Source organism: Borostomias antarcticus (assembly GCF_949987555.1).
Source record: "Borostomias antarcticus genome assembly, chromosome: 2".
Taxonomy (NCBI): domain Eukaryota; kingdom Metazoa; phylum Chordata; class Actinopteri; order Stomiiformes; family Stomiidae; genus Borostomias; species Borostomias antarcticus.
In genome coordinates, this window is record NC_140235.1 from 12676722 (window position 1) to 12820137 (window position 143416).

The 143416-nt window shown below is 45.3% G+C and overlaps 8 protein-coding genes across 10 annotated transcripts; 3 read left to right on the plus strand and 5 right to left on the minus strand.

The window, feature by feature from the left end:
• Positions 1 to 13773: 13773 nt before the first annotated feature.
• On the minus strand, positions 13774 to 29555 carry LOC311321365 (calpain-2 catalytic subunit-like; the record flags this gene model as incomplete). Its single annotated transcript, XM_084453335.1, has 21 exons — positions 13774 to 13797; positions 13919 to 13977; positions 14072 to 14188; positions 14365 to 14443; positions 14600 to 14668; positions 14777 to 14841; positions 14948 to 15005; positions 15739 to 15804; positions 15902 to 15938; positions 16166 to 16377; positions 16572 to 16583; positions 16671 to 16840; positions 16944 to 17101; positions 17245 to 17319; positions 19068 to 19153; positions 20360 to 20443; positions 20545 to 20713; positions 20937 to 21070; positions 21280 to 21398; positions 28606 to 28675; positions 29319 to 29555. The coding sequence occupies 21 exons, from the start codon at positions 29553 to 29555 to the stop codon at positions 13774 to 13776; spliced, it is 2100 nt and encodes a 699-aa protein (XP_084309461.1).
• A 788-nt stretch (positions 29556 to 30343) lies between these two features.
• Positions 30344 to 42394, minus strand: LOC311327455 (calpain-2 catalytic subunit-like; the record flags this gene model as incomplete). Its single annotated transcript, XM_084460492.1, has 21 exons — positions 30344 to 30367; positions 30664 to 30722; positions 30834 to 30950; positions 31534 to 31612; positions 31700 to 31768; positions 31886 to 31950; positions 32050 to 32107; positions 32205 to 32270; positions 32446 to 32482; positions 33418 to 33629; positions 33777 to 33788; positions 33902 to 34071; positions 34437 to 34597; positions 34745 to 34819; positions 38554 to 38639; positions 38897 to 38980; positions 39126 to 39294; positions 39431 to 39564; positions 39756 to 39874; positions 40370 to 40439; positions 42158 to 42394. The coding sequence occupies 21 exons, from the start codon at positions 42392 to 42394 to the stop codon at positions 30344 to 30346; spliced, it is 2103 nt and encodes a 700-aa protein (XP_084316618.1).
• Positions 42395 to 48437: 6043 nt separating this feature from the next.
• Positions 48438 to 59255, plus strand: LOC311328328 (calpain-1 catalytic subunit-like). Its single transcript, XM_084461266.1, has 23 exons — positions 48438 to 48552; positions 50061 to 50078; positions 50786 to 51032; positions 53154 to 53223; positions 53484 to 53602; positions 53731 to 53864; positions 54017 to 54185; positions 54317 to 54400; positions 54928 to 55013; positions 55123 to 55197; positions 55304 to 55464; positions 55683 to 55852; positions 56044 to 56055; positions 56354 to 56565; positions 56711 to 56750; positions 56850 to 56915; positions 57050 to 57107; positions 57248 to 57312; positions 57435 to 57503; positions 57601 to 57679; positions 57789 to 57902; positions 58023 to 58078; positions 58173 to 59255. The coding sequence occupies exons 2-23, from the start codon at positions 50068 to 50070 to the stop codon at positions 58197 to 58199; spliced, it is 2124 nt and encodes a 707-aa protein (XP_084317392.1). The 5' UTR covers positions 48438 to 48552; positions 50061 to 50067; the 3' UTR covers positions 58200 to 59255.
• A 180-nt stretch (positions 59256 to 59435) lies between these two features.
• mrpl14 (mitochondrial ribosomal protein L14) lies at positions 59436 to 61275 on the minus strand. The gene is made up of 3 exons (XM_084461267.1): positions 61248 to 61275; positions 60795 to 60889; positions 59436 to 60268 (listed from the first exon to the last, which is right to left on the minus strand). The coding sequence occupies exons 2-3, from the start codon at positions 60863 to 60865 to the stop codon at positions 59902 to 59904; spliced, it is 438 nt and encodes a 145-aa protein (XP_084317393.1). The 5' UTR covers positions 60866 to 60889; positions 61248 to 61275; the 3' UTR covers positions 59436 to 59901.
• Positions 61276 to 61696: 421 nt separating this feature from the next.
• Positions 61697 to 84008, plus strand: LOC311319254 (CSC1-like protein 2). Of its 2 annotated transcripts, none has more exons than XM_084450749.1 (24): positions 61697 to 61877; positions 67534 to 67760; positions 68762 to 68841; positions 70358 to 70396; positions 71913 to 72003; positions 72168 to 72205; positions 72360 to 72502; positions 72885 to 72936; positions 73074 to 73182; positions 74520 to 74590; positions 75634 to 75714; positions 75830 to 75953; positions 76100 to 76233; positions 76367 to 76504; positions 77692 to 77845; positions 78629 to 78735; positions 78975 to 79061; positions 79184 to 79249; positions 79649 to 79811; positions 79983 to 80088; positions 80337 to 80504; positions 80667 to 80782; positions 82215 to 82286; positions 82502 to 84008. In XM_084450749.1, exons 2-24 carry the CDS (start codon positions 67557 to 67559, stop codon positions 82685 to 82687), a joined length of 2529 nt encoding a protein of 842 aa, XP_084306875.1. In that variant the 5' UTR covers positions 61697 to 61877; positions 67534 to 67556; the 3' UTR covers positions 82688 to 84008. The 2 variants fall into 2 exon arrangements, with proteins under 2 accessions (XP_084306875.1, XP_084306876.1); XM_084450750.1 differs by having other exon boundaries at positions 82505 to 84008.
• A 2483-nt stretch (positions 84009 to 86491) lies between these two features.
• LOC311320796 (zinc transporter ZIP9) lies at positions 86492 to 90714 on the plus strand. Its single transcript, XM_084452633.1, has 7 exons — positions 86492 to 86622; positions 87212 to 87317; positions 87776 to 87949; positions 88071 to 88139; positions 89045 to 89130; positions 89482 to 89616; positions 89721 to 90714. The coding sequence occupies exons 1-7, from the start codon at positions 86527 to 86529 to the stop codon at positions 89976 to 89978; spliced, it is 924 nt and encodes a 307-aa protein (XP_084308759.1). The 5' UTR covers positions 86492 to 86526; the 3' UTR covers positions 89979 to 90714.
• A 1346-nt stretch (positions 90715 to 92060) lies between these two features.
• Positions 92061 to 93794, minus strand: LOC311321375 (uncharacterized protein; the record flags this gene model as incomplete). Its single annotated transcript, XM_084453345.1, has 2 exons — positions 92061 to 92744; positions 92781 to 93794. 2 exons carry the CDS (start codon positions 93792 to 93794, stop codon positions 92061 to 92063), a joined length of 1698 nt encoding a protein of 565 aa, XP_084309471.1.
• A 536-nt stretch (positions 93795 to 94330) lies between these two features.
• On the minus strand, positions 94331 to 96182 carry comtd1 (catechol-O-methyltransferase domain containing 1). 2 transcript variants are annotated; one of them, XM_084451356.1, is made up of 7 exons: positions 96035 to 96182; positions 95794 to 95912; positions 95517 to 95622; positions 95310 to 95428; positions 95107 to 95161; positions 94891 to 95024; positions 94331 to 94693 (listed from the first exon to the last, which is right to left on the minus strand). In XM_084451356.1, exons 1-7 carry the CDS (start codon positions 96087 to 96089, stop codon positions 94541 to 94543), a joined length of 741 nt encoding a protein of 246 aa, XP_084307482.1. In that variant the 5' UTR covers positions 96090 to 96182; the 3' UTR covers positions 94331 to 94540. The 2 variants fall into 2 exon arrangements, with proteins under 2 accessions (XP_084307482.1, XP_084307481.1); XM_084451355.1 differs by having other exon boundaries at positions 95253 to 95428.
• Positions 96183 to 143416: the final 47234 nt, after the last annotated feature.

Sequence of the window (143416 nt, forward strand, 5' to 3'; positions counted from 1 at the left end):
AGGTGCTGGATCCCTTGTCTGAAAACCTCCTGTACTCGGTCAGCCTCAGCACCTTCTGCTTCCTGCTCCAAACTCTCATAGGGCTCTCGAATGAGACGATTGCTAACAGAAGAGACGAAGGGAGTGCGGCTCAGTGCGTCTGCCACAACATTCTTAGGGCCTGGGATGTACTTCAGGTCAAAGTTGTAAGACGACAGCTTGTTCACCCACCTCTGCTCGTAGGCATCCAGCTTGGGTTTGGACAGTATATAGGTGAGTGGATTGTTGTCTGTCCACACTGTGAAGTTGTGCCCTTTCAGCCAGTGACTGAACTTCTCTGTCACACTCCACTTTAAGGCCATAAACTCGAGACGATAGGCCGGGTATCTCTGCTGCGACTTGCTGAGGGTCTTACTAGCAAAGGCAAGGGGGCGTGCCTTATCTTCTCCAGCAGGCAGCTGAGACAACACAGCTCCTAGGCCATCCAGTGATGCATCTACAGAGAGGATGAAGGGTCTTGAAAAGTCTGGATGAGCCAGTACAGCACAGCTGAGGAGCTCACTCTTGAGCCTGTTAAAGGCATTCTCACACGCAGGGGTCCAATCTGCGGAATTCAACTTCCTGAACATGCCAGCACTCTTGTTAGCATGACCCAGAGGTTGACTCTTAGTCCTTCCCTTCCTCTTCTGGCCTGCTGTTAGGGCGAACAGTGGCTTGGCGATGGCCGAGCATCCAGGGATGAAGCCCTGGTAGAAGAAGACCATGCCCAGGAAGGATTTCAGTTTCCTGACGGATGGAGTGCAACCGTCATCCTCCATCAGTGCCTCCCTCTGCATCTTAGAAATGGCATCTACCTTGTCTGGATCCACAGCCACACCACTCTGGTCAATCACGTGACCAAGGAACCTGACGGACTTCCGCAGCAGATGACATTTCTTCGGGCTAAGTTTGAGATTGTTCTCCCTCAGCCTCTGGAAAACCACTTGGAGCCTGCTAAGTGCCTCCTCCTCCGTGGGAGCGAAGACAAGTAGGTCGTCCAAGTAGCAGAGCAGACTGGTGAAGTTGAGATCACCGAAGATGTTTACCATCATCCTCATGAAGGAAGCCGGACTGTTGCAGAGCCCTTGAGGCATTCTATTGTACTCGTAGAGACCAGTCGGTGTGGTAAAGGCAGTGTACTTTTTGTCTTCCTCACACATGGGGATATTATAAAACCCAGCGGTTAGGTCCATCGTGCTGAAGAAGGCATTGCCTCCGAGCGCTGCAAGGCAGTCTGCCTGGTGAGGGAGCGGATGGGCATCCTTCAGAGTCCGAGCGTTCAGCCATCTGAAGTCCGTACAGATCCTCAGTCCCCCATCCTTCTTCCAGACCAGAACGAGAGGAGATGCATACTCGCTGATGGACTTGTGGATGATCCCCATCTCTTCCATCTCCGTGAGCACTTGCCGGAGCTGTTGGTAGTGTGCAGGAGGAACTCTCCTATACGGCATGCGGAACGGACGGTCGTCTGTCAGGCGGATGCGGTGTGTGAACCCTTCTGCTTTGCCACAGTCAAGGGCATGTCTGGAGAAGATGTCTTCATATTCTTCAATCAGCTTAACAAGCTCTCTCTTAGAGTTGAAGCTGGTCTGGCATGAGTCAATGTCAAGGTCACTCAGACCCAGGCTGGCGAGCCTGTCTGTGATGTCAGCATCTGTGGCGGTTGGCTTACTGACCTTTTCTGGCTTCCTGGCCCCCAATCCGCAGGAGCCATGTTGAATGTCCAGGTCCTCCACTGCCAGACAAGTGGATACATCTGCAACCTTAGAGTTGCGCTTCAGGGTGACCGGTTTTGATGAGAGGTTTGTCATCTTCATGGGCACCCACCTATCCCCCCACATAGGTGTGATGACCCGACCAACCAGAACGTCTCTCTGACCAGACTTGGAGGTGGTAGGCTCCACAATGACTGTGCTGCCAGGAGAAACCGGCACATTGCTGGGTAGCCTCCCCCATACAAGATGTTCACTCTGTGGGAGCAGTGTAATAGCTCGAGGCAGCTTCACGGTGCCGATCTTGTTAGGGACATCCATTCCCCTCCATCTGGTGGTACATGACATCATATCCAAGAACTGCTCATAATCAAGAGGCAAATGCTTGCTGCCCGCAGATATGAGTCTCCAGTAGTCATCAGTGTCTTTCATGACACGCATCAGGTGTTTGAGGACATTCGACCCGACGATGAGCTCGTCGCGCTGACCTGCTACCACCAGAACAGGCACGGTACAGTTCTGTCCATAAACAGTCAGCGTCAAGTCATACATATATTTGGGGTGCGTTTCCTTTCCTCCGCAGCCAACAAGTACAATACGTTCAGCTGATTGGGGTCTTCCCAGAGCTCCAGCTTCTCTGAGTTTACATTCCGCCTCCTCATTTAGAGTGCAAGCCATGGATCCTGAATCTATCATGCCCTTCAGTTCCACCGTGCCATTCACTGTCACCTGAGTATAGAACAACTCACTGAAGGCAGGCACCTCTGCCGATCCTTGAACCACGACTTGATATTCTGGCATAGCTGAACATGTGTTGACATAGAGAAGCTCAAGATTTGATTTATCTTCACCGAGGGCTTTATCTTCACCCCCCACACTGCCCCTCTCCAAATGTGGGTGCCTTAGTTTCCCGGCTGATCCCGGTTGGTGCCAGTCTGACCCATTTGTCTCTGTCCATTTCTGTCACAGTCCCTCTTCCAATGACCAGGACTGAAGCATGAGAGACACAGGTTATCCTTCCTACAGTGCATGAGTGTGGAATGTCTGGAGTCACCACAGACCTTACAGTTCCTCCTCTGAAAGAACCCTGGAGTGACCTGTCGTGATGGGGTCAGTGCTGAGGCAGCAACCTGTACATTCTGTGTCATCATGCGATCCAAGAGACTGAGTAGAGCACGCATACCATTCATGTCAACCGCTGGAGTGGATGGTATCCCTGACTCAGGAGCAAGTTGGACAGCTGAGGGATATGCTGGCGAATGCATGAGCTGAGAGGTGGGCGCATACTCAGCGCGGGGGTACATCGGCACCTGGGAAGAATGCAGTGCAGGAGTAGCGGTCGGAGCTGGAGTGAAATGGGCTGCTGTCGGCGAGAACTGTGAGGCGGAAGCTGCGTCTGGGGCCAAAAGGAACGTTGCTGCATGCGAGGTCTATGAGAGCTGAGGGACAGGACTGACCTGCATAGCCTGGGGTGTCTCCCTGTCCTGTGATATCCCTGTCTGGGCGTGGCTGCCCATATGTCTCTGTAGGGCTAGAGAACTGACCTGAGTGCGGGTCCTGAGTTCACGCTGGAAGTTGTCGATGCGCTCCTGAACCTCACTGCTCGTCCACTCCTCAGCTGCTTTGATGCTAAGCCTGTTGGAGAGTACGGGGTCTGGACAGTACTTTATGAACATCATCGACACTTCACGTCCTGAGTTCTCAACACTGCGCCCCTGTCTCTTCAAACATTCATCCGCTACATCAATGGCGTTGTTTAGTCTGATCCAGTACTCCATCACCCCCTCACCTAGTAGTGGCCTGGTATTATAGAAGTCTGCCATAGGCATGGAGGAGTAAGACAGCTCGCTGAAGTGTTGCTTCAGTATGTCAAAGATCAGGTCGGGAGTCTGGATGGGGTCAAGTGTAGAGTTGTTGCGTAGTGTGACCCTAACTACATCCCTTGCCCTCCCCATTAGCCTAGCTAATATCTCTTGTGACTGCTGGTGTCTAGGTGTGTTTCTTTTGGAAAGATACATCCCCACCGTTTCCACCCACTCACGAATAGAGTATTTGTCACCACCATCACCCCTGAAGATCGATGGCTCCTTAACATCTGACTGCATTATGAGTTTCACCCCAGACAAATTCAACTCAGGTCCCTGTACTGACTGATATGTCGCTGTAGACACAGACTCACTGGCAGGTTTCCCACTCTGCAGTTTGTCTGCTATTGACTGACCAATCTGATTGGCCAGTTCTGAGATGAGAGTACTCAACTCAACATGAGATGCTGGGGTGCGTTGCTGGGGGGTCTCAGGATGAGACATTATCTCTGGGGCTTGCAGCCCACACGGCGGGACCAGGACACAAGTGGAACAAAACCTGGGGGTTCCCAACCCACCCACCCTGGGTGTCTGTGGGTCATCCCTTAAAAACCATCCTCTCCCAAAGCCTACACTGGAATAACTCTCCCCATCAGAAACCCCAGCTCTCTCTGAACTAGCTGTTGGTTCCATGACACACAATATGCAAGAAAAGAAAATACCAAGATATAATACTAGGTAATGTCAACCTCAAAACAAGAGAGAAAAAAAAAATACACTTGACTCTTAAAATGTTTGACTATATCAATTAATTGTCCATTAAAGCATATACAAAGGGATATCCTACACAGTTGAGAGGAACCAACTTGGATGGTGAGGACAAGCTTCCCACGGTGATCGGGATGGCATCGATGCTTGCAGTATCCGGGTCACGGCACCAATGTAGCCGGTTTGGGCCGACTATGCGTTATGTCTCTGGTGCTACGAATGTCTTTTGTTGGTGAATGATGATCCTGACGACTTCTTGGATAAACCATTCTTTTATTAAATCCCGGGCCTCTCTCTCGCTCTCTCTCTCTCTCTCTCTGATGGTCAGAATCAGATTGACTGCTAGAGCTATGAAAACCCAATATGCATCGCGTCAAAACAAAATAAAAGTCTCAATTTCAAAAGAAAAGCATAGAATGATAGGACCACAGAATGAAGGATTTTGGTCAAATAAGCCATTGAAATAACATATACATATCCTCCGTTACATAGGCTACTAGACCTACTTACGGTGGCCGACGCGTGCAAATCACAACGGCAAATCCGGAACACAACGGCAAGTTCAAAAAACACAACCGCAAAGTTCAAACACAACAACAAAGTTAAAAAACACAACAGCAAGTCAGAAAACACAACTGCAAGTCGGAAACACAAATGCAATACAGAATACACAACAGCAAGAGAGAAAACACAATCGCCAAATGGAAACCACGATTGCAACTCCCAAAAACACAACGACAATAACCAGAAATCACATTAGAAATGTGTCAACCGGAAAGGGATTTACTACTTGTTGAATCTGATTGGGCAGCTATAGTGTCAATAACAGTGGGACGTGCGTGAAACGAATACTTAAATTAATTTGAAATGATACGTTTAATGACTGGGTTTAAGAATGGAACTATTTTTCTCCCACATGCAGGAGCCTATCTTGCCTCCTGCCAGGCTGTTATCTTGCCTCCTGCCAGGCTGTTGTTATAAATAAGAAGTTCTTAACTACTTGCCTGGTAAATAAAGGTTATTGATTGCTGATGAGCTAGCTAGCTAATTGTCATTGATGTCATATCAAATATTGGACATTTTTATCTATAGCTAGTTTCCTGCTTTAGGAGGCTAGTGGCCTCTAAGTAGTTTGCACAAAACAGCTGATCAGACGTTACGATGCGCTAGGCTCTTGTCTATGTGACACCTAGATGGCAATATAGCGAAAATAATGAAGATATGTTTCGAGTATATCCAAGCCCGATTTAATGCACGGGCTTACCGGGGCTTGAGCCCCGGGGCCCGACGGCGTAAAGGGCCCCACAGCCCGCTAGGGGCGTCCTGCGTTCCTTGGAGCGGACTCGAAGTGGCTCAAGTTCAAAGCTCCGCTAATATAAGCGCGATTCGATTGCCGATTTGATTGGCTCTGTGACTGGAGTATTTACATACCGTGATTTGATTAGCTGGTGATTTGACTGGATGCTTGAGTGAAGTTTTGTGAGCGACTTCGACTTGAGAGACAACATAATATAGCCAAAGATGTCAATGGAAACTCAAAGAAAAGTGAAAGTGGGTCGACTAAACATAAAAAAACAAAGAGATAAATTAGAAATGGAAACACATTTACTGACAAAAATCCCAAAGTTAACGGGGTATTTCAAAGTAGCTGCAAGTGCTGGGCCTGAGGACGAAGACCCTGCGTCAACATTGGCCGATGAGTCGCCGGCAGTTAGAGCTGAGGAGACGGGCAACATCCACAAGCAGGCTAGGCCTTTTGCACACCAGATATTTTGAGCTTGTAAACGAGAATGACAAGTTTAATTAATAAGGTTGATTAACGTCCTACTACATTGTAACAGGGCCGTAATCAAAGCTATTAATTACACCGATGCAAAGTAGCTAGCTACCTGCCTGGCTGTGCAACAGGGCTACGCTCTATAGCTAGCATAGCTTTACTCGTTTTTGAAAATGTAGCGAAAGCTTTAGCTAAATTCAGCTGCTGCAATGCTTCATAAGAAATACCATTCAGATTAATAAGAAAGATGGACCTGTCTTCAGTATTTCCAAACATGGATATAGCCTTAAGGATTTACTTAACTGCCTGTATCCAATGCCTCTCGAGAGCGCTCCTTTTCAAAACTCAGACCTCAAAACCAGACTGCGCTCTACAATGGGACAAGAAAGACTCGACCACTTGACATTGATGTCTTTGGAAAATGACATTCTGAGAGCCCTTTACTGCTCTAATTAAGAACTTTGCCAGGCGTAAAGCCAGGAAGGAGCCTTTTTAAAGGTAAGAATGCATTGAATGCAAATCAAATTTAAACCTAAGGCATTATTAGCCTACCTGCGTGTTTCTATTGATCAGTAGGCTATCTTATGCTTGCTCTACTTGTGAGTGGACAGAATGATGCGAGCAGCCAGGTTGTATGTGATGAATAGGTTTTTGTTATTGATGCTCGGGGCTTGTGTTGGTGAGGGAGGGGGGTTAAAGGGAGCGTGCCTGCGTCATTAGTTCAGAGTGATGTTGGCGCTAGAGTGTGGATGTTGAGTTGCTGGACCGGAGTGTCCTGGCTTAAAGGATTAACATGGTAATTTTCACTTTTTTTGACATTGAACGTGCTATTTGCACAATAGGACATTGAAGAAACACAATAAAAACATTAAATATATCCGTTTTGTCGTTTTTGAGAAACTGGAAGCGTAACATTTTCAGTCCAATTTGACTCGGGGTAAAAATACTCCGAATTCGTGACGTTTTTCCCATTGTTGACGTCACCCTAAAGTTTGAAAATCCCGCCTCCACTCCCCTGCACCGCCTCCAACAGAAATCTGTCTGCCTCCCGCACCTGCTGTCTGCGCCGTTTCACCATCTATCCAACATGGTAAGGCAGCTCTGAACCCTTTCTCATCTTGAGAATAATTGAATAGTTGCAGTCTCTTAATTTTATATAATTTGTACGTTTTATAGGCCTAATTGTATTTGTGGTTGTCATACATATTGGGAAGTTTTCACCATGATCTCCGTGTCTGAGTAGCCCACTGTTAGATAAACAAACCATAACGTTAGCTGTAATTGGCAACAGTTTTTAAAAAGCTGTCTGATCCAGCTAGCTATTTGTCTTTATCCAGCATGTTGACGTTAGCTAGCCTAATGTTTGGAATGTCAGCTAGCTGTGTTAATTATCCTAGCATGCTAACGTTAGCTCTCAATGCATTTGCCTTTGGTAACGTTAGCCCTCCAGTGCAATGGGAGAAACACAGCGCATCATACTGTACTCTTCCCTGGCATAAAATCTACTTGCACCAGGTGCAAACTGTGCTGTAAGGTTTCCGAAGCGATAGCCTACCATAACTGTTGTGAGCGTGCTTTGTTGTATAGGCCAATAGTTATCCAAGTCAAAGTTGGATATAAGTCAGTTTGTCTCCACAAGAATCTCCCGATTATCTCTCGCTCAAACTTAATTCGATATAATGTAGACTTACTGATAAATAGCCTATTGTTGTAATTTATGCTGTTTTGCATATGCAAAATAACGATGCTATTACTAATCGCTTTTATAATTTGCCCCCTTTTCTTGTAGCCAGATCACTACATTTCCAATACTGGGACTTGAGGTCCAGGTCTCTTCAGGGCTCTGGAGGTGTGCAGGTCCTGGAGGACAGGTTGCAGCCAATGTCACCTAATGATATTATAAATGTTACAACACCGCCCTGTTTTATGAGAAAGTAGCCTATGTCTTAATTTAATGTCATGTTGTATGCGCAACAATTACCTCGGAAAATAAAGACGTAGTCCTACAGTACCCGTGCGGGTTTTTGTCATTTATTTATTCTCACATTGAGATCTTAACTTGATCAAACACACCTGCTGTGTACTGAATCGTTTGTCCTAAGGTCTTGTATTGCAGCGTTGTGATGCGCATATAGAGGCTACTGTGCTAAAATTATGACTACATTTCAGGGTGGGTGGAGGTGAAGATATTAAGTCAAGTTATGTTCCTTTCATAATTTACAACTCCAAATAATTGTAATTCTGCAAAACATTCTGAAAGTTGTGTAAGGCTTATCATCACTGTGGCATCTGCTCCACATAATGTTGATCATCCCAGCACCTCGATCCGACCCAACTTCAGGAAGCATTGCGCATTTTGGGATTAAACAGCTCCAGTAGCGATATTCTATTATAACCAGAGGGCATTACAATAACATTCAAAACGAGATCTATTGACTGCATGACCTGTTAGTCTCCAGACTCCGGAGTAGGCTAGCCCTTGACCGCTGCGCTCACGGAGTCTTGGAGCACGGCCCTCTGTCTCCAAACTCATCGATTATGTTGAATCGCTGCGCTACGCATGCAGTCTGCCACATATTAGTAGGATCAGTAGGCTAGCCTATATGTAGGCTACATCCCCAGCCCCTTTCTGCAAAATGTATTGTGTTGCCTTTGTATGTGAAATGAGCTATAATGATTTAATTGATCTGACCAATAATCAGTTATTGCAGTGGTATTCCGCTCGATTCCTTACATCACCACAACTGACAGATGTTGAACCCAGAACAGTAACGTTTCAGTGTTCAACTGGCTTTGTTGGACACCTACTAAGATAAATAACGTTATACTGGTGAACAATGCGGATGTTATGTCGGTTTCACAGCGCAAATGATCTGTCTTCTGGTAAGACCCACAGTTGCAATTATTTGACTAACTAGGTCTATACTGTTCGTAGCTGGCTGAAAGCTATAAGTCTAATAGCCCAAGCCTCCAAGCTTGCGTGGCCGGCTGCAGGGGGCTATTCCTCTGTCGCGGGGGAGACGTGTCGTCGTTATACCTTTATCGTACTTTTCCCAAATAGGCCTAATGCAAATTCGAGGATACGGCCTGTTAGGTAGCGTGTATCTTTATAATGTTTGGGGGTTAATATAATATTAAGGACTTTGTAAATGCCCCTGGTAAGCAGCTAGAAAAATGGCTATTGATCTGGCTGTTGTGCGATCTAGCTCGTGTTGTCTAGCTCGGAGCGGTGGTAGCTATGGTAACGGGGCACACGCCTGTCAATCAGAATGATTCCAGTTGGTCATTTGCTCAGAGAACTGTCAATCAGTTGTTAATAATCACGCCCAGTTTTGAGTGAGTGAACTTTTTGAGTGGCAGATTCAGACCTCTAAAAACATGTTTTAAAAGAATTTGTATGGATGAATTCTGAAATAGTTAAACACATGTTTTTTGTTGTTGCCTAAAGATACCTGGAAAGTGTTATATTGAACCACCATGTTAATCCTTTAAGAGTAGAATTGTAAATTTTGACTTATAAATATGAAACTTGGCTCAAATAATAAGCAAATTAATAATACAATATGCTGAGTTGCAGAGATTGTTACAATATAGTGAAATTGTGTGTGTGTTGGTAGCAGTGGCGGGGGTGGTGTTGCTGGTGGTGGTGAGGGTACTGTTACTGGGAGGGGAGGGGGGGGGGGGGGGGGGGGCTAGGAAAATGCCTAGCCCCGGGGCCCATGGGTGCCTTAATGCGGGCCTGAGTATATCTGTGGTGGTGATAGGATAACATTCATATACAGAGAGAGGACGAGTAGTTGTTTTGTTGTATATTATTTCAATATACAACAGAGATCATCTACAAAATAGATTACATCCTAATTCGTAGCATCATCCATGTCTAAATCCCGAGCAGCCTCCCAACACTTGGCCAACTCAACATCTGTCCTCTGTAAGGAAATCAGGTTACTGCGTGTCATAGGTAGCTGGGTAGGCTCGGACACAAGGTTTTTACTCTGGAGCATGCTCTGACTACGAGCACTTGTGTCAGCGGTAGGCGAAGTGGGCATAGATGGAACTGGGGCAGTTGATGAGTCAGACAACTCAGTCGCGAACACGGTATCAACCAAGTCCTCACTCAGTCCTGCGCACGGGGTAGGCTACATGCGCACACAGGGAACACTTCAGGAAACCTAGCTCTGGGCCAATACATCAGGCTGTAGAACAGAGGGATATGTTCCAAAACCTCCAGCATAGGCATAACCCTGCCACCAGCAATATCGTTACCGAGCAAGAACATTTACACCTATTGAAAAAGACGGACGCACGGCCACCTTACACTCCACTGGCTATCACAACTGAAGTTCACCAGATGGAGAGGCACCGACACATAGCTCATTTCGATGTCCTGCACCAATACACTAGAACCAGTGGAAGACTTTTCAGAGAAAGGATGAATATCAGAGTATAAAAGACTGGGCTGCTCCCGTATCTCTCAATATGCGCACTGGATACTGGTCCGCCGCCGTGCCACTGAGAGACACCCACCCACAGGAACGGTGCGTAACCAGGGTGCAGTGAACCGCGCACTCCACCCAACTGGCGCTACTGGTTGCACCAAACCAACCTCCTTGGGGTGTTTGCTGGGCTGCGACATTTTGCGTTTCAACATGAAGCAGTCGGCCCTTACTCCAGCCAACCAGCTAACGTCAAAATCACTAGGACAAGAATGAATGAATGATGATGCTACGAATTAGGATGTAATCTATTTTGTAGAGAATGATGATTGAAATAATATATAACAAAACTACTCGTCCTCTCTCTGTATATTAATGTTATCCTATCATCACCACAGATATACTCAAAACATATCTTCATTATTTTCGCTATTATTGCCATCTACGTGTCACATAGACTAGCCAAGAGCCTAACGTCTGATCAGCTGTTTTGTGCAAACTACTTAGAGGCCACTAGCCTCCTAAAGCAGGAAACTAGCTATAGATAAAAATGTCCAATATTTGATATGACATCAATGAGCTAGCTAGCTCATCAGCAATCAATAACCTTTATTTATCCAGGCAAGTAGTTATTTATAACAACAGCCTGGCAGGAGGCAAGATAACAGCCTGGCAGGAGGCAAGATAGGCTCCTGCATGTGGGAGAAAAATAGTTCCATTCTTAAACCCAGTCATTAAACGTATCATTTCAAATTAATTTGAGTATTCGCTTCCCGCACATGTCCCACTGTTATTGACACTATAGCTGCCCAATCAGATTCAACAAGTAGTAAATCCCTTTCCGGTTGACACATTTCTAATGTGATTTCTGGTTATTGTCGTTGTGTTTTTGGGAGTTGCAATCGTGGTTTCCAATTTGCGATTGTGTTTTCTCTCTTGCTGTTGTGTATTCTGTATTGCATTTGTGTTTCCGACTTGCAGTTGTGTTTTCTGACTTGCTGTTGTGTTTTTTTAACTTTGTTGTTGTGTTTGAACTTTGCGGTTGTGTTTTTTGGACTTGCCGTTGTGTTCCGGATTTGCCGTTGTGATTTGCACGCGTCGGCCACCGTACCTACTACTTGCCAGAACTCACAAGTGCATCTTCTCTCTAAAACAAGTGACTAAGAGCATAATCTAGTGCTGAAGGCAAAGTGCAAGAATAGCAATCTAAAGTACATTGCAATATAATATAATACAATAAGTGCTTAGGCGGGAGGATTGTTGTAGTACTTCTTGAAGAGATGAGTTTTGAGCCTGCGACGAAAGATGGGCAGCGACTCTGCTGTCCTGACATCAGTGGGCAGTTCATTCCACCACTGCGGGGCCAGGACAGAGAAGAGCCGTGACCGTGTCGATCGACCGCAGGGGCCTCGGAGTGACGGGGCAACCAGTCGCCCTGAGGTAGCAGAGTGTAGCGGTCGGGAGGGGGTGTAGGGTTTAACCATGGCTTGGAGGTAGGAGGGGGCTGTTCCTTTCATTGCCCTGTAGGTTAGCGCCAGAGTTTTAAACTGGATGCGAGCCGCTACAGGGAGCCAGTGTAGGGAACGGAGGAGGGAAGTTGTGTGGGAGAATTTGGGGTGGTTGAACACCAGGCGAGCAGCAGCTTTCTGGACAAGTTCCAGAGGTTTAATGGCTGACGCCGGCGCCCCAGCGAGGAGGGAGTTGCAGTAGTCCAGGTGGGAGATGACCAGGGCCTGGATGAGTACCTGCGCCGTTTCATTAGTGAGGAAAGGGCGAATCCTCCTGATGTTGTAGAGCAGGGGTCAAATACACAGTGGGCCAAAATTTAAAACTTGAACAAAGTCACGGGCCAACATTGAACAAATGAAAATTTTAATATGGACCCAAACAAATTTTGCTTTAACATTGAATATGCACTTATCACTTTCGCTTTTGGTGCGCATCAATGGTGTGCACTAACATATGTGAATACGACCTCAGACACAAGTGTTGGTGCTCCATCTGCTCAGTAGAGAAGCTTGTAAAACCCTGACTGTCCTACAGCCAGGCAGACAGACAGCCGGCATGCAGACAGACAGCCAGACAGACAGGCCGGCAAGAAGGCAGACAGGATTGAATGAACAGGAACAGAGCAAACACAGCGGCCGGCTAGGTCAACACAGGTGTCTCTATCACAGTGAGACGTTACATAACGTAAAGCTTCTGTTTTCTGCCTTTCTTTTCGCCATTTTTAAGAAGGGGTAACACGGTTACAGTTGTAGTATGAGATTGCTATGACTACTGTCACAGAAGATAGGGCGTTGCTGGGTCCTGTCTTGATTGACGCGCCAAAACAGCAGAGCATTCTGGGATTTGTAGTATTAGCGGTGAATGCGCTGTATAATACTGGCGGGCCAGCTCTAGTAGTCATTTGGTATTGCCTCGCGGGCCAAATATAATTACACTGCGGGCCAAATTTGGCCCGCGGGCCAGAGTTTGAGAGCATGAATCTGCAGGAACATGTGACATGTGCGGAAAACGACAGTTGGTCATCCATTTATTTATTTATTTGTGAATCACACAAATGTATTTGTGAATCACAGAAATATATTTGCAAACATTATGAAAAATAACTACCATAGGGTTGACGGTAGATCTGTTTCAAAATCAATTTTGATTTGTCAGCAGTTTCATGGTTCGTGTCTCTCTCGCCAGAATGGTTCGTGTCTCAGGTGCAAGTAAATACAAGCGGTGCACGTTTGTGAGTTTGAAATATATTTGTGAACCACAAAAATACATTTGTGAAAAAAATTATTTGAATCACCAAAAAACATTTGTGAAACATGTGATGTATATTGACAAGTATTGAAACAGATCTAACCCCATATTAATCCATCTACAGTGGAAAGATGAGACCTCGCCTAATTGTATAACATCATGATAATGTAAAAAAAAAAAAAAGAAGTCCATTAAGGAGTTTACACATCCTTTTGCATACAATCTTTAATTAGAAGCCTTAAAAAAAAACAAGGAAAAAAGAACATGCGTATCATTGTTTGATTACCCCAATGTGGGTGAACCCTGGTCATTAAATAAGAGAGATTAGGTAGGTAGGTAGCTACTTTATTTAAATTCCAGACTGTACAGAAACCCTTCACCATGAGGATCCCAAGTGTATGGTCCATGTCTGATAGCCATAAGCCATAGGAAGGAGCCCGAGTGTGACGGATGCTCAGCCGAAGGACCAGAGAATGCCAGTTCCTAAGCGGTACACTCCTCTACAAAAGCGACACACTGAGCCACTGTGGAAAAACACAATACACAGTCACTCTTAATGTGTCCATCTCTTGTCATCAACGGATCTACTGTACACAGATGACCAAAGCTGTGAACGTCCTGAAGGACCAGTCCCTGTATCCTCACCTCCAGGAAGGTTAACTCCACCTCACCAGACTCGTTTGCATCCAGGGTCTTGAAGGTGTCTGTAGAACAGGACAGCGGAGCCAACGGTTCAGGGTCGTGTCACCCAGAGTGTGTATATATGCGTGTGTGCACGTGTACGAGAAGGAGTCTCACTGAACAGGCTCTCCAAGCGGATCAGGCAGCCCACAAAGTTGTCAAAGTCGATGGTGAGGCCGGGCTCACTGTAGCGGGCCACTATGATCTGGTGCAGGGGGTTGTTCAGAGTGAAGCCTGCAGTGACAGATGGATAGTTATTGTTCATGCCAGCCAATATACTGCATTATTAATATCATGTGTCGGTGTAGTGGACAGTGGTGTAACTGCAGTGTCTACAGAGCTGCAGATTACTCGACAGATACTGTAGATAAAATAGATAAAAGAGTGGCTAAAGAGCACTGAACTTTCACCTGCTTCCTCCACAGCTATGCGCATCTCAGCAGAGCTCATGTGGCCGGATTGATCAACATCCTTATCCCGGAACAGGTCCTGATGGAGGCCCCAAGATATTCACACACACACACACACACCATAAGACACACCAACCACACCCTGCCACAACACTCACCACTCGCCAGCCACCATGAACTCATGCAAAAATAGAATGCCCTCAGTTTAGATCAGGACTCTGGAAAGGTGACGCACCAGGAACTTGTCTATCTTAATCAACAATATCTTGAACTCCACCAGGCCCAGCTTGCCACTTCCGTCCTTCTGTGAGAGCAGGAAGTCAAGGTGTAAACAGTCTACTGTTTGCTAGGAGCAGGCGAAAAGTGGACATTTGAAACAGGTAAAATAAACAGGACATTTTGGAAAGGATACATCCAACAAATTGACCATGTTGCGGCAGGTCACAAGACTGAAGCCATCAGTTTTGATGTCTTGGCCTGATATCAGAATTTTTTTTAAAACTTGAACATTCAATACAAATTACAAGAGTGTTAGACTGATGCCACAAACACAACACAGTAAAACATGAAAAATAGCAGTTACATTTGGTCACCACTCTGTTCAGAATCTTTCGCAGTTCAAATGCTGAAATCTCACAGTCCTGCAGAAGGAAATGAACATGTTTTAAATCTCTGGCCTTGGTTTATAGCTTAAATCTGTTTACTATGGTTTGAGTGTTGTAGTGGCTGGGTGCTCGGTTGATCTGGGATGTTTGGGCTCAAAACAGACTCTCGTCACACATCAGATTGAATTCACCGATAGCCTACCACAGGGTTCTCAAAGTAGGAGCCAGCACAACCACACAACCTTGTCAAAATGAGGACGAGTGATACAACAGAATAGAATAAAAGAACTTACATTTATTTCAATCGCAGCGAAAGGGACAGTTAAACAGACACGCACAAAGAGTATCTGGATAAGCGCACTCCCCTTTGTCGGGAGAGGATATTTATACTGGCTAAGAATGCTAGGCTTGTTCCACACCTCGTGACTACATATCTGAATACCTGATTGGTTGAAACTACTGTCTATCATGTTGGTCATATGCGCTCATTCCTGTCTAGCCGGGATAGATAAGGATGTTCGGTTAATACATTTTTGCTGCAACAGGGACAGGCTTTCCATTGTTAGTTGGCCTTGGCCGTCAACATTATCTGCTACTAACAGAGATAATAACACTTTTCCTGCATACTGCATTCTGGAAAACTACAGAAGTGCACAGCAGTATGAAGCTTAACTTTTAGGCCTACATACAATCAGGCCTGGCATTTCAACAACCATATAACACTTTATCAAGAATAGCTTTCACAGTGTACAGCTACTGTAATACTCACGTGTCCAGCTAGCTGTTCAAACAGACTCTTAAATCTGTCACTGACATCATCCTCCTCCACCTTAATCTGCAGATGATGCACAGGATAGCAGTGTTCCACATGTAACATCAATATTACCATATCAATATTACCAAACAATACTGTACATGGCCTAGGACTTTACCTGTTCAACATGACAATCTACAGTGTCATCCAACTCTCTGTAGAAAAAGGGGTAGAATGTATACATTACTTCCATATCCAGTGTATGAATAAAGCTGCACAGTATTACACTTTCAGTAAATGAACGATGGTTGATTCGTCCATTTGTAAATGAGCAGAACATGGATAGAAGCCTTTATTTCAACAGGGAAGAATTTACTGAGACCGGGTCTCTTTTACAGATGTGCCCTGCTTACAAACAAAATATACAGTAGGCAAAACATACTGGAACTCAGCCCGTTTCTCCGAGAACACCCGCACATGAAAGTCCGCGTTCTTGTCGGGCTCGAAGGTGGAGGGCAGGATGAGGTACTCTCCTGGGGGGAGACAGAAGCGTCTGCACACCTCCCGCAGGTTGATGAAGGTATTGGAGCGAGCGGCAGACACGTTGCGCAAGAAGAAATTGCGGTTGAGGTGGATCTGTCGCTTGCCTGAGTACTGGTAGAAAGAAACACAATTTACGGTGTACACACACAAGGGGGCGCTCTCTGCTTGTTCTAGTCAGTCCTAAACTGAAACAAGTATTCCCCCATACACACCAGAGGAGCAGAGCTGATAGCTCGTCATATCCTGTGTTCATAATTACTTACCACATTCAGACCAGACCCCATTTACAAATCTCTCACACGTACCTCCTCAGGCACCTGGAAAAAAACAGAGAGGCCAATGAGAGGAGGACAAGTGTGTGTGTGTGTGTGTGTGTGTGTGTAGCCATAGCCTATAATCCTCACCTCGTAGATGGCAAAGCCGATGGTCTCCATGTTCTGTCCCATCTTTTTCATCCTGCGTCTGTTCTTCTGGATGAGGCCCACCAGGAAGGTGCAGCCCGGCACACCGTCATCCGGTTCATCGTCCTCCTCATCCAGCTTCATCACAAACTGGGGATTCATCCAAAACGTATCTGCTTGGGGGAAGAAGAGCGAGGTCAAACGGACGAGCGCGGTTTATTACGGGGTGACTTGAGTCAACAGCGCCATGTTCGTGGAAGTAGGAGGAGTCTGTACTGGGGTAGTTGCGGCAGCCGCCAGCCGTCGAGCCTTTCCTCCAGCTGCCCTCGAACGTCGACAGCGCCCACTTCTGAGACTCGTCCGTGAGGGCGTCGGGTGTGAGGTTGCAGATCTCCAGTTGCGAGTAGTGTCGCAGGAAGTCTGAGAACGACATCCTGGCATACAGGAAGGAGGGAGGGGTAAGGAGGAGGTGCAGGCGGTAGACATGCGTAACGTATATACTGTACACAGCACGCTGAGCAGGCCAGATAAGAGGGTGAGTGCTGGCAGAATTAGCCATGAGAGATATCGGTCTTACCAGAACTCTCCGTCTTCAGATCGGTTGGTCAGTCTGGCCCGGTCCTCATCACTGACATGTCCCCACTCAGAGGACCTAACAGCACAAACACACAGTCAAGTGAGCATGACCCAGGACAGGACACCCACCGCTACAAATTCGGTATAATTGGCATGCTGACAAAGCTGTTGTGTAAATGGACTGCACTTATATAGCCCTTTCATCCAAAGCGCTTTACAATGACGGCCTCTCATTCACCCATTCACACACACACATTCACACACCAATGGCAGCAGCTGCCATGCAAGGTGCCAACCTGCTCATTGGGAGCAATTTGGTATTCAGTGTCTTGCCCAAGGACACTTCGACGTGGACAGGAGGAGGCGGGATTCGAACCACCGACCCTACAGTCATTGGACGATCCGCTCTACCTCCCGAGCCGCAGCCTCCCCTATATTGTGTAGAATATAGTCTCAACACCAGACCCATGAGTTCTTTCGCTGATACACTACGTAAGAGATCTGCCAACTACCTTACTGCAGATCCGTCTCTATGGGTCTGAGATTAGGGATGTTAATAGTTAATCGACTATTGATTAATAGCCGATAAGAATTTACTTAAGTAAGATTTGGTTATTCGATTATTCGATTAATTGCTCGTTAATGGAACAGAACCTTTTGGGGAGGAACGAACGTTATCAACGGGAGTTGCGTGAAATGTAATCATGATCTAAGGTCTGACTGCATACGAGGGTGCCCCGCCATGTAGTGAAGGCTAATTGGGATGCTGGGAAATTTCAACGACACAGCGGAAGACGACGAAAAAAAGAGCGAGCAAAGCGCAGTCCAGCATGGGACGTTCTTATCAATTCATCGACTATCGTTTGTCAAGGTACAGTTATCGATTAATGAAATAGCTTGAAATTTGCAACCCTATCTGGGACACTTCATGCAAAAATAGTTTTTGAAGTCCTGGCAATTCACTGGTAGCGCCGGAATCCCGGCAACACCAATCAGTAACTACTTTCGCGATCAGGTGCTCCAAGCCTGTCCCCACCCATCTAACCTGGGCTAGCGTCTCTCATTTGCTGCTACGACCTGTCACTCTTTAAATTTTGACCCGGAGATCCGCTCTCAGAACACCAGCTTGGGCAGCGAAGTGGCACAGACTCTATTATGTAGTACGTATGTATGTATGCAGAGCGCAGTGATTCAAAGTAATATCCGAGTCTGGAGAGAGACCATGTAGAATATCACTTGCATAGTCTGGATATTTGTCTTAAATTAAGCTTAACATCTTTTATGAAATAAAAATCACAAACGGACACCAAAAAACAGACAAGTAACAATGGCAAACAGGTTAATGGAGTGTCAACCATCCAAACTTCACCTGAGGCACAAGGATAGGTTGTACAGCCCTGAGTGTAATAGCTTACGACAGCGCAGGGCTGACGCGCTCCACTGGATGTGTGTGGGTGTGTGTCTGTTTGCTGCTTATATTATTGTAGTTGCCAACAGAAATGCTCTGAATACTTGCAGCGTCGGTAGACATATCCTCTTCAGTTAAAGCCATTCCAGAGACACCCTTTCTTTGTTGACATTTACTCACTCATGTCCAAATGCAGAGTTAGGAGGCACCGCCCGCACGCACGCACGCACGCACCGGGCTCTTATAGTCTCACAGTCCTGTATGTCATGTTTACATGGATTAACATCAACACAGTTGCAAAAAGCTCTTATCTTGGTACAGAGTTTGTTTATATTACATAGTAGGATACAGTATCCCAGTAGTAGTAGTATACTAGTAGGTAGAGCAATAGTGAGGTACAGTACAGATTCACTCACTTGTCACTCCAGGCCCCAGTCCACTCCACCTGACCCCAGGGGTTGCGTATCCTAATCAGCTGCAGTGCGTCTCCCCTGTACTCCACCTGGACACCACGCACAGCGCCATTTATTCCACCCCAACACTGAATGTCAGCTTAGCCTTGTAAGATCCATCCCATTCTATTACATTTTTTTCTGAATGCTTAAACACTAACAGTGATTCTTGAAGCACGATTTCTGAAACCATTAACACTTGTAGCCAATGCATTTACCAAGTGTGCCAAACTGAATGCACGTTCTCTGCTTTACACTCTTTTTTTAATTTTATAACACTTTTTGCAAAACTGTAAACACAAACCACTGCTTTACACTCAGTTTGGAATTCATTAACACACTTCTAGCAAAACTGTAAACATTGGTTTCTACATTGCTACACTATTTTGCCAATTGCCTTTCCACATTGACACATGTGAAAACATGTGTCATGTACGCATTTGGATACCTGTGTGTGTATGTGTGTTTACTACACAGAAAAAGCAAAAGCCACAAGTGTTTCATTTATACTATCAGTGCGTAGTTGGTGCTTCGTGTGCTTATTCAAATGATAGTTTGTGTGTACTGTATTGATGCAAAAACAAATGTTTTTCAAAGAGTTTGAAGAGTTTTGCAAGAATTGTTTGCTTTTGCAAGAGATATATAAGGTTTTGTGGTTAGTGTGTAGAGTTTTGCAAAAATAGCCTATAGTTTCAAAGATAGTGCCTAAGCAATCAGAAAAAACTGTAATACATCCATGATCCATCCTGACCTAGTGAGCTCACATTGTGTCTCTCCTCAGATCAGTCTGGCATTCCCACCATCTTAAACGATTTCAGTGGGCGGGAGTACTAGCCTTAATAGACCAAGTCCTTCAGCCAATCAGCGTAATAAAACATTTGCCAAATCCAGTCAGAAGAACACCATATTTTCCTCCAAAAAAACAAAAAAACTGCATAGTTTTGTTCTTGTTTAAATGTTATCGAGTCTATTTCTGCAATAACTGCACTTATGGCTGTGTTTATTCTATTAACATTACTGCTTGTTGTTTTGCCACGGAAACCAATCAAGGGCTACATTCTACTGGGGGGCAGAACAGCAGTCATAACGCAGTCCCTGATTGGCCCGGTCTAAATGTAATCTGAGAGAAATCGTTCTAGCTAGGGGGAGTCCAGACTGAGCTGCGTAGTCAAACTGAATGTGAGCTGGCGAGAACAGGACAGTCTCACCAGGCTACTATCTCTTATACGATTGAGGGGGGCGTCCCAGGATCTCACCTGCTCTGCTCCGGTCACAGAGTAGGCATGGCCCTTCACCAGCTTACGAGACGTGATGGCCTCGGAGTCTGCTGAGCTGCTGATCTGTACGGGGAGAGACCAGAGAGTAGAGAGACACACCATCTGTGAGTGGGGTGGTCGGGAATGCCCGGTCAGCATACAGCAACTGTGAGATGAAGACCTACGTTGATGGAGCAGCCTAGGAGGGAGCCTCTTTTCAGGGCTTTCTTGATGATCTTGAAGACCTTCGGCCCAGCGTTCTTCAGCTCATGGACCTCGGCGATGCCCCCGGTGAAGTCCTCAAAGCCCTCAGTGGTACAGCCTCCGGACAGGGCCTCGTAGCAGCCATTCAGCCTGTGGGGGGGGGGAGTAGAGGGATTAAGGACATGTTATTTGTGTAGCTCCTTCTCTATAAATGTAGGCACTTTGTAGAGCAGAGACACTGGAGAAGTCAAAACCGGATTAGTTGATATAGAACAACAGTCACAGTGCAAGCAGCACTACATTGCACATTAAACGCCTGTCTGAACAAGTGAGCGGATGGACAGTGAGAGTGAGAGAGACCGTCATCCCTTACTTGGCGTAGGCCTTCTCCAGCAGGGCGCTCCAGAACTCGGAGCCCTCGGCGGAGTGGACAAACAGCAGCTCTCCATCTCTGGTGGGCAGACGGTCGTCAACCACCACGTCCACCCACTCACCAAACTGCCAGAACTGAGGACGACAAGAGCACACATCGATTATATACTCATTATATACAGCATGTGGGATTCAATCAAGTATGTGGACCTTGTCCAATAGGTATTACTATCAGAGATAAAGGCATTTTGAGTTTCTAAGATAACTATAGCTCATTACAGGACAGAGTATAGCACAGTCATGTCACTTGCACGTCAGTTGTGTGTTATGTCGTAACAAGCCACCTCAAAGTGAAAGATGCCAGCGTAGTCTTCCTGGAAGCTCTGGTCAGACGGGACGACCCGGGACAACACCTGCTTGTTGAGGGTCAGCGAGGCGATGGCAGCCAAGAGCCAACAGTCACCTGCACAACCACAATGCCCAATTAGCTGGAGAAACTATAGTTGGACAGAAGTTCTGGAGTCAACTTTAGGAACCTTTGTGTGTGTGTGTCTTGTCTGAACATATGATTGTGCAACTGAAATCCCACCGTCTGTTTCTCCATCTAACCCTCAGCACTTGTAAAGCCGTGGAATGTGCTGCTCTCTCCCACTAATAGGCCGACACACTGCCTGTCCCTTAATAGACAGTACACATTGTTCATAATTATGGAGCTAAACACAAAGCGGAGTAACAAGTTTTGGATAGCTGTGGCGTGACTGTGTTGCAAGACATAATGATTGATACTGTACCTCAGACAGATACAGGAATTGGAATGTATGTGGGTATGAATGTGTATGTATATCATGTGTATGTAGAATATATGTATACTGTATGAATAGGTAGGCCAAGTGTCATTTCTACTGTATGGGATATATATATATAATGTACACTGTATACATTTGTTTGTTTTTATGGGTGATGATGGGTAAAGAAACGAAAACAAACAAATGTGTCAAAAGGTTTCAGGTGTGTGTGTGTATTGTACTGTATGGTGTACTCTGTATGTGTATGTAGTAGTTCCTATATGCATAAATACATGGATGTGTGCATGTACATGATTATGTTTACGAAATATATCATTGGTGTGAATTGACACAAAGTATTAAAAAATACAAAAGAGGGTGAATAGTGGTAGACTGGGACAACTAGTAAACTGGGACAGTTGAGTTTTATCATTGTTATTTTTTTATGCATACACTTCCATTGCTAAAAATCCACGCTGTGCTCATCATAAACAAGTATGAAATAAAAAATAAAAAGAGTTGTGGTGTCTGACATCACTTCCGGGGGCGTGGCTACCATCCTCTGACTGTGCATGTGAACCAAGATGGTTAAGTCAAATGACATAAGGTTAGGTGAGAAAAATGTTATGATGACAGTTTAAAAAATGATGGATGGTTTGTAGTTGTTGTAGATTATGTTATGGGAACTAATGGTGTATCAGAATGTTCAAAAAACATATTCATTTTCATATTTTCTTTATTATTTTTTTGTGATTTTGCCACTGTCCCGGTCTGACAGTATCATATTGTCAAACTGGGACAATGTGATACTAGCAAAGTGGGACAGCCATTCAATTCATTCCAATGGGAACATTTTGTTTGTATATCTTCCTAGATAGCCTAGTTAAATAACTAACAACTAGCTAGCTAACTAACAACTAGCTAGCTAGTTAGAATTATCTTTATCTTTGGCTGCACCTAGTGGTGAGGTTGCAAATTGCGAACCTACTGAATACAATTATATGGTGCAATATTGTGGTAGATGTACATTTAGGGCTATAGAAAATTAGGGCTATAGAGAATGGCATAATAGAAGATGCCGATGCATTCGCTTGCCTACTCTGTATTGAAATGTAGACTGGGCCTACAGAGCTAGGGTTAGGGTCAGGGTTTGGAGGGTGAAATTAAATTCATGTTGAGAGGTTCATTTTATATTTTTATAGTGTAAGTTACACATTTTAAAGTTTTTAAGTTACAATTTAAATAAAATAAAATAAATTAGATAAATGAAATAAACTGAAATATTGTGGGTGGACTGGTGAGGAAGTGAGGGAGGGGATCAGAAGGGGTGAATGTTCTGTACCCCCTTTTAAATAAATATGAATATTCTTGTCCTCAATCCTTATTATTCTTAATAACAATACTAATAATAACAATAATACTGTTTTTATTATTACTCTGTATGTAATTCAATAGGCCTAAATGGGTGTCCCAATTTGACAGTAAAGGTGTCCCAGTTTGCCAGTAGCGCCTGGAAAAATGTGGTTTGGGGTCAGTGTGTGTTTGAGGAAGAGTCATCCCCCCTGTGTTAAATGTTTCTTTATTTTTTCTTCTCTGTAGTAAAGTAGAGCCCTTAAGCTATTTAGAATGGTAGCATATGAGGGCCTGAGACATTTAGATCATTATAAAAAATGAAGCCGAATCAAAAAAATCAGAAAGTGTCCCACTTTACCACTATTCACCCTAATAATCTCAGAGCAGAAGCGGCCCAATTTTACTGACATGGTGAAAATGGACATTGAAGAGTCGCCAGACCAGGGGCCTCATTTATAAACGTTGCGTAGAATCCACGTAACTAAGTTTGCTTAGCTAAGTACGAAAAAATACGCACAAAAAATCTCCCATTTATAAAACGCTGCGCATCACAGCCCATGTTGACTTACACCATGCCAACGCCAGCTGCCCTTTATAAATCACAATCAACACTTAACTTGGCGCACGTGAACGCGCGTTCTGATCACACCCCAATTAACGGCCATAATTGCCTATAAATGGTCAGTGATACGCCCCTAATACATATGCAACGAGAATGGAGCCGAGTGCAAAAGGCAGAAAGAGACATTTTAGAGTGCGAGGTGGAGGTATTTGTCAATGAGGTAGAGACGCGGCAAAAGGATCTTTTCGGAATGATGATTTTACATGTGCACGACTGATAAGAGCACCCGTTAGGCCTGAGTGGTCCCATTTAGATTATAATGAATTATCTATCATGCAGGCTATATTGGCATTCGTTTAGTGTGGTAGGCCTTATTATATCCAAAATGATAATCATTATAAGCCTATAGTGTTGTTGCATGGGTAATGGGGTTTGGATCTATATTGCACGTAGCCTAATGCTTCACAGGGTGGCTCATGAATAAAAGGCCTAACTTATAAACGGGTCAATTTACAGTGACATCCATAACAATGCAAACATGTAAGCCTAGTGACTACTTAAGGCAAGTATCCCCAATTTAACTGTACGAAAGATCTGCGGGTTCTTTGCAGCAGCCAATTTCTGTATTTTCCGGGATATCATGCATTTCACATACTTTCTCAAAACATTCTGTAGGCCTATAGAAGCTGCGTGTTCAAATGGATGTTGCGGGATAGCCAAGCACATATTAGAACATCTGTGCCAAGTCCCGGCATATCCAATACTATATTCCAGCTATAGGCCATCAGTGCCTGTATCGAGGTCTTGTAAATATATGGGGTCCATGGATGGGTTTCATGTGATTCTATAAAGCGTAGGCTAGGCCTTATTATAGCAACACGCATGACGATTCGGCAAATTAATAATCTAACTTGCTCCCTTGTGTTGGAGACGCATCACCTGCGCCGTTTTGCGCACAGCTAAAGCGGCATGTGAGCATTGGGATGACATACGTTTTAGGCCCACATTCCTCGCATGCCTGCTAAATGACAATCATGGCAATATGAGGATATATGATGATGTACAATATAGCCTAATGTAGCCTACAGTTGCCTCAAGTAGGACATTTCCATTCACCGCTCAACATCATTGTAGCTAATTGCGGCTTGCCTCAGTGGTCATTCGGGTTTACATAAAAGCCTATATAGGCTATAAATATATAGGCTAAATACATTAACGAATGAATAGGTGGATAATTAAACATACGAATAATTACCTAAATAAATGATTAACTGAATAAATATAGCCTACTTCAACGCCGAACGCAACATTTATTTGGTGCGGTATAGGCCTTATTAGTTATATAGGCTAGTTGTAGGCCATCGACATACGGAATCATTACTATGATAAGCCTAGGCTCGTGTTGTGTTATCAATGTAGCCTAATGTGGCTTTTATTCATAGGCTACTGCCCGTGATGCTTCATGGGATGCGAGATTACTTTTACAGTTTAGCAAGAACACCATAGAGTTTAGGGTTAAGGTTAGGGTCAGGTGTAGGGTTAGGGTCTTCATTAACACTAAACACAAGTCCTATCGCTAAACTGGGTTGCGAAACGCGTAGACGCTCACGGGATAGCCTATAAATTAATATAGGTCTACAACATAACATTAGGCTACATTATGACACAAATGGTTCAATTCACAGACATCCAAAGCAATGCAGACATTTAGTGTTTAGGTTACGGTGGCGATTGATTCCGTTTAAACTGTGTGACACATTGGAGAGTTTCTTGCAGTGACCGATGTATTTATTATTCAAAAGCTGAATCCCAAATCGCGCACTTAGGCGAAAGTGCAGAGCACTCGCGGCCTTGTGGCCTTACATGGTCGTTCCCGCCAAGTCCACAAGGGCTCAGGGTAGTCCCAAAACGGAATTGCTAGGTCCACAAGTGCGCCACTGCCGCCATTTTGCGCACTTTAACCGCACTTACCGAAAGTCCGCAATTTCGCGGACTTGGGAGCAGAAAATACCCACAGCCCACCGCGTCTCATGTGACAGTGCTTGAGTGCATCCGAGCATGATCCGAGTGCATCATACATAAATGACATTTGCAGATGACATTTATCTTGGAATCCCCATGCTGCAAACATATCCCAGATATTCGGAGGGACGCGGCAGCCAATGAAAACGAAGTGGGAGGGGCATTGAGCCAAACTGGCTTGGGAATCGTTGGCACGCCGCTGGAAGTGCTGTCCCATTTAATTCACGGCCCTGCACCCTCTGGCCCTTCCAGCTGACGTCAATTAAGTGCTCAGGCCTCAGGCCGCAAGTGCGAGGAGCCGCAGAGGTGGTTTGCGCACTCAGATTGGGATTCAGCTAATATGTCATGTTTCGCAGACTTTCCCGAGTTTCATTGCTCTGCCATTGGAGTCGCGTTTTCCCGTTTCTCCAGAAACTTGCTTATCGTAGTTACCGGAGGGTCGGCGTGTGCGTAGAGTTGCGCACACCTTCCGCCATCTTAGCCTTAAGATCGTTTTTTATAAATACCGTAAATTGCTCGGCATGGGTTACGCACGCTTTTGTACTTACGAGGCCCCAGAAGATCAGGGGCCTCATTTATAAACGTTGCGCAAGTACAAAAGCGTGCGTAACCCATGCTGAGCAACTTTCTACGCAACTTTCGGTATTTATAAAAAACGAGCTGAGCGATAAGTTGGCGGAAGGTGTGCGTAACTCTACGCACACTTTGACCCTCCTTTAACTACAATAAGCACGTTTCTGGAGAAAGGGGAAAACGCGACTCCGATGGCAGAGGGATGAAACTCGGGAAAGTCTGCGAAACACATGACATATTGAATAATAAATACATCGGTCGCTGCAAGAAACCCTCCAATGTGTCACACAGTTTAAACGGAATCAATCGCCACCGTAGCCTAATCACGAAATAATGTCGGCATTGCTTTGGATGTCTGTGCATTGACCCATTTGTGTCATAATATAATGTTATGTTGTAGACCTATTCATTTATAAGCTATCCCGAGAAGCATCACGGGCAGTAGCCTATGAATAAAAGCCACATTAGTTAACACAACACGAGCCTATAGGCTTATCATAGTAATGATTCCGTATGTCGATAGCCTATACGGCACCAAACAAATGTTGCATTCGGCGTTGACGTATATTTATTCAGTTAATCATTTATTTAGTTAATTATTCGTAGCCTGTTTAATTATCCACCTATTCATTCGTCAATGTATTTATAGCCTATATTTGAATAGGCTTTCATGTAAATCCGAATGACCACTGAGGCAAGCCGCAATTACAATGATGTTGAGCGGTGAATGGAAATGTCCTACTTGAGGCAACTGTAGGCTACATTAGGCTATATTGTACATAATCATATATCCTCATATTGTCTTATGATTGTCATGTAGCAGGCATGCGAGGTATGTGGGCCTAAAAACGCATGTCATCCCAATGCTCACATGCCGCTTTGGTAGAATTAGCTGTGCGCAAAACAGCGCCTGGAGGTGATGCGTCTCCAAGGGAACACAAGGGAGCAAATTAGATTATTAATTTGCCGAATCGTCATGCGTGTAGCTATAATTACGTTTTATAGAATCACATGAAACTCATCCATGGACCCCATATATTTATAAGACCTCGATACAGGCACTGATAGGCTATAGCTGGATTATAGTAGGCCATGACGCACGGGGCCTTGGATATGCCGGGACTTGGCACAGATGTTCCAATATGTGCTTGGCTATCCCGCAACATCCATTAGAACACGTAGCTTCTATATGCCTACAGAATGTTTTGAGAAAGTATGTGAAATGCATGATATCCCGGAAAATACACAAATTGGCTGCTGCAAAGAACCCTCAGATCTGTCGTACGGTTAAATTTGGGATACTTGCCTTAAGTAGTCACTATAGGCCTACATGTTTGCATTGTTATGGATGTAAATTGACCCGTTTATACGTTGATAAATTAGGCATTTTATTCATGGGCCACCCTGTGAAGCATTAGATTACGTGCAATATAGATCCAAACCCCATTACCCATGCAACAACACTATAGGCTTATAATGATTATCAGTTTGGATATAAGCAGCCACCTAATAAGGCCTACCGCACTAAACGAATGCCAATATAGCCTGCATGATAGATAATTCATTATAATCTAAATGGGACCACTCAGGCCTAACAGGTGATCTTATCAGTGGTGCACATGTGAAATTATCGTTCCGAAAAGATCCTTTTGCGGCGTCTCTACCTCGTTGACCAATACCTCCACCTCGCATCGGTAAAATGTAGGCTATCTTTTCTCTTTCTGCCTTTTGCACTCGGCTCCATTGTCGTTGCATATGTATAGGCGTATCACTGACCATTTATAGGCAATTGTGGGCGTTAATTGGAGTGTGATCAGAACGCGCGTTCACGTGCGCCAAGTTAAGTGTTGATTGTGATTTATAAAGGGCAGCTGGCGTAGGCGTGCCTGAGTGAACATGGGTTGTGATACGCAGCGTTTTATAAATCGGAGATTTTTTGTGCGTATATTTTAGTACTCACTTAGCTAAGCTAACTTAGTTACGTGGATTCTACGCAATGTTTATAAATGAGACCCCAGATTATCTGCGAATGGTCACTGAATGCAGATCAGACTGACAGGCCAAATCACTACATGCCGCCGTGGTGTTACGGGGTTCAGTAAGCCTATATCACAAGATATTTACTGGCCTGCTGCAACCGCGAGTGTGATAGCCCATGGCCATAAGCCTATTGCATGTGCTTCAGTCGGCATATTCAAATCTGCTAAATCCAGTAGACCTATGACAGTTTATGAGCAGTATGTAAAGCATCTCGCACAGGGACACAATCAGCGAAGAATGCACTGGTTATGCCTGTGGGAGTGAGTAGCCCATTTCATTGAAGATTCAAAGAAAATAGTGCATTTTTGTGCATCGTGTGCATTTGTGATTCATACCAAGGGCTCCTTGGCATACATCTGTCCGGGTGGCACCTTCATCTATAAATCGGGGATTGGAGCTTAATTCCTAAGTGAAAAACAAACAGGAAATTATAATCCTGCAATAAAAACATACCCTATAGGGCTTGGGAAAATGTAGTCCCAGACACGACCATCTTGTTTCTACACAGGTGTATCTATTCATCTGATTGCATAGGATTCTATGCAGTAGAGCCAATCAGACAAATGGATACACCTGTGTAGAAACAAGATGGTCGTGTCTGGGACTACATTTTCCCCAAGCCCTATTCACCGGCATCTCTAACTCTAATCAACACACTCACAATTAGGGTTCACAGTATAGGGCATACGTTTATCACCTTGACATAATTAAAGCAGTTTTTCTGTGTGTGTGAAATGGTTGCTTTCAACTTCAGAACTGGCAGGTTGTAAACCTAGCTACTCTTACATTCAGGCATCTAATTTTTAGATAGATGAATAGATACTAGCCTACTGTAGGCCTACAAGTAGGCTATTTGCTCTTCTTACACTAGCACAGGGGAGCATCACAATTAAAGGCACTAGAAAATCGGAATGCTCTTGTAGGCCCTCTAAACGTGTATGCTACTGTATAATAGACAACTGGTTGATGTAGCCTAATCTATTTTTGACGGATTGCATTGTAGGGGAAAATCTGAGAGGAACGTTTTTTAACAGTCTAGTTACTTTACCCTCGGTCTCGTCCAGGTGACGCCACGGACTTTGGAGGAATTTGGCCCTAGTTCTTCGAATCCAAGAGACGAGGGTAGCGCCTCGAAACTGTCATCCTCGAACAACCGCCCGCGCTCAAGGCAATTCCTTCTCAGGGCTTGGAAGTCTTGGTTCAGATATTTCACAGCTTGCGCGTTGGTCCCAACACCCTTCGCCTTCTCCCGGTCATGGTGAAGTTTGGACGCGATCCCCGACATCTTCTTATGACCCTGTCTTGTAGACCTATTGACAGATTAGAGCCGCGAGAGATGCGGCTATATAGATCGGGCGGGCTCCACCCTTCTGCAGGTGAATTGGGGGCCCCACCCAGTTAAACTAGCTGATATCCGGTCGTGGCTAAATTGGGTAGCCTACAGCTACGGCCGGTGTAGAAGGACAGTAAAGGCAGGTGTAAACGCCCGGAAAAGGGTTAATACTAAAAGAAGAAAGATGACACGGTGCGGACACAGCTTTCCTCAAACGACTGTAACGACTGATGAGAGAGCGCGCAAGGTGCTCCTAAATACAGTAGCTCAACAACTCTACACGCCCCCTGCTGAAGCCCTCTGGTAACGACAAGCTATGATAACAATAACATACAAATGCTTAGGCCATTCTGTTACAGAATAGCCTACAACACAAGTGTGATACACATTAAACGTGTCACGCAGGCAGCACAGCGTGGTCGTGATCTAAATGCTTTTGTGGCACACTACATGAATGTACACAGGTGGACCCCAGAATAAAGAGGGAGGTGCATGAAAGTATTTTAAAATATTTTATTGTGTAAGCAGAGTTTATTAGACTATGAGTATAGGCAATAAAAACACAACATTTTAAGCATTATTTGGTTTCATTTGTTTCTACTCTGTTAAAGAGTCCTGCAAATAAAACATGAATGAATAATCTCTCATGATACAGTTGACAGCCTTTTCTAAAAGTTTAATTTCCAAATTTTGTCATCTTTTGAGTAGCAGGGCTGCTGTATCAGTATTGGTCTTGTATGCTAGTTGATTGCCAGGCACAACCACTGTAAGGAAAAATAAAATTCCATAAATAGAATTCCATGAACTGGGAGGGACTACACAAACACCTTTTTTTTTAGCCATAAAATAGGCACACATGCACACACACACACACACACATTTCATTTCAAATGTAAATGTTCTATTTATACTCGTAAAACACTGAGGTTTCCCTCATGCACACACACACACACACACACACACACACACACACACACACACACACACACACACACACACACACACACACACACACACACACACACACACACACACACACTCACAGTAGACCTATACACACCTGCAACATATCCAGTTCAATCTTCCCGGAATTATCTGTATCCAAGGTTTTGAACATCTCTGTTTGAGTTCAAAACAGAATCATGTCAAGCCAAACACAACACCCAAACTCTCACTTCTTTGCAAGAATGAATGCTGGTGTTTTTAGAGGGATAGGATAGGCCTACTTACTGAAGAGCATCTCCAGTCGGATAAGACATCCAACAAAGCAGTCAAAGTCTATGGCGTACTGGGCGTCGGCATAGCGGCACACTATGATCTGCAGCACAGGACTGTTGATGTGGAAGCCTTGGGAAAGCAAACACCAAGACGCTTTAGCCAACAGACTTCAGGTACAGAAGGATTCAATAACCTGAGGAGCCACCCAATTAGGCTAATTTGCTAGAGACGTTTAAGGATTGCCAAATGTTTTGAATAACTCAAGAAGAAGAAGAATTTGTCATGAATATGACCATGTATGATTATAGAGTGAGAGGCTATAGAAACACATAGAAACAGATTTATCTGGCCCTGCTCATGAGTGATGTGTAGCCTATGTTCATTTTATGGTAAAGCATAAAATAATGTCTGTGAGAGAGGAGAGAGAAGTCCTTTAACCGGCTGATCCAGTTCCTGTCTAAACATTGGCCTACTGTAGCAGCCACAGCTGAGGGGCAGCGTGCACACCTGTAACATACTGTACAGTACAGTACATGGGAAGATGGGTGTAACTTTTTTTGAATCACATCTACAGACTACACTGAGATCCATGTGTAGTAGTCACCTGTTAACACTGTCCTTCCTTGGTGTTGTTGGCTATTCAAATTCAGCATATGACTCAATGAACCCATAGATTCTTCATGTGGTGAGATGTAATCCTACTGTCTGTTACCTGCTTCCAACAGAGCTTCTCTCATCTCATGCGAGCTCATGGTGCCGGAATTGTCTGAGTCGTGACGCTTGAAGATCTCCTGCAGATATGTACAGTACAGTGCCATACAGTAATTTCACACGAGGCCACAATACAAGATCGACACATGTCCCTTTAGCACTCATACCAGATATTTCTGGATCTTCATCCAAAGCACATGGAATTCTAACAGGCCCAGTTTGGAACTTCCATTTTTCTGAAGACTGTCAAGGTTTATGAAATGTAGCCCCATATACTGGAAATAAGTCTCAAATAGGTACAGTAAGTATAGTAACAGAATGAAAGAAGGGAGGTCCTCTATGTGAAAGGATACATCCAACAGGCTGATAATGTGACGACCTGTCTCAAGGCTAAAACCATCTGTCTTGATATCAGTCCCTGGAAAAACCATAGAATCATACAGTTACTTACATGGCATTCATTCTGGTAGGCGGTTCAATTTCATATTTGTTAACAAAGATACTGAAATCATCTTACTCTGCAAGACAATTTTGTTCAGAACTCGTACAAGCTCAAAGACAGATACTTCTGAATCCTGTTAAAGAAACATTTGATTAAGCTTAGCAGGTTGACTCTTTGAATAAAAATAGCTCTTTATAGGACATTTATTAGGCATGTTAAAGGGAACTTACATTCCCAGCAATCTGCCCAAAGAGATATTTGAAATGAGGATCCATGTCACTCTCTGATATCTCTGACTGTGGAATGAATTGTGAATTGTGAAAAGTACCATAGAGAAACCATAAAACATTTAGTGACTGTTTGTGAGACTATACATTTAAAGCAACCAATCCAAATTATCTGAAGTTTTCTCAGAAAGACATTCTGGATTAAATTGCTGAAATCACAGAAGAGCTCTAACAAGTTGATTACCTCCTCAATTTCAGCATCAATGTCCTCCTCCATCGGACTGTAAAAGCAAGGAGATACCGTTTGAAATGGGGTGTTGGTGTGTTAAGTAAAACAGGTTATATCAAGGTTTGCAAGGTATTGTGGTACGGTATGGTATTATGGTATTGGAAATCATAGTAGTGAGGCAGGAGAGGACATTTTGTCCACTAGATGTCACGGCTCCACCGCGCCTGCCTCGCCGGTCCGTTTCCCCTGACTCTGTCTCTGAACCTGCCTCTGGACCAGTGTCTGCCTCTGACCCTGCCCCTGCGTGTGAGCCTGACCTTGGCACAGAAGATGAGACCCCTAGCACCTCCCGGAGGGCGCAGAGGGAACTGCGTGCCCATCAGCAACAGCGCACCCCCGACCAGCACCTGCACCAGCATCCTGGTGATTGCGCCTCTTCTGAATCTGCCACCGAGCGGTCCCACACCTGCAGCTAATCAGCACAAGGTTAAGAAGCCGCTCCACACAGCAGTCTGCGCCAGATCGTTGACCAACACAGTGGGTAACACGACTCCAGCTAAATCCTTACTCAAGCCTGTCTCACCGTTCTTTCTTTTCATTTATCCTAGTTAACCTGCCTGACCCATGCCTGTCTGACTACCACGCTCCTGCCTGACCCACGAAAGTCTGAGGACCACGAACCTGCCTGACCCACGCCTGTCTGACTACCACGCTCCTGCCTGACCCACGCCTGTCTGACTACCACGTCCCTGCCTGACCCCCACTTGCCTCTCCGACCTGATCCTGCCTGGCCCGTATTAAATAAACACGCCTCCGGGCTTCAACTCCAAGCCTTTTGAGTCTGCTTTTGGGTCCTCCTCCGCTAGCCCTAACGCTAGATGAGAGAAAATGCTTTTATAGCAGAATCCATGGAGGGCATGTGAACGGTTGGACACTGAAGTAAAGAAGAAAAAAAAGTTGCAGGGATGGTTTGAAGTCAATCCTTACGCAGTGGCTGCTTGTTTCTCAGAGAACACCCTCAAGATGAAGCTGCCTTTCTTGTGAGGTTGAAAGGTGGAGGGGATGATGATGTACTGTCCAGGAGGCAGTCTGAAGCGGTCGCACACCTCTCGAGTGTTGATGAAGGTGCTGCTCATCGCCACGGCCCTCTGTCTCAACAGGACCTCCGGACCCAGGTGGACATTAGTCTGACCTTTATACTGAAGAAGAGGAGGATTCAACATGCCTCAGAAGTATTATTAATCAGGAACCAATCACCAATCAATTACAGTTTTACTAGTGAACATATTGACATTTAGGATGCTTTTAGCATCTGCTTGAATGAAAGTATTGACATGAACACAAACCTCGTCCGGAACCTGTAAAAAACACAGAAACAAAGATTAACAACATCAACCTCATTGATATCTGCATTCATCACATACCGTAGGCCTACACAACTACTGTATATTTGAACGAAGTGTCGTCGCACCTCGTAGATGGTGAAGCCGATGGTGTTGAGGTCCCGGCCCAGCCTGCGGTTCTGCCGCCCGTCGCTCTGCATCAGGCCCACCAGGAAGGTGCAGCCGTCCTCCTCTTCCAGGGGGTCGTCGTCAACGTCATCCAGACGCACCAGGAACTGGGGGTTGGAGCAGAATGTGGCTGGAACCAGAGTGGATTCAAGATTACTTTCTTTTGTCCCTATAGGGAAATTTGTCTTGAACATACAGGCTGCCACATAAAAAAATACATAGGCCTACAACTATACAGTAACAGACAAAGTACTACATACTGTAGCGCAAACAAGTGCAGAAATAAGTGCATTCAAGTACAGTAGCCTATGTGCAACACGAAAGCCCCTAATTTTACACCCGAGTTCAGGAGATTCACTCATAGAGGGCCGAATTAGTTTTTCTACCTTGGAACCCTGTGTAGCATCAACCCAATGGGAGCACTTACACACACTTAGCTGGATCATCCTAGTGACTCTTATATTGTACATGTATTCTTGGGCGGGGGGGCTATACCTAGGTTGTTGCGGCTGCCCCCGGCGGTGGAGCCCACCCTCCACATCCCCTTGTACTGACAGTAGTTCCAGTGGCCCACCTCGTCACTGGTCAGAGCATCAGGGGTCAAGTTACAGATCTCCAGTTTGGAGAAGTGCCTCACGAAATCTGAGTAAGACATCCTGAGGAGAGAGACAGACGGCAATTTTACTACTTACAGTAGCAAGGATATGTGCAGAGAATAGGCATTACACAGTAGATATCAAAGACACCTGGTTCATCCTGGATTACAACTTGTGAAGGTTAAAGCTACAGGCCAAAAGTCTTACCAAAATTCCCCATCCTCAGCAATGTGCTCCAGCTGTGGCTTCTCATCAGAACGGACATATCTCCATTCTCTTGATCTAATTGGAAGACATTCATTTCAAGTAGTATGTAGATACTATGTAGAGTTTTCTATAATGTATATGTATTGTGTATACATTGTATGTATATGCTTATCCCACCCAGGTTCAAAACAGAGCGGTTCAGGCATTCCTTTGTACCAGCGGCCATCAGACTGTATAACAGTGCCTGAGCATGTTAGTGAGTGTTGTGGAGATGTGCATGTAGCCTATGTACTGTATGTATATGTAAGGGATAATACACGACGAGGTGTGCTGTTATCTAAAGCACGACGCAAAATCAGCACAGCTCGGAGAGTATTATCCATGGATGTATTAATAGAACGGTATTATCCCGATTTTATACCATGGCCTGGGTGAATACTCGATTCTGATTGGCTGGAGGGGTAATAGAGGGCCTAAGCGGAAGCAGGAAGAACCGTCCCATGGGAAAATATGTACGGTAGTCAATAGCGATAAACAAATAATTTCTTGATCCCGTTTAAATTGTGCCATGACCATCACATATGATGTTTGACAATTTAAAACATAATTGTGCAAGTCAAGAAAGGCGCAGATTGTCGTAATACTGTAAAGTAGTTACTCTAGAACAAGTTTAAAATTATTAAAAGAGGCTAGTCTGGCCATGTTGAGAGCTGCAGGAATGCGAAAGGAGTCTGTAAGAGCTGGCATGCGAGATCGGCTTTACAAGGTTTTGGTGAGTATTAAACGAGTGTAATCGGCTAGCTAATAATATTAGCAAACTTGCCAGTTAACAGAGATTAGTCAACTTTATGTTTAAAATTGACAAATGTGATGGTCATGGTACAATTCAATCGGGATCAATAAATATTTTTTCTCACTCGGTATACCTCCATTGGTTCACTCACTATCATTCATATTTTTTTCTGATTTCACTTCCTGCCTCCGCTTAGGCACTACCCTCGACATGCTTACATAGAGCGAGGGCTTGTTGTGGTTTTTCACGTGCCTCTGTAATATGATCTTTAGAAACTTTAGAAACGAAATAGCTTCCCCACTTGCTCCAGCACGCATGCGCACAGCGCGCAAACTGGCTATTCTCTGTTACGTCTGTAGGCTACACTCGCGCCTCACATTCTCTACGCTACGATCGGTGTCCATCATATTCTAAGTCATCTTCTATATCCTCAAAATCTGGCATATTGCACACAATATTCCAGGCACCAACAAGCCGATAGTAGAGTAGAGAATGTGAGCCGCGAGTGTATCGTAACGGAGAATAGCCAGTTTGCGCGCGGTGCGCATGCGTGCTGGAGCAAGTGGGGAAGCTATTTCGTTTCTAAAGACGTTATATAGTAGGTACTACATATTCCTGAAATTACCCCAAAAATGTAGTAGGATCGAGAGGATGCTATTCCGGAAAACAAGATGGCGATTTGAGTGAAATGTCGTGGTAGGTCACCGGTGGAAGTTGAGGCGACAGTAATTCGCCAGCCTATCTTAAATGTTTGACATTATTTCATGTCATTTCAATTCACAGCTATTTCAGTGGCATGACTAGCTTCCATCCTACCAGTCCTGAACAGAAACAAACCAGCTACGCACATAAGCCAGGCTGGACCTGGCCTGTTTCGGAGTGTTCCCTGTGTGCGGAGTCTGAGCCTGTCTGGTCCACTTCAGCCGAGTGTGCTTGCATGGAAACATCATGTTTTGCTCTTGACTGAAGCACAGCCTATTCTGTTGCGATTACGCACGCATTATTCTCTTGGCGAGTATTTTCTAAAACAGACATCGAAATGCAGATATGTATGTGAAGAGGCAATTGCTGGATTCGAATATCTTGTTCCTTATCACTTTACATCCCGTCCTCGCAATTCAACTCGCAATGAATTCGTACGTGTAGCCAGGCCCGCATTAAGGCACCCAGGGGCCCCGGGGCTAAGCATTTTCCTAGCCCCCCCCCCCCCCCCCCAGTAACAGTACCCTCACCACCACCAGCAACACCATCCCCGCCACTGCTACCAACACACACACACAATTTCACTATATTGTAACAATCTCTGCAACTCAGCATATTGTATTATTAATTTGCTTATTATTTGAGCCAAGTTTCATATTTATAAGTCAAAATTTACAATTCTACTCTTAAGCCAGGCGCACACACTCCGGTCCAGCAACTCAACATCCACACTCTAGCGCCAACATCACTCTGAACTAATGACGCAGGCACGCTCCCTTTAACCCCCCTCCCTCACCAACACAAGCCCTGAGCAGCCAGGCGGGTAGCTAGCTACTTTGACAGGGCACCCATCGTAGGCGTAGCCTACATCGGTGTAATTAATAGCTTTGATTACGGCCCTGTTACAATGGAGTAGAACGTTAATCAACCTTATTAATTAAACTTGTCATTCTCGTTTACAAGCTCAAAATATCTGGTGTGCAAAAGGCCTAGTTTGCTTGTGGCAGAGGTTGCCCGTCTCCTCAGCTCTAACTGCCGGCGACTCATCGGCCAATGTTGACGCAGGGTCTTCGTCCTCAGGCCCAGCACTTGCAGCTACTTTGAAATACCCCGTTAACTTTGGGATTTTTGTCAGTAAATGTGTTACCCTTTCTAATTTATCTCTTTGTTTTTTTACGTTTAGTCGACCCACTTTCACTTTTCTTTGAGTTTCCATTGACATCTTTGGCTATATTATGTTGTCTCTCAAGTCGAAGTCGCTCACAAAACTTCACTCAAGCAGCCAGTCAAATCACCAGCTAATCAAATCACGGTATGTAAATACTCCAGTCACAGAGCCAATCAAATCGGCAATCGAATCGCGCTTATATTAGCGGAGCTTTGAACTTGAGCCACTTCGAGTCCGCTCCAAGGAACGCAGGACGCCCGTAGCGGGCTGTGCAGTGGAAAGGGCCCACTTTACGCCGTTGGGCCCCGGGGCTGAAGCCCCGGTAAGCCCGTGCATTAAATCGGGCTTGCGTGTAGCTACAACTGACAGGGATATACCACAACCTGAAAAAAAGTTTGGGATTTGGGGACAATGAGGTATCTGGCTATAATAGACAATTTGTTGGCAAATATAGATCTGACAACTGGAAGATTGATATGTTGCACAGCAAATAATATGCAGTAACCGTACACTTCGCTCATGGCTAGCTCAGTAGGCTATGGGATTAGTTTGGGTTGCTAGGCTCATTGTTTGGGTTGCTAGTATCCAGGGATGGGAGACATTGCTGAAAGAAAAGGTAACGGCTCAAAACCATACATCCATGCTCAAAACCCATTTTAACTATGGGATGTCATCGCTGTTCCTCCGAATATGATTTACCATTTGTAATTCCATAGCAACGTGATTTAGCGCATAGGGACTATAATGAAACTCATGCAGTGAGCAAAGCATAAATAACATATTTCTTTATATTTTAATGTAGAAAATGTGAGTAAATGGCACATACTTTTTTGTCTTTGGCAAGTGGCCATGGTATATGAGTATTACATGTAGGCTACTATAGCCTACATATCTATACAGTATTGTATGTGTGTGCGTGTATGAATTCTATATTTTACACATGCTGTATGTATGGATGTATATATTCCTTGTTCTTTTTTATGTTTATTAATTCCTGTGTATATCCTGTATTTCCAACCTTTGCTGTCATTTCCCACTGCTGAAACACCAAATGTCCTGTTATGGGGATTACTAAAGTTCATATCTATCTCATATCTATCTATACTCCAGCATTTTAAAGAAGTCAGACAGGGTTCTCTCCCTCACCCATCACTCCAGGGCCCGGTCCACTCCACCTGACCCCAGGGATTCCGGATGCGGACCAGTTGAACGGGTCTTCCGTGGAGATGAACCTGGTTGAGAGAGCAGTGTGTGAGCGCATGGCTACGGTCAATGGCGGACTGGCCATCGGAACGTTCGGGACGAATCCCGATGGGCTGGTCCCCAAGTGGGCCGGTGTGGGCCAGCGTGTCCCCCCCTCCTCGCTCAAAGCCCGTTCAGTGGGCCGACTGGGGCTACATTGCCCGACCTGAATTATTTCCCCAGTCCGCCCCTGGCTACGGTCCTATACACACACAGCTAGCCACACCCTAGACCTACGGACACTGACCTCTTGTGCTCCTGTGACAGAGTAGGCATGCCCCTTCACCAGTTTAAGAGCTGTAACTGCCTCGGTCTCGTAGGAACTGGTGATCTGAAAACAAACAAATTACACCTGTCAAATTCACTTTCATCAACTGTTCAGTAGACTCAATTATAAATCTTATTATTATTTAGATCAATTTGGACTATATAGATGGATATTTGTTCATTGACACCTAAGATGCCATCAAACGTACATCGATGGAGCAGCCCAGTAGGGACCCCAGGCCCAGAGCCTTCTTTATGATTTTGAAGAGATGCGGCGGAGCTTTGTTCAGATCGTATATCTCTGAGATTCCACCGGTGAAGTCCTCAAAGCCCTCGGTAGTGGTCCCACCAGACAGAGCCTCATAGCAGCCATTCACCCTGGGAGAGGCACACAGTCATGACAATGGATATCATGGATCATAATGGAAATGTGAAACTACTTCTTTTGGTCAGAGAGTAATTTAATTCTCCTGTGCCATGTTCAGTCCACCCAGATATGATAAATCTCCCTTACTTAGCGTAGGCCTTCTCCAGCAGGGCGCTCCAGAACTCGGAGCCCTCGGCGGAGTGGACAAACAGCAGCTCTCCATCTCTGGTGGGCAGACGGTCGTCAACCACCACGTCCACCCACTCACCAAACTGCCAGAACTGAGGACAGGAGAAATACAGTAGGCTACATATAAGGAAAGCTCTACGTGGATATTCATTGGTGAGTTTGAGTTTAGGGATTAAGTTCATGAAAACCTAGCCTCGTGGGACCATCCTCTTCACTGAGAATCAGAGTGTGAGCTCGCTTGAACAGGATGGTCTCACAAGGCTAACGAGAACCATCGCCTGACCTGGAAGTGAAAGATCCCAGCATAGTTATCGTCAAAGCTTTGTCCTGGAGGGACCACGCGAGCCAGGATCCTCTGGTCCAGAGTCAGGGAGGCTATGGCTGCGAGGAGCCAGCAGTCACCTGACATACAGACAGACAAAATTCCTTTATTTGTCAAATGTAATGTATGGTGTACAGTCACAGTGACATGTTGCTGCCGACTCCAAGATTATGCTCAATACAGATAAACTCCAATACTCAATTTACAAATGGGAGGTGAGATGTATTGACATTTGCATTGCATGTGGTTATGTTATATACAGTACACTTGATATTCTGATCCTCTGGGTATAGTAGTATTATGGGTTAGTATAGTAAAGAAATACTCAAAGTGTGTTACTCAACACACCGCACAAAACCCATTATCTCGTTGTTGCAACACAAGCTATGTTCCAACTTAAAGCCCAATAATGGGGTTGGGTGGGGGAGAGGATCATGGGATGAGGAAAGGTAAATTCCACCTTTGTGTCTGTCTCCACGCGTGCTGGTTTCCCGTTCTGCTGTGCTCAGTACGGTGATAAACATCATAGTGGGCTGTCTGATAGTGGCCTGGTTCTTCTCTTTTACTGTACCTACCCAGAGCGCCTTGACAGATGTCCGTCCTTGTGGCTCCGCCGTCGATGAACTTGGGGTTGGCGCATAATTCCTAAACCAGTCATAGAGAAATAAATACAGATCATTACAGAAAAATCCAAGTAGTTACTGTTTACTAATTCAAGTGAGCACTGAGAGACAAAGTACTGTAGCACACTGATTATGATGATGAGAAACATCACTATCATCGCAATCTCGCCGCCTCTGCGCTCCATGGCTCCTCTGTACGTGAAAGAATCTTCTCTACCCCAAACCCCACCTGCAGCCTTACGACAGGACAGCCTGCTCCTCACACACCCAGGACCAGAGCCCTACTCAGTGAGGGGTCAGTCTTTCAGCCCAACATCCACCCGTCTTTATTATGACACTGGGATGGGAGGAGATAGGATCCATGATGACATACATTTTGTCTCACGTATTATTCTTTACTGATAAGAAAGATCCACACTATAAAGTATACTGTAGTTCTCTCTGCTGAGTCAAAGGTAGAGTCTGTTTCAATTGTTAAACAGCTCATCAAGATAAGGTCAGTCAACCATTAAGCTCACCACAAGAATAGTGTGCTGCAGCAGTAGTGTCAATATTCTCATGACATCATTATGGTGAATAGTCTTCCCTTGTAGGCTCTTGTGTTTTATCATCCAAGTTTCAATCAGTTCACTACTTCAGTGCTATATTTGATATTATTAAACAATATTCAACAACATGTTCTCTGAAACTTTCAGATATAGGCCTACAGTAGGACCCCACTCATCCGAACTTCAGAGATCCGAACCTCCCGGTCTACCGGACAGGCTCAAAAAACGTTTTGTTTTTTTGCCTGCTATCTGGTTACTGGTGGGATTTTCATTACAGTACTGTATCCTACTGTGAAAAAAAAACAGAACTGTATGTAGACCTACATGTTGCCTGTAGGCTGTAGCCTACTGTCAAGTTTCATTTCTTTGTTACTCTAATGCCGAGCGCAAAACGCAAACGAGTCTGCTGCGCGAGAGCTGCATTCCTTGGTAGCCAGAAAGCGCGTCAGCAACCTGAAGCAGCATCGAGTCATTTTTCGTTCCCAGTTAATGGACTTCAGGAACACAGACGTGTTGTGGGCATGTAGATTAGCCTACTAGACCTAGGCTACTGTATTTGTTAAATAATAGCCTACAGCCCACGTTAGCCTACATCGGTTGACTTAGAGACACGACATCGTCTGTCATTTCATTTATTTATTTATTGATTATCATTTGCTCTTATTGTTCTAATGTTGGGTTGTTTTTAGGCTATACCATTTTGTTCTGCGAATACAATATCCTATCGATGCAGCGTAGGCTACGCCTCATTTGAGAATAAAGTAGGCCTAGGCTACTGTATTTGATCAAAGCACGCACTCAAGTGGAAATTCGGTTATTTTATTATAGGCTACTGTAGGTCTATTATAGGCTAGGCTATATGAGTTTAGTTGGCTATTTGATTGCAATTTTGATGCATTTTCAAATGTAATTAAGGGTATTTATTGGTCTATTACGAGTCTATATGAAACAAGTATACCACTTATTGAATTTGGTGCATTTTAACATAAGTTTCAGTCATCCGGACATTTCAGAGATACGAACGACCTTCGGTCCCGTTGGGTTCGGATAAGTGGGGTCCTACTGTATTTGGATGTGCATAATGTCAGTTCCCGGTCTTTGAAACCAGTCAATTAACCAGTCATATCCACAGTATACAGATTAGCATAGATTAGTTATTTAGTGTGCAGTACTAAGCTAAGCATGCTCTTACCATTGGTCTCTTCCACTCCACGCCCCTAGTTTTGTGTGAGTATGGCCCCAGCTCTTCGTACCCCAGCGACCTCTTCTCCGCTGGGAAACAGTCGTCCTGGAACAGAGTGCCCCTCTCCAGGCATCTCTGCCGCAGATCCTGGTAGTCCTGCTGGGAGAACTTCACTGCCTGCTGGTTGGTGCCAATCCCACTGGCCCTCTCCCTCTCTTGGGCAAGCCGGTCCGCCATAGATGTCATCCTGTCTGTCTGGGAACAGTGGATGTGCGGGGAGACTGAGGTTGGTCCGGTGGGTGATGTAGTCCCTGGAACTTTCTAGCTGTGTGCTGAGGCTTAGTGTTCTGTGGACTAGTCTCTATCTTACACAGACAAAGTGTTTATCCTCTGCCAATTCCCTGTCTCTCGTCTTTATAGCTGAATAGGGTGAGAGGAAGGGAAGACCACAGACCGGGAGGAGCCTCTGAGGGATAGATGGTGCAAACAAATATCAGACAACAGCAACCCTCAGCCAACTCCCAACTGCCTCTAACCTGCAGGCAAATAGTGGCCACACCTAAGGCAACCTGAGCTTCCCACTCATTGTCTCACAGAATGTGTGTGTTTGTGTGTGTGTGGGGGGGGGGGGCGTAGAGAGAGAGTCACCTGAGCTATGTTCCCCCTTTAAAATCGGTGATGAAAAGGAATGCTTTTCTCTGGGATTGAGTTCCTCTCTCTACCTACCCTCCCCCAGGTCACGCACACCACATGAAACAGACACCAACTCTAGTCAGGGACTAAGGCAGGCTGTTTACTGATAGAGAGATGGTAAATGAGGTGCACTTATATACTGTAGTGCTTTTTATCCAAAGCGCATTACAATGTCTTATCTCATTCACTCATTCATTCACACACGCACACGCACACATTCACACACCAATGACAGCAGCTGCCGTGCAAGGTGCTGGCTTACTCTATTGGGAGCAATTTGGGGTTCAGTATCTTTCCCAAGGACACTTCAACATGCTGCCAGGAGGAGCTGAAGTCGAGCCAGGAAGCTTCCGACTCTACCTCCTGGCTACTCTAACTCCCCCCGATGTACAGTAGATGGATGCTATTTTCAAGGCCCTCTTGTTGAGAGAGGTCAGTGAAGTTTTTTGTTTTACAGCTCTCCCATATTGGCTCAAATATGTGTACTCTTTCTTGCTTCCCTCTGGAAAATGAGTGTCAGGGTTAGTATATACAGTACAGTAAAAAAAAAAAGAAGCATTTTATTTCCCCTTTTCTGTGAAGCACATTGTGTTGCCTCTGTGTATGCTACAGTACAGTAGGCTATATACATAAAGTTGTATTTTATTTGATACTGTACACAGAAATTGTGTAAAAATAAAGGGTGGTGAAGGAACGGTAGTGAGGCAAGGATACACCTCGGTTCGGAGGCAGAGACAACAGCTTAGAGATGTCCTGAGGCTATGAGCTTTGGAGCCTTCAAAGGACCCATTAGTCTACTGGTTAGCAAATCTCTTCTGAAGTCACTGTCACGCAGTCTACACAGCACCCAGAGTACATTTTATCTATGATAAACACGGATATGTACTCAAAGGCACTGAGCCACCCTTATTTGGTTTACACATGGATGGTGCAAGACAATAGACCCTTTTCCCAGCAGCCATTTTGACATGCCATTTCAGGGTAAACACAGGTGTAATTATTAACATTAATTATGGCCTGCTCCATTTAGGATTTCAGTGGGCTAAGGCCCTGATATTGTGCATGCTGGCTCACTGGAATGGCTGCAACATGCTAAATAGAAGATTAAAGAGACCTTAAATAATTTATCAATTACACCTGTGTTACCCTGCTATGTCATGTCAAAATGGCTGCTGGGAAAAAGGCCCATGAAGACAATAGCTGTGTTCGGAATCGCTCCCTATTCACTATATAGTGCACTATATAGGGCGTCAGCCATTTTGTTTGTAGTGTCCGAATTCTCCACAGAATTTTCGTTCCCTATATAGTCCACTATTTATTACCCACAATTCACCTTGATTTGCAGGGAACAGTGCATGTACCCTACATTTTCTCCGTTCCCTAGGTAGTTCACTACATGGTGAACCCTATATAGGGAATAGGGAGTGAGGGAACGAGGGAGCGATTATCCGAATAATTCATTTTATTTATAACAATCTCAAAGTATCTATGTTCCCAGGGTCCTATGTTCCCCAGTTGAATATTCTTCTAACACACATTAAGTACTGTAAACTTTTCAAAAGATTTTATGTTGTCAGGGACTCATTTTCTCAGTCTCCCTAGTTGTTGGAGGAGTGTCGCAAAGTGGACCTATTAACCGCTACATCTGTGTCTAAAAGCCTAGTAAAAGGCAATGAAGCACCAGGTCTGGGAAGGGCTGGTGGAGAGGACATTACTGCCACCCTTGCGGCTGCTGCTGAGTCCTGGTGGTTGGAGCCCCAATAAACTACTGCAACAGGGTCATAAAGGCTGTGTTCTTTCCCCTCTACTCTTCTCCCTGTACACGAACCACTACACCTCCAGCCACCAGTCTGTCAAGCTCCTGAAGTTTGTGGACGACACCACCCTCATCGGACCTCATCTCTGAGGGTGACGAGTCTGCCTACAGGTGGGAGATTGACCGGCTGCTGTCCTGGTGCGGCTAAAACAACCTGGAGCTTAAGACGGTAGAGATAGTTGTAGACTTCAGGAAGAGCCACCCCCATCACCCTGAATGACTCCCTGGTCGACACTGGACTGCGTCTACTCCTTCCTACAGTAGGCATCATCATCTCCTGGGACCTCAAGTGGGAGCTAAACATTTGTTCCCTCACCAAGAAGGAACAGCAGAGGATGTACTTCCTGAGGCAGGTGAGGAAATCCAACCTGCCAAAGACAATGATGATACTCTTCTACACCTCCATCATTGAGTCCATCCTCACCTCCTCCATGAATGAAGGGCTTTACTCAATAACTTCTATTAATGATGATGATTTTGGAAAAAGTGTACTAATATTTTTTAGGGCCCCTGTCAGTCACAGGCCCTTAGAACCATCCTAACATTTCTCCCCCATACCACGCCACTGATCTTCAACCCTGTCAGTCACAGGCCCTCAGAATCATCCTAACTGTTCTCCCCCAGACCACGCCACTGATCTTCAAAGCAGAGCACACACCCACCCAGTGGCATGTGGCTCTGCTGCTCTTGTCTCTTGAGGGTTCGATCATTTTCTGTTTATTTCAGACTGGCCTAAGATGATGTTTATTACAAGGCCGACATAATTCATGTGTTTGAGTGTTTACTGTACTGAGATTCGGCTTCCCCTGATGCTGTGGGGGAGTTATATCCTACCAACAACAACAAAGAACCAGTCTATTCAAAGTCTTGTTCATGGAGGGCAGTTTTTTTTGTTAGACACTGACCCCTGCTGGTCAGCATCAGTATCAGATGCTAAACTCTGAGAAGAGGATATTGCCTCCATGATCTTGCCTTACCAGGGCCCAGTATTTCAAAACATTTCATTTGGATCAGGATGATCCAGATTTTGTAATCCCTTTTTTAATAGCTATCCCAGATCAAATTGATCTTGTAGGTTTTGTCCTGGTTTTTCAAAGAATTTCCGGATAGGATAATTCTGATCCAGATACTACAAGATCAGGATTACAGAATCTAGATTTGCAGTCTTTGGATAGGCCCCGGTTGGTCAAAGTAATACTGTACAACACTTAATTGACACAGACATGTGAAAATGTTGGGAAGTGTAAATCAGCATATTATTCATATTTATTTAGCTGCATTAGTACACAATACATAGGCCAGAATTGCATAATTTGGGGCTGGTCATAACCATCTGTCTGGTCTTACTATTCTACAGTACCCTACAAGGGCAAAAGTCCTTAACTTAATTTTTGGTCGAAAATGTGGACAAATGTATCGAGTGTGTTGTTTTTTTGCGAAAATTGTGGGCTGTCTTTGCCATAACCTCCAAAAGCGCAAAAGAACCAAGGCAGAAATCCCTAACATCAGTTAAGTCTCAGCTTCACTGAAGATGTGTGACATTCTTGTACTTGCACCTACCTATTTTAAGTTAAAAATATTGTATTGGTTAATTATTTAATTTAGAATGGATATTGTTTTGGCATGGTCTGCGTTAGGCTACTTTAATATGCAATAATTGAATAAAAGAATGTGTGCTTTGTGTCCTACAAGTCTCTACATCCACCTTGAATCCATGCTTGATCCACCCTTCCAGTGGGATCAGGATCATCCTGATTTTTAGCATCAAAACTATCCTTATCTCCAATTAGAATTTTGAAATACCCAAGAACAACATTTGGTCAGTATTCTGGGTAGGATTGGATTACCAAATCCCTATCCCAATTTAGGAGGATCGGGATCACATATCCTGGTTTAAAATACCCAATTTTGAGATTTAATCCTATCCTGATCATTCTGATCCAGACTGAATGTTTTGAAATACTGGGCCCTGAAGATAGGCCTCATAACTGTGACTCTTCAGCTTCAGAAATGTAGTGTATATGTATTGTAAATGTAGTATATGACATTCTTCGATATACTGCACATTTCCTTAAATCATTTATTCAAATAATTATACATCCTAAAATTGGTTAGATTTTTTAAATTAAGAATTCAGAATTTTATTCACAATTCATTCCTTCATTTTCATATTTCACAATACTGTAATTTTATAATTTTAAGTAAATGGTTCAGTCAAAGATGTTAACACATCAGAACAAAGCCTTCACTGGGATGCTGCCAGACCACACCTGAGAGAGGAGAGTTTAAAAGGAGGAGAGGAAGGATGAGAAATGAAACAGCAGCTGTTTCACTGAGGAGAACACAGGTACCATAAAGAGGAGCACCAACATCCACCACAATGACCGGGATGGCATCTAGACTGGTGAGGGAGAGGCAGTGGGCAGCTGGCACCGGTACGAATGTCAATCCTGTAAACTAGGATTGTGCCATATACTGTACTATAGGGTCATATTTTATTTGCCTCCTCACTATTGTATGTTGCACTGTCCAGCCTTGTCCTTGCACCTTGTTTACTTATTGTCTATTTATTATTATGCACTGATAATCCAAAGCAAATTCCTTCTATGAAAATTAACCTGGCCAAAATAAATCTGATTCTGATTCTACCTTGACCAGGACTTCACCGTGTTAAAAAAGCAGTGCCTGAGCAGTGCAGAACTGTGTGAGATTTCTACATTCCCAGCCACCCAGAATCCCTGGGCTTCCATCCTCTTTCTGGGACCTGACAGAACCAAACACGTTTTTTTGAAACAGCCTGTGTATAAGCGTGCTCCATGTTAACTGACAGTGAGCCCGTGCATGAGCTCAATAGTGTTTCGGGATGCACCTGAATGAGTCGGGATTTCACTACTGAAACAGTCATAATGTTTTGGTCCCTGGTAGAAACTGGTCTCTGGCCCTCAGTCAGTCAATGGAGCTACAAGAATGGACATTACATTTTATGCCATGGAGGTGTGGGTAAGTCTACTGAATTGGGGACTTGAGGAAGAGGTAACTGAAATACAGTAAGCTGCTCCTCTATTAATGGCATCCCTTGGGACTGTGTTATTGACAGAGAAATATGATAAAAATGTGAATCCTAGTTTGTTTCAGGTGACTGCCGGTTCCTGGCAGCCATTGCCTCTCTGACCCAGAATAAGGGCCTGCTGGCTCGGGCTGTACCTGCAGAACAAGGATGTATGCAGGGATCTTTCACTCACAGGGACAAGGGTGACTTCTTCAAGGCCATGTGCTAGAATGGAGTGATGCATTCTCATTTGATGCAAACATTTGATGTCATGTCGTGGGTTCACGCAGTATGGTGATTGGGTGGGTGTGGTGGTTGACCTTCTGCCAACCATATATGGAAAATTGCTGTTTGTTCACTCAGAGTTCTGAGTGTCCTGCTGAGGAAGGCCTGTGTGATTCCGTTGAGCAGAATTTCACCTAGATGGGACAGTGTAGACTATAACAATAACTTTGATCATTTGGATCTCTTTTTAGTTTTGATGTTTTAATTTCATAAAGTACACTTTCATACACACTATACAGCGAAGCTTCATGTCAGTACTCTGAATAAAATGTTTGCAATCAAATAAATAACCCCCCCCCCACCCGCCAAAAAAGTTCCTGTAAATGCGTAATTACAGTATCTACTCATAGAAGTGAGAAGTGTTTGTACTCAGCGTCATGCTAAGCATGGCATATCTACTTGCCCCTCCCACCAAGGGCTGGGCTAGCCTGCAGTGTTGGCTGGCTTACTGCACCCGGACTGCAGCACACCACCACGTCTACGCCCCCATACTGTGATTTCTACGACTATTATCAACAAACAACCATTTAGACAATTCCTGGACAGTAGGCCTTCAAAGTGGTGAGTTACCGACGAGGTATTGTAATTGCTGAAATGGAAATGTCATATGAGTATGAAATGTCATCGGTGAGATTTGACTCTCTTAAGAACGCCGAACTGCAGCTCACAGGGCCACCGTAGTCTACATTTCCCAGATTTGTGTAACGGTAGCATAATTCTGCACACACTACAAATGTTACATTTGAAATAATCGTATTAAAATTATTAGCGTGGATTTCAAGAAAGCTGTGTGTCACACGAATAGCGTGTATCTCACCTACAGTTGGCCTAGCCGTGGTGATCTATTCCCAAATAAAGACAAGTGAGCACAGTATTCGACACTGTTGCACTCTAGTGTTATGTAGGCTAATTGACTAAGCCTGCCAATAATTCCACTCTGGCTTATAAAATAAATCTCGGCGAGTTGACAAAAGGTTCAACTCATGATCATAATAGCCTGCACTGTAGATCTGTAGCCTATGCCTACTAAACCAAGTACAGTAACGTTGGATCGACATTTGTTAACTTGAGTGAGGGGACCAGTCATTCGGAGGGGGCTCCTAGTTGTTCAGGGTATTGTTTATTCACTCAAGTGAAGTCATCCCCTACATCCCTTAATCTATAGATTAGGGGAATGACTTCACTCAGGACTGCACAGGTCAGCTTTTCCCTGCATATGGAGAGTCCCCTTTCTGTCGCTATTCTATTCTGCGAGGCAAAACACGGGGATGTCCCAACAACACACACTGCCCCCAGGCTTGTTATATTCCCAATGTAAGGTCTATCCTTTGTTTATGTAATAACACACACACACACACACACACACACACACACACACACACACACACACACACACACACACACACACACACGGGTTGAGGTGTAGGCTATAGCTGTAAGAGTTTGCAAGTGCACTGTGTCTAATGTTTCATGAAACAACAGAATGGAGGTACAGAGTCCTCTTTATGTGTCATTGCGTTCCACCCCCCCTCCTGGACCCACGCCATTGGCCCATTCACTGAGAGGAACTCGAACTCATTAGAAATCATTTCATGTACAGTATCACTGAGAGGAAGTCTAACTCATTAGAATGCATAGCATGTATGCTCTCAGAGCAGTTTACTAAGATTAAAAAATATATACAAAATGTAACCTCAGTCACTATGAATCGGCCCGAGCTTACACTTTAGAAACACCATATCTTGGTATACCGGTCAGATGAAGTGCTTCAAGTGAAACCCTCTGCCAAATATTTGCAAGTGCACCCTGCCAGGCTGCCTCTCAGGGATATAGAGAGGCCCCATTGTTTGGGGAAACATTACTACCATGGACTAGATCAGGGACAGCTTTTCTGTGCACATTTCACAGCCTGTTCTTCTCTGATCCAACACACTAACGTGTTGTTCTATCCAAAGGTGTTATTTGGTGTTATTCTGAATGTTACTATACTGTGCTAGACTGTGTATATAACTTTGGTATAAAATGAATTACATCCCTATCTTTTTTCTCATTCTCTCATTCTCTCCCAGCCTTCTCATGAACTCAAGGTATCATGTTTCATCTCTATTGTGTTGTCTTTTTAAATCTTTTTTGTGAGAAATTTAAGGGGTTGTGCTTTTACCTCTCACCGTTCTTCTTATTGTCTCTAATCAAACAAGTTTTAAATTTTGTACTCCCTGCATTTTTTTTATAACATTTTTATTTGACCATCAACTGCCCTTTAACATTAAGAAGATAATACTTCTACATTTGTGTCCAGCAGTACAGTATGTAGAAACAGAAACTTTAATTGAAAAGCAGTGCATAGTACTTGCATGGCGATTAATAACATGTATTATAGTAGACATACATTATAATATATATATATATATATATATAGCATATATACAGCACAGAATCTTCTCAGTGGTAAGTGTTGAGGTTTGTGTGAAGCAGAAACAGTTATCAGAGCTCTAAGCTGTGCAGTCAGGCCAAATCAGCCAAGTGCAGATACGACCTAGAAAGATCGGCAAAAACCATAGCCTAATTCAATCACTACACAGTACCTCACAGACAGATTCACTCAATATTCAGTGTAGGAAACACATCGGAACAACAGCACAGATCAGTAGCACAAAGCGGCATGAACAAACACAGGCTGGATTGCTGTGCAGCAGCTTGTAGGCTGTGTGTGTGTGGTGATCTGCTGTTGATCCTGCTGCTATTTATGACTTCTGCCCACCCAACCCTGCTTATTTTTATCCTCCTGCCCCAGTATGTATCCGTCTGGAGGGATATCAGCCAGCATATACACCAACAGGCTGCGGGCAGAGGGCATGGGCTCCAATGAGCAGGCGGTGCACTTCCTCAACCAGGACTATGAGCAGCTGAAGCAGGAGTGCCTGGAGACCGGCTGCCTGTTTGAGGACCCCTGCTTCCCGGCAGAGCCCCCCTCCCTGGGCTTCAAGGAGCTTTCCCCGAACTCCTCCAAAACCAGGGATGTGGAGTGGCTGAGACCCACGGTGAGAAGACTGGATGAGGATGATGTGGATGATGGTTTACTGTCCCGATCCGTTTGATTTACATTACAGTCATTACATTTGCATTACAGTTATTTAGCAGACGCAGTTATTTAGCAGATGCTTTTATCCAAATTGACTTACAATAATTGCATTTAACGTAGAAAGTCAGTGTACTACTACTTGCCAGAACTCACAAGTGTATCTCCCTTCTAAACAAGTGACAAGCTAAGAGCATAATCTAAGAGCATAATCTAGTGCTAAAGCCAAAGTTCAAGAGTAGCAAAATATAAATACAATAGATGCTTAAGAAGGAGGATCCTGGTAGTACATCTTGAAGAGGTGAGTTTTGAGCCTGCGGTGAAAGATGGGCAGCGACTCTGCTGTCCTGACATCAGTGAGCAGTTCATTCCACCACTGCGGGGCCAGGACAGAGAAGAGCCGTGACTGCATCGATCGACCGCAGGGGCCTCAGAGTGATGGGCCAACCAGTCGCCCTGAGGTAGCATAACTAAGTAGGGATGCACCGATTGCAACTCTGCACTCTGCTGTCCTGACATCAGTGGGCAGTTCATTCCACCACTGCGGGGCCAGGACAGAGAAGAGCCGTGACCGTGTCGATCGACCGCAGGGGCCTCAGAGTGATGGGCCAACCAGTCGCCCTGAGGTAGCATAACTAAGTAGGGATGCACCGATTGCAACTCTGCACTCTGCTGTCCTGACATCAGTGGGCAGTTCATTCCACCACTGCGGGGCCAGGACAGAGAAGAGCCGTGACCGTGTCGATCGACCGCAGGGGCCTCAGAGTGATGGGCCAACCAGTCGCCCTGAGATAGCATAACTAAGTAGGGATGCACCGATTGAAAAATTCTGGGCCGATGCTGATGCCGATGTTTAAAATAACAATCCGGCCGATGGCCGATGCTGATGGCCGATGTTTATTTTATATTATTTTTATTCCCCCTTTTGTGCCAGGGAAACAAGTGTTTGGTTCCAAAACGCCGATTTTGATTTCACTTTAATTTGAAAGCAAACTACACGTGCGTTTGCGGCGTTACGTCACGGATCTTCTCCGAATCTGCAGCTGGGTAGGCCACGTTTTGCAACAAAAAAGCCATAATTGTTGCGACATAACATCGGCCTCTACCATCGGTGAATGTCATTTTATTTGCCGATGGGCCGAAGGCAGTCAATAAGGCCAACATGGCCGATGCCGATGTTCGGCCGATGCATTGGTGCATCCCTATAACTAAGACATGTCGACCTGTACACTCTTTCAGATACAGTAATTCGACAGTGAGTGGTCCGTATGAATATGTGCACACTGTCTCCCTCTTGAAACTGAAGGGATGTATCTAACTCATGGCTGCACGGTCTCAGATGTCACATCATTCACAGATCAGTTTATGCTTGGATGTTCTTAGATGGATCCGTGTTTATCTAATTCCTTGAACCCCCCCACCCCCCGTCCCCAAAAACTTCAGCACAGTTCCATTCTAGACATCAGCACACCAGTCACACCCCTCTGCAGCTGCTGCCATGTTTAAACTCTGGGACCGTTTGGGACAAGCAGAGACAGGACCCTCTCAGCCCACCAGTTCAGTGCAGCTGTTGGCATCGTCGGACCACGTCCTTCCTTGCCTCATACAGTAGCTTGTTTACCTCAGTAAGACTAAAACAGCCATAGGCCATACAATTGCTCAAGATGCAGTTAGATATACTTCTATGACACAAACTGTACATCCTGGATCCCGGCGGTGGGAAGAGCCTGGTCATAGATTCACACATAGTGTATTTAGGAGGAAACAATAATGAAAAAACAACAGGGAAAACAATCTAAGAATGTAATTTACTTGTTTACTACACTACAGTACTCTGGTCGTCCTCGTACCCATTCATCACAAATTTCCATGCATTTGGCTACTTTCCTGTACTTTCCGCCCCTGCATCTTTCTTAAGTACGTCCACGTTAGTGTGGGATGGCCTCGTGATCGATGCCTGTGTGTTGGCTCCTACAGCACCAGTGTGCTGGCTGCCAGCTCCTGGTGTCTTTGTCAAGTTGTGGCAGTACCGTGTCTGTCCTTCCAATGACCCGAGCTAATCCTGTCCTTCTGTTCCCTTCAGGAGCTAACGGACGACCCTCAGTTCATCCTTGGTGGAGCTACTAGAACAGATATCTGCCAGGGAGCGTTGGGTGAGTTCTGCCTAATACATGGACTGTGTCTAGAGGCCTAGGAGATGGCACCCACTTTACAACATGCATTTTGTGGCATTTTCAACTTCTTCTGTCAACCAGTCTCCCATTTCACAAGGTCAGGTAAAACAAGGACAGACTTGTGGTGCAGCAAAGCTCTTTTGACAACCTTGCACAAGTCTCCCCCTGCTGGTCATTCTGTGTAATGTACACCGCTATCTCAGATTCTCTGTCTCATTCTCTGTCTGTTTTGGTGTCAGGTGACTGCTGGCTCCTAGCAGCCATAGCCTCCCTCACTCTGAACGAGACACTGCTGCACAGGGTTGTCCCTCATGGCCAGACCTTCCAGGATGACTACGCTGGGATCTTCCATTTTCAGGTACTAATATTGTGGTCATTTAGAGGTGCTCATGCTGTAGATGGTATGTGTATATTTTATTGGACACTTACAATTATTAATTATCGAGAGGAGGTTCATTTAGTTAATGTGTGGCTTCTGTGTGGCAGTTCTGGCAGTTTGGAGAGTGGGTGGACGTTGTGATTGATGACAGGCTACCGGCGAAAGACGGAGAGCTCATGTTTGTCCACTCGGCTGAGGGCAATGAGTTCTGGAGCGCTCTGCTTGAGAAAGCATACGCCAAGTATGTAGTGGTCAGAGCTTCACTTAGCTTATTGTCCATTTACTCCAGTCCGTCAAATCCCAAGTGTCATGCACTCAAACCATTTCTATAGCCTCTCAGTGCAATACCATATTGTTAGCGAGCGTGTACGTTAATGGTGTTTCCGCTGTCAGGCTGAGTGGTTCCTATGAGGCCCTGTCTGGAGGCAGCACCACCGAGGGCTTCGAAGACTTCACAGGTGGCGTGTCGGAGATGTACGAGCTCTGCAAGGCTCCCAGGGACCTGTACAGGATCATCACCAAAGCCCTGGAGAGAGGCTCCTTGCTGGGCTGCTCCATCGACGTGAGTGGCCTCCCTGGCTTGGTTCTGCCTACAGTCTAACAGTACTGTATGCATCATACAGATTTCCTTCCCTCCGGTCTCTGTACTGTACATCGATCATACTGATTGAGATCATGTTGATATCCCTGCAGATCACCAGTGCCTTTGACATGGAGGCTGTGACGTTCAAGAAGCTGGTAAAGGGACACGCCTACTCAGTCACTGGTCTGAAGCAGGTACAAAGACAAGTGTGCATGTGGTGTGTCATGTAACGTGTATACATGTGGTGTATATTCATGTGATATGTATTAGGGTTGACCAATAAAGTCGATACAGCGATATATCGCAATATTCTTTCTGCGATATTGTATTGATTTTCCAGGCCCTGGTATTAACACATAACATTTTTATTTAATAGTTTTTTTTAGAAGGAAAATATACAGAACAAGACAGGGAATATATATACGTAGATAGACAAAATTCAATCATCAATACATTGTTCATATTTTAAACTGATTTAAAATGTCCTCCGCCCTCAGGATCACCTCCAGGGAGCGGGGGATGGAGTTGTATTTTATTTAATAAAAAATAAAAAAAATCAGTAAATTATGTAGAGCATTGCAATGTATCGCAATATGTATCGTATCGCAATGTATTGTGACCCATGTGTCGTACTCAGGTCCTTTGCCAAATCCCTGCCCTAATGTGTGTACTACTGTACGTCACTCTGTGTTGTTTCTCCGCGCTCCTGCTCCTGTGCCAGGTGGACTTCCGGGGCCATTCGGAGAGGCTGATCAGGGTGCGCAACCCCTGGGGTCAGGTGGAGTGGACTGGGGCCTGGAGCGACAAGTGAGTATGGGTCCTGCTACTACAACATACTGTACCACAGAGCCTCTGTGTTTGTTTGGCAGCAAGCCGGTTGATTTGAACTACGGGGCGTCTCCCTGTCTTTGTCCAGCTCTCCTGAGTGGGATGAGATAGACCCATCTGAGAGAGAGGACCTGCATATACAGATGGAGGACGGAGAGTTTTGGTGAGGACCTCACCTGTTTTATCAACTGCTCCCGAAGAGGTCAGCTGCTGTACAAAAAAAACATTAGGCTGCGCGACAACGGGATTTTTTCTTTGTCTCCGTCTAGGATGTCCTTCCAGGAGTTCTTGCGGCAGTTTTCTCGTCTGGAGATCTGTAACCTGACCGCCGACGCTCTCAGCGGGGACGGCCTGAGCCACTGGAACACCATCAAGTTCCACGGGATGTGGCGGAGGGGCAGCACCGCCGGAGGCTGCAGGAACCACCCCAGTCAGTCACAGGCAATACTCATGATCCAACACTGGACCAGTGTGTTCTGGACCTGTGTGTTCTGGACCTGTGTGTTCTGGACTAGTGTGTTCTGGACCAGTGTGTTCTGGACCTGTGTGTTCTGGACTCGTGTGTTCTGGACCAGTGTGTTAACCACGTTTGATGGCGGCACGCTAAACGGCTCCGTTTTTGTGACCCCAATCCTCCCTCCACTCCAGACACGTTCTGGATCAACCCCCAGTACAAGATCACCCTGCTGGAGGAGGACGATGACCCGGAGGATGAGGAGCTGGCCTGCAGCTTCCTGGTGGCCCTCATGCAGAAGGACCGGCGGAGGTACCGGCGCCAGGGCCAGGACATGCACACCATTGGCTTCGCCATCTACGAGGTGAGAGATGAGAGAGACGCGCGTCTCCTCCTCCAAGACCGGCTCAGCTCAGTTCAGTTCACAGTGGTTTTTGAGAAGCCGTTAAAATCCGATGTTTAGCATGTTTGGACTGGGCTTCATCTCAGTGTTCATGTTTGACATGTATGAGTGAGTGCTGACATTTTCTTCTGTCCTGTCTTCTCTTTACACAGATTCCAGAAGAGGTATGGATCACCATCAAACTTGACCCCATTTGACCTCAGTTTAGGCTCATGCATTTGGGCACTTTTTTTTATAAACTAAAATGGACATCTTAATGGTATAGCCTATGGTAGAGCATAATTGGTATGTCCCATTTCTGTTGGCTATTTTGATTGAGCGGCAGTACATTTATTGGAGGTTATATCCATCCATCCACCCACACATCCATCCATCCCTCCATCCATCCATCCATCCACTCATCCACCCACCCACCCATCCATCCATCCATCCATTGATCCATCCATCCATTGATCCATCCAGTACAGGGGCTGCCAGAATGTCCACCTGAAAAAAGACTTCTTCCTGGCCCACTCCTCCCGCGCTCGCTCCGAGACCTTCATCAACCTGCGGGAGGTGAGCACCCGCCTGCGCCTGCCCCCGGGGGAGTACCTCATCGTGCCCTCCACCTTCGAGCCCAGCAAGGAGGCCGACTTCGTCCTCCGAGTCTTCACTGAGAAGCAGTCGGAAACAGAGTGAGTGTCTTTGTCCATCGATGTCTATTAAGTGTTATTGTGAGCATTTATGAATGTGTAATTGAGAGCATATGTCTGTGTGCTGTACATATGCTAACATATTTGTACACGAGGTGCTGAGATTGAGATGGTTTTGTCATTTCAGAGAGCTGGACGATGAAATCTCTGCAGACCTGGAGGATGACGTGGGTGTCTACATTCATAGCCATCACTATAATCACCATGTAAATTGGTTGAATTTATTATGAGTACCTCATGTCTGCAAATCTCTTGTCCCCTTACAGGATGAAATAACTGAGGACGATATTGATGACTCTTTCAAGTCCATGTTTGCTCAGTTAGCAGGGGAGGTACAGTAGGTCACGCTAATTCATCAGAGATTAAGACCTGTTGTCAATAGTTACATTCTTCTTTTCCAACCCATGAGAGGCCATCTTTACAGCTCATCAGCTCGTCTCAGGCATTGGTCTCTTGTGTGTTATAGGATATGGAGATTTCGGTCCGTGAGCTTAGGACCATCCTGAACAGAGTGGTGACTAGACGTGAGTTCTGTGTATTCTGTTACCAATAACCTGCCCCTGTATCATCTCACTGTAAGTGATGACACAGTACACTGTACATCTTATTAGCGATGCACGCTGTTAAATGAGCCCAGATTAGCTCCACTGTTTTGTCTTTCCAGACAAAGACTTGAAGACAGATGGTTTCAGCATGGAGTCTTGTAGGACCATGGTCAACCTCATGGATGTATCCTTTTTAGCTGTCAGCCATGAGCTGAAGGCTAAAATAAATGAAAATGTCTACACACTATCTGCATAGATAGTCATGACCTTAGTCTTGTCGAATTCCTTAACATTGATCTAACCCAGAAAGATGGCAGCGCCCGCCTAGGCCTGGTAGAGTTCCAGATCCTGTGGAACAAGATCAGGAAGTGGCTGGTAAGGACATAACACCATGTGGACATAATGTAACATGTATTGGTTTACTCTGTATATCATGTAGTGTGCATTGATGTATGTATCTGTCTGTCCTCAGGGCACCTTCCGAGAGTATGACCTAGATAAGACAGGGACCATGAGCTCGTATGAGATGCGTCTAGCTGTGGAGTCAGCAGGTATTGCTCTCATTTCTTGCACACACATACACACACACGCATACAGGCACACACACAATGCGTCCTCCTCTCCCTGGGTCCCACTGCTGAATTGGCCTCTCCTATGTAGGCTTTAAACTCAACAACAGACTGAACCAGATTCTGGTGGCCCGGTATGCTGAGAATGAGGCCATTGACTTTGACAACTTCATCTGCTGCCTGGTCAAGCTTGAAGCCATGTTCAGTGAGTACGGCTACTGAAGGATAGATTTAAAAATAGATATGTGGTTCGAAGATGAAACCCAATACCTTACAGGTGCCTTGTTTGGGCCTGCTTGATCAACTTAACTTTATGTTTTTACAGGATCTTTCCGACAGCTTGACAAAGGGGAAGGACAGGCTGAGATGAACATCACTGAGGTGGGTGTCCCATATTATTTTTGTACATTTAATCACGCAATGTTTAGTAGACTTGTAATTGTAACTCTGCTGTCTACCTCTCTGGTTTTGCTAGTGGCTGTACATGACAATGTGTGGTTGAAGAGGACCTTTTTTCCCAGAGGAGGGACGAACAGAGCAGCCAATATGGCCTTGCAGAGTGTCTTGTCCCTGAAGCCATAGAACCTTAGCCTTAGTATCCGGTTGGTTACACACTTCCACACACAGCCCACCTCAAAATGCCCCATATAGCAGTGAGAGCACTGTGTATTACTGGGTGAGGCTTGACCAAGTTAAATACCACTCCCCTGTGCTACTGGTAAAGCTATGCAAAAATAGTTTGAGTCCTCTGTCAGCTCACCACCTGTTTGTAAACAGCATGGGTCAGCATGAAATATCACTATGGCTGTAATGTGTATTGCATAATTATTTTTTTATTGCATAAATTTTACTTTAAGAGGGTCCACAGGCCTTTTAAACTGTGTTTTAAATAGGTTTTGCATGTGAATTATTTCACAAAAAGAGCGAACCAATTGTCTGTGATAAACCTAATTTTCAATTATTTTTAGTTTTAAAATATTTGAATTTATTTTTCATATTAGTTTGAAATGGAATTCAGTGTGCCTTTTAGTATTAATATTAGTTACCTCTTATATTATTTGAGACATAATATCAAGTTTCTGTGGTGTGAAAAACATGGAATGTATATTCAACCACATTACCTGGCCACTCTTAACTTGCTATTCTGAGACGATGTCATTCTCAGACCTTGTCTTTGTCTCTGGCCTGCTCAGTGCCATACCATCTCTTGACAAAGTCTGAATTTTGTATTTTCAGTCTTATGAAACTTAACAGATGTGTAATTCAAGCTATTTGAAAACTTTGGACATATTTGTCTTGTCAATTTCATCTGACAATCGGATCAAATCCAGTAGGATTACAATGGAGATTAAATGGGACAATGAAGTATAGTGTAGGCGTCACTGGTTGATTAGTTAACCTTATGCTTGATCACAGTACTCTAAATGCACAGGAAGGTACTGCTGTAATGTGAAGATATGTGTATGTAAATGTTTGTTTCTGAATGTGTATCTTCCTCAATAAGTACATGCTACCCCAGTGATATGTGACATCTTTATTTCAGTGACTTACTGTACGATGAAAACCTGAAAACCCGGTTAAAAAAGTGTAAAGTATTTTCATGCATATTCTAGCAGCATACAATGATTTATGTAACATCAATGGTTGAGGCAGGTTGTAGTTGTCAACCCCATAGCTCATAAGACTAGTTCTGCATGTTTATCTTTTCAACACACCAACACAAAGAAACATTCCATTGACCCACAGTGTTATGCACCAAGACCTTGTCCAAATGGTTCAGGTATTTATTGTCACCACAGTGTTCCTAGTAAATGCTGAGAGCTTTGAAAACCAGTCCCCGACTCACAGTAACTTGACTGTAGTATTCTTAACTGCCTCAAGATAATTTGATCAACATACTGCACAACATCTCAGGCATCTTTGGCTAGAGTACCTTAATTACAGTCACACATTCATCTACTGGGGTAAATGACAAATTACATAAGCCAATTTGACATAAGTATCAAACAACGAGCTGTACTTTAAACAGTTGAACAAATTAAATACACAGAACCAAAGCATGGTAATCAATGGATGGAACATACAGTAGTTAGACGCACATCTGATATAAATGGATCACCTTGATCATAATGTTTAACGTGGTGTCTGTCAAAATACTGTAAGAGGATTTGGAGGCCTGCAGGAAATGAAGGCTTGATGTGTCACTAAACAAATCTATTGGCAATGGCCAACAGTTTGGAGTAGTCTCCTTCCATTTTGCGCAGATGTGTCGGTATTGGCACCTTGATTCTAGTTCCTGTGGGGTTACCATTGTCTTCAATCAGAACAACATTGTTTGAGTCGAAACGCGGACTCATTCGCGCTCCAGGCATCTTGTGCCCAACAATAAGTGCCTTCTTCTTTTGTCCCTTGATGGCAAGTAAGACCCGGTCACCAACTTTTCCCACTCCGTTCTTCGTATACACATGGATCACTTTTGGAGCACGATGGTAGGGAGTATTTCCAAGAGGGCTGTTATCCACAACTCGCACTCTTGTCATTTTCTGAATGGCTGCTGCAGCTGCTGACACACTGCAAGGAAGAGATTGTATAGTTTGGGGGGGGTACTTACAAATAGGGATGTAACGATAACTGGTATAATGATAAACCACGATGAAATCTGAATAAATTTAATGAGATAAAATTAGCAGCATCCAGCATCAACCAGATGCTCTCACTCGACACTCTACAATACATTTTAATGTTTATGCAAAAAAAGTGCATAGCCTAGTGCTGCTGATTTTATTTGTGGTTTTCAATATAAAACTTTAATTTTTAATGTTAATTATTTCTCTATCAGTAATTTTGACCATTTTCAGCACATTTAAACAATGCCATGATAATACTGATAACCGTGATAATTGTCATAATCGTGATATGACATTTTCATACCGTTACATCTCTACTTACAAACATTTGACACTGAATAAATTAACATGGATGAAGCCTCGGTTAAAACTGGAAAACAATGGTGTCAGTGTTTGGCATGAAACTGCATTGTTGTTATCAAGCTCCCCCCCTCAGACAGACATTTTAGACTAAAAGTGTGAATGAATACCTGAAAGCCCTCTGTTGCGTTAATGATGACAGACCAGCAAGGAACCCACTGATGGATCTTGAAAGAGCCATAGCTAACTAACGTAAACTGCAGACCTAGAGAAGCAGGAGAAAGAAGAGCAGGAAAAGTGATAACGTTAAGTAATAACAATGCATTTAAGATCCATTTTGATCGTATTAATGACTGACGAGTGAAGGTTGGTATAAGAACAGTGAATGCTCAGTGTCACGACAGCTGCACAACTAGCTAACGTTAGCTAAAAGCTAGCCAACTAGCTTAGCTACCCTAAATTAGTTTATTGGACTGAATGGATCATGGCAATAGAAACTAACTGCATACAGAGGAGTGATTAGGATAACTTCAGACTCATAATAAACCGTAAAAATTATATATTTCTGAGTTCACATGATGACAAAACAGGATTTAACAAGCGAGCTAACGTGGCCAATTTACCTTTCCGAAAGCTCCATGCCAATGTCAAACGTGCGTTAATGCGCGTCATCAATGTGCGACTATCTGAATTGTTAAAATATGTTCGTTGGAAATAAAAAACAAACGACCAATATTTACCAATCTTATGTTTTATATACAGATGTAGTTTTATATACAGATGTAATGTAGTTTTCCCAATAGTAAAAATATAAAATATACATAATATAGATTATGTTTTCTGAAAGAAGTCATCAGAACGCGCAAGTTTGACGCGTAGATCTTTGAGCATAGAATGTACACGACCCTCAAATATAATGGAAATATGAGCTCGCATTCAGTCTATACGTATAATATCTATGTCATTTTACACCCCTTTCCAGACTCCGATGCCTGGTCGGACTGGTTAGCTGCGTTGCTAGTCTGACCGACTGTCAATTTTATTGTGCTTAATATGAGACAAGCCACAAAGGCTGCGTGAAGGAAGGGGGTATGTAGCTAGTCGTTAACCGAACTGATTTTGTGAATAGATAATATTAAAGCAAGATATCTAGGTGGGACTTTTTATCACTCCGTGTGTCCTGCCGGGATTTGACTGACTGGTAGGTCTGGAAAAATATTCCCTTCACTGCGTATCATCAACCAGCTAGCCAGGTAAGCGACGCCGAGCAACCGCGAATGGGACGGGGGAATAGCACCACCATTTAGCTAGTTAGCCGACGTTAGCTAGCTAGATGGTTAGAGAATTGTTTACGCGCATATGTGTTATTATTCGTATGGTCCGATGGGCATTGTTTTTGATGATTTCTACACTTAATACTTCTAATAGAACACGCCGTTCCAGGGCACACGTTTAGCATCATTGGAATTTAGCTCAGTCAGGGATTAGCTAGCCCAGCTAGCTCCAGTAGATGTGGGATCCACCCGGCGGTATGACTGGACGCGTCTGGCCGCAGTTAGCCAGCGACACTAGATTAGCGGCGCACTGTGCTAGCTAGCTAGCATCCGTGCCTGCAGATCTTTTGAATCCTTGGACTTGGTTTTGCCAAGATGGCTAGCTAGCAATGTTGTTATAATGTTGGGCAGTTAGCTAGCTAGCTAAAGTCTATCCAAGAACCAAATGTATTGTCCACTTGTAGGGCAGTGTGTTGGAAGATAATCCGCAGATTACTGACAGGTATATAATCCCGATGTCTCTGTATGGTTACTGTATTTTATTTTTAAGGTTGGTCATTACCAGGCCCATGCATATGAATTTTCCCTGCCCTTTGAGATTGTCTCACAATGAAACGTGCTGGTATAAATATAATTAATTAATTATTAGGTATTTATTAATTGCTCTGGGATATGACGAGACATGCTGGAAATGTATTTGTCAACCACAGCAGTTGGATGATTGTCTGACTCTTAGCACCGTGTGCCAGGACCTTTATGAAGATGTCTTTAGAAATGTGATCCGTGTACATTCACTGACATTGGTCGAGTTAGAAATAAAGGAACGAACACGAGACAGCTCTGCCACATTCATCTTGTATTTATGAACCTCACTTAGGGTTTGGTGACTGGGTTTGGTGAAATATTGATGTGTGTTGCTGCTGAATATACGAGTAAGAGATCCCAAGCCCTACCCTAATATAATTCCATGAAAATCTATCTGTGACTGTTGTAGATGTTGACATTGTTGTGGATGTGTGTGACTTATGTGGTAAAGTCAGTGAAGGCAGGCTTGCTTCATATTTTACATGTCATTTCATTCTGAGCCTCCATGGCTTGGATATGGAGCATGGAGCTTGTGTGGATGTTGGAATTAGGAGCTTCTTTCAAGAGGGCTAATTCCTGCAATTCTTTTAATGCTGTCATAACATTGAATGAAACCTGCTCTGGAGAATCTTATCAGGCTCCAAGAGAAGAGGATACTGCATCCAGTTACCTCCTCCCTTGTTTCTACTCTTCCAGGGCTGGATTATAGCCTAGCCGTTCTATCCTCCATTCTGCTCTGGAAGAGACTTGTGAAACTAGCTAGTGGAAGTTGTGACTCAGATTTCCACCAGAATGTCATATCAGCCTGCCTTTTAGATTAGTCAGGAAGGTAAACAGAGAGAGGGCAGTTTAGAATCTGGGCCCTTGATTAGGCTTGATGCAGTAGATGCCTGAAAAAATAGTGATAACCACCCATTTGGAATAGGGACATTTTCATTGTGTTCTTCTGAGTAGACCGCTTTAATCTCCTGTTTCTAAACGCATGATGATGTTTGACTTGTCTCGTCCTCTCTGCCACTTGGGGTTGTTGGGGTGCGGGAATCACAGGTGTGGTAAAAATGTAAAGCAGTCACAGTATTCAGCTCCCTCTGTCTCTCTTAGCAGGGAGACACTGTGTGTGTGTGTGTGTGGGGTGGGGGGGGGGGGGGGTGCACCACTCTGGGCATGTTAGCCTATAGTCTACCCCACCAACTTCTCACATTTTTCATTCACAAGTGCGGTTGTTTTGGCTGGTCCTGTAGTTTCTGGTAGGTAGAGCATGCTACGTTACTGTATGAGAGAGGCTTTCCTCTGATGACTCAGGTAGAGGCATTAAAGTCACATCATCATCATCATAATCTTGCTACTCAAGGCTTAGGCTAGGCTTTATTCAGCAGTATCGATGTTAATAATTTACAGGCTGTGACCCCCACAAGGCCAATAGTTTCCATTCACACCTATCCTAAAGATTATCAGACTTGACTTGTCTTTTTCTTATCTAAGGAATTCTGAACACCCTAACCTAATGTCAAGTCAACTAGGAAATGTTGTCAAACAGGACAGCTGTGCTGTTCAAAACTCAGGGACATTTAGCCTGTTTCTGAGAGCTTGTCAATAGGTTGTACTGTGTAGAGCACTCTCACCTGGAAATCAGTTAGCCCAGCTAGGGGCCTAGACCTTGTCGGCTGAGTTTACACAATGTGTCCGAACATCCTTAGTGATAACAGAGAGTTCAGTTTTCTGTCTCAGTGAGTGACTAATTATACCAGATATTGACGGGACATCTGACTAAAGCTGAGGATACACTACAAGATATTATGCCCGATTTTATACACGATTCACAATCCTGCCGAGTCTGCCCTAGTCAGCAGCAGTCTGCACTAGTTGGGGGTAGTCGGAGTGGCAATTTGGCACAGAAGTGTATGAGGGGTACAGATTTAAATCGGAAAGTGTATGATGAGAAAAGACTTCTCTCGATCCGAGTCGGAGCGAGTCGGAGCATATCAAACATGTTTGATATTTTTGGGCAGATTCTGGACGCAATTGTGTAGTGTAAACTCGTCACTCGTTGGTCCAGTTGTTAAATGTGCGATACCCAGTTTTTCAGTTGTCATACAAAAATCATCAGAAGCCAGTCGTCTAGTGTATACTCCCAGTCATTTCATAATCTGTTAAGATTGTGAAAGTCTTCTAGTGTATCCGAGGCTTAAATGATGTGCATGTTTTCTACAAGGCAGTCCCGGACATTTGTACAGGCAATATTTTAAATCTCAAGCATTCAGGTTTGCAAAATTCCTGGAATATTCACAAATTTACAAATATTCCCAACAGGAATTAACAGGAATAAATGAGAAAATCTGTTTTCCAGTTTATTCCCATTAATTCCCACAAATTCCAGTTAATTCCCATGGGAAGTTTGTCTATATTCCTGGAATTTTGCAACTCTATTCACTGGTTTTCTCAAAGTTTATGAGTGATTGACAAAATTACTCCACAATAACCTATCCCTTAATCTATCCCTCAAAATATGTCTCTTTAGTAAGATGAGTAAGTAAGTTTGCTGTTTAGTCTAGATCAGCTTTGAATGTTTTGTAAATCTAGGCCGGTATAACCTATTGCTTATACTGTAGGCTTTAGTCAGTGCTATGTGAGCAGGTTCCAGACAGGCTCAGAGTGAATCCTTGCCGGACTGAGGAAGATGTTTTCAGTGGAAGTGAAGAGACCCTCTGTTTTTGATTTAAAAGAAAGCCAAGCTCCCTTGCATAATCAGACAGTGCAGTTATTTGTGGTGCTGCCAAGCTTGTTTGGTTATAGCTTACTTGTGCTCAGGGGAAGTGGTCAAGCTGGGTGCTGTACACATTATTAGAATCAGCATACTTGGAGTCAGTGTGGTTCATCTGACACGTGGTTTAGAGTCAGCGTGGTTTATCTCGTGTGGTTTGTGTTTGTGCAAGGCTAATCATTTCTTTGAGTTCTCTAAATCTCAGCTCTTCCGTTCTCTAAATCTCTTTCCTTTGACGTTTAGCCAATCTGTATATCTACCTGACATGAGAGGTTCTCCTAAGATTACAGCAGCGGACACAACTTCAAATTGAGTTTAAGAAACGATCAGCATGTGATTTTCTTCCTCACTGCCCTCATCCCTCATCCTGTTTGTTTGTACTTTGAGAACGCCAGGCCTGTGGTGCCATAGCAACCGGCATCAGGTGGATAAGTGTACAGTCTTCCATGCTGAGTCATGTTGGTTACAGAGGGGGTACAGCTGGTACTGCTTCTGTTGTGGTACTTTGACTTTTGACACAGTTTTCTCACTGTTTATGTCAAGGGTAACCAGATTTTTAAGTCCCTGATCATCCAGTCTTTGATCTACTCTTGTAGTCTTTCTAAAACATGTTGTTCAAGCTTTTAAGTAAGTAGGTCTAGATGAGGTATCTGCACATGCATGGTGCGAGGGTAGCCTAGGCCTGTAGGCTAATAATAATAATAATAATAACAATAAGGATAATAATAATAATAATAATACAGTACATGTATAGCACCTTTTAATAGACCCAAGGATGCTTTACAGTGTGAGATGTGTCTGTAAGACAGACAACAGAGACAGACCAGAACAAAAAAGGGCACATAAACCAATTAACTAACTAACTAACTAACTAACTAACTAACTAACTAACTAGCTCACTCACTCACTACAGGCCAAAGGCCTTGGTGAGCAGGTGGTTTTTCATGGCTGGCAGGCTAGGCCTGTTTACGAAGGTATTGCACAATTAGCGTTCAAAGCTGATTTTTTGCATTTGCTGCATGGGTCTTAGCTGGAGCTGTCAGCATCCGTGCACCACTGTCCAACAGAGATGGCCTGCTCTGCAGCTCTGGCCCCAGGCGGTGTGGTCAGGGGCAGCCAGCGGGTAGCAACGCCGTCTCCTCTGGGATGCGACGGTTCCGTGGCGTTGAACCCTCTGCCCTCTATCAGTCCATTGTTCCGCCATGGCAGCCTCCCTCTCCCTGGTGATGTCACGACATTCCAGGGTGAGGATAAATGACTTAGTGTTGGGCAGACGAGCAGAGCAGCAGTGCGAACGTTGTTGGTGTCAGTGTGGGTCGAAGGGCAGAGGCACAGACGGGAAATTGTGCATTTTCTACGCGCAAAGAAGACGCTAGTACCCAGCAGCCCTCCCTGAGGAGAGAGGATGGCCTCTCACAACTCCGTTTGGTCTCGGAAGAGAAAAAATCCTACCTCAGTTCAGCTTATTCCAATCCAATTGTAATATATATATATATATATATATTAAATTAAGGCTGAATTTAGGCTGAGATTCAGTTGACGCGTCTATCAGTGTTGATGCTGGTATGCTGCCTTATGCATGTGGCTTCGTATTTGGGTAGAACCAGTATTTCAAGTAGTCTACCCTGTACCCTCTGACGTTGTGTTATGCAACAATGAGTCAAAGAGGCCTCAGATGTATGCTCTGCAGTCTCGGGCACTGGCTTATGTGTTGTGGTGTGATGTGGTGTGCTGGTTTTTCAAAAACTTGGATTCTCGATGACAAAGGTGTTTTTGTGATTTGTGTTATTTAATTTTATTAGACTAATCAACTAGACTAATCAACTAGCCCTACAGTACAGTATGTCATACTGTGTATGAGCATCACGTCTCATTTGGGGACCTTCTTCCTGTCCTAACGGTACCTTCTGAGGCGCTAATGTGCACTTGACTCAGAAAAGCTTTGAGCTGTAGCTGGCCGCCCAGGGATAGGGAACAGAATGAGGGAGGAGCCCTCAGAGCTGGAGGGTCTCTGGGCTGTGTGCTGTGCTGTGGAGGCCTGGGCAGAGTTCCAGTCAGCCTGTGCTGTGACGGCTACCGCTGTCAGGAGCTCTACACAAACATCAAAAGCAAAGTCGTTTTGATTTTGGAAAACGATTGGGCCCGTGTCCCGGATTTTCATTGTTTATCTTTGAACGGAACTAGGCTGCTTTTCAACTTGGAACAGCTTTTTAACTTGTTTTATCGTATTGATCGGTAACGGGTACGACGCGCGATGACAGTTTTTCCCTCTTTCCCCCTCATTCACAGGTGTCCAGGATGCTGCAGTGAGCATGCTCAGAGTACTGATCATCATGACGGGCGTGTGGGCGGCGGCCCAGGCGTGCTCGGACCTGGGGAACTGCCCCGCCACCAAGGCGCCCAGCAACGGCTCCAAAGAGTACTGCTACACGGCCCGGATCCGCAGCACGGTGCTCCAGGGGCTCCCCTTCGGAGGCGTGCCCACCGTCCTGGCCCTCGACTTCATGTGCTTCCTGGTGAGCCCAGCGCAGAGCGGAGGGGGTCGTGATGTTTTACAGCTGCTATGGGCTACCTCATGTAGGCGGCTGTATAGCTCATAGGGCAGCTGGTGGTAGGTAGGCAGGAGGTAGAGCGGGTCGTCCAATGATAATAGGGTTGGAGGTCCGAATCCCGGCTCCTCCTGACGACATGTCGAAATGTCCTTGACTCCTTGGGCAAGACACTGAACCCCAAATTGCTCCCAATGAGCAGGCTGGCACCTTGCATGGTAGCTGCCGCCATTGGTGTGTGAATGTGTGTGTGAATGGGTGAATGAGAGGCCTTCATTGTAAAGCGCTTTGGATAAAAGTGCTATATAAGTCCATTTACCATTTTTTGATGAGTAATGATGATGAGCAAACATGATGAGCCCTGCTTTGTGCAGATGCGTCTCGACCGGTTTATCCGTGCTGTTAGGCCTCGGCTCGCCTGGCGTCGCCATCCTGATCACATGAGCTCACATTCTGTTTCTCTCCGCAGATCAGTCTGGCCACATTCCCGTTCAGACTGAGTTCCACCTGGCAGATATTTGCAGGGCCAATCACAACCGTTAACCTAATATGGTGCGGGTTTGATACAACGACTGCACCCATTTGATACAATGATACAACGACTAACCCACGTTTTGCCGCAACAATGGTTAGTTGTAGGTCTATCCAATTGCGTCCAGAGACATTTTGGTCTGTGACCGTTGATAATACTCCTTGGAAATCGAAAATAAACTCAGCAGCTCCAGGCTCTTCGCACTTTTGCGAATTGGGTCTGGTGAAGCCAGGCTAGGCCTAGGCTACTGAACATGGAACAAGCCCTAGAGAAAGTTCTGGAAAGCTCTTTAAAGTAAACCTCTGAAACTACCCTCTGTGGACACTGGGAATCACCCCCCCCCTCCCTGCTGTGCCCTGCCCTGTTACTCTGCGCTGCGTAGGTGACGGCGAGGCCTTTTGAAGACACGCTGTGTTTGTTTTTCTCCCTCCCCCAGGGGCTGCTGTTTGTGTTCTCCATCTTGAGGAAGGTGGCGTGGGACTATGGCCGCCTGGCCCTGGTGACCGACGCAGACAGGTAACTAACTCCGCCCCACGGTTCGCTGCGCCAACGCACGCACAAGACGCTACAACACAGACGAGAGTGACGTGCGGTAATAGCCATAACCGGGTCGGCTCTGACAGAACGCCGGCGCTATCTGGTGGCGCGGTAACGTAGACTGTTGTAGAACAAGAGCTGCTGCCGTGTCACTCCGCCGCCACTGTAACATGGTTAGCTTTGCAACCTGATATGTGCTTTGTTCAGCGAGGGGATGACTGTTTCTAAGCCGCGCTCTTTTGTTGGGGCTAAGCTTCTCATATAAAGAGATCTAGGAATAAAATGTTACTATTTTTACTCTACCTTGCCCCTGGGCAAGTCAAAGCCAGTGCAGAAGTACTACAGTAATACTACAGAAGTAGTTCAACCTCCTATATAGGAACAGCATGTCTCTCTTTAAATAATATGACTATATAGAAATGATATCCAAAGATGTATGGGTAGCAGTCACTAACTTTGGACAGGAAAAAGTGTCATTTTAAGTGTCGGTTAATTTGACCATCAAAGGAAGCATACTGTACTAGCGCTGATGAAACTTTAGTATGCTTTCAGTAAGAGCTTCCAGGTGCATGCAACTCAGAATAATATGTCTGAATTGTATTGCATGTACCGGTCAGTAGGAATAATATGTCTCTCTGTATGCACCGATCCCCGCACCTTGAGGTTCTCTGACTGAGAGACGCCAGCGTCTGCCTGACCTCATGAGCTGCAGGGTGTTGGGTAACGTGTAGAGAGACAGGGGTTCAGAAGACAGGGTCTCACACTGCCTCAGGCTTCGCTCTCTACCCCAGAAACGACACAACAGGCTCATTCTCACCGGTATTTGTGCAGCTGAGAGAGAGAGAGAAGAGAGGGATAGAGAGAGAGGGAGAGGGAGAGGGAGAGAGAAGAGAGAGAGTGGGAGAGAGAGAGACACTCACACAGAATTAGGGTAGGAACAGGACAAGGGGTTGTTTTTGTAACCGACAGAATATATAGACATCAGTCCCATGACACCGTTCGAAAGTTGCTGACTTCTGTGTCTGGCTTTTTACTTCCATCCTCTGGCCGGCTGAGAATATGGCCTTGCTAGCCAGCTCAGCTGTACCAAGTGATTCACGACTGACCGGAGGTTTGATTTTCCTTTTTGGTCAGCTGCATGTTTCATCCTGTACGCACAATAAAACCACTAGCACCGGGTCCGACTGTTCTTTAAGAAGCGGGGACCCATTCGTAGTTAGAATCTGGATAATGATTAGTGCAGGCAAACTCCCCTCATCCTCCTCTCTCCAGCATCCCTATCTATTTCTCACTACCCAATGCCTTGAGCCCCTGGAGATGTTTTAGAGTGTTTCTTTCTATCTGGTGCATCGCCCGCCAGAGGTACTTTGTTTTCCCAGTGCCAAAATCAATATGACTGCGTGATGTGTTTCACATGATCCGTCTTGCCTACTCATCCAGACCAAGCTAACCTTTGTTATTTGTCCCCCCCGCCCCCAACACCTCCCCCCCGAAGAACGGATCCGAGATACAGCCGCCTGGACGATCGGGAATAGTATGTCCCCTCACCGTGCCTCAAACTCACCCTCTTTCTCCTCTCTCTCCTTCTCCAGGCGTCTGGCCCTAACTCCCTTCCTTCCTGACTAGGGCGGTGTGGGTTTCACCTCTTTCCAACGTCGGCGTCGTGTGGGGTCTCTCTCTTTCCCTCCAGGCTCTCCTCAGTGCCAGACTCTCTCTCTCCCTCTCTCCCCTCATCCCCCTGTACTCTCTCCCCTCAACCCCCTGTACTCTCTCCCCTCATCCCCCTGTACTCTCTCCCTCTCTCCCCTCATCCCCCTGTACTCTCTCCCCTCATCCCCCTGTACTCTCTCTCCCTCTCTCCCCTCATCCCCCTGTACTCTCTCCCTCTCTCCCCTCATCCCCCTGTACTGTCGGACGACCGCTCCATCTCTCCCTCCGCTCCCTCCGTGGCCTAATCACATCTGTGTGCGCTAATCTCCGCGCTGACCTCTTTGCCCAGCATGCACTTCTCGTCCTGCTTCCCGCATGATGAGCAGCCCGGGCGCGAAGCGTCCAGGGAGAGGTAACGCTACAGCTGGCCTGTGGGTGTGCGTAGGCGACGGGGCCCCCTCCCAGGGGGCCACACTGTGTCTGTGGGAGTGGTCGTACACTAGAAGATTAGCCAGCCCTTGCTCTCTGATGGCGGTATGTGGATGAGGAGGACAGATGGGGGATTATCTTTGTGGCCATTGTCCCCCCCCCCCATCTCTCATTCGTATACAGACCTCAAAGAGCTCGGGGTGTCGTCCTGTGATGTTGATTAACACTGTCGATCCAGCGGGGCACTGGTCTCTCAGAGTCCACTGGGCAGCACTGACCCTCGTGTGTCATTACACCTGGCTTAACCCACTGTCCCAGTCATTTCAAACCGTATAAATTAAAATGTCTCGCCAGAGGACTGCATGCGATGAAGGGAAGGACCTCGATGTGTCTGGCTTTGTTTAGCCGTGATTGAAAACTCTTTGGTGCATGCCGAGCCATGTGACCTGAGCTCTGCTGGATCAGTTACACCTCCGAGTCTTGTCTATTAATGACTTCACTGGGTTTCTATTGTGTCCCTGCGTGAATGCCCTTTTTATATCTCTAGAGCTAGCGGCGTCATCCCTTCTTCCGTGTCCCTGTCTAACAGCTGTGTGTGGCAGAGACCTCGTACTGGAACTGACTGTTCCAGGCTAGAATCCTGGCTCAGCGTTGAATGGGCCTGAAGAGGTTTCGGCGTGTCGGTGTAACAGACTCAAACCTTCGCCCAGGATCCACACGCGTTAAGGCTACAACGTGTGGATACTGGACCGGTGGTGAAACCTCTTCAGCCCATTTCAGGGCCCGACTGTGTGTGTGGATGCGGGTGTGTTAGCTTAACTAGACTGTACCACAACTGTGGCTATCAACACCTATATCATGAATGTCCACAGACCTAAGTGACATAACTGACCTACGTCCTGGTGTTAGTGGTGAATTTGTGGAGTAGAGGAGTGTCATGCTAATGCTGTCTCTTATCACTGTGTGTGCAGTGTGGCCTCAGCTATGACGTCGGAGCCAACTGAACGTTACGAGCGCCTCACCTCAGTCTCCAGCTCGATGGACTTTGACCAGAGAGACACTGTAAGTAGCCTTACTATGTACTTCCTCAGGTCATGGTGTCAGGGGTCACACTGGCTGGAAGATTCCAGAGGACTATCTCATCTCTCTCTCTCTCTCTCTCTCTCTTCTCTCTGTCTGTCTCTCTCTCTCTCTCTCTCTCTCTCTCTCTCTTTTCCCCGTTGCAGGGCTTCTGTTCCTGGTTGACGGCCATCTTCCGCATTAAGTAAATGTGCCAAGTTTAATCTAATCCATTTATCAGATTGAATTTACGCAGTGTACGGTTTATTATGAATTTAGAGATGGTGGTGGTGGTGGTGGTGGTGGTGGTGGTGAGATGTTGTCCGTGTCTGACTGTGTGCTGCTCTGCTGCTCTCTAGGGATGAAGAGATCAGGGAGAAGTGCGGGGAGGACGCCGTGCACTACCTGTCCTTCCAGCGCCACATCATAGGCCTGCTGGTGGTGGTGGGCGTGCTGTCAGTGGGGATCGTACTTCCTGTCAACTTCTCAGGAAATCTATTAGGTGAGAGGCGGCGTCTCCGCGTGTGACATCATGGCGGGACAAATGACCTGGGCCAGGTCTGGCCAACGGGTTGAAACGTAGTTCAGTTCGGGGGCAAAATGTGGTCACTTTATTTCTAAATCTAGCTCGGATCTTATTGGTCACGTTCTCAACCTGTGCTGAGACAGTGGATGTACGTCACATGAGTGCTCCGTTCTAGTTATGGGAGCGTGGGTTCCAGTTCCTTATCTTAATGAGACCACCGTCTCGGTTATTACAGACACTTATATACCAATCAGTCATCACGGTACCTAGTTCATTACGCCTAATTGGACTCACTTCCCCCTGCTGCCCTGTCTCCTGTTAACAAGCCTAACCCTTTTCTTTTCTCACTCACCCACAGAAAACGATGCCTACAGTTTTGGGAGAACCACTATCGGCAACTTGGATGCCAAGTGAGTCGTGATTCTCCTGACCCTGGCCTCTCCCGTTCGTTACGTGTTCGAAGGCCAGACGTGAGCGTGTGTGTGTGTGGTCTTGACTGACTGTGCTGACCTCTCTCACCCCCCCCCCCCCCCCCCTCTTCTCCCAGTGCCCCCCTGCTGTGGCTGCACACTACCTTCGCCTTCCTCTACCTGCTGCTGACGGTGTACAGCATGAGGCGACACACCTCCAAGATGCACTACAGGGAGGATGACTTGGTGAGCGCCAGGCCCCTGGCAGACATACCAGAGAGAGAGACAGAGAGGGAGACAGAGAGAGAGAGAGAGAGACCTGGTGAGCGCCAGGCCCCTGGCAGACAGACCAGAGAGAGAGAGAGAGACAGAGAGAGAGAGAGAGAGAGACCTGGTGAGCGCCAGGCCCCTGGCAGACAGACCAGAGAGAGAGACAGAGAGAGAGAGAGAGAGAGACAGAGAGAGAGAGACAGAGAGACAGAGAGAGAGAGAGAGAGAGAGACGTGGTGAACGCCAGGCCCCTGGCAGACAGACCAGAGAGAGAGAGAGAGAGACCTGGTGAGCGCCAGGCCCCTGGCAGACAGACCCGAGAGAGAGAGAGAGAGAGACCTGGTCAGTGCCAGGCCCCTGGCAGACAGACCAGAGAGAGAGAGAGAGAGAGAGAGAGACCTGGTGAGCGCCAGGCCCCTGGCAGACAGACCAGAGAGAGAGAGAGAGAGAGAGAGAGAGAGAGAGAGACGTGGTGAACGCCAGGCCCCTGGCAGACAGACCCGAGAGAGAGAGAGAGACCTGGTCAGTGCCAGGCCCCTGGCAGACAGACCAGAGAGAGAGAGAGAGAGAGACCTGGTGAGCGCCAGGCCCCTGGCAGACAGACCCGTCCCGAGAGAGAGAGAGAGAGAGAGAGAGACGTGGTGAGCGCCAGGCCCCTGGCAGACAGACCGGGCCCGAGAGAGAGAGAGAGACGTGGTGAACGCCAGGCCCCTGGCAGACAGACCCGGCCTGAGAGAGAAAGAGAGAGAGAGAGCCCCTGGCAGACAGACCCGGCCTGAGAGAGAAAGAGAGAGAGAGAGCCCCTGGCAGACAGACCCGGCCCGCCTTTCACCTCGGACGCTTAAGGCCCATTAATACTTTTGAGAGTGTCGACAGACAGAAATTACGTCACCGTCAACACTTTTTTGTGTCGGACAGGAGTGTCTTGCACGAACCAAACTTTCTAATGTCACAGACGCCGTCACTTTCGTTGCACAGCTGTGATTGGATAGCTAGATTGAATGCACGTACGTTGCCATGGATCAATCTGCCATTCATCTGCAAGTTACCATGGAGGTGATCAGACAAGTATAAATGCTAAATGTCGGTCGACATTTTATTTTCTGTCGACAGACATTTGTCGTACGACACTTGGCGACTGAGTATAAATAAAGCTTTAGCGTAGCGTTCCACCGAGGCCGCCATCACAGAGCGCATTCATCCCCCGTCCCGTTTTAGAGCTGTTAAGATGGCTCTTATTTTTAGAAGGTTCTGTTTTGGTCTTAAAATCTTTTAACTTGGTTTAAAAAAAAATTCTTGGCTTCCCCTCTCAGGTGAAACGCACTTTATTCATCAACGGGATCTCCAAATACGCAGAGGAGAAAACCATCAAGCAACACTTTGAGTAAGTGCCAAACACAAACCGAAGCTTTGGCAGGACGGTAAAATGGCTCATCTGACGTGTAAGAAGAACATGACTGTACTTGTGCTCCACTGGCATGAGTCACCGTACCTTCTGTGGTAGCAGATGAGAACCGTGTTTCTTCTTGTTTGGGCCAGCAGTCCTGACACAACCCGTGCGTTTCAGGCCAGACAATGGCGGCCTATCTCTGTAATTGTCTCTAATGAGAGCCAGATGAGTGGGGTTGTGTGTGTCATGTGGCTGTGGGACAGTCTAGGAGGGGCTGCCGGTTGCTCACCTCCTGCTGGGCCAAATAGTATTAAGCTAAATCTTATTTCTTCACCAGCGTGCTGCTCTTACACTCCAAAAGAGTGTGTGTGTGTGCGTGTGTGCGTGTGTGTGTGTGTGTTCGTGTGTGTTCGCGTGTGTTCGTGTGTGTGTGTGTGTTCGTGTGTGTTCGTGTGTGTGTGTGTGTCCCGTGCATTCCCAGGCCCACAGTGTGCAGGCAGTCAGGAGGTGAGCAGCCTTCTCCAGGCCGCCATGCAGTCACATGGCAGGCAGGCAGGAAGCCACACCTGTGAGACAGAGGGGCGTCTGTGGCTTAGGGGAGTCGGGGCCAGGGACAGTGAGGGAGATGTGTTGAATTTGAATGGGAGGCTATAGGAGGGAAGCTAGCTAGCAAAGGAGAGTTGCCCCCTTGTTAAAAAAAACAACAACCTCAGAGCTGCTGAAACCCTCACAGGCATTTTGATGAAGGGGCAATCACTACTGTAATAGTGAAGATATCCTTGAGAGAGGAGGTTTGCTGGTTTTGCTATGTCATCTATCTATATCATTGTCATTATATATGCTGGCTTGAAATAGCCTCTGTGAAACTTGATTCGAGGGGCTTTTCAAACCCAATCCATGGTGATCTGATATAGACAGCTGCCCTCGGCCACTGGCACCAGAACATACCTCCCTGGCTTGTGTGAACACATTTCCCCGTCCACGAGACCTAACAGAATCTCCCCTCTCTCCCTTCTCTCTGTCCGTCCGTGTTGTAGGAAAGCCTATGAGAACTGCACGGTGCTGGAGGCGCGTATCTGTTACGATGTGGCCAAGCTGATGTACCTGAACTCTGAGAAGTAGGGCTACTGAGGACTAATGTTTGTTTCAGTTCATGTGGGTTTGAGTGTTGGCAGACGTGTGTGTGGGTGTGGGTGGTTCGTGGTTCACAGGTGTTTTTTGGGTGATTTGCAGGAAGAAGACAGAGCGCAGCAAGAAGTTCTTCACTGACCTGGAAGCCAAGGAGCACATCGACACCATGATCAACCCTAAGCCCTGCGGGCATCTCTGCTGCTGCGTCATCAAGGGCTGTGAGCGGGTGAGACCCCCCCCCCCCCCCCCCCCCCTCCACATACCCCCCTTCACCTGCTGAAACCTGACACCTCACCGGAAACACACAGGGTCATAGGCAAGGCAGTTTTTAGGGTGGTGTTTCAGATACTGACTATGCTATCTGGTCCCCAGGAGGAGGCGGTGAGCTACTACACTAAGCTGGAGGCCAAGCTGAAGGAGGAGTCCAGGAAGGAGCGGGAGAAGGTCAGCAGCAAGCCCCTAGGAATGGCCTTCGTCACCTTTCAGAACGAGGCCATGACTGCCATGTGAGTGTGCGCTTTTGTGTTTTTTGTTTGAGCCAAAACCGTGTACGAGTCGTACTTCCTGTGTGTAGTCTGTGTATATAGAATGTCAGTTCATCTTTACCCCCCTTTGGGGTGTATCCTCTCTCTCTCTCAGAATCCTGAAGGACTTCAACGCCTGTAAATGTCAGGGTTGCCACTGTCGACGAGAGCCCAAGTCTTCTAACTTCAGTCCCTGCCTCCATGTACACGACTGGACAGTCAACTACGCTCCGGACCCACAGAACGTGTACTGGTAAGACCCCTGAAAGCACACTGAACACTCCCCCTGATCCACCAGCAGCTGTCCGTAGTGAAGAAACAACGTCCTGGTTGTGAATCTGTGATTAGTCTCATCCCAGACAGCGGGTGTGGAGGTATGAGGTCAACCTCCCGCTGAGATTGACACAGACCTCCTGCTGTTTTGACTTCTTGATGCATGTGTAAGCCGGGCTCTATTCTGGTCTTGTACTGTTGCCATGACGGCAGGGGATAAAGTCATGAATATTATCTGACTCATGCCGTCCTTGGCTCTTACTACAAAGACACGCCTTTCACAGAGGTGCTCAGTCACTTATCCCTCTCGATTTATCATAGCAATATAACATTTGTTTTTTTTTAAATCTTACAAAAATCAAAAAACAACTTTAAGCATCAGCTGATTGGTAATTCAATTCTACCCCACTTCAGTGAAACATACTCAATCCCCTTGGTGATGAAGTGATACCTAGGGTCAGTATTAGATTACCCCACAGCTCATCTCTTAGTGTCTGTCCTGCTCAGAGAGAGAGAGATGGAGAGAGAGAGAGTGTGTGTGTGTTTGTGTGTATATGTGTGTGTGTGAGTGTGTGACTAACCTGTCGAGATTGGATGATACGGTACAATTCACAATACAAGGTACTGACTTTGAGAAAAATTTCTAGGAATCTACTCAAAATCGGATTATTATAATAAAATCAGATCAGACACTTTTTTGCTCTTGGAATAGGAATAAGGATAGAAATGAGTTATTTTCTAAAAAGCAGCATTTTGGGTAGCAATGGACCTGTCCTTATATATTTTGATTGTGAAAAGTTTGAAAAACCTTCATGAAGTTTGAAAAGTGAGATTTTAAGACATTTGCAACAGTTTTGCAACTTCCGAAATTGACTGCCTGACCACCCAGAGTCAGCTGTCTTATCCCCTTGACTTGATGTGCCAACCAAGCACGGGGGCATGCTGGAGCTCTGTCAATATAGTCCAATAAGCAAACAACTCTGGGAAAATGAGAGGGGATGCCAGCTAGTTAGCCGGCAAGCTTGGTAGCAATACCAGGAACTGAGAGCCATCTTCAGCTTGTGAATCGCAAACCATTTTGTCAGCTCGACAATGAGTTTTGCTGTATAGTATTGTGTTTTCACAATATTTTGTCACATGCCTACTGACCTACCTCTGTCCCCACAGGGAACATCTGTCCATAGGCGGCGTGTCATGGTGGCTGCGCTGCTTCATCATCAACTGCATCCTGTTCCTCCTGCTCTTCTTCCTCACCACACCCGCCATCATCATCTCCACCATGGACAAGTTCAACGTCACCAAGCCTGTGGAGTACCTGAATGTGAGTCCTGTTAACTGTGGTGGAAATTTGTTAAAGCAAAGTGTTCTTTGGTAAATATTGAGTGCCAACGTTCAGAAGGTAATAAGAAAGTTCATTAAAGCAAAGTACTGGTACAACCTTCTCGAGAAGGGTCCCCCTCTCTCAGAGTGAGTGAACCCCGAGACAAGATTCATGTTAGTTTATATAGACTTCTCGGTCGGTCTGACCGCCCATCTGTTACATGTATGTCAAATGTCAGTATGGTTACAAGACATACAGAGAGAACTATCTGGGCAGAGCATGAGTAATTTCCCCATGCAAGTCACAATGGGGAAGTGGGTACCTTTGTGGTCATAAGTCAGCTAGCTGTCATCTAAGTATAAGGGTTATACTTGATTTCACATCATCAATCTGGCGCGTTGTAAATACTGATCAGACAATTCTACTTCATAGAATACATGAGTTTGATTTCTAAAATCCAATTACATAACCTTGTTAGATTCAGATCAGTTTATTGTACCATGTACTATATATGGTTTACACATGCTAGGAATTTGTTTAGGTCAATGATGTATAAACTGATTAGACAGGGAGCAGGACAGGACAGTGCAAATACAAAATACAATGTATTCAAAAAAGTACAAAATACACTTTATACAATGTGTGCGCTATTGTGATGATGAAGTCAGTCCTGCGATCTACTGTATGTATTCGGCTAACAGTACTGATCCTACAGTAAAGGTGTGAATCTTTGGTAGAACCCACCCAGTGCTGAAAGCCTCTCTGTCCGCTCCTTTCCTCCAGAACCCCATCGTCACACAGTTCTTCCCCACCCTGCTGCTGTGGGCCTTCTCCGCCCTGCTGCCCACCATCGTCTACTACTCTGCCTTCTTCGAGGCCCACTGGACACGGTACCACACACATACTGTACATGTGCACACACACACACGCACACACGCACACAGTACACACACACACACACACACACACACACACACACAGTACACACACACACACAGTTTACTGTAGATATAGCACCAGACATCACTCGCTAATATAAACACACAGCAACTCTTGGCCTAACACATACTGAACATTCTAGCACAGCCAGTCATACACAGAGGACTTAACACCGTGTGTTTTTCTGCAGGTCTGGAGAGAACAGGACCACCATGCATAAATGTTACACCTTCCTCATCTTCATGGTCCTGCTGCTGCCCTCTCTGGGACTCAGCAGGTACTGCATGTCCTCCCTCACAGCTCTGTCAGCAACGCAGCTTATATATATATTTTAATCGTCTTTATTGTCAGATCAGATATGAGATATTAACAAACTTTTTTTTCCCCCATCTGTCGCAGTTTGGATGTTTTCTTCCGCTGGCTTTTTGACAAGCGATTCTTGGCAGATGCAGCAGTGAGATTTGAGTGAGTATTATGACAGCCTCCACAGTTCTGAATCTATCAACAGCCTATCAATAGTCCAGCCACTCAGACCAGACTAGGGGCAGTCCAGTTGAATGACGCTAGCAAAGACTCTAGCCCTCTGCGTCATTTTTGAAAGTAGAAATCTTATGTAATTGTTGAACGTTGCACAGCGACAGTATGTATCTTAAACGCCTCTCTGCAGTATCTCAACCTTTGAGCCAGTTGTCCTCTTGTGGATCGCAGTCTGAGATTGACTCGTTATCGTTCTCTGCTTGTCGTGTCGAAACTATCTCCCGGCTCCGGGGCGCAAACCATAACGCAGCTGTTGATCCTTCTGTTCTTCGGTTTCCTCGCCTGTCGTTATGACACAGTGGCGGTTCTCCCCTCTCCGCCCCCCAGGTGTGTGTTCCTACCTGATAACGGGGCGTTCTTCGTGAACTACGTCATCGCCTCGGCGTTCATCGGTAACGCCATGGACCTGCTGAGGATCCCCGGTCTGCTCATGTACATGATCCGCCTCTGCCTGGCCCGCTCCGTCGCCGAACGCCGCAACGTGAAGAGGGTCGGTGCTCGCCAGCCGCTCCTCGGCCCTGAGTGTCCAATCACACTTCAACAGAGAGGCGGCCATGTATTGCTAGCTGCCGGCTCTTAAAAAAAAGACAAGAAAAAGGAATCAAAGCTGTTCTTATTTATTTCCTGACATCCTGTCTCGTGTGTGTGTGTGTCTCTGCAGCACCAAGCCTACGAGTTCCAGTTTGGCGCCGCCTACGCCTGGATGATGTGCGTCTTCACCGTCGTCATGACCTACAGCATCACCTGTCCCATCATCGTGCCCTTCGGTGAGCCCCATGTCTACGGTCTGTCTGGGGCTCGTTTCAGCCTGGTGACAGGCTGCTGTAAGCAGTGTACACAGAACATACGGGGGAGGTCTGCAGGACATAGAACGTTTTTCATAGGATTAGTCCCACTGAGTGTCTCTCCCCTCTCCTCCCGTCCCCTCCTCTCCTCCTCCTCCCCTCTTCTCCTGTCCTCTCCTCCTCCCCTCCCCTCCTCCTCCCCTGCGCTCCCCTCCTCTCCTCCCATCCAGGTTTGATGTACATGCTGCTGAAGCACCTGGCAGACCGGTACAACATGTACTACGCCTACCTGCCCTCTAAGCTGGATAAGAAGATCCACTCGGGGGCCGTGAACCAGGTGGTGGCGGCCCCCATCCTCTGCCTCTTCTGGCTGCTCTTCTTCTCCACCGTGCGCACCGGTGAGAGACAGCTCCACCCGCAGGCCGACATCGGCCTTCACAGCGTGGGGTTGCAATTCCCTCTCAGGCCCTGTCGCTCCTTCTGTGTTGAATACAGGTCACTTTTTGACCATGAAGTGCGATATGCATATGTTGAATCTTCCTTCTCCTCCCGTCCTCCAGGTTTTTCGGCTGCTACGTCCATGTTCACGTTTGTGGTCCTGGTCATCACCATCATCATCTGCCTCTCCCACGTCTGCTTCGGACACTTCAAATATCTCAGCGCCCACAACTACAAGGTAACCACAGCACTGGTGTTGTACTAGTATCTGGGCTGCCTAGATACTAGTACTAGATACTAGATACTAGTCGACGAATACAATCATCAGTCGGAGGCCCTTAAGTCGACTGAGATTCTTGGTTGAGCAGTTGTCTTTTTGCTCCACTATTCATTAGTTTTAGACCTAGGCTATTGCTGTAGCTATTTGTTGTGCAGGAAAAAGAGACTTAAGACTGAACCCCTCTCCCCTCCACTATACGTCCAGCCTAGCCTACTATGCACCATCAGTCACGTGCATTTAAAACGGAATATCACAACACAAAACTGCTTTTCTAGATCAATCTTCTTGTATTAAAGGAGTAGTAAAGGGAAAATGCATGTTTAGCCCTGTTTTAAGGTTACTTATGATCATATACAATGGTTCAGATCAAAACGTTGACAAAACTAGCACTTTTGAGAAAGTCTGATAATTGCTCTACCACCGTTTTGGTCATACAATGGATGTGGGTGGGCATCTTGAAAAATCATTCAAAAACATGTTAAACTCTCGATTTCAAAGACAAGAAGCTCACCGAGGAGGTAATTGGTGTCCGTTGGTGTTCTGACATCAAATTCGCCGCAAAGTATGAATCCTGTAGGGTTTTATTGATCATTTTATGAAATCCATTGACTTGCATTGAAGCGACCGTTGTAGATGTGTAGATCAATCCGCAGAGGGGATTCAGGAAGCGGAGCTACTTACGGTAGCTCTTGTTATTGTTTATGTTGCTAGGCTACCTAGTTTGCGGAAGTTTACACACGTATGTGCTGCGACTAAATAGTTATATGCTAAATATTTAAAAAAGCCTTTCCAGATTAACTAGAATCTTATTTTATGGCGAATTATATGTCAGAACGCTAACTAACACCTAGGTGAGTTTCTTGTCTTTGAAATCGAGAGTTTAACATGTTTTTGAATGATTTTTCAAGATGCCCATCCACATCCATTGTATGACCAAAACGGTGGTAGAGCAATTATCAACTTTCTCGAAAGTGCTAGCTTTGTCAACGTTGAACCATTGTATATGATCGTAAGTAACCTTAAAACAGGGCTAAACATGCATTTTCCCTTAACTACTCCTTTAAATAAGATATCCACTGGAAAAAAAATATTTTTCCCATAGACGGATTGAGCTCTAACGTCCACGAAAGTGACAGCCAAAACATTTCCTTGTTGACTGCTGGCCAGTGCATGAGCCTATTCGCGCATGCTTTCAAATGCGCAGTTGAGGAGAATCGTCGAATCTCTGGTTAGAACAGGCAAATCTGATTCGACTCACAAAATACAACCCTACTAGTATCTTCCACAGTCCTTGTGTTTGCCTGTTGGGTCTACTTCTCTGGGTCCCACCATCACAGAGTTTCCTGTATTAAAGACTTGCGTATTAAAGCGTTGTATCTGTTTGGCCCAGATTGACACGCAGGATGTCGACGGATTGGAGAACGGGCGCCCAGCACGCACCTCCCCCTCTAACAAGTCTGCAGTAAGTATCGTCTGCTTGGCGCGTTTTCAGTGTTGTGACGTTCCGTGCGTTGATTGATGTGGATGGGTATTGACTGGAACTGGGTACAGAACTCATGACATGCTCGTTTTCCATCTTGTCCTGTCTGCCCTCTCCTCCTCTCCTTTCCTCCTCTCCTCGCCCTCCTTTCCTCCTCTTCTCCTCCTCCTCTCCTCGTCGCCCTCCCGTCCGTCCAGCAGATGTACATTGCCGAGGTGCTGCAGGACCCGAACTCGGACGAGATGGGCTCAGGCAGCGGAGAGGACGACGGCCAGGGGTCCTCCTCGCAGGACGAGGAGATCATCAATGTGGGGAACAGCCTCAACGAAGCGGACTTCCAGTCCGGCGAGGACAGCCTCATCGCGAATGAGGTGCGGCACTGACACGGGAGGGGGGGGGGGTGCGAGGCTGAATATGTGAAATGCACTGGGCGCACTGAATTATGTGAATAAAGCTACGGATACCAACCGACAGCTCTATGAGGAACCTTCACGAAATGAGCTCCAGAGAGCGAGCTTACAGTAATAACACGGGGGGACGTACTTCTGGATTACTGCAATATTACTATAGGACTCATCCACCTGCTTCACTACCCACGTCTCCCGGCTTCAACTGGAACTCATCAGAAGACATCCATGCACTTGGCAAAACGAGGACACCTGCTTCCATCATCTCCAGACCTAGTAAAAAAACAAAACACAAACACTACACAGAGACTGATGCAGTCAGGGACACTAAAGTAAAGAGATGCACAAATGGAGAGTGGACTTCTTTTTTTTTGCCTTGTCATGCACGGGGGACTAGCTTTCTGTCTACTGTATATTTCCTTAACACTATTGCACTTGAAGGAGAATATTTGTCCCTGTGCCCTACACTGACGGGGTGCTGTGACTTATTTTGACCCTCACATCAACTTGAGTCTGGTGTGCTAAGAGTTTTAGTATGGTCAGGCATGACTTGGACTTCAGAGGGTGGAGGGTTTTCACATAATCCATTACCTGCACCTTTAATCGTCTGCACTAGAGGCTGCAGCTGGATAAGCAGCTTACTAGACAGAAAGATCTGGAAAACAGATGTCCAAACTAACGGATTGCCTACTCTCTGCACACCTGAGGGTTCCTGGAAGATTCTCCTAACCCTGTGTAAGACCAGTAACCACACTCTGCTACTAACACTAAAACCCCTTTTTTTTCTCCTATTTAGATTTGCACATGTTTTGACGTTGTACAGCTACAGAACTCGGGCTTTGTAAAATAGCATTTTTTTTAATGGTATTTATTTTTAGGCATGATATTATGATACGTTGCTCTAAGAAAAACCGGAATGAATTTTGTTATACCCTCTAAACTGTGGATGAAGATCGTTGGTTCTCCATACCTCATAAACGGTCCGACTCCTCTCGGCAAGCCCAGTGTCCGGGCTTGCGTTGGACTGCTGCTCCTGCAAGCTCCACCAAACTTGTGAAAGGCACCCCTATAACCCCCCCCCCCCTCCTGGAGGAGAACATACCCATCCCTGCCCAGCCTAACCCAGGCCCCTTCTCTGACATGACTGCATAAGGGACAGTGATTCTGATTCTGGATGGAGAGCCTGGCTTCGAAGCCTGGAAGCCCAGGTCTCTCCTTCCTGTGAGCGCAGGCTCTGCTCTGACTTTTTTTTTTTCTTTTCCTGAGTCTGCATTCTCCTACCTATGTTCTCAAACAGGCCTCTTTGTTTTTGATGTTTACGTCACTGTCAAAAGGTATTCACTAATTGGTCAGAATACTGCAATAGGTGTCTCCACTGTGGAACGAGCAGATTCCACATGTAGAGTTTAGAAACAAAAGGTTATATACTCTGTCTGTTTCACCTCATGATATGACAAGACACCTAATCATGTAGATTGTGCTGTGAAAGTTCAAGCGATTGTTGTTACGTTACCCTAGTTACCACGCCTCGCACAGGGTGCTGTAGTGGGCGTGGTCTATTATGTCAACATATACAGTTAGAAAACGTATAACAGTGATAGCACAGATTGTACAAAAGGAATCTTGGAATACCCATTGATTAGATGCTGATATTTTCATCCTCTGGTTCATTGTTGAACAGTGCTAGTGATTACTAAGAACTATGCTTAATTGTTGTTAGCAAAATGATTGATAACAATTATTTGCTTGTTTCTAATCTCAAGTTGTTATGGAATATTCAATTGTACTTTACAACTCTACATTCCATTTACAGAACCAATGCCCAGCTGTTTTTCTTCTAAAGCAATGTCTCTGGTAGATTTCAGACAACACACACACACACACAAAATAAAGAATACCTTTGAGATGTTTCTGAACACTAATTTGGGTAGCTGCTTTGACTGTGACATATTATGTTAGTCCTCAATAGCCCAGGAACAATAAGCATAGACCAAGTAACAAATTGTCTAGTGCAATGAAGTGTCTGTAGAACGATGAACTCACTCAGGATGTTTCTTTTTTCTTTAAGGCATTACGTTTGTAACATTAATTTCCTTTTATTTACTTATTTGACAAAGACAGCCCTATGAGTTAGGCTCATGAAACGGACACATATTACAGCAGTAAGTTGGGCAGTGGCTGACAAAGCCAGCTGCTATGGACCAGTTATGGTTATGGGTCATAATGGGAAGGATCTGACATGTACCTGCTCAGAGAACGATGGGAAGTATGCACTAATTTGACTTTCACTCAAAGGTTAATTGGCAGACTCAGTTTTAATAATGATAATGTGTGCATGTCCCCTCTGGGTATGATAGGAGACAGGATGATGCTGAACAGAGCTGTAGCCATGATGTGTCCATCGGTAGAATGATATGATCTGATGTTACCACAGCTTGAAACCGCGTTGGAACTGGACTTTTCCCCAAGTCATAACAAGGTGATTTTTATGATCACCTGATCTTTCTCCACGTCTTGTACTATTATGTATGAGATGTCTTTGAAAACTCTTGAATGTCTTGAATGACTGTAATGGATGTCCTTCTCTGAAGGAGAAACCAAACTTTTGTCAATTCATGATTTCATAGGTTCTAACCATTCAGCCATCGTTTTCCCTTTTACAGTCACAGAAGGTAATTTGTTCCCCTGCCCTCAGAGGCAAAAACAGTAAGCTATCTCAAATTGCATGACTAACAAAGATGGTATCAAAAGATAGAAAAAAAAGAGTTACATGTTCTCCACAAGCTACTACAGAATTTTAGTTCTGGCCCCTTAGCTGCCTGTGCCTACAGTGTTGTAAAGGTTAATCACACGGATTGTTTACCATCACTAGCATATTTAGAATTGTTCCAGTGTCAAGTCTTAGGTCTAATACTATTTAATCTGTGACTTGTCAACACCTTACTGGAGATGGTTATCTGGTTTGTAGATTTGGTCCATCTGTGTGGCTGAGACTCTGGTTCTCAAATTCATTTGTATACTGTAGTTCACTCTGCAGCAGGGGTAGGCTACTACATTAATATTTTCAGGACAGTTTCAAGGGTGAATGTCTATTTTGTTTGTTTTGCACCCCCCCCCCTCCCCCTTGCTAGACAGCATATGAATAACTGACAAATCTGATATTGTTTTTGGCTTGACAATGTCTCATTCTCTCCTATTCCTCTCAAAGGGCTGTCTGTATAACAGATTTATCTGTACATTTCCACCAGTTCTTTGAACAATAAAATCGGTATTTAATCAATCTCTCTTTGAATGTTTGATATATATATAACAAAAGGCAAGATGAATGTGGACTAGAGGCAATTCCTAAATGTATCTGTTTCACAGTTCGTACAGTAGCCTATATTCTATCCAGTGAGTAGTCTACTGTACATTGCATTCATGCATAAAAAGAGGTATTCTCCATGATGTTAAAGAACATTATTTGGTTGGCCTAATGTACGGAATGCTAGCAGTATGGCCGAGTCATGTCCGCATGACCATTGTACAAGGAGACGCCAGTTCCTTCTCTACCCTCCTAACTCCGCCCCGGTCCGTGGTGCTTCGGTTCAGCTGGGACTGATAACTCCGCCCCGGTCCGCGGTTCCTCGGTTTGGCTGGGACTGATCTCTCCGTCCCAGTCCGCGGTGCTTCGGTTCAGCTGGGACTGACGTGGAAAGGCTGAACGCACGTTTCTCAAGCAAAGCTTTTATTTAACCAGTGGTTAAATCATCTGGTTCACAGGTCAAATGGAAGTGTCGTTTAACGTTAGAAGGTAGGCTCAAAGTACTTTAGCCATGGATGGGGGAATAGCGATCATTTTGATATCCAGTGCGATGTTTTTAGGATGTTTTTTATTAGGATTGATTCCACTTTTGATCAAACTTTCTGAGGTAAGGCGTCCTGCACTTCCAGGCTATAAGTTATGAGGTCTCTTATATTTTCTCTAAACACTTTTCTGCTCCTCGTAGTTGAAAACATTGTCCAACATTCGCTTTTTTGGGGTAATAGACACAGTCTACAGTAGGCTATCCCGAGTGGCAGTGCCGGGGTCATGTGCATTCCATTCAGGGTGGAACCATTGTGTAGGCCTATATATTGTCATCATTCCAACCCTACATTTTTATTTAAAAAGTGAAAGTAGTAGCCTATGCTTGTGAATAGGTTAAAACATTAAAGATTCAAGATCTGTTTGTTAGCCATGTACATGTAGGCTACAGTAGGCTATATGGTTCACACATACTATAGTCTACACATACTATAGCCTATTGGCATTTGACTAGGGTTAAGAGGCATACACTGTGCAGACGACATAGGACAGGGTGCAAAACTTGACGAGTAAAACATGCCCCTACGGGTTATATGCTATTGCTATGAACAGTAGTCTACTCTTGATAGAGCTGCTTGGGGTCATACTACATGATGTAAATTCATTGGCACATTAGCAATGTGACGCTTGCTATATATCCCTCTCTCACCCAGCAAAGACTGCATTTAGTCACAGTGTTGGGGGCCGGACTGCTCTGCGGGACCGCGTTGGCCATCATCATCCCAGAAGGGGTGGAACTGCTGGAGGAGTCGTGGAGAGGTGAAAGAGCCCCTGGTTCCTGATGTGTGGTACACAACAAAATGGGGTGTTTATTTGTCTTTGCTAATACTCACTATTTAAGCCATACATACAGTAGGTTTTCTGTCTTCACAGATGTGGATGCTCTTGTGCTTGGGTTGTCTTGCCAACCGATCATTATTTCAGCGAGGTGTATGGTCAAAAATATATGTGTGTCTTGAATGGAGGTGCCACAAAGGCACTGAGTGCTCCTTACGCATTCAGCGCCATCCACTTCCCCCCGGCCTCTGTGTGATTTATGTTTGTTTACAATCACCACGCCATCAAAGGACGCCCCATCGGGAGAGCTATAGCTATGGGGTTGAGTAATGGTGATGCCCTGTAATAAAACATTATCTTTAAGCATTTCAGGATACACCTCCTTGTCAGTGTGGTTCGTATTGTATGAGATCAGCCCATCTTCCATTTTCTCTCCCCAGCCACGTCCTGCTCCGTCGCAGGGCTGGCCAATCAGAACGGCAGCGACGGCAGGGGCGAGGCGCCGCCCTCAGCGAAGGGGCCGCCAGCGCGCTTCTTCATCGGCCTGTCTTTAGTGGTTGGCTTCACCCTCATGTTTGTGGTGGACCAGATTGGCAGCTACTGCTCTATACACGGTCCGTTTCTTGTTATAGCACAAGATCTACATCCTTTTAGTTTACAGTTTAGAGTTTTCCCCTCCCTTACAGTAAGTGTTTTGTTTTCATTTTATATTCACTATATTTGTTCTCATTCTAGACCCACGGACTGGTATGTCCAACAGCACCAGTATTACAGCCACCCTGGGGCTGGTTATTCATGCTGCAGGTACGATATTGTATCCTTACAGTGACACGCACTAAGCACACTTTTGAACTGGCAGTGGGTAAGGATAATCCATCATAGTTGTTTGAAGTTGTAGTCAAACATGGAAAATGAATTCCTTCTACGGCCTTTAAGCAGTTGTGAACTTCCTCATGTGACTCATTTCATCATGTGTCTCATCATGCGACTGCTTACTCTCTCACCCCGTTCACGAGGACTTATAGAATTTTATTTATTTATTCATCGATAAGCGACAATACACATTAATTAACCACAGGATAAATGTGCCTGTGTTAACCAAATGGCTAATTTTCAACTGTTGTCCTTGTGCCCAGATGTCATGAGCCATTTGCTAAGAAAATAAACATTACATACAGCACAATAATAACAACGATATAGCAATAGACTACCATTAACTATCTACAGTGTAGCCATTATCTAAAAGACAAGTGAAACATGTAAGATGTACAAGCAAGTCAATACAACAATAGATTACATCCATGCAGGCTGGCAGTCTTGCAGGACATATACTGTACATGGCAAATGCAGAACAGTGGATTACATGTAGGCAGGCAGACATGCTGGAAGCAGTCCTGGGAGAGTAACATTACTGTGTATAAGCAAGCAAAGCCTGTTCTTTGTGTTGTATAATTAATCTAGCAGTAATTGATTATTCAGAGAAGGGTCTACAATAGCAAACAAAAAAGAAAGCAAAGTGTTTTTAATAATTACATAATTTTACATACAGTAGAGCATTGAGAAGTTGAGTTAAATTCATGCTCACACAACCGATGGGCAATATGAATGCATTCTTGAAAACGGAGAGCTCACCATAACCTCATGAGAGAAAAACATTTACATGTACTACTGTATATGTATCTGATCATTTTATCTGTCTCTGTCTGTAGCTGACGGTGTAGCTCTAGGTGCTGCCGTGGCCTCCGCTGAAGTCACTGTTCAAGTCATTGTGTTTTTTGCTGTGATTCTGCACAAGGTGAGATTCTCATAGATTAGCTAGCTCTCGTACAGCATCGCTTCACTTTTATTGTATTGTATAGCGCTGTTGTATTGCACTTAAAAAAAAAAAAAAGTTTTATTACCATCTTGTAAAAATTATTATTTACAAGACTATTATTATTCTGTTGCTGCACGGCTGAGAAGTCAGAACCCAAGCATTTTACTGAAAATAAATCTTGAATCTTGAAAAGCACCAATTATTCAACCCCAAAATAGACTGTAACAACTGGTATTTTTGATTGGAGGGTTCATTGATTATCCCCTCAAAGCCCTCAAGCACTGTCCCACCCCTTCCCACCCTCTCTCTCTCTCCCACTCTCTCTCTCAGGCACCAGCAGCATTTGGCTTGGTCTCCTTTCTAATGCACGCAGGCTTGGAGAAGAAACAGATCAGGAAGCATCTTCTAGCGTTCTCAGCTGCAGCACCAGTACTCGCCATCAGCACTTACTTTCTATTGAATGCGGTGAGGAAGTAAATCTTTTTTTCGAATTATTAGGGTGCATGTGGCGCAACAACAGTAATGTCTTTTTAACTGTGTGGTATGCTGTGTGTATGTCTTCTCTACAGACCGGAGGCTCGTCTCAGCATCACCTCAGTGCTACAGGCGTGGGGATGCTCTTCTCTGCTGGGACCTTCCTCTATGTGGCCACAGTACACGTCCTCCCAGAAGTCAGCAGCAGGGGGCAACAGCACAGCCCTCACCCCCACCAACCAGCTGGACCAGGGGCCTACCAGCAGGGAGGCCTGGGGGTGCTGGAGAGCCTCACACTCATCCTTGGAGCCGGGCTCCCTGTGTTGCTGGCCCTAGGGCTTCATGATGACTGACACGTCACTGTGAAGAGACACACTAAGCTGACCACACACACAAGTATAGAAACTGACATGTCCCTGTGAGGAGACACACTACTAAGCTGACCACACACACACACACAAGTATATAAACTAACAAAGAATGTCATAGTGTCTTTGGGGGTATCAGATGCAGCATCAGCAGGACGAAGTGTGAGAATGAGAAGCCTGAGGCATATTTATGTGAATTTCCACCAGCCTGTTGTTGATTGGTTGGACAGTGGGATTATGGTTTTAGTTGAACCATTGGACTTGGAAGAGAGAGAATGTTTCCTCAAGTTTTTATAGTTCATGGAATCTGATTCCTTAGTGTTGCTTTCAGTGAAAGAATGGCCCATTGCTGATTCAACAAAAAAGGCTTATCAAAAGTTCAATACCACTTCTTTAGTCAACCAGAATAGAATATCCATCCAAGCAAGGTGGTTTCATATTACAAAGGGTAACAAAATGTCCTTTGTAGTGTTGTGGCTGCAGTAGGTATTCAAGAGATTTAGGGCATGTTTCTTGACCCTGAGCTAGTATTATGGTAACGTAAAAACACAATCGCTTTTTAAGCTATTTATGGGCAATCAATGGTTTACTTTAGGCTGCAGTTGATTGAGCACAATTATGCATTGCCTTATTTTTTCCTATTGTGGTTATATATTTCATGTCAGATATAACACTCAAATGTTCAGCTCTGACAAAGTACATCTCATTGGTAGATGAGGACTGAAGCTAAATAACAGCATTTGACAGGTTGAATGTTCAAATAATATTTTTTTAATAGTATACTGTAAGAAAAATTAAAAGCTCATTTGTTTTCTAATTTGATTTGTTTGGATGTCTCAATCTCTATGCCAGGTGGTATTGCTATAACTTAACATCCCCTATGTCTGCAGGGTCAAAGGTCATGTCAACACAGAAAGTGCATTATACCCACAGTTGCCAACCCTCGAGATTTTCGCGGGAGACTCCCGATTTTCAGTGCCCTCTCCCGGTTTTCTCCCGGAGTCATATTTCTCCCGCATTCCTCCCGATTTCTGACAATCACATTTACTCACGAGTCACGACCTGTTTCATTCTAACCTAATACATCCATGATTCTAACATAACGCTCCAAACTTTACTGTTTCCACTCGGACTTCAATACAGCTACACCGTTGTTTGGTTTCCATGGTAGCTGTGTAGTCCGCGTTACAGGAGGATCTAGCGTCTACCGTCTCGTATGTATTAGTATAGGCCTGACAGAAGAGGGAATGTGCTCTTCAAAGAAAAATACTCATGTAAATTCCAGCCTCAGTGGAAAGTAGAATTTACATTTCTCACAGAGTTTTAGAGGAAAGGGATAGCCTATATTTGATACTGATATGACTAATATAATACTGATATATACTAATACAGATATTGCCCATTCAATTTCACTTCAATCCCTCATGAAATAAAATTATTAAACAATATAAATCCTGTTGCTGTGTGCTTAGAAAAAAAAAAAAAAATTCATACAGGAAAATGTCTCAACCCCTTGGAATTTGGTTTTGAAATGCTCCCCATTTCTGAGGTCTCAAGGTTGGCAAGTATGATTATACCTGATTTAAGAAATTATTATTCTACTAAATGTGATAATCACAAAGGTGTAAAGGAAATCAGTCATCTGCATTCAATGGATGCTTTATTGGTATGCAAAAATACTTTTCATAATTTAATGTTACAAAATGTCACTATAAAAACATTGTCTAAACTTTTAAAAAGGTAATATATTACATGATCTCTATTTTAACACTAATAGATTCAGCAGAGCAACCCGTTAATTCAAATATAAATATTTCTGAATCTCGTCTAATTCTTACTTCTCATAATAATACTTTTCAAACAGTACTTGAGGATGAAAAACTAGCTAGATTTATTTGTAAATTAAACAATAATCAAACTCAACAGATTTACTTGAGAGCTATGATATGGCCTAAAATACAGACATTGAATGGAAAATACTTTGGACCCTATGTGTTACCCATTGCTTGGGGTCCTGGCATAAAGCTTGTGGACTGAGTGTGTGTGTGTGTGTGTACACTTATTGTTTCACAGTTTGAGGCGTCCCAGGGAGGCGGTGAGCTGGGCCTCCAGAGCCATCTGGTCAAAGGTGCGGACGTGCGTCTGCTCCCTCACCCTCTCCCTCATGCAGAAGGAGGCGCGGGCCACCTGGCGGGCCTCCTCCTGCGCCTCCTCCCTCTGCCTCCGCAGGCTCTCCCTCCTGTGCTCCTTCGCGGCCATGCAGCTCCGCCTCCTGGCCGCCTGCTCCTCCCCCTCCCTCCGCAGCCTGTCTCGGAGCCTCTGGTGGCAGAGGCGCCTCTCCTGGTTGTCCCGGCGCGCCCGCTGGGCCCGGCCCCGACGCTGGGTGTGGGCGCTCCGGGCCGCTTGCTCTGTGCGCTGCTGGCTCAGCTGGGCCAGAACCTGCTTGTAGGCCAGCTGCTGGTGGCTCTGTTGCCTGGCTCGGAGATGGGCGCCGCGGACCCGCTCCTCCTCCCGGGCCCCGCGCTCCTGCAGCTCCCTCAGCCCCGCCTCCGCTGCCCTCCCGCAGTTCTCCCGGGAGCGCTCCAGCCTCCGCTCCAGGGCGCTTCTTGCCAGCGCCTGCTCCGCCTCCACCTGCTGCGCCGCCTCTTGCTTCAGGAGGAGGTGCCGTAGCAGCTCTCTCTGGTTCTCCTGTTGGAGCCTCATCCTCTTGCTGATCTCCCAGCTTGTCCTGCTCCTCCTGGCCTTCTGCTCCTTCTCCTCCGCCAGCCGCCCCTCCTTCTCCCGCACCATCTTCTCCTCCAGCTCTCTGGATCTAAGCAGCAGCTCCTGGTGGCGTTTGCGCTCCTCTGCCTCTCGCCGCGCCGCCTCCACCCTCCTCCTGGCCTGCGCCTCAAGTTCTTTGGTCAGCCTCCTCCAGCGGCACTCCTGCTGCAGCGCCTCCTGCTCCCACTGACCGCTCAGCTGCGCCTCCTGGCGCTCCCTCAGCCTCCGGCGAACTGCCTGCTCCTCCTGCCAGCGCCGTGTGCCGCGCTCCAGCTCTGTTCTCCTCCTCCTCGCCGCCCGGGCCCGGGAGACCTCCTCCTGCTTGCGGGTCTGGGCCCTCTCCTGCTCCTCCTGCCGGCTCAGGCTCAACTGGTCCTGCTCCCCCTGGTGCTTCACCAGCATCAGAGCCGCCATCTTGCAGTCTTTGTCCGGCACAGACACGCGCATCTCCTTCTTGATGTCCCGGGTCAGCCGCGCCAGTAGCCTCTCCGTGGCCGGGGAGTGCCTGAGGTCACCCAGGCTGAGGCTACAGGCCGTGTTCTGTGTGTTGCCGCTCAACCGGTTCGGTTGTTTGATGTCAGCGGAGCGGGAAGGCCTGCCGCTGCTCACAGACTTCCCTCTAACGGCCGCATCCACACATGGCCTACCTTCCAGTTTCAGACCAGACTTGGCATCAGAGCTTCGACTCTCCAGCTCAAGAACAGGTTCCAAGGCCGGGAGTTTCTTTCTTGACCTTCGGTGTTCTGCCTGTTTGATAATCCTTTCCCTCTCCTCACGACACAACTGCAAAAGCTTCCTGCGCTTCTTTTCATAGGCTTCATAAAGGACTGTCACCACCTCAAACGGGATGTCTTGATGCTCTTCAATAAACTCATTTAGAGATTGTATCAGAAGTTGAACTGGTTTGACGCCGAGTCGTGCACATGATTCTAGTGATCGTGGGCTGGTTAAAACATATCTGCTCCCATCAGCTTCAGTTCTATCGAAATTATTCAGATCTAAGAGCAGCATTGGATACGGCGATCTAGTGTCTGCCATGCTGTCTTCAACAATAACAACACAGTGAGTATAGCAAGCTAGCTAACGTTATTCTAGCAAGTGGCTAACATATGCGAGCTCGCTTTCCTCACACATTTACCTTTAACGTTAGCTAGCTAACACACGTTCTGAACAGGCACCGCTACTAATGCAATGATCATATAAAACTAGCGCATAAAATGTTATCAGCAACATATCCAAAAACATAGTATCCAGACATTAGCTAGAGATAAACAGTCATTCGCGCCTTTGAAAGATTGCTAACGTTAGCCGGCTCGGAGGAAGCTAGGGACGCTTATTTTCGTGACCATGGCAATCCTAGCAGCACGCAGACAAAGAGGAACTACCTTTCTCAAGAAAATGTTACAGCGACCTCTAGGAAGACTAGAGGTTTGTGGACCACAGGCTACTCTAGCCTAGAAAGCCTACATCAGTACCTTTAATGTGGTAAATTATGCTCTTGTATTATTAGAGGTATGCTATAACCTGCTATTTCTGAAAGTATGAAATGCAATCAAATTAGATCTCAAAATATGCACACTTCATTTCAAGTTTATTTCCATATGATTTTGCTTAAAACTGATCATAGCATGACTTTTTGAAGCACTATTGGGGACATTATTATCAGGAAATATAGTGATTCAATAGAGAGCAAAATATTCTTCAGAAATATAACATCTCTACAGTAGGGCTTTCAGCCAAAACATCCCAAGTTAGGACAATACTAGGCTGGAGTTATCCTAGTATTAGCGTTTGATGGCCAGGGTCAGCCCGTCTCCCACAGTGAGCATGCTCAGATCGATTCTCTCGTCCTTGTGCAGTTTCTTATTGAGGGTATCCAGGGCCCTGGTGGTCAGGTCCTCTGGGCGAGGGTCCACCACCCTTCCACTCCAGAGCACCTGCAAGTCACAGTTTAGTGGAACAGGTTAGATTTACATTCAACACAAATATGAACTGTTGTTATACTCTTGTAATTTTATTCTCAGTCTCACATTTTGTATTAGTACAGAGATAAAACAAAATAGCCATCTGAAAGTTGATTAGTCTGGTATCAACCAGAAATCAATATGAATGATGTCTCATAAGATATACTCACATTATCAATGGCAATGATACCCCCCCTCCTTATAAGTTCAAGAGACTTCTCATAATATGTGTCATAGTTCTTTTTATCAGCATCGATGAACACAAAGTCATAGGTCCCAGTATCTCCAGCAGCTAGTAGCTCATCTGGTTGGACAGAAACAAACACAAACTTCATAAAGAATGATTGTCCCAAGTAAATTCTGAGATATTTAGAGACTCTTCTTACCCAGTGTTTTTATACAAGTTTGAACTCTGACATCAATCTTGTCTTCAACCCCAGCCTGAGGGTTTAGATGGTGTAAAAGCAGAAGGTTGGGTGAGGTTAAAGGTTAAGAGTAAGGTCAGGCTGGAGGTGAAGCAGGGCGAGGTTACGTGGACAATGGCTGAAGGACGTTGGAGATGGTTACACTGGTGAGTGGGAGATCTTGCCTCTTTAAAGAAGGGCTTGGCGATGTCCACATACTTGTCTTCTACTTCACAAGCCACCACACGCCCACTCTGAGGTACAGCCAATGCCATGCTCAGCGCATTGTAGCCTGTGTACATACCTGCAAAATTTAAAAGCATGAGAGGTACCTTTGCTTGTCTCTGGATGTTCAAGCCATGTTAAGGTGCAATTTTATCTTTAGCAATTACCGATTTCAATAGTTTTGCTGCCATTGATCAACTTGATCAGATTTGCCATCAGTTGAGCCTGTTCACGAGCAACCATCATAATGCTCCATTGGTCCTCAAGGGTTTTCTGGAACATAAAAGGTTGACAAACGATTAAAAGGCTTTTGCAATGACAACAAACAAATCTTTGGTACTATGCTTCCCTCTAGTGGTCAAGCTCGGCTCAAACCAAGCACCTTCACAGTGCTAACATTCAGCCTCCCAACATAATCTTTTATCAGTAGTAATGTGGTTTTACCAGTCCGAGCTTGTTGAGGACAGGATTCTCTCTCAATGAGTTGTTGACAACATACTGCAGCACAGGGTCATTTTTGCCTCGACTGTGACTCTTGCCTGAGAAGGCAGATCTGCTTACTCCTGGACCAGGAGCAAAAAACAAGTTACCAACATTATCCCCATCAGAGAGTAGGGTACTTCATAAACCATCAAAAGCCTTTAAAACTAAATTGACAAACCAATGTTCCTCATAAAGCACTTACCTGTAAGCACAAAAACAAGACCGATACAAAATAACATCTTGATATCTCCAGCCATTTTGAGGTGTGTATGATGGTGTGATTGTAAATTTGTGTGTGTTTATAGCCTTAAATGTACTGTGAATGTAGGGCATACTGTAACTGTGTGTCTCTTATTTATACAGAAAGGGCAGAAAAGTCCACAGGCCTTAGTCTATGTTTGTTTAGAGTGACCATTCAGAGCGAGGAGCGAAATGTTGACTATTCTCACACTGTTTAACTCAACAAATGACTGAAATTATGAATGAATATGACATGACAGAATTACTCACAATGTAAGAATATAGTAATGGCATTTATACCACATTTTTAGGCTAAGGTCATTTTGGTAGAATAGGGTTTGATCAAAGATCATTTGATTTCCCCATATTACTCAATGTTGCTGTCCAGTAAACATGTTTCACAAGAGCACTTTACTCAAAATCTCCTTCAGTACAAACCGTGCCCTATGATTTAGGTGCAAATTGGTGTGACTGATCATGTTTTAGTACGTGTTCATCATCTTGGGCATTGAACATAAAGATTTTATTAGGCCTACATTTTACTAATTGTTTACTGTGGCTAACAGATAGGGTTAGTACATGGTTCATGTACACAGTACATGGTTTAAAAGGTATTTCCCTACTAAACCCAATAGTTGTAAATACATGCTTTAAAAAAACAATAGCTGCGGTTATATTCCCACAGAGTAAAGGCTGGTGCCTGTGACTGGTTTATTCCAACCTGTGTGTTTGCTGTTATGCTGTATATCAGGACTCTATTGACAGTGTGCCATGCAAGTACTGTTTGAACTCATCTCATAGCAGCTTCTCTTTGCTTTGTGATGGGGAACAGGCATGTTGAAAACATATTTTTTGCATGCGAGTGGGATGGGAGGTGTCTCCAAAAATGTCCTCTGTCAATTCCTTAGTTATGGATGAATGGATAGCCTAAAAACACATGATGATGAAACGGTGACATGGCTCCTGGAGGTGTGTCCGGATATATAGCCCAGGTGACCCCCTCACCCAGGCTCGGGGTGGTAAAAGGATAGCCCCACGGCCCCGAGCCTGGGGGGAGAGTAGAACGTAATAACGAACTCACACAATGAAGAAGAACAGCTCATCATTAGCTAATCATTAGTTACTCTTTTACGTACCTTATTGTGAAGTAAGACATTGTATAGAGTAGTTAATAGCTAGTCCTCCTGCCCAACCATTGCCTAATCATTAGTTACTCTCTTGCATACCGTATTGTAAAGTCAGACAGCAAACAGAGTAGTTAACAGCTAGTCCTCATTACCTAAAGATTACCTGATCATTAGTTACTCTTTTGCGTACCTTATTGTTAAGTACAGTTAATCAGTAACTACTCATTGGTTCCTCAGTAACTGCTATAGTAGTCCCCAGTCTGTTCTCTAGTCCCCATCAGTAACTACTCATTAACTAATCAGAGTTAATCAGTAACTACTCATTAATCATTGGTTCATCTGTAACTAATAGCCCCCATCGGTAACTACTCATTAACTAATCTCAGAGTTAATCAGTAACCACTCATTGCCTAATCATGGGTTCCTCCGTAACTACTATAGTAGTCCCCAATCTGTTCTCTAGTAGTAACCCATCATTATTTACTATACAGTGATTGAGAGTTAATCAGTAACTCTTCCTCAGTAGTATATACTGTAGTAGTATAGTAGTCCCCAGTATGTTCTCTAGTTCCTCGGTTACTACCATAGAAGTCCCCAGTCTGTTCTCTACTAACCCATCATTATCTACTATACAGTCATGGATTCATAGTTAATCAGTAACTACTCATTAACTCATCATTGGTTTCTCATTAACTACTATAGTAGTCCCCTTTCTGTTCTCTAGTTCCTCAGTAACTACTATAGTAGTCCCCTTTCTGTTCTCTAGTTCCTCAGTAGCTACTATAGTAGTCCCCTTTCTGTTCTCTAGTTCCTCAGTAGCTACTATAGTAGTCCCCATCCATAACTAATCATGAACTAATCTCAGAGTGTTGTGTTGCCAAAATGAGAAAACTTACAGATGCTTAAGGAATGTTATTATTATTTTAGCTAGTTAAATTAGCTTCAGGTAATCTGATCACGGCTTAATCTAGCCTATCATAGGCGGAGTTTGATAAACTGTACAGTGTTTTATATATTCTAGTATGGAGTCACCAAACCCAGCAGTAGCTACAGAGTGATGCAGTGCAGGGTGGAACAGCACAGCATAGGGTTGAGAAGCAAAGTGTTAGAATTGTATTTAATCAAGGATACTTTAATTTTAACAATAGATAGATCATTAAAGGCTTGATATTTGATATTTATGAAGCAGTATTAAGCGCCACCATCACTGCTGACACTGCCCGCACCCATGCGCACCTTTGCCAACCCCACATAACAAATCCCAATTTAACCCCTGCTCTTACCCAGTGTCTGTATACAAGCTTGAACTCGGGCATCAATCTTGTCTTCAACCCCAGGAGAGGAAGGTTGGGTGAGGTTAAAGGTGAAGAGCTAGGTCAAGCTGCTGGTGAAGCAGGGCGCTATCTATGTCCAGGGTGAGGTTACGAGGACAATGGCTGAGAGTCGTTATAGATGGTTACACTAGTGAGTGGGATATCTTACGTCTTTAAAGAAGGACTTGGCGATGTCCACATGAATGGCATTTATAGCACAAGCCACCACATGTCCACTGTCAGGAAGAGCCAATGATGTACTCAGTACATTGTAGCCTGTGTATATATAGCTGAAAATGGTTAAAGCATGAAAGGTACCTTTCCTTGTCTCTGGATGTTCAAGCCATGTTTAGGTTATCTTTTATTAATCAATTACCGATTTTAATAGTTTTGTTGCCATTGATTAACTGGATCAGATTTGCCATCAGTTGAGCCTGTTCACTAGGAACCATCCTGATGTTCCATTGGTCCTCAAGGATTTTCTGGCACACAAAAAGTCGCAGAATATAAAAGGCAAACAAATCTTTGTTCATTAGGGCAATTTATTGATTAGGAAACTGCTAAAATGCCCCATAGAACACTGCAAGAGTCTCTTTATGGTACTATGCTTCCCTCTAGTGGTTCGTATCGCTCAAACCAAGCACTTTCACAGTGCCTCCCACCTCATTGAGTCTCATTTCACATTCAGCCTCCCACCATAATCTTTTCTCAGTAGGAATGCTGTTTTAGCAGTTGGAGTTGGGTGAGGACAGGATTCTCTCTCAATGAGTTGTTGACAACATACTGCAGCACAGGGTCATTTTTGCCTGAGAAGGCAGACCTGCTTACTCCTGGACCAGGAGCAAAAAACAACAGTTACCAGCATTGTCCCCCAACAGAGTAGGGTACAGTACTTCATAAAGCATCAAATGCCTTTAAAAACTAAATAGACTAACCAATGGTCCTCTTAAAGTACTTACCTAAGCACAAATCAAGACCAATACTAGAAATGGTGCTCAGAGAGCACAGACCTCCACCCCTGACTGCTTCTGTGACTCTGTGCATGCCAAAATTGAATGGGTTCTAAATTGGCCCATGCTACACCCATCCACTGTGTTTCAAGAAAAGCAGTCTGGTAGTTTTTGTGTAATCCTAGTCCAAAAAATGAATGGAGGTGAATGGCCGTCCAGGCCGTGTTTTGGTGGCTTGTGGACCCGCCCTGTGTTTTGCTATGGCGGAGGTAAAAATGACTGGAGGTGAATGGATAGCTGTATTTGGCCGGTCTGTAGCGCACCCCTCAGGTCACAGCCAGTGGGGGGCAGTGTGAGCAGCGAAAGCATAGTATGCCCCTCCACTGGAAATGCTATGTAGCGCTATAGTATAGCCAAACAACCGACTGACAATCATCCATGCACTTAGCAGCACTATCTGTTTCAGTTGATGTAGTCTCTTTAGTCACAGCATTATTATAGAAAGGCAATATAGTGCAACACACTGTATAAGATACAGTAGCTAGCTAGCTACAGTAGCTAGCTATCAATAGCCAGTGTAATGGGGTTGTAGTATATTTTTATACTGTATTGGACCTAATGGACCATGAGTCTGCATAATAATAATAAAAGTTGATTGTATTATACTGTATTACATCAATACATCTGTATTACTCTCATGTAGTAATCATTTTATTAAGAATAATGAATAAACTTCACTTTAGGTGGAACTGTGTTAACCTAAGGAGTTTAACATGTGAGCAAAGCAGATGTCCTGTCCTAAGTCAGCATTCCTTTGTCCTGTCTGTAAAGTTCACCTCTAGAGTGAGTAGCCTACAGTTTGTAACATGATCCCAGGAAGGACCCAGCAGCCCCCGTGTCCGAAGGGGGGGCAAAGATCAGCGGATACATTGACCATTCAGAAGACTAGTTGATCTTTTGTGACCATATCTGGTGGTGATGAACATTGTTTGTATGCAAATTTGTTTGTCATGTGATATTTGGCCTGAAGCCAAGATATAAGCTCGCCGCCTCGTAAGAGAAACTTTAGTATTGCCGAAGATTCAACCCTGTGGTAGGCATGCTCAATAAAGTGATGATTCAACGTTTTTGGCCTCCTTGAAGTTCTGTTCCACAAGAAGATGATGCATTCGAAATACACTGCATTCTGGCGACGGGGATGGGATAGCTAAAATAGCAACGTTCAAGACAACGGATTGTTGCCGCTTTTCGACCAAGATTCACGCCCGAAGTTCTGCTCATCCGGAGAGTTCAGACCACCGAGACGGGAGGCTTGCCGGTGTTCTAAAGGTAGAACTTAATTGTCTTGACAGTCAAATTTGCTATTGCTATAAAGAACTTCCAATAAATAAGGAGAAGAGATTAAAATTGTGTAGGCTAATTAAGACGCATAGTTGCGCAGACTTGTGAGTTAAGGTCTCTAAATACGACGACGCTTGTAAATAGCCAAGGCCAGCTCACATTTGAAGGTGTGTTGGCGTGGCTGTTCAAGATCGTAAATAAAGTCGCATGTGTTGGCGCAAGTTTAGTGAAGACTTGTGAGTTCAATGTCTATAAAGAAATCCGGTTAAATTAAACGCGTATAAGTTTGCGTATTAGTGTATTAATAAGTGTGCTAAAAGCCTATAGAAGAGATGAATTAGGTCCCGGGAATGTTTACGCAGGCTAAACCGGAGTCCTGCGTGTGTCTTGTTAAAGTGTGTTTGGCCATCTGCTACGTCCTGTGTCTTTCATGTTCCCTGTAACTGTCTAGTAGGTCCATTGTATATTTGAGATTAGTTTAATGTAGATATTATTTGTTGAATATTTCCTATTTCCTGCGTAGTCATAAGAACCTGGATGTGTGAAGGGAGCATCTCTCTCCCATGTGCGTGTGTGCGTGCGTGAGTGACTGCTTGTGTGTGTGTGTCTGTCCGCCCTGAGTTGTAAATTCCTCAGCCCCATAAAACAGCTGTGAGAGGGGGGTTAGTGAAACGCGTTCAATGGCCTATTAAGGGGGGTTGTGCTGTCTTGTGCGGACAGTGTGAAGTCAATTGTATGTCTTTCTCTCCATATCTATCTGTCTCTCTCTTTCTTTCTCATTCCTTTCTCTCTCCTGTTTTAGAAGTTAGGGAAAGTTTAATTCATCCAGTGGGTCGTGCGGTGTAAGGGACGACTAGATTAGGATAATTATTAATTCATAAATTCATAAGTGGATGCTGAACCTGGGCCAGGTGGACACTGATCGAGACATCGGTTACTCAGCACTCAAACCCTAGCAGCAATCCACTAGTCAATCATACCCTTTATTAATGAAACCCTTCTTCGATCTTCATAAATTGAGGAGGGGTGTAGCATTAGCTATATTTTAGGGATATGAAGAAATCTTTCATCCTTCTCACCTCTGTTGTCCAATGTCGTCCACTAGTGGTTGTTATAAGTATATCGCAGGTATAATATATTAGGTTGTCTAGTGCTGCCATCTAGTGTTTACAATCATACATGACATTCTTTTGATTTTTGTGTGTTGGCTGTAAGCCGACACACCAAGGAGAGGGAATCCTTTTTGTCCGTGCTTCTTCCTGTCTTGCTGTCGTGTTGTTGACCTGCAATTCCATTGCTGCTACCACAAGAGGCAGTAGTCCCAGAACATCAAAACCAAAAGACTCCACAGATTTCCCAGGTCAGCGGTGGCCGAGTGGATAGTGCGCTGCCTATCACGGCGAAGGTTGTGAGTTCGATCCTTGGTGTGGACATACCAAGTAGGGATGGGCATTTTCAGTTATTGTAATACTCGAGTACTCTATATTCATAATGAATGAGTACTCGAGTACTCGCTGTTCTGTAGCCTACCGTAAAAATAAATCCGGGAGGTCGGTGGCCATCGATGTAGGCCTACAGTAGGCTATGTGCCCGATTAAGTAAACGTGCCCGACTGTTTAGAAATTATCCCGACGTATTTCGTTATAGCGAATTTGCATATGAATAAACAACCAACAATTTAAGCCATTCAATCCAATTGCATTTAAAGTCACAGTGGACATACTGTGTTCTTTTACTTATCTTTTCCGTTCGTTTGGCGTCGCATCGTCGTGAGCTAGCCGGGCTAGCAAATGATGTGATTCGGGGTTGTTGTCCAGTCGTCTAATTCATTGTTTCATTGTGCTTTAACCGCATGTGGTTGAGCTGGTTTGCTTTGAGCTGGTTTGCTTATGATAAGCAAGTTTCACATTGCAGATTTTGCACTGCACACTGTTTTCCCCTTCTTTCTCAAAGTATTTCCAGACTGTACTTTTACAAGCAGCAGACATGTTGCGACTGATGTGAGTAGCCTCACGCAGGTAGCCAAAAGCACAGTGCGCAGGTGCATGAATAACGAAGCATTTTTTTTCATAGTGAAACAATTACTCGCCATGGTTACTCGAGTACTGACGTCAACAACGAGTACTCGAGTACTCGTGCCCATCCCTAATACCAAGGTACCATGACACATTTTGTCACTGGATGTTGTAGAAGTTATGTAACGAGCGTGGGTCATATTTGTTAATTATAGACCCTTTTACAGCCTAGTCAGCACAAGTAGCAGTCCATGGATGACAGGCAGATGATGCCCACTCGGCAGCAGCCGGTATATGCGCTGAGCGTACACCGAACGCAAACCAAAACAAACCACACAGCGTTTGTTTTTCTGATTTTTCGTTTTTCCGTTTTGAAAAACCAAACCAAATCAATCCGTGTATGGTTCGTTCTTTGGTTTTTCTGTTTCAAAACGAAATTGGAAAAACAAAAAAACGAGTGAATTTTCGTTTTTCCGTTTTGGTTTTAAAACAAAAAAAGAGAAAAACCAAACCGAGAAAAACCGAGATGATTTGGTTTTGTTTTTCAAAACGGAAAAACGAAAAATCAGAAAAACTAACGCTGTGTGGTTTGTTTTGGTTTGCGTTCGGTGTACGCTCGGCGCATATACCGGCTGCTGCCGAGTGGGCGTCATCTGCCTGTCATCCATGGACTGACTATGAAACGTGCCTAACCCCCGAGTCGCTCTGGCTCCTTCCGACCGTAACACATCTAGAAATCACCAGGGGGGTGGTTATTCTACCTACGGCTCTGGGAACAAAGGGTGCTGTTCCTAAATAAACTAGGTTGATGCAAACTTTTGGCTTCTTCGATCAGTCCATTTTGAGGCAGCATTCCAGGGTGCTGAACCGATCGACACATGCGTAGCCTACAGCATTCATAATTGGCTACATTGTTGATGGAAAATACTCTTTTACATTCTAAGTGCCTTATATATATTTCATATATTTTCATTTATGAATCACCAGTGACAGGCCTACTTGTGTTCCCCACAAAAGTGCCATTGCGCACGCAGCAGAATGTCTGACTCTGAAAACATCAACTGACGCAAATAATGTCCAATAACCCTGATAAAAAATCGGAAAATAAATTAAATGGAAAAAAAAAGACATAACATTACATGATGCCGTGACCCCAACAAACATAATGGGGAAAACGCTGAGATATGCATGGAGAGCAGGAGTCGAAGCCATGCCCACCAAATATCAACAGCTCACAGATGCACGGGACAATGTGACAGGTAGGCTAGAAATAATAGCAAAGGACACATTCAAGATGGCACAACAAACAACATGTATAGGCAACAAAAATGGCCCATATGATAGAGTATGAATACATGGTCAACCGTGGTGGCCTGATACCCAATGCACCAACTCCCCGTTGCTCGTGTGTGTGATGACAGACTATCCAACAGCTATCCAAATGGCAATCACATCCAATTACGCACAGCTAGGGCTATTGGTTAACGCAGACTATTGTATATAATGACCAGGGGGTAGTTACACACATTTGATGGGGATGAACTACTGTATCTTATACTGTATGTCCATTCAAATAAGGGATGGTTGCAGAATAATCATGGTCAAACCTGTTCCATCTCGCGGGCGGGTCCAGTGGGGACAACACCGAAAAATATGCACTACAAGGTCTACCTTGGTCCAGGTGTACCGCCGTCCGACAGCTTAATTATTTAAGGACATTATTTATTGGACATTATTTGCGTCAGTTGATGTTTTCAGAGTCAGACATTCTGCTGCGTGCGCAATGGCACTTTTGTGGGGAACACAAGTAGGCCTGTCACTGGTGATTCATAAATGAAAATATATGAAATATATATAAGGCACTTAGAATGTAAAAGAGTATTTTCCATCAACAATGTAGCCAATTATGAATGCTGTAGGCTACGCATGTGTCGATCGGTTCAGCACCCTGGAATGCTGCCTCAAAATGGACTGATCGAAGAAGCCAAAAGTGTGCATCAACCTAGTTTATTTAGGAACAGCACCCTTTGTTCCCAGAGCCGTAGGTAGAATAACCACCCCCCTGGTGATTTCTAGATGTGTTACGGTCGGAAGGAGCCAGAGCGACTCGGGGGTTAGGCACGTTTCATAGTCAGTCCATGGATGACAGGCAGATGACGCCCACTCGGCAGCAGCCGGTATATGCGCCGAGCGTACACCGAACGCAAACCAAAACAAACCACACAGCGTTAGTTTTTCTGATTTTTCGTTTTTCCGTTTTGAAAAACCAAACCAAATCATCTCGGTTTTTCTCGGTTTGGTTTTTCTTTTTTTCGTTTTAAAACCAAAACGGAAAAACGAAAATTCACTCGTTTTTTTGTTTTTCCAATTTCGTTTTGAAACAGAAAAACCAAAGAACGAACCATACACGGATTCAAATCATCTAGGTTTTTCTCGGTTTGGTTTTTCTCTTTTTTCGTTTTAAAACCAAAAAGGAAAAACGAAAATTCACTGTTGTTTTTTCTAATTTCGTTTTGAAACAGAAAAACCAAAGAACGAACCATATAGGATTGATGTGCTCCCAGATGGGGATTGTTGCGTTTATGCTAACTATTTGGAACGTTCATTAAAAGCCGTTCAAATGTGACCGTTTGGAGAAAACATGTTTACAACGAACGTTCGCCTCTGTTAGCTGAATTTGAACTCAGCCCTGGTCAGTTGATATGTTGCACAGCAATCGAGCAGGGCAATATCATTAGGGCTAGGTTAGGTAGCTAGCAAAGTCAACTTGCCCAGCTGGTATGGTTATAGGCTCATTCCCATGGGATAGCTTAGTAGTTTGTGATTAAGCAATGGGTTGACTAATCAATAGATCAATATTTTCAGTTGGTGATAGGACGACATCACTGTGATATAGCAATGGGTTGACTAATCACTAGATCAATATTTTCAGTTGGGGGTGGGACTACAACACCACCTGTGCTGTGGCACCAGGAATCTGCTCTGACAACTGTTTTCATTCACCACCATATAATGTTATTATGCATCTTAAATGTACTGTATGTCTACGCGACACAAAACAGGCTTCATATAAATGTTATTTTTGGCTGGGGAAAAAAAGGTTTGGCGGGTAAAATTTTTCATCTACCAGACATTTGGCTGGTGAGCAAAAAAGTTAATGTTGACCCCCGCATGTATGTAATTATGTCTTAAGTTTAAAGTGAAGGGATTAAGAGAGGATGTTTTTCTCCAGTAGGTATTAAGCAAATCGTTACCCATAACCTACAATTATGATGGGATCTGCAAGTTAGGAATTTCTTCTAATATGGCTTCTGATCAGTATTTCTGTTCATTAATTGAGCTTTTTTCTGTTTAGGTACCATAAAAGCAAGTGAACTACCTGATCGACAAAGGGATGGCGTCAAATGCAGCAATGCAGTCATCACTCGAGTACTCGTGCCCATCCCTAATACCAAGGTACCATGACATATTTTGTCACTGGATGTTGTAGAAGTTATGTAACGAGCGTGGGTCATATTTGTTAATTATAGACCCTTTTACAGCCTAGTCAGCACAAGTAGCCTATGCGCGCATTCTTGAAACCATAGCAGAGGAAGACAGACGAAATCACCATTATTAAGCGTACGGACTGGACTGAGGAAATCATCAGAAATGCCTGCGTTTGCGATGCCCATTTTATATCAGGTAAGTTATTTTGACTACCTGGTTTCACTACAGTAGCAGAGGAAGACAGACGAAATCGCCATTATTAAGCGTACGGACTGGACTGAGGAAATCATCAGAAATGCCTGCGTTTGTGGTGCCCATTTTATATCAGGTAAGTTATTTTGACTACCTGGTTACACTACAGTAGCAGAGGAAGACAGACGAAATCGCCATTATTAAGCGTACGGACTGGACTGAGGAAATCATCAGAAATGCCTGCGTTTGCAGTGCTCATTTTATATGAGGTAAGTTATTTTTACTATCTGGTTTCACTACGTTTCTTCAACAACTATGGAGTTGGAGAAAGACATGTGGACCTTCATTGTGATAACTGCAGTGGACAAAACAAGAACAACTTTGTGCTGTGGTACTGTGCTTGGCAGACCATGCACAAGCTTCACCTGAAGCTGGACCTACACTTCCTGATTGCAGGCCACACCAGGTTTGCCCCTGACTGGTGCTTTGGCTTGATCAAGCAGCACTATAGGAAGACCAGAGTGGAGACATTTACTGACATTGCTGGGGTGGTGAGAGACAGCGCTCCTGTGAAGAAAGTCAACATCCCACAGCTTGTCGGACTTGAGGACGGCACAGTGCTTGTTGAAAGCTACAACTGGCACCAGCATCTGAGTAGCTATTTCAAAAAGTTACCAGCACTTCAGGTAATTATCATTGTCATGTATTAGCGATTCCATTTTATGGACATGGTATGGTTGTATTTTATTTGTGGCCAATATTTTAATGCACTATCTCCCTTCTGTTCTGTTGCAGCTTTGATGCTGGGATGACTGGTGTGGTTGAGGCCAGAGAACACTGTGATGCAACATCAGTCAGATGTCGGCTGCTGTGCAACGCTGATGTCCAGCCCCCCCAAAGATGGTTTTCAGGTGCAAGCCCCACCTGGACTGGACATGGCCAGACAGCAGTATCTGATCATGGATGGCTGTGACTGTGTCCATGATACAGGCAGTGCAATTACATAACATGTCAAGTATACTGTACAGTAGTATACAGTAGTGCAGAGTAAGTTCTCTATTGTATAGACAAGGTGTTCAATTGCTCAAGTGTTGTCAGGTGTTGATTCAAATGTACAGTGGTGCAGAGTCAGTTGTCTATTGTATAGACAAGGTGCAAGGTGTCACATGTTCACTTCTGTTATGATGAGGCTCAAGACATCACTTGCCCCTGCCAAAGAGTAGCTTGGAAGAAGCCCCCCCTTGGAAGAAGCCCATCCATCGAAAATTAAGCTTGATTGCTGATTAATGCTCATTAATTGAACTAGACTGATCACCTGATTTAATTGTTTTGAGTTGTTGATATGCATGAGGCTTTCTGTTTTATGATGAGGTGATTGATTGGTTTGGTTATTTGATTTGATAGGATAAATGGTTAGTTCATTAATTGATTGATTCTTCAATATTTTATTGATTACTTGATTAATTGTTCATAGTTATTCAACCTTTTATTATTATAAGTATTATATACTGTAATCTGATTATATTATTTTGTATCTATATGTTTATATGCATGTATGTGTGTATGTATATGTGTATATATATATGTATGTATTTATGTGTGTATGTGTATGTGTATGTATATATATATATATATATATATATATATATATATATATATATATATTTCTTACGTCTTATTTTAATTTAATTTTGTTAAATTTTGTTTTATTTTATTATTTGAATGTATATATCATATCTCTCCGGTTAATACTCCATTGGATTGCATTGACAAATGTAACATATTTTATGTAATGAATGTGTATATGTGTGTGCGTGAGAGAGAGAGCGAAAGTGAGAGAGAGTGTGTGTCTGCATGTGTGTGTGTGTGTGTGTGTTTGTGAGAGTGAGTGTACCTCTGGAGCATGCTGTTGGATATAGTGTTGGGTGAGAGGATCTGTAGAGCCCAACCAACAAAGCTTTTAGCCTCGTCCAGCTTCCTAAACAAGTTCTCTCTCTCCGTCCGCCTCTGACAAGGTCTTTGAATCTGGAGAAAAACAAACACACACACACACACACATGCACACGCACACGCACACGCACACACACACACAAAACCTCAACAGACATGTCTAATATCAAAGTGCTCATCGTAAATGTAGACATAAGTAGGGCTGGGTATCGATTACGATTCACAAGGTTCAGAATCGATTATCACGATTAAATTCGTTTTGATTCGATTCAATATCGATTCGGTTACTGTTACTAAAACCTGTTTTTTTGAGCTGTAACCTTAATTACATGACTGCCAAGTTATGCAACACATCAATACTACAGCTGGGTATCGATACTGATTTCCAAAAATGAATGAATGAATGAATCATTGAATGAATGAATGAACTATTCAACTATTCATTCATTAAATAAAAGATTGATTTTGGGATTCATGAATTGATTAATCGATTTTTTTAACCCAGCCTTAGACATAAGACGCATCATTCACTCACCCGCCACTTTCAGGCCCTTCAAATCCTCCTTCTTGGAGACGGGACAGAAACAGATACCGTAGACCATGGGTCCTAAGATCGCAGAATAACACAACAACGCCAGGCTATCATCACTGGGAGGGGGTGCAGTGTGATTAATAACTGGCTCTCTGGGTGAGGTGTTCTTACCCAACAGTGGGCCCCTGCCGGCCTCATCTATGCCCAGACAACAGTCCTCTGTCTTGCACACTTCAGTTATGGCCGACGCCAGCCGACAGAGTTGTCTGTTTCATACTTGCCGAGGTCCATGGTTGTCAAGTTCAAGTCTGAGACACTAGTGTAAACACAAACAAGAACAACACATCTTCTGAGTCAGTGACAACTGTCATAGCTACCGCAGCAAAATGTTACACGGTCAGTCTTGTTCATGACAGATTAACGTAACGCACACATGACTACAATCACTGTCTCCCTTGTCTGTCTGCCTCATACTCACAATTACACACCACACTCTCTCTCTCTCTCTCTCTCTCTCACACACACACACACACACACACACACACACACACACACACACACACACACACACACACACACACACACACACACACACACACACACACACACACACACGAACTCCAAGATAGCCACCCATCGCTACCATAACACATAAAGTTAGGTATAGGACATCTGCGACCAATGTTAGCTAGCTGGCTGGCTAGATGTTTAACGCTAGCTAGCTCAGCTCGCCATGCACTAGCCTACTTTGCGTCATGTAGGCTACCGGGTTACACTTAGCTGTGGCCATTTACTTAGCTAGCTATTGATCTTTTGCATAACGGAATTCCTAGAGGACATAAAAAGCTGAAAAGAGTCCGTTTTACCCCGTGGGTTCTGGATGGTTGTTGACACTTGCTCAGATTTGGCGCCCTATCTCTGACGTAAATGAATGCCCGTAGCTACGGTCTCTCATGGGAAATGTAGTTCTAATAGTAATACAAGAAGCGCACCAATAACATTTTGTGAATGCGACTCGGAAGATGACTTTTCAAAGATCTAATCAATAATGCTATGCTGCAATAGTTACGACAAGCCCACAACACGCCCACTATGTTTGAAATGTTTGTTCATTCGTGTCCTCACCATGGATGTATTAATAGAACTGGATACAGCCACTCCATTCACGGAGCGCTACCACAAATTAAGCCCTATTGAACCGCGCCATCTTGGCAAATTTGTAGTCATTTGACTATTTCCGGTTACTTTTGTACTTGCGCAGTTGTGCTTACCATGGATCGGTAATGCACCCAGCCTATTGGGATTGATCAAGGGCGAATGTGAAATAGCAGCAACGAACTAAGCGGGTTATCCGAGATGCGGTAGCAGCGGCCAAAGCTCCTGCTGGCGGGGAGTGAAGCTCTTCAACTCGCCTGTCACTGGCTCCCTGGAGGAATTTAGCCTGGCTGCAATAACGTTATCGAGAATGGTTACTAGCAAACAAAACATGTTCAGCTATAATTAACCTGTTAAAACTAAGATTCCTGGATAAAAAATAATGTCTCCAATGGATATATTTGACAAAAACAGGTTAATATGCAAGCCGGTTTTCATTTCATTGCATTTCACAGAACTTGTTCGTGGACGCGCGTAGGACAGAAAAGCACAACTGCGCAAGTACAAAAGTCACCGGAAATAGTAAAATGACTACAAATTTGCCAAGATGGCGCGCTTCAATAGGGCTTCATTTGTGATAGCGCTCAGTGAATGGAGTGGCTGTATCCAGTTCTATTAATACATCCATGACTGCACCCCACAATGGCGGAAATGCTAACTTTTTAGCCTTAACGTCATACCTCTCCACTCACCACCGTCTCTGCTCACTGATGCTGCGGACAGCGCCAGTGTAGTGAGCGGTAGTGGAGCGACAGCGCCGCCTAGGGACTTCCACAGGAACTATAGCCATAATGTTTCCTGCACAGAGACAGGGATTCACAGATAACAATTTTATTATTACAAAATATGAACGACGACTGAACCTATCAAACAAAGTGTGAGGGCAGAGACGCTCCATTCAAATCCAAGAAACGAATACAAAAAGGACACTATCAAGACCCTGAAGCTTGATTTCTAGATATGTTGTATTTTGCACAATTTACAGTAGGCTCAACATATGTTTGCATTACTAGGCAACCTATTTAGACTTATTTATTCATTCTTACCCTTTGTATATTTTGATATGTTTACTGTACATTTGTATTTAACTAGGCCTATTTTTGTTATTTTCCCTGAGATCCATGGGCCAACGTGAAGACCGTCCTGCTCTACGGCTCCGATATGTTGAAGACAACCGAGGGCCTCTCAAGAAAGATCCAGGTTCTTGTTAACAAATGCCTGCATTACATCCTCAAGCTATGGTGGCCCATCAAGACCATAAATGAGGAGCTGTGAGGGATCACAAACCAGGACGACATAGTTACCACCGTCAAAAGGAGAAAGTGGAATTAAGATAGGTCACACCCTTAGGAAGGACTCAAATAACATCACGAGACAGACCCTGGACTGCAATCCACAGGGAAAGAGGAAACAGGGTTGGCCAAGAAACCTGGAGACGCTCCACACTCCAAGACCTGAAGAACATTGGAGTGAGCTGGCAGGAAGCCCAGGCCCAGAAGAGAGAGAGATGGAGAGCTCTGGTGGACGCCCTATGCCCCTGAACGGGGTCAAGAGGACTAAGTCACTAAAACAATGTACTTTCTACATCTGCAGAGAGTAGAGCTTGAGGTGTTTAGTAGAGCTAGATATGTCTGTATTTCAACATTCATTACAGTATATGACTTTAGACCATAGAGGAGCATTGTTTAACAACTAATGAATGTTGTGTCCAAGGGTCATGCCTCTCGATTCCAGATTGCCGGCATGCTATATAAAATCACACATTATGCTGTCTTCCTTTGGTTCATTATAAACAAACAAAGTCTTTGGTTTTGTGAAAACTGCTGCAACCTCAATGCACCTGTGACAGTTACATGCAGCCCTTGTGATTGCTTAAGTCAGTGTGAAACCATCTATGGCTTCTCACATGGCAGGTAACTCAACAAGAGTTCAAGCCCAGGGGGGATGCAGAATAAAAATGCTAATACATGTACATACTCAGGCATTGTGCTGTGACATGATTTTTTAACTTCTTTATGTATTTATTTGTAGCTGTTACTGTTTCTTCATTTTGTTTACATCTCTTCATCTGACCAGCCTGTTGTCTGCTTACATCTCAATCAGTCCCACCTGTGTTCAATTCAGTCAATCAGTGAATCCATGCTCAGTCCAGAGTCCAACAACTCATTCCCATCACAGTATGTAGGCCTACTAATATGTTAATGCAGGATTGCTACAGTGTAAATAAGATGCAACATTTATCATTTTTTACTTAGAGCTATCTGAAGCCAGCTTTGCTCTCCTCATATTCACTGCACATTCTTGCTCAATAAATCTCTAATGTTCATGATTTAAAAAATGACATCATGAAATTTTCATGACATGGTAAATGTAGTGTGAAATGTATTGTGTGCCAGAAACAACCACAAACATCTCAGATCACAACACCAGATTTAACTTTTCTCCATTTCCATGGTGGGCTGCTATACACTGTCGAACATTGTCACAATATGGATTTCCAACCTTTCTTCCCCAGAGCCCCCCACTTACACCTGATAGAATTTCCCCCCCCCAAATCGGTGTGAACATCCAGTCTGTGTATGTTTGTGTGTGCAAATTACATCAGGTGTAAGTTAGGGTACAATTAAGTGCTTCTGTCCAGGAATTTACATCCAAACACCTTGGGCCTTTGTCTTTGTAATTTGTCACCTCCCCCCAAGTCCCCTGCAAAACCCAGTTTCAGTCATGTAAAACACCTCAGCTCTCCCTCTTTTGTAATTGTGAACACACTCTGCATAGCTCTTCCTCATCTCTTTGTTTAGGTCGGAGGGGCCCCACCTTGGTCTTCCTCGTCCTGATTCAGAGCTTTGTTTTCTCATGTCACATGTTTTTACTCTTGGCCACGCCTGCCATTCATGTACAATGCAGTAGCCAATCACATCCTGGAAACACTGTACCTTTGTTTGGACTGTACATAAGCCACAGCCAGAAGTGACTGACTTCACTTCTCTGACTTAACCACCCTTGCTGTGTTTTGCAGGAAGTCCTTGCGCAAGTATTGTGTTTCACAATAAATCAGACTTAACCTTTTGAGCGAATCTTGGTAAATCATTTTTACTAGAACAGTAATTTCCATAACAATTTGGCGACTCGGGACGGGATCGGCTACTGTGAGGTTCGCCTGGAGTGAACAACGAAGGAAGCCAGACGTGCGGAGCAGTAGCGAGCTCTGGAAAATCTTCTCTCTTTGCGCCTATTGCATTGGTTCGGAGAAGTCCGCCTCGTTTGGTTTCACTCGGCTAAACTCACGGTACGTTGAAAAACGAATCCTTTTATGCTTGGTATTTGCCTTGGTTTCGTTTCAGATTGTGTTGTGGGTCTGGCGTATTGTTGAAAGCAAACTCCCCGGGGAAGGTGGTGGCGATAAGGCGTTGTTTTTTAACAGTGGCAATTTAGGATTGGTGATATTGCATTGTTCTCTGACTTCGTCCTTGTTTAGGCTACCGGGGGTTCTCTTCAGAAGAGGTGTAATTTTGGTTTTGGGACTCGCTTCCTTACAGTTGATGTAGACTACAGTTTAGATTGTTTGTCGGCTCGGCTGTAGTTAAGAAGTGAGAGTGCACTTCTAGAATAACGTTTTGGGTTGCTTTAGTTCGATGTTCCAGAATTAGCACAGAAGGGAACCTGTTGAAGTTCGCAGATAGTGCGATTTCCACAGGGTTGAAGTTCGCAGATAGTGCGATTTCCACAGGGTTGAAGTTCGCAGATAGTGCGATTCCCACAGGGTTGAAGTTCGCAGTGAGTGCGATTTCCAAATGGGTTGAAGTTCGCAGTGAGTGCGATTACCAGCTAATCTCCGGAGTGTCTGTTTTTTGTCCCCGAACGGGGTTGTGTTGTCTTTATGTTTGTCTAAGCGCTATTTTTCGCCGGCTCAGTGGGATTTTTGATTGCATTTTTGAGCCTCGGCTCTTGATTGTATGTTTGTTACGCGCGCCATGGATCCAGGTAAAGTATTTTAAAGCATTTTTGTACACTGTTAAATCGTAACTGCTAGATTTCCAGTAGGCTAGCTGGTTGCCTAGGAGACGCAGGAAAACACTGTCCCGGTGATCCCGCCCAAGCCAGAGGGACAACAAAGGACCAGTTGCTGGGTGAGTTAATTAGAATTTTAATGTGTCTTTGTTTCTTTCGAAATTGTATTCTTTCCCGCCGTGAGTTAACCATAAGGTTTCCTTTCATTGCTGTTTTGGGGTTTTGGGCTGCGTCGTGGTTATTTAGGGATTTGTTTCTTTAAATTTCCCCGCGCTGCCAAAGACAACTTCCGGGTCATACATGCAACATTTTGGGATCACCACTAGGTGTCCCTGTAACCCCGGCTACTAAAATATGCTAGAGGAGGTCACAGAATTCTACTGCTAAACGTGTCTAGCCTGAGGAGATTGTTGCGCTCAAGCATTATTCTGCGAGCGTTTGTTGGCAGATTTTCGTTATGTGCTAAAGCATTTTCGATTTCTTACATCCATATCTGACATTTAGTGTTACATTTTTAGCTAAGATTCGGGCTCAGCTAGAGGTGGTTGAGATGTCTAGGTTAAGGGAAAAGCCTGTTAATACTATAGACTGGTCTGTTTTTAAGATTTGGGAGAGAGTAGCACGAGAGCGGGTTTTTAGGTCAGGAAGGAAAGATAAGGAGATTCAGCAAACAGTCTCTCCACCATTTCCCCAGCAGAATAACTCTGATTTAAAATTAGATTCCCCCCTCGACTTGTTGCGCCATTAGCCACGCCCCTTCTTTCTACGAGGTATTTGTCCGAACAGGTCCGGAAGGAAGAGCTTCCGATTTTGAAGTCGAGCGCCACCTGCTGGACTTCCCTTGAACAACCCATAAGGGTGATTTTAAACTAGCCAAGATAGAGAGTTTTAATTTTTAAGTGAAATAAACAGGATAAAATAGATGTAGAGCGAACTCAAAAGTCTGACAGGGTTGAATAGGTGTTTGATTCAGGAGTTTTGTTTCAATAGTCAATGAATGGCCATAAGCTGTTCGTTTTATGCATTTCTACTGTATGAATTTTCATTCATATAATGATGTGTTTTTTGAGGAGTTGGCATTAGGCCTTCTCCTCTGCTATTGAACCCAGTCTGTGTTTTGAGTCTTAATTTTCAGGTGCTATGGACCCTGGGCGGCAGGTCTTTGAGGAGCCTGGATCATGGGATCATGCCTTCCTGGGGACATTGGAACCTGCTGTTGGTCTGTTTTAACTGTTGTTTGTTTTGTCTCTCTTTCTGATATGTAGCTTAAGACATAAGGGTTGTGCATAATAGTGGGGGGAATAGATAAGGGTTGCTAGTGTCTTAATCTGAATGCAGCATCTCATAACCCAATTATATTTTTTAAATGGTTATGTTAAATATCTCATGTTTATAGTTTGAGGCACATTCATCGGGCCTGAGTGTTTTTTCTGAGTGGTTTTTTACAGACAACTGTCGTTCCGGGAGTGATGGGTGAATGCCGAACCAGGAGACGGGCACAGGACACCGGAGGTTACTGGCCTGTTTCCCTACAGATGGGCGATCTGGGTTTCGTGAGATGCAGACCAACGCCATGTCACCAACTCACTGTGAGCGACAGATAAGTATGAAACAGGAGCAGTGCCCAAATACTCTGTCCTCAAATGCAGAAGAGGGAGGTTTTAGATATACAAATTTTTTTAGCTATACAAATGAAGCTTTGCTGGTTTTTTTTTTTTTTTTGATTAGTTAATTGTAAATGAAGCCAATTCATTTTAGTGTCATTTTCTTTGCCTCATCTCTATTTTTATCCTGACTTCAGGAAATTTTTGCTTTCACCCTTAGGGGGTGTTGTTTTGTTGAGGCGAGAATATGGTTATTTTATTTTCATAAAATCGTGAGAGAAATGCTAGAGCCAAACCCAATTGCCTTGATCATGACTGGGGACTGGGCGTGTTGAAGTCATTCTAACGCTGCCCCTGATGTCACTGTAGGCTACTGCAGACTGGCTCTAAATGACACTTGAACAGTCACCCTGTTTAAGTTTTCCTGACAGAATAACAACATTTTTTCCCCAAAGCAGGAGCTTGCGCTTAACCATGTTTCTGAGTATCTCCTACAGACTGTTGAATAACCGTTCCTGATCAAAGAAGGGAACAGGGAGACCAGACCAGAGGACTCTCTTTTGCTCTTCTGTTTTGTCTCTGTTTGTCTCTCTCATCTGTGGATCCACAGACGGAGCACTTCATCAGCCTGTGCTGGAGGCGGGAGCGCCGAGGTGAGCCCTCCAGCAGCACGACCCGGGCCGGCCCTACGTGGAGCAGTACAGGGATGGACCGGGTTCAGTTCAAGAGCCTACATTTCTGACCTACAAGCATCTGCTCCACCTGCGGAGAAAAAGAAATGAAGGACTAAGTGCACATTTCCACCACCAAACTAACCTGTATCTAGGGCCTAATGACAAACCTGTACTACCTCGTTCATGTTTTCATTATGCTTTCAAACTAGCCCACGGGCCAGATCATGTTTCAAAAACAGGGGTGGCGGAGGATGTTAACAGATGTCTCCAACAGAGTGAGGACCGCCATTTCCTGAGGCTAAGGAGGGGTTCCTGCATCACATCTCTCCTGGGGATTGGGTCCTGGTCCACGACCACAGACGAAGGAGCTGGAACTCGCCGAGGTGGCTCGGGCCGTACCAGTTTCTACTCATCACGCAGACAGCGATCTGAGAGGACTTCGTTGGACCCATGCAAGCCATTGCCAACGGGTCCAAGCAGCAGAGGACGGTCCACCAGGGGATCGCAAACACCAGGAGATCAGAATGCAGCTGAACCAGAGGGCTCAGAGGCCAAAACCATGGGCCATCACACTGTCCTCTCCTCTGACAAGGAATCGGAGGAAAAATGACCTTGCTGGTCACCTCCTCACAAGATGCACCACACACGCACACACTAACATTGAACATAACTGATTTCAAGCAACGCGACATTGAAGTTGCAATCTAGAAGAGAAGACGCCTTGCATTCCCCAAATGACATTCTATTGCCCAAAAAGAGAAGTGTCACCTAAATGACTGTTGGGATACACTGTGAACAAGAGTGACCTTGACAGACAGTCACCGCCACACTCTCCTCTCCTCTGATGAGCAATCGGAGACTGACCTTGCCGGTCACCTCCTCACAAGAGTGAATGAACTTTGAAATAATCTGAAAAATATCATATTTGTTTACAAGAATTGCAATGGTTGAAACATGAGTTGATAAATAAGTTTGGGTTTTTCCTCTAAATTGACCAAGAGGTTTTTTGCCCCTCTTACACTGGTAACCATTTTATCTTTTTTTTGCCTTGTTAAATCAAGTTTGTTTTTTGGTGAATGGTTGTCCACTCTTAGACTATAAATAGTATATAATCATGTCAATTTTTTTATCTTGTTTCCTGTCAAATTTCTGAAGCAAGGGGTTTTGGTGTGTGATTTTGCACGTTGAGAGAAAATAATTAAAGTTTCCACCTAGTGGAGAGATTATTTCCTTTCCACATGTATAGCATAGCTGACTGTTTACACTGTGTTTGGATTTTATATTTTATTTTTGTGTGCCTGTTCAGGCACAAATGAGGGATTGTCCAGGAATTTACATCCAAACACCTTGGGCCTTTGTCTTTGTAATTTGTCACCTCCCCCCAAGTCCCCTGCAAAACCCAGTTTCAGTCATGTAAAACACCTCAGCTCTCCCTCTTTTGTAATTGTGAACACACTCTGCATATCTCTTCCTCATCTCTTTGTTTAGGTCGGAGGGGCCCCACCTTGGTCTTCCTCGTCCTGATTCAGAGCTTTGTTTTCTCATGTCACATGTTTTTACTCTTGGCCACGCCTGCCATTCATGTACAATGCAGTAGCCAATCACATCCTGGAAACACTGTACCTTTGTTTGGACTGTACATAAGCCACAGCCAGAAGTGACTGACTTCACTTCTCTGACTTAACCACCCTTGCTGTGTTTTGCAGGAAGTCCTTGCGCAAGTATTGTGTTTCACAATAAATCAGACTTAACCTTTTGAGCGAATCTTGGTAAATCATTTTTACTAGAACAGTAATTTCCATAACACTTCGCCAATGTAGCAGGAATATTAATGTTGACAAGATTCATAGTCTCTGATTAATTTGTTGAATTTATATGATATTGTAGTGCCGTACATACAAGGCTTTTTGGCCCTTCATCAAATATAATCATGTATTTTGCTGTGTGACATGTCAATAACATGATTCTTTGACAAATATTTGTCTAGCTAATATTAGGGCCTCAAATTATCTGAGGTCTGGCGCACCAAACAGAACAATAACAAGACAAGACTGGCTCACTAGTCACCAGACACCAGTCGTCTAACAGGGTTCTTATCACAAACATGCATCAGCAGGTATGTGTGTTCTGATTGGCTGTGTGACAAGCCGCTGTGTTTGTGTGCCTTGTCTTCTCTTCCACAGTTCAAGTTCTGCAGCCTGTTCAGCTATGAGGACTGGGGGAATCATCCCAAACTCCTGCTTCTGCCCGGAGAAGGCCAAGCAGCAGGGACGTTGTCAGGGGATGAGCTTCACAGTGAGCCATCTATCAATACACACACACACACACACACACACACACACACACACACACACACACACACACACACACACACACACACACACACACACACACAACACTCACATAGAAACCAACAGACACACACACACAGGCCAACACACACACACACACACACACACACACACACACACAGACATACACATGCACACACACACATAGACTGATACACACTCACACACACATGGACACACACAAACACACACATACTGTAGGAGCAGCAACCTTAGCTGGCAGCATCATCTCTGTCTCTCTCTCTGTCTCTTTCTCTCTCTCAATAAACAGTATAAAGGAGAGTTCCCTATGGTGACAAAGAAAGGGACACCATCTTTTATCTTCCGTTGATTAAACCCAACCCCCTCATTTCTCTTCTATCTCAGTACATGCTCAGTTAAGGGGTTGGCAAGGAGGTCTACAAACAGGTGAACACTAGACTTCTGTACAGACTTATTAAGGAAATTATCAATCAATCAATGATGTGCATGTGTGTGTATGTGTGTTTGTTTGTGTGTGTGTGTTTGTTTGTGTGTGTGTGATTGAAACGTCTAGTATGTCCCTAGCACGTCTGTAACGTCTCTCTCTCTGTCTCTCTCTCCCTCTCTCTCTCTCTCTCCGTCTCACAGACATGCTCCTCCATCCTCATGGCTTCCTCTCCATGGCCGATGACATCATAGTGGGGATCTTGTTGGGGTTTGCGTCCCTGTCTGAGTAGCCAGTTCTTCACTGGCCTGCCGTCCTAACGGTCACCTGGCTACATAGTTCTGAAGCTGTGCCCACAGACCATAACAAGCACATTTGCTGTATGGAAATATGGTATAAAGCCTGATTTACATTGAGCTGCTGTGTACAGGAAGTCACAGATTCAAAACACAACAAAATATGTACAGTAAGGGTTATGGTTCACCTCACGATAACAGAAACGTATGTGAGAGACTGGGGGAAATTCTACTGATGTAACTGCAATAGTTAGATGTGAAGTGAATGGAAACAATGTTAAATCCATTGGGTGTTAATCAAAAAATTACATAAATTCTTCTCTTCACTACTCCAGCCCCCACCTCCTACTCCCAACTCCTCCCTTCTCCCTGATGATTTCGCCAACTTCTTTGACAAGAAAGTTAACGATATCAGATCCTCTTTCCCCCCTCCCCCGGTCAACGCTCCATGCACGAAACTCACCCCCCCATCCCCACCCTCTCTCCACTCCCTGCTCCCCCCCTCCTCTCCACGCCCCACCTTATCCCACTTTTCTCCCCTCTCCCCCAACGAGGCCCTCAACCTTGTAACATCTAACCGCCCCACCACGTGCTCCCTAGACCCTGTTCCCTCGACTCTCCTTCAGTCTGTTGCACCCGAACTCCTTCCCTTCCTAACCCACCTCATCAATGCATTTCTTGTTTCAGGATGTTTTCCCTCTGCTTTCGAGACTGCCAGAGTCACCCCCCTCCTAAAGAAACCATCTCTCGACCCCTCGGATGTCAAAAACTACAGACCGGTTTCCCTTCTATCCTTTCTATCCAAAACACTTGAACGTGCTATCTTTAACCAACTGTCTTCGTACCTCCACCAGAACGACCTCCTAGATCCCCACCAATCCGGGTTCAAGGCTGGCCACTCGACAGAGACCGCCCTCCTTGCAGTAACAGAGTCACTCCATGCCGCTAGAGCGAACTCTCTCTCCTCTGTCCTGATACTCTAGACCTGTCAGCAGCATTTGATACGGTAGACCACCAGATCCTCCTCTCCACCCTCGAGGAGAAAGGCATCGATGGCTCTGCACACTCCCTGTTTGCATCCTACCTGACGGGCCGCTCCTACCAGGTGACATGGAGAGGGTCGACGTCGGAACCGCGTAGTCTGACTACGGGGGTTCCACAAGGGTCTGTCCTGGGTCCTCTCCTGTTTTCCCTCTACACTACATCTCTGGGCGCTGTCATTCGCTCGCATGGCTTCTCCTATCACTGCTATGCCGATGACACCCAACTGGTTCTGTCATTTCCCCCTTCTGATACAGAAGTGGAGACACGCATAGCTGGGTGCTTGGCTGACATTTCGGAGTGGATGACGACACATCACCTCAAGCTCAATCTGGACAAGACTGAGCTGCTGCTCCTCCCGGGGAAGGGCTGTCCGCACCGGGACCTGGCCATCACCATTGAAGACACAGTGGTGACCCCGACTCGGACTGCGAGGAATCTGGGTGTGACCCTGGATGACCAACTGTCATTTTCCTCACGTCACATCCGTCACACGTTCCTGCAGATTCATGCTCTACAACATCAGGAGGATTCGCCCTTTCCTCACTAATGAAACGGCGCAGGTACTCATCCAGGCCCTGGTCATCTCCCGCCTGGACTACTGCAACTCCCTCCTCGTGGGGGCACCGGCGTCAGCCATTAAACCTCTGGAACTTGTCCAGAAAGCTGCTGCTCGCCTGGTGTTCAACCACCCCAAATTCTCCCACACAACTTCCCTCCTCCGTTCCCTACACTGGCTCCCTGTAGCGGCTCGCATCCAGTTTAAAACTCTGGCGCTAACCTACAGGGCAATGAAAGGAACAGCCCCCTCCTACCTCCAGGCCATGGTCAAACCCTACATCCCCTCCCGACCACTACGCTCTGCTACCTCAGGGCGACTGGTTGCCCCGTCACTCCGAGGCTCCTGCGGTCGATCGACACGGTCACGGCTCTTCTCTGTCCTGGCCCCGCAGTGGTGGAATGAGCTGCCCACTGATGTCAGGACAGCAGAGTCGCTGCCCATCTTTCGTCGCAGGCTCAAAACTCATCTCTTCAAGAAGTACTACAACAATCCTCCCACCTAAGCACTTATTATATTATATTGCACTGTACTTTAGATTGTGATTCTTGCACTTTGCCTTCAGCACTAGATTATGCTCTTAGTCACTTGTTTGTTTTAGAAAGAAAATGCACTTGTGAGTTCTGGCAAGTAGTAGTACATTGGCTCTTCCTACGTTAAATGCAATTATTGTTAGTCGCTTTGGATAAAAGCGTCTGCTAAATGACTGTAATGTAATAAATGATGCATTTAGATTTAATTAGGTTTATTGCATAAGCCTCATTATTGTTTTTCAAACAAATATATTATTAATCTTGAATAGATAACCTGATTATTATGCATTTCAAACCAATATACGTTATGTATTTTGAATACATAATCTGATTATTATGCATTAAAAGCAAATAGACTTTATTTATACTGAATACATAAACCTGGTGATTATGCATTTCAAATAAATAGGTTTTATTACACTGACAAATATGCATCATGTAAAGTTTATTAGGTACATTTATGTTAAAACTACCTAAAGCAAATTCATGGAAATTTGTCATGCAATTAAATTACATAAATCTTAAAAGTTAGGCTTAAATATTTCTGTGAGTGCAGTGTACCAGTAGATACCAGTGTATCTGGAGGAGCCCAGTGTACCAGTAGGAGACCAGGACTAGGTCTGTGTGAGTTTCAGAAGAACATCTTCACTCTTCATAGTGTTTATAATCTGATAATCTGCATCCTCTGCTTGCAGTTTGAGGTCTCCTAGCTGAGCTCTGTGCAACACCGCCACTATGTGGTTGACTGCTATCATTGCATGTTGATGAAGGTCTTCGGTTGGCCAGTTAAATAGTGTTACAGAAACATGACAATAACTAGAATAGCGCTCAGGGAGCACAGACCTCTGCCTGTGATGCATTTCGTCAGCATGTACAATTGTTGAATGTGTGCTTTTTTAGTTTAGCAGTTCTATATGGCCAACTTGAAAATGCATGTTGCAGATGAAATATTGATCACCTTGATGAAGCTGAATCTGTTGTAGTGTGAGACCAAGCTGATCAGGGTGCTGTTCTGGGTTTAAAATGACCCGCCATAGAAATTGAATGGGTAAAATGACCCGCTATAGGAAATGAATGGGTAAGACAATATTATGTTCATCCAGCAGATGGAAAACATCCCCATACACACCCACAGCCACAACTCACCTGGGTTACCCGGGTTCTAGGTCTAAAATGAGCCCCCGTTTTATAGTGTTCAAGGCCAAATTTGACTGATCTGTTTTAACTGCTCTTATATGAACACAAAAACCATAAATCCCCAAATTAATGTGAACCACCTGAAGCATTCAGGTCAATACCATTCTCTTAGTGTACACCACATGCTCCCCCACACGTCCATAGTGTGAAACCACTTGGATACTGAAAGTGTAGAGCCATTACCGGTCAATACAAAGTTATTCTAAGTGATCATCTTTATCCTATTAGTGAAACATATCCAGATGAAAATGATTTATTTCAAAACAGCAATACACCAATCCACAAAACACAAAATCAGCGAATGTTTTGATTTGTATGAACATGATGTCAATAATAAGCGGCAGTGGCTAGTTGCAAAACTAGAATGGAGAAGTAAGACGCCTCCTTCCCTCCACTAGTCTGGGGGTCCACCTTGGGCAAGTGGTAGTACCCCCTAGCCCCCCTACCTGGGGTGACAGGAAAAAACCCTGATGACAGAACACCAAAAAGGAAGAGAGACCCGGCCCGGAGGAAGCCCGGGGCCCTCGTCTGGAGCCAGGCCCAAATGGAGGGCCCGCATGCGAGCGCCTGGTGGCCGGGCTTACCACGGAGCCCGGCCGGGCCCAGCCCGAATAAGCAACGTGGAAGCACCATCTCCTCCTCCATCGTCCCGTGGACCCACCACCCGCGGGAGGTATTGTCGGGGTCGGGTGCGCTGCCAACTAGGTGGCGGTGAAGGCGGGGGGCACCGACGGACCGGACCCGGGCGGCAAAGGCTGGCTCTGGGGACATGGAACGTGACCTCGCTGGGGGGAAGGAGCCGGAGCTTGTGAGGGAGGTGGAGCGATACCAATTACACCTGGTGGGGCTAACCTCCACGCACAGCACCGGCGCCGGAACCAAACTCCTGGATAGGGGTTGGACCCTGTTCTTCTCCGGAGTTGCTCACGGTATGAGGCGTAAGGCAGGTGTGGCTATACTAGCTAGCCCCCAGCTGAGCGCCTCTGTGCTGGAGTTCACCCCAGTGGACGAGAGGGTCGCCTCCCTGCGCCTTAGGACTGTGGGGGGGGGGGACTCTGACTGTGGTTTGTGCTTATGCACCGAACAGCAGTTCAGAGTACTCAGCCTTCCTGCAGACCCTGAGTGGAGTCCTTTTGGGGGCTCCTGCAGGAGACTCCAGTGTTCTTCTGGGGGACTTCAATGCACACGTAGGCAATGATGGAGAAATTTGGAGGGGCGTGATTGGGAGGCATGGCCACCACGATCTGAACCCGAGTGGTGTTTTGTTGTTGGACTTCTGTGCTAGTCACGGTTTGTCCATAACAAACACCATGTTCGAACACAAGGATGCCCACAAGTACACCTGGCATCAGAACACCTTAGGCCGAAGGTCGATGATCGATTTCGTTATCGTATCATCTGATCTGAGGCCATGCGTTTTGGACACTCGGGTAAAGAGAGGGGCAGAGCTGTCCACTGATCACCATCTGGTGGTGAGCTGGTTTCGATGGCGGGGGAAACTTCTGGACAGACCTGGAAAACCCAAGCGTGTAGTGAGGGTGAACTGGGAACGTCTGGAGGAAGAGCCTGTCCGGAGAGATTTCAATTGCCACCTCCGGCGGAGCTTCTCAGGCGTCCCTGTGGAGGTTGGGGACATCGAGCATGAGTGGTCGGTGTTCAAAGCCTCCATTGCTGAAGCTGCGGCTGGGAGCTGTGGCCTGAGGGCCATAGGTACCTCAAGGGGCGGTAACCCTCGGACACCGTGGTGGACAGCGGTGGTGAGGGAAGCCGTCCGACTGAAGAAGGAGGCCTTCCGGGTTATGTTAGCCCGGGAGACCCCAGAAACAGTTGCAGGGTATCGACTGGCCCGGAGGGCTGCGGCTTCGGCCGTGACCAAGGCAAAGCAGCGGGTGTGGGAGGAGTTCGGAGAAACCATGGAGAAGGACTTTCGGTCGGCACCAAAGTGTTTCTGGAAGACCATCAGACACCTCAGGAAGGGAAAGCGGGGGACCATCCAAGCTGTATACAGCAAGGAGGGGACACTGCTGACCTCAACTGAGGAGGTTGTTGAGCGTTGGAAGGAGCACTTTGAGGAACTCCTGAACCCGACTAATCCACCCTCTACGATCGAGGCAGAGCCGGAAGATGATGGGGGGTCGTCAATGTCCTTGGAGGAGGTCACTGAGGTAGTCAAACAACTCCACAGTGGCAGAGCCCCAGGGACTGATGAGATCCGTCCAGAAATGCTGAAGGCGCTGGGTGTAGAGGGGCTGTCTTGGTTGACACGCCTCTGTAACATTGCGTGGAAGTCTGGGTCAGTGCCGAAGGAGTGGCAGACTGGGGTGGTGGTCCCAATATTCAAAAAAGGGGACCAGAGGGTGTGTGCGAATTATAGAGGCATCACATTACTCAGCCTCCCAGGGAAAGTTTACTCCAAGGTGCTGGAAAGGAGGGTCCGGCCGATAGTCGAACCTCAGATCGAAGAGGAACAATGCGGATTTCGTCCTGGTCGTGGAACTACCGACCAGCTCTTCACTCTCGCAAGGATCTTGGAGGGGGCTTGGGAGTTTGCCCAACCTGTCTACATGTGTTTTGTGGACTTGGAGAAGGCTTACGACCGGGTCCCTCGAGAGGTCTTGTGGAGGGTTATGCGGGAGTATGGGGTGAGGGGGTCCCTACTTAGGGCCATCCAATCCCTGTACACCCAGAGCGAGAGCTGTGTCCGGGTCCTCGGCAGTAAGTCGTCTTCCTTTCCGGTGGTTGTTGGCATCCGCCAGGGCTGCGCTTTGTCACCAATCCTGTTTGTGATTTTCATGGACAGGATATCGAGGCATAGCCGGGGGGAGGTGGGTTTGCAGTTCGGTGAGCTGGGGATCACGTCACTGCTTTTTGCAGATGATGTGGTCCTGATGGCATCAGCTGCCTGCGACCTCCAGCACTCTCTGGATAGGTTCGCAACTGAGTGTGAAGCGGCTGGGATGAGAATAAGCACTTCTAAATCTGAGGCCATGGTTCTCAGCAGGAAACCGGTGGCCTGTCCGCTCCGAGTAGGAAATGAGTCCTTACCCCAAGTGAAGGAGTTCAAGTATCTGGGGGTCTTGTTCACGAGTGAGGGAACCATGGAGAGGGAGTTTGGCTGGAGAATCGGAGCAGCTGGTGCGGTTCTGCAGTCGCTTTACCGCACTGTTGTGACGAAAAGAGAGCTGAGCCAAAAGGCAAAGCTCTCGATCTACCGGTCTATCTTCGTCCCCACCCTCACCTATGGTCATGAAGGATGGGTCATGACCGAAAGAACGAGATCACGGATACAAGCGGCCGAAATGAGTTTTCTCCGGAGGGTGGCTGGGGTCTCCCTGAGAGATCGGGTGAGAAGTTCAGTCATCCGGGAGAGACTCGGAGTAGAGCCGCTGCTCCTTTGCGTCGAAAGGAGCCAGTTGAGGTGGTTCGGGCATCTAGTGAGGATGCCTCCTGGGCACCTCCCTAGGGAGGTGTTCCAGGCGTGTCCGGCTGGGAGGAGGCCGCAGGGTAGACCCAGGACTAGGTGGCGGGACTACATCTCCGCACTGGCCTGTGAGCGGCTAAAGATTCCCCAGGCAGAGCTGGTTGATGCTGCTAGGGAAAGGGATGTCTGGGGCCCCCTGCTCGAGCTGCTGCCTCCGCGACCCGACCCTGGATAAGCGGATGAAGATGATGATGATGATGTCAATATGTTGTGGCCTTCCAATTAATCCACTTAAAACCTAGCTAGCTAGCTACATTACAATATATTACAGTCATTTAGCTGACACCTATCCAAAGATACTTACAATAATTGTATTTAAAGTAGTTGCCGGAACTCACAAGTGCATCACCTTTCTAAAACAAGTGACTAAGAGCATAATCTAGTGCTGAAGGCAAAGTGAAGAATAGCAAACTAAAAATAGAATAGGTGCTTGGTACAGTACTACTCCTGGTAGTACTGTACCTCTTGAAGAGGTCTGTTTTGAGCCTGCAGCGAAAGATGGGCTGCGACTCTACTGTCCTGACGTCAGTGGGTAGTTCATTCCACCACTGTGGGGCCAGGACAGAGAAGAGCCGTGACCGCGTCATTTGACTACAGGGGCCTCGCAGTGACGGGGCAACCAGTCCTCCCGAGGTAGCAGAGTGTAGTGGTCAGGCGGGAGTGTAGGGTTTGATCATGGCCTGGAGGTGGGAGGGAGCTGTTCCTTTCATTGCCCAGCAGGCTAGTACCAGAGTTTTAAACTGGATGTAAGCTGCTACAGGGAGTCAGTGTAGAGAACGGAGAAGGGAGGTTGTGTGAAAAAACTTTGTGGGTGGTTGAAGTCCAGGCACAGAGCAGCTTTCTGGACAAATTCCACAGGTTTAATGGCTAACGCCATGGCCCCAGCAAGGAGGGAGTTGCAGTAATCCAGGCGGGAGATGAGAAGGGCCTGGATCAAGGTGATTATAGTTAACGAAAACTAACGAAAAAATGAAAACTAGGTGTGAGAATATATAAACTTTTTGTTTTAAAACGATTAATTTTAGTTGACTGAAATAAAATAAAAAATCTTCCACTCATCAATTTTTTGTTTTTTCCTCATTCTTCTACTATAAGATGTATACTATCACTATATTAAAGGAGTAGTAAAGGGAAAATGCATGTACCGAGGTGCTCATCTAGGCCCTTGTCATCTTGCGTTTGGACTAGTGCAACTCCCTCCTGGCTGGGGCAGCCCTGCCTCGGCCATTAAACCCCTGGAACTTGTCCAGAAAGCTGCTGCTCGCCTGGTGTTCAACCACCCAAGTTCTCCCACAAACTTCCATTCTCTGTTCTCTACACTGGCTCCCTGTAGCAGCTTGCATCCAGACTCTGGGACTATATAGGGCAATGGATTAAACAGCTCTCTCCTACCTCCAGGCCATAGTCAAACCCTACACTCCCTCCCAACCACTATGCTGTGTTACCTTGGGGTGAGTGGTTGCCTCGTCACTCCGAGGCTCCAGCGGTCGATCGATAAGGTCACGGCTCTTAACTGTCCTGGCCCTGCAGTGATGTAATGAACTGCCCACTGACATCAGGACAGCAGAGATGCTGCCCATCTTTTGCCACAGGCTCAAAACTCACTTCTTCAAGAGATACAGTAGTACCACGATCCTCCCTCTTAGGCGCCTATTATATTTTTTGTTTGCTATTCTGCACTTTGCCTTCAGCACGAGACTATGCACTTAGTCACTTGTTTTAGAAAGGAGATGCACTTGTGAGTTCTGGCAAGTAGTACATTGGCTTTTCCTACGTTAAATGATTTTTTTTTTATAAAAGTGTCAGCTAAGTGAGTGTAATGTAATATAATGTTTACTTCCCAAATTAAATGCATTTGAACATTAGATCTCTGTGGTTATCCCATACTAGTTTTTCTCTTGTTCACTTTCCTGTGAGTTCTTGGTGGCCAATGAGCTGTTTTTGAGCATTGATCTCTTCCTTCAACCTTAATAAACAGACAAAAACTCTCATTACCATCACATCATTTGGCAAGAATTGAGAAAGTGCATCCAGATGCATTTGCTCCTACCCAAGTATCTCCCTCTCTGTGGAGGTGAGTGAGCGCTCCAAGGTGCTGTTTTTGAGCTCTGTCTGTATCAGCCTTTTCTTTAGACCGTCTCTCTCCCTCAGTCTGAATGTGTCCAGGCGCTCTGCCTCTCTCCCCTGTTTTTGATGGGCATTAATCTCTTCCTTCAACCTTAATAAACAGACAGAAACTCTTATTACCATCAAATCATTTGGCAAGAATAGAGAAGATGCATCCACATTTGCTCCTACCCAAGTATCTCTCTCTCTGTGGAGACAAGCGAGCGCTGCAGGATGTTGTTCTGGATCTCTTTGTGTAACAGACTTTCTTTCAGACCGTCTCTCTCCTCCCTCAGTCTGAATGTCAACAGGCGAGCCTCTCTCCCCTGTTTTTGATGGGCATTGATCTCTTCCTTCAACCTTAATAAACAGACAAACTCTCATTATCATCAAGTCATTTGACAAGAATTGAGAAGGTGCATCTCGGTGCAGGGCTGTCTGGGATATATGAGAGGCCCTGTGCGAAATAGACATTGCGAGCCCCCCCCAGAGATGGCTCTGTGTACCCCCCGAAACGCCCCCCCCCCTCGACACGCCTCTGTCTCCCCTCCGAAACGCCAGCCCCCCCCCCCGACACGGCTCTGAGTCGTGGCAGCGCTAGAATGAAAATAAAGTTCCTGCCTGCCGTGAGGCCCTCTAAAGCGCGAGGCCCGGGGCGATCGCACCTTTCGCCCCCCCACTAGCGGCGGCCCTGTCCAGATGCATTTGCTCCTACCCAAGAATCTCGCTCTCTGTGGAGGTGAGTGAGCGCTCCAAGGTGTTGTTTTTGCGCTCTGTGTGTATCAGACTTTTCTTTAGACCGTCTCTCTCCTCCCTCAGTCTGAGTATTTCCAGGCGCTCTGCCTCTCTCCCCTGTTTTTGATGGGCCTTGAACTCTTCCTTCAACCTTAATAAACAGACAGAAACTCTCATTACCATCAAATCATTTGGCAAGAATTGAGAAGATGCATCCACATTTGCTCCTACCCAAGTATCTCTCTCTCTGTGGAGGCAAGTGAGCGCTGCAGTCTGAATGTCAACAGGCGCTCTGCCTCTCTCCCCTGTTTTTTATGGACATTGATCTCTTCCTTCAACCTTAATAAACAGACAAACTCTCATCACCATCAAATCATTTGACAAGAATTGAGAAGGTGCATCCAGGTGCAGGGCCGTCTGGGAAATATGAGAGGCCCTGTGCGAAATAGGCATTGCGAGCCCCCTGAGTCGCGGCAGCGCTAGAATGAAAATAAAGTTCCTGCCTGCCGCGAGGCCCTCTAAAGCGCGAGGTCTGGGGCGACCGCCACCTTTCACCCCCCCCCTGGCGGCGGCCCTGTCCAGATGCATTTGCTCCTACCCAAGTATCTCCCTCTCTGTGGAGACAAGTGAGCTCTGTAGGTTGCTGTTCTGGATCTTTGTCTGTATCAGACTTTTCTTTAGACCGTCTCTCTCCTCCCTCAGTCTGAGTATTTCCAGGCGCTCCGCTGCTCTCCCCTGTTTTTGAGCATTGATCTCTTCCTTCAACCTTAATAAACAGACAGAAACTCTCATTACCATCATATAATTTGGCAAGAATTGAGAAGGTGCATCCACATGTATTTGCTCCTACCCAAGTATCTCTCTCTCTGTGGAGGTGAGTGAGTGCTCCAAGGTGCTGTTTTTGAGCTCTGTGTAGAACAGACTTTTCTTTAGACCGTATCGTGTCTCCCGGTGGGCCACCTCTCTCCCCAGGCGATCAGCAGCCCGGGACGTCTCCAGGCCTCGCAGTCTCTCCACCTCTCTCTCCAGACCTCCCAGTCTCTCCACCCCTCTCTCCAGGCCTCGCAGCCTCTCACTGAGTGCTCTGTTCTCCTTATACTGTGGGAAGACACACAAGCTTTCCATGTGACACAGCAAAACTCCCTGGCTTTGTTCCAAATCGCATACTTATTCTTTTTACTGCTAGTACGTATTACAGCTGCCCTTATGAAGTAGGTACTTTGAATGCAGTATGCATACGAATGCGACATACTAGCCTACTTCAAGCTAAGTATCACAGGGGATGTAAAAGCAGGATAAAAGACTTGTGTGTGACGCGCTGTGTGACAGGACATATGGTGCGTTCAAGACAATGCAGGACTCAGGAATTCCCAAGTTGGGAATCCTGACCCCCAACGTCATTGCATTCATGACGATTTTAACGAAAAAAGTAAGTAACGAAACTAGCTAGCTCTGAGCTAGCAAACGTTAGCTACGTTATGTTAGCCAGCAAAACAGCTGGCTAACTAATTTCACCAGTAAAATAGCTGTTAAAGTCCACATATTGCTATAATCAGAGAGACATATATAGAATACAAACATATATTGCACAATCAGACATCAAATTACATTACAAAACGTCAACAACCACTTTATAACAAATAAATTCTGATAGTCAACGTTATATATACTAGCTACTCAGCTAACACTGGCACATTTACTATGAGTGCTCATTAACTAAAATGTTCCTAAAATTATTGATTGGTGTGCATTGTCCCTGTAAAAAAATAAACTGAATAAACTGAAACTATGCCGCCATGTTGTGACGTCAACTGGGGACTCAAAATAATACCAAGTTCCCGATTTGTTATCCTGAGTTGGATGAGCGTTCAATTCGTTTTTCACAAGTTGGAGTTCCTGAGTCCCGAGTTGTCTTGAATGCACCAATAGTAGGCTAGTTCATTTAGGTAGGCCCCTAGTAGGCTATTTTAAGTAGGCTAGTGATTGTGGTGCTTTCTTTACTTGGTGGTAGGATTGTACTGTTGTAGTATTTTAAAAATGTTACTAATAAAGCCAAGGTTTGTAATATTTCCTGTCATCGTGCTCTGTTGTGTAAGTGGGGGATCAGTTGAACTTTGACAATTTCTTGGCGTTTAATATCATTTCATTATGTTTTTTTTTTTTTACCTCTCTACCTCTCAAATCAAGATTCAGCTTGGGTACAAATATGTTAACTTAGCTCCTAATAAACATCCATATTCACAGCCACAGTGCTCACCTGCTCATTGATCCTGCGCTGCAGCTGCATGATCCTCTTGCTCTTGGCAACATCCAGCTTCCTGAGGCGCTCGGCCGAGCGTGGCTCCGCCTTCAACTTCTCCCGCCTCCTCCTGCCCATGACGCGACAGACGCAGCTCTGTCGCAGGACCACGGACGCCACAATTCATTGTTTTAAGGTTCAAAATATTGAAATGAAAAGACAAGAATCTCCCAAAGTGAGGTTAAGATACAGCTGGCTCACCTAAACGTTCAGGGCTTTCTCTTGTTTTTGAAGGAGCTGCTTCAGGGTGTCCTGCTGGTGCTTCTCTGTGTTGAGGGGCAGGTCGTGGCGCTCCAGATGGCTGTTGATCAACTTGCTAAATGCAATGCTCACCTTTTGTCCTGCTCTCAGGGTGCATCTCCACGACAAGTTAAGGACGATACTAACGATGACCTCTATGACTATGTCCTTGAGAGCGGTCCATTCCGGCACGACAAAAGGGAGCAAGTCCAAATACCCTTCACAAAAAAGTATGTAGAGCAGACCGGCCACGTACAGCTGGGAGAAGGGAACCCGATGCCTTCCATGCACCATCTCTCTGATTCTCAGGAGGATGCTGCTCCATGGAAGCTTGAAAACCATGCTAGTGATGACATTGATGACTATGAACCGAAGAATGATCCAAGGCAACTCTCTTAACCTGGACCCTGGCCTCCATTTCACTGCCATGACAGAGCTGTGCATGTCCTGTGTTGTGCACGCCTGTGCCTCCAGAGATCCTATAGACACAGAATGAGTGAATTAGTGACAAAGTGCACATAAATGAAGGCTAGCATATCTCAACACTTTCAAAATGTTTGGACATAACACATACCGTTACATACTCCAGCAGAATGCTCTAGAGCAGAATCGAGGGTATCATGATGGCTCCCATCCTGTATTAATCAAAGAAGCATTTTAGTGGCACTTTTCCTGAAGTTGACATTAATTGGTCCATTAATAACCAACTAGGCATCAACTTCACCTACCTTTCTGTCGAACATCACGCCATCAATTCAACATTAAATTTAGAGGTCCAAAACTCTATCACTATCACTGAGATCGTCTTCTCAGACAGCTTTTAGAAAGCAACTGAGGGACTATTTAATACTGACATAATAATATATTTTATCATTTTGATCCTTGCAAGTTCTATGTTGGTTGTTTTTTTGTCACTCCCATTCATTTTTATTCCTTTTTTTCCCATTACTTTTGGTCTCTTTTTTGTCCCTCTGTTTTGTGCTAGCCTACAGGGCAATGGAAGGAACAGGCTCCATCCTACATGCATCAGGCACGACATGCCTCATACCTCATAACTGAGGGTTGCCAGGTTGGAGGGGGGCTCCTCCTCTACAGCTGGCACCGTGGAAAATCCATCCTGCACAGTGTCTGGCCTGAACCGCTCCGAAAGGACATCATCTGTGGCCTCCACTGGCTGTATAGGAAAAAAAAACTGTTATCACAGACTACATTTCCCATCTCTCATTGGGGTTATCAGAACTGTTGTGATGAGACTGATTCATGATGATAATGACAAGGATGCCAGATTAACTGAACTTCTTCTACAATATCAATATTTTGGTAATGATATTGGGGGACTAATGCTGTTGTGTAATTGACCAATGTTGCATACTGTACGTCATTGCTGAATACGTACAGCCTAGAGCTACAGGACCTAATGGAAATGTAAACACCAGTACATTGCACTTTGCCTTCAGTACTAGATTATGCTCTTAGTCACTTGTTTTAGAAAGAAGATGCACTTGTGAGTTCTGGCAAGAAGTAGTACATTGGCTTTTCCTACGTTAAATGCAATTATTGTTAGTCACTTTGGATAAAAGTGTCTGCTAAATGACTGTAATGTACTGTAATGTAATGTACAGTAACAGTGAAACCATCGAACAGAGAAACCAGGTTCTCCATCGAAGAGAGCCTGGTGATGCAAGGTTGGAACAAACTGACCACTGACGTCAGGACAGCAGAGTCGCTGCCCATCTTTCGCCACCGGCTCAAAACGGTACCAGCAGAACCACACCAGTGGTACCAGTCTGTACTGTACCAGCAGACGCAGACAACTGGTACCAGGCTGTACCAGCAGCTGGACCGAAGAGATGCCTGAGCAGAGCCTCCTGGTAGAGCAGAGCCTCCAGAGGAGAGGTATACCTTGGCCTAAGAAGGCTCTGGGAAACGCATCGCCACCTAGAGGGGGACCTAACGACGTTCTTACGATGAACGTTGCGCTACGATGCCTCTGGGAAACGCACCCCTGGGGAGTAACAGTAGGCCTACACTGACTACGCTAAATCCTTTGGATAAAAGGGTCTGCTAAATGACTGTAATGTAATGTAGACTAAATGTAATTGCATTGTAGTTACTACTATAACAGCCGCGAGTGTAGCCTACAGACGTAACGGAGAATAGCCAGTTTGCGCGCTGTGCGCATGCGTGCTGGAGCAAGTGGTGAAGCTATTTCCTTTCTAAAGACGTTTCTAAAGATCATATTACAGAGGCATATGAAAAACCACAACAAGCCCTCGCTCTATGTAAGCACAACTAGCGATTCATAAAGACAGATTGATGAAAACAACCGTTTCGCGGCAGAAAATAGATTTTTTAGAAGCTGCATTCTCAGTGCCCCGTCCGCCGCCATTACATGGATATACTTGGCTCGCGCTGGATTTAAAATTTCTTCTGCAGGCCTCCGAATTACACCAAAGTTATCTCGGTGAGGCAAACGTCTTATAATATGCCGTAAATAAGGTCCAGGTTGTCAAAAACGAGCATTCTCCTTTAACTACTATGTTCACTCTGCTGTCACGGTTGCAGGGTAGTTAATTTCAATTTTAGTATAAGTGATAGCTACCAACATTTCAGATACAAATTCAGAATTATCCACACACCAACATTAGATATTATAGGCCTACTTACATCCCTATCCCATACGTCTGTCTCAGATGTTTGAGAGTTAAACGCTGTGTCAAAGATCTTCACAGCTCCCTCAACATCACTGACCGTCTCGTAGATTGAAGTAAAATAAATCTGTTGTGAAAATAGAAACGTTGTGAAAACAACTACACGAGCTAATCTAGACATGCTGCTGGCATTATCCGAATGTGCTTGGGCAGGTAGAAGTTGACACTCATAAGCTAATAGATTTCTTTTGTTTACATCGGCAAATGTAGCTGTCTTTTGTTACATCACAATGGGTGGATTTTCACAGTCTAGGCTGATTAATATAATGGAATACTCAACATAGTTAATGGAATACTCAGCATAGTTCATAGTAGGCTACAGTAGTAGTAGTAGTAGTAGTAGTAGTAATAAGACGAAAAGAAGAAGAATAATTTTCTACATTTGCAGTAAAAATGAAAACCTTGGTGTCAAAATTTACAATAACACTCCAACACAAAACTTTGTTGAAATGCCCTTTAAGCATAGGCCTGTTGCTCATCTTCAATAATGTATTTGAACTTTTAGAACAAAACTATTCTGTGAGTTGTTTTGGGCATTTTTGGACTGCACCCCACAATGGCGGAAATGCTTTTTAGCCTTAACGTCATACCTCTCCACCAATACATCCATGCTCTCCACTCACCACCGTCTCTGCTCACTGATGCTGCGGACAGCGCCAGTGTAGTGAATGGTAGTGGAGCGACAGCGCCGCCTAGGGACTTCCACAGGAACTATAGCCATAATGTTTCCTACACACGAGCCTTCAACTAAATGAAGCACAGAGACACGGATTCACAGATAACAATTTTTACTAATTACAATTACTAATTACTATTACAAAATATGAACGACGACTGAACCTATCAAACAAAGTGTGAGAGCAGAGACGCTCCATTCAAATCCAAGAAACGAATACAAAAAGGACACTATCAAGACCCTGAAGCTTGATTTCTAGATATGTTGTATTTTGCACAGTTTACAGTAGGCTCAACATATGTTTGCATTACTAGGCAACCTATTTAGACTTGTTTATTCATTCTTACCCTTTGTATATTTTGATATGTTTACTGTACATTTGTATTTAACTAGGCCTATTTTTGTTATTTTCCCTGAGATCCATGGGCCAACGTGAAGACCGTCCTGCTCTACGGCTCCAATATGTTGAAGACAACCGAGGGCCTCTCAAGAAAGATCCAGGTTCTTGTTAACAAATGCCTGCGTTACATCCTCAAGCTATGGTGGCCCATCAAGACCACATGAGGAGCTGTGAGGGATCACAAACCAGGACGACATAGCTACCACCGTCAAAAGCAGAAAGTGGAATTAAGATAGGTCACACCCTTAGGAAGGACTCAAATAACATCACGAGACAGACCCTGGACTGCAATCCACAGGGAAAGAGGAAACAGGGTTGGCCAAGAAACCTGGAGACGCTCCACACTCCAAGACCTGAAGAACATTGGAGTGAGCTGGCAGGAAGCCCAGGCCCAGAAGAGAGAGAGATGGAGAGCTCTGGTGGACGCCCTATGCCCCTGAACGGGGTCAAGAGGACTAAGTCACTAAAACAATGTACTTTCTACATCTGCAGAGAGTAGAGCTTGAGGTGTTTAGTAGAGCTAGATATGTCTGTATTTCAACATTCATTACAGTAAATGACTTTAGACCATACAGGAGCATGGACTTGTTTGCCCACTAGATGGAGACGTTATTGTACTCTTATTCACTCTACCATGGTTTGTAGGGAGCTTACTTTGGTCAATCATTGATACAAATGATGTGACATTAGTAGCACCAGATATGTCTGTATTTCAACATTCATTATAGGACTTTTGACCATACAGGTGCATGGATTTGTTTAACAACTAGTGAATGTTGCGTCCAAGGGTCATGCCTCTCGATTCCAGATTGCCGGCATGCTATATAAAATCACACATTATGCTGTCTTTCTTTGGTTCATTATAAACAAACAAAGCCAGAAAATTGAGGGGTCTTCTACAGGGCAATAAAGTGGGATCTCAGTATAAAAACGCCTAATGAGAAGCAGGGGGCTTGATACCACAAGGGAACATGCATAATGGGTGGGGGACAACGTGTTTACATGTGTACAGTACTTGTTGTTGTTGGCAACACCGCCCCAATAGCGGACCCTAGGACTACAACTGGCTAAATTGGCTCTGATTGAGAGACTTGTGCCACTGATGGTTTGATTGATTTCCATTCCATGCCTCGTTAGTATGTGTACAGTATTTCTAGCCTACATGTACAGTAGCTCCCATCTTGTTCTTTGTCTGTTCCATTTGCTGTAGCTGTGCATAGTCCCTGGTGTTTCCGGTGTCATCTTGTAAGTCTGTAAGTTTATAAGCTCTGTCTTTTCTTCTTCACTTGTCGAGTGTATACCTTGGTTTTATTGTTTAGTCTTTGGATTTGTGAAAACTGCTGAAACCTCAGTGCACCTGTGACAGTTACATGCAGCCCTTGTGATTGCTTAAGTCAGTGTGAAACCATCTATGGCTTCTCACATGGCAGGTAATTCAACAAGAGTTCAAGCCCAGGGGGGATGCAGAATAAAAATGCTAATACATGTACATACTCAGGCATTGTGCTGTGACATGATTTTCTAACTTCTTTATGTATTTATTTGTAGCTGTTACTGTTTCTTCATTTTGTTTACATCTCTTCATCTGACCAGCCTGTTGTCTGCTTACATCTCAATCAGTCCCACCTGTGTTCAATTCAGTCAATCAGTGAATCCATGCTCAGTCCAGAGTCCCACAACTCATTCCCATCACAGTATGTAGGCCTACTAATATGTTAATGCAGGATTGCTACAGTGTAAATAAGCTGCAACATTTATCATTTTTTACTTTCCTTTCATGCTCTCCTCATATTCACTGCACATTCTTGCTCAATAAATCTCTAATGTTCATAATTTAAAAAATGACATTTTCATGACATGGTAGATGTAGTGTGAAATGTATTGTGTGCCAGAAACAACCACAAACATCTCAGATCACAACACCAGATTTAACTTTTCTCCATTTCCATGGTGGGCTGCTATACACTGTCGAACATTGTCACAATATGGATTTCCAACCTTTCTTCCCCAGAGCCCCCCACTTACACCTGATAGAATTTGCCCCCCCCCCCCCCCCCCCCAAATCGGTGTGAACATCCAGTCTGTGTATGTTTGTGTGTGCAAATTACATCAGGTGTAAGTTAGGGTACAATTAAGTGCTTCGCCAATGTAGCAGGAATATTAATGTTGACACGATTCATAGTCTCTGATTAATTTGTTGAATTTATATGATATTGTAGTGCCGTACATACAAGGCTTTTTGGCCCTTCATCAGATATAATCATGTATTTTGCTGTGTGACATGTCAATAACATGATTCTTTGACAAATATTTGTCTAGCTAATATTAGGGCCTCAAATTATCTGAGGTCTGGCGCACCAAACAGAACAATAACAAGACAAGACTGGCTCACTAGTCACCAGACACCAGTCGTCTAACAGGGTTCTTATCACAAACATGCATCAGCAGGTATGTGTGTTCTGATTGGCTGTGTGACAAGCCGCTGTGTTTGTGTGCCTTGTCTTCTCTTCCACAGTTCAAGTTCTGCAGCCTGTTCAGCTATGAGGACTGGGGGAATCATCCCAAACTCCTGCTTCTGCCCGGAGAAGGCCAAGCAGCAGGGACGTTGTCAGGGGATGAGCTTCACAGTGAGCCATCTATCAATACACACACACACACACACACACACACACACACACACACACACACACACACAAACACTCACATAGAAACCAACAGACACACACACACAGGCCAACACACACACACACACACACACACACACACACACACACACACACACACACACACACAGACATACACATGCACACACACACATAGACTGATACACACTCACACACACATGGACACACACAAACACACACATACTGTAGGAGCAGCAACCTTAGCTGGCAGCATCATCTCTGTGTCTCTCTCTGTCTCTTTCTCTCTCTCAATAAACAGTATAAAGGAGAGTTCCCTATGGTGACAAAGAAAGGGACACCATCTTTTATCTTCCGTTGATTAAACCCAACCCCCTCATTTCTCTTCTATCTCAGTACATGCTCAGTTATGGGGTTGGCAAGGAGGTCTACAAACAGGTGAACACTAGACTTCTGTACAGACTTATTAAGGAAATTATCAATCAATCAATGATGTGTATGTGTGTGTATGTGTGTTTGTTTGTGTGTGTGTGATTGAAACGTCTAGTATGTCCCTAGCACGTCTGTAACGTCTCTCTCTCTGTCTCTCTCTCCCTCTCTCTCTCTCTCTCTCTCTCTCTCCGTCTCACAGACATGCTCCTCCATCCTCATGGCTTCCTCTCCATGGCCGATGACATCATAGTGGGGATCTTGTTGGGGTCACCTGGCTACATAGTTCTGAAGCTGTGCCCACAGACCATAACAAGCACATTTGCTGTATGGAAATATGGTATAAAGCCTGATTTACATTGAGCTGCTGTGTACAGGAAGTCACAGATTCAAAACACAACAAAATATGTACAGTAAGGGTTATGGTTCACCTCACGATAACAGAAACGTATGTGAGAGACTGGGGGAAATTCTACTGATGTAACTGAAATAGTTAGATGTGAAGTGAATGGAAACAATGTTAAATCCATTGGGTGTTAATCAAAAAATTACATAAATGATGCATTTAGATTTAATTAGGTTTATTGCATAAGCCTCATTATTGTTTTTCAAACAAATATATTATTAATCTTGAATAGATAACCTGATTATTATGCATTTCAAACAAATATACGTTATGTATTTTGAATACATAATCTGATTATTATGCATTAAAAGCAAATAGACTTTATTTATACTGAATACATAAACCTGGTGATTATGCATTTCAAATAAATAGGTTTTATTACACTGACAAATATGCATCATGTAAAGTTTATTAGGTACATTTATGTTAAAACTACCTAAAGCAAATTCATGGAAATTTGTCATGCAATTAAATTACATAAATCTTAAAAGTTAGGCTTAAATATTTCTGTGAGTGCAGTGTACCAGTAGATACCAGTGTATCTGGAGGAGCCCAGTGTACCAGTAGGAGACCAGGACTAGGTCTGTGTGAGTTTCAGAAGAACATCTTCACTCTTCATAGTGTTTATAATCTGATAATCTGCATCCTCTGCTTGCAGTTTGAGGTCTCCTAGCTGAGCTCTGTGCAACACCGCCACTATGTGGTTGACTGCTATCATTGCATGTTGATGAAGGTCTTCGGTTGGCCAGTTAAACAGTGTTACAGAAACATGACAATAACTAGAATAGCGCTCAGGGAGCACAGACCTCTGCCTGTGATGCATTTCGTCAGCATGTACAATTGTTGAATGTGTGCTTTTTTAGTTTAGCAGTTCTATATGGCCAACTTGAAAATGCATGTTGCAGATGAAATATTGATCACCTTGATGAAGCTGAATCTGTTGTAGTGTGAGACCAAGCTGATCAGGGTGCTGTTCTGGGTTTAAAATGACCCGCCATAGGAATTGAATGGGTAAAATGACCCGCTATAGGAAATGAATGGGTAAGACAATATTATGTTCATCCAGCAGATGGAAAACATCCCCATACACACCCACAGCCACAACTCACCTGGGTTACCCGGGTTCTAGGTCTAAAATGAGCCCCCGTTTTATAGTGTTCAAGGCCAAATTTGACTGATCTGTTTTAACTGCTCTTATATGAACACAAAAACCATAAATCCCCAAATTAATGTGAACCACCTGAAGCATTCAGGTCAATACCATTCTCTTAGTGTACACCACATGCTCTCCCACACGTCCATAGTGTGAAACCACTTGGATACTGAAAGTGTAGAGCCATTACCGGTCAATACAAAGTTATTCTAAGTGATCATCTTTATCCTATTAGTGAAACATATCCAGATGAAAATGATTTATTTCAAAACAGCAATACACCAATCCACAAAACACAAAATCAGCGAATGTTTTGATTTGTATGAACATGATGTCAATAATAAGCGGCAGTGGCTAGTTGCAAAACTAGAATGGAGAAGTAAGACGCCTCCTTCCCTCCACTAGTCTGGGGGTCCACCTTGGGCAAGTGGTAGTACCCCCTAGCCCCCCTACCTGGGGTTACAGGAAAAAACCCTGATGACAGAACACCAAAAAGGAAGAGAGACCCGGCCCGGAGGAAGCCCGGGGCCCTCGTCTGGAGCCAGGCCCAAATGGAGGGCCCGCATGCGAGCGCCTGGTGGCCGGGCTTACCACGGAGCCCGGCCGGGCCCAGCCCGAATAAGCAACGTGGAAGCACCATCTCCTCCTCCATCGTCCCGTGGACCCACCACCCGCGGGAGGTATTGTCGGGGTCGGGTGCGCTGCCAACTAGGTGGCGGTGAAGGCGGAGGGCACCCTCTTCTTCTCCGGAGTTGCTCACGGTATGAGGCGTAAGGCAGGTGTGGCTATACTAGCTAGCCCTCAGCTGAGCGCCTCTGTGCTGGAGTTCACCCCAGTGGACGAGAGGGTCGCCTCCCTGCGCCTTAGGACTGTGGGGGGGGGGACTCTGACTGTGGTTTGTGCTTATGCACCGAACAGCAGTTCAGAGTACTCAGCCTTCCTGCAGACCCTGAGTGGAGTCCTTTTGGGGGCTCCTGCAGGAGACTCCAGTGTCCTACTGGGGGACTTCAATGCACACGTAGGCAATGATGGAGAAACTTGGAGGGGCGTGATTGGGAGGCATGGCCACCACGATCTGAACCCGAGTGGTGTTTTGTTGTTGGACTTCTGTGCTAGTCACGGTTTGTCCATAACAAACACCATGTTCGAACACAAGGATGCCCACAAGTACACCTGGCATCAGAACACCTTAGGCCGAAGGTCGATGATCGATTTCGTTATCGTATCATCTGATCTGAGGCCATGCGTTTTGGACACTCGGGTAAAGAGAGGGGCAGAGCTGTCCACTGATCACCATCTGGTGGTGAGCTGGTTTCGATGGCGGGGGAAACTTCTGGACAGACCTGGAAAACCCAAGCGTGTAGTGAACTGGGAACGTCTGGAGGAAGAGCCTGTCCGGAGAGATTTCAATTGCCACCTCCGGCGGAGCTTCTCAGGCATCCCTGTGGAGGTTGGGGACATCGAGCATGAGTGGTCGGTGTTCAAAGCCTCCATTGCTGAAGCTGCGGCTGGGAGCTGTGGCCTGAGGGCCATAGGTACCTCAAGGGGCGGTAACCCTCGGACACCGTGGTGGACAGCGGTGGTGAGGGAAGCCGTCCGACTGAAGAAGGAGGCCTTCCGGGTTATGTTAGCCCGGGAGACCCCAGAAACAGTTGCAGGGTATCGACTGGCCCGGAGGGCTGCGGCTTCGGCCGTGACCAAGGCAAAGCAGCGGGTGTGGGAGGAGTTCGGAGAAACCATGGAGAAGGACTTTCGGTCGGCACCAAAGTGTTTCTGGAAGACCATCAGACACCTCAGGAAGGGAAAGCGGGGGACCATCCAAGCTGTATACAGCAAGGAGGGGACACTGCTGACCTCAACTGAGGAGGTTGTTGAGCGTTGGAAGGAGCACTTTGAGGAACTCCTGAACCCGACTAATCCACCCTCTACGATCGAGGCAGAGCCGGAAGATGATGGGGGGTCGTCAATGTCCTTGGAGGAGGTCACTGAGGTAGTCAAACAACTCCACAGTGGCAGAGCCCCAGGGACTGATGAGATCCATCCAGAAATGCTGAAGGCGCTGGGTGTAGAGGGGCTGTCTTGGTTGACACGCCTCTGTAACATTGCGTGGAAGTCTGGGTCAGTGCCGAAGGAGTGGCAGACTGGGGTGGTGGTCCCAATATTCAAAAAAGGGGACCAGAGGGTGTGTGCGAATTATAGAGGCATCACATTACTCAGCCTCCCAGGGAAAGTTTACTCCAAGGTGCTGGAAAGGAGGGTCCGGCCGATAGTCGAACCTCAGATCGAAGAGGAACAATGCGGATTTCGTCCTGGTCGTGGAACTACCGACCAGCTCTTCACTCTCGCAAGGATCTTGGAGGGGGCTTGGGAGTTTGCCCAACCTGTCTACATGTGTTTTGTGGACTTGGAGAAGGCTTACGACCGGGTCCCTCGAGAGGTCTTGTGGAGGGTTATGCGGGAGTATGGGGTGAGGGGGTCCCTACTTAGGGCCATCCAATCCCTGTACACCCAGAGCGAGAGCTGTGTCCGGGTCCTCGGCAGTAAGTCGTCTTCCTTTCCGGTGGTTGTTGGCATCCGCCAGGGCTGCGCTTTGTCACCAATCCTGTTTGTGATTTTCATGGACAGGATATCGAGGCGTAGCCGGGGGGAGGTGGGTTTGCAGTTCGGTGAGCTGGGGATCACGTCACTGCTTTTTGCAGATGATGTGGTCCTGATGGCATCAGCTGCCTGCGACCTCCAGCACTCTCTGGATAGGTTCGCAACTGAGTGTGAAGCGGCTGGGATGAGAATAAGCACTTCTAAATCTGAGGCCATGGTTCTCAGCAGGAAACCGGTGGCCTGTCCGCTCCGAGTAGGAAATGAGTCCTTACCCCAAGTGAAGGAGTTCAAGTATCTGGGGGTCTTGTTCACGAGTGAGGGAACCATGGAGAGGGAGTTTGGCTGGAGAATCGGAGCAGCTGGTGCGGTTCTGCAGTCGCTTTACCGCACTGTTGTGACGAAAAGAGAGCTGAGCCAAAAGGCAAAGCTCTCGATCTACCGGTCTATCTTCGTCCCCACCCTCACCTATGGTCATGAAGGATGGGTCATGACCGAAAGAACGAGATCACGGATACAAGCGGCCGAAATGAGTTTTCTCCGGAGGGTGGCTGGGGTCTCCCTGAGAGATCGGGTGAGAAGTTCAGTCATCCGGGAGAGACTCGGAGTAGAGCCGCTGCTCCTTTGCGTCGAAAGGAGCCAGTTGAGGTGGTTCGGGCATCTAGTGAGGATGCCTCCTGGGCGCCTCCCTAGGGAGGTGTTCCAGGCGTGTCCGGCTGGGAGGAGGCCGCGGGG

Excerpts from the sequence above, each read along its gene's own strand:
- LOC311320796 (XM_084452633.1), top strand. The coding sequence starts at position 86,527 with ATGGATGGGGGAATAGCGATCATTTTGATATCCAGTGCGATGTTTTTA. Across the intron at positions 87,950-88,070 it reads CAGCTACTGCTCTATACACG|ACCCACGGACTGGTATGTCC; the intron begins GTCCGTTTCTTG and ends TTCTCATTCTAG. Across the intron at positions 89,131-89,481 it reads TTGCTGTGATTCTGCACAAG|GCACCAGCAGCATTTGGCTT; the intron begins GTGAGATTCTCA and ends TCTCTCTCTCAG.
- comtd1 (XM_084451355.1), bottom strand. The coding sequence starts at position 96,089 with ATGGCTGGAGATATCAAGATGTTATTTTGTATCGGTCTTGTTTTTGTG. Across the intron at positions 95,913-96,034 it reads TCTTGTTTTTGTGCTTACAG|GAGTAAGCAGATCTGCCTTC; the intron begins GTAAGTGCTTTA and ends CTCCTGGTCCAG. Across the intron at positions 95,162-95,252 it reads GTCCTTCAGCCATTGTCCAC|GCTGGGGTTGAAGACAAGAT; the intron begins GTAACCTCGCCC and ends CTAAACCCTCAG.
- LOC311319254 (XM_084450749.1), top strand. The coding sequence starts at position 67,557 with ATGCTCAGAGTACTGATCATCATGACGGGCGTGTGGGCGGCGGCCCAG. Across the intron at positions 72,004-72,167 it reads ACTTTGACCAGAGAGACACT|GGCTTCTGTTCCTGGTTGAC; the intron begins GTAAGTAGCCTT and ends TCCCCGTTGCAG. Across the intron at positions 79,812-79,982 it reads AACGCCGCAACGTGAAGAGG|CACCAAGCCTACGAGTTCCA; the intron begins GTCGGTGCTCGC and ends GTGTCTCTGCAG.
- mrpl14 (XM_084461267.1), bottom strand. The coding sequence starts at position 60,865 with ATGGCTCTTTCAAGATCCATCAGTGGGTTCCTTGCTGGTCTGTCATCA. Across the intron at positions 60,269-60,794 it reads ACGCAACAGAGGGCTTTCAG|TGTGTCAGCAGCTGCAGCAG; the intron begins GTATTCATTCAC and ends TCTTCCTTGCAG.
- LOC311328328 (XM_084461266.1), top strand. Across the intron at positions 56,566-56,710 it reads GAGAAGCAGTCGGAAACAGA|AGAGCTGGACGATGAAATCT; the intron begins GTGAGTGTCTTT and ends TTGTCATTTCAG. Across the intron at positions 56,916-57,049 it reads TTGCTCAGTTAGCAGGGGAG|GATATGGAGATTTCGGTCCG; the intron begins GTACAGTAGGTC and ends TGTGTGTTATAG.